At 36.1% G+C, this 120123-nt stretch overlaps 8 protein-coding genes across 14 annotated transcripts; 3 read left to right on the top strand and 5 right to left on the bottom strand.

Moving 5' to 3' along the window:
• Nucleotides 1-1373: 1373 nt before the first annotated feature.
• LOC124401116 (scavenger receptor cysteine-rich type 1 protein M130-like) lies at nucleotides 1374-10692 on the bottom strand. Its single transcript, XM_046873097.1, has 15 exons — nucleotides 10625-10692; nucleotides 10149-10466; nucleotides 9704-10018; nucleotides 6638-6961; nucleotides 6107-6436; nucleotides 5665-5961; nucleotides 5456-5518; nucleotides 5014-5322; nucleotides 4751-4801; nucleotides 4519-4668; nucleotides 4299-4406; nucleotides 3001-3063; nucleotides 2746-2823; nucleotides 2014-2160; nucleotides 1374-1740 (listed from the first exon to the last, which is right to left on the bottom strand). Exons 2-15 carry the CDS (start codon nucleotides 10444-10446, stop codon nucleotides 1706-1708), a joined length of 2568 nt encoding a protein of 855 aa, XP_046729053.1. The 5' UTR covers nucleotides 10447-10466; nucleotides 10625-10692; the 3' UTR covers nucleotides 1374-1705.
• A 4-nt stretch (nucleotides 10693-10696) lies between these two features.
• On the bottom strand, nucleotides 10697-15037 carry LOC124401115 (scavenger receptor cysteine-rich type 1 protein M130-like). Its single transcript, XM_046873096.1, has 7 exons — nucleotides 14827-15037; nucleotides 13333-13632; nucleotides 12886-13194; nucleotides 11559-11867; nucleotides 11072-11371; nucleotides 10815-10930; nucleotides 10697-10750 (listed from the first exon to the last, which is right to left on the bottom strand). The coding sequence occupies exons 1-7, from the start codon at nucleotides 15035-15037 to the stop codon at nucleotides 10697-10699; spliced, it is 1599 nt and encodes a 532-aa protein (XP_046729052.1).
• A 5347-nt stretch (nucleotides 15038-20384) lies between these two features.
• Nucleotides 20385-36020, bottom strand: tmtc2a (transmembrane O-mannosyltransferase targeting cadherins 2a). Of its 2 annotated transcripts, XM_046874296.1 has the most exons (12): nucleotides 35731-36020; nucleotides 26233-26824; nucleotides 24213-25077; nucleotides 24002-24116; nucleotides 23787-23872; nucleotides 23366-23550; nucleotides 23054-23132; nucleotides 22437-22558; nucleotides 21892-21973; nucleotides 21480-21594; nucleotides 21082-21145; nucleotides 20385-20961 (listed from the first exon to the last, which is right to left on the bottom strand). In XM_046874296.1, exons 1-12 carry the CDS (start codon nucleotides 35811-35813, stop codon nucleotides 20782-20784), a joined length of 2568 nt encoding a protein of 855 aa, XP_046730252.1. In that variant the 5' UTR covers nucleotides 35814-36020; the 3' UTR covers nucleotides 20385-20781. The 2 variants fall into 2 exon arrangements, with proteins under 2 accessions (XP_046730252.1, XP_046730253.1); XM_046874297.1 differs by lacking the exon at nucleotides 26233-26824.
• A 6500-nt stretch (nucleotides 36021-42520) lies between these two features.
• On the bottom strand, nucleotides 42521-50265 carry mettl25 (methyltransferase like 25). The gene is made up of 12 exons (XM_046874315.1): nucleotides 50061-50265; nucleotides 49655-49813; nucleotides 48293-48411; nucleotides 46809-47459; nucleotides 46135-46282; nucleotides 44487-44581; nucleotides 44293-44322; nucleotides 44010-44083; nucleotides 43739-43832; nucleotides 43362-43436; nucleotides 42880-42951; nucleotides 42521-42741 (listed from the first exon to the last, which is right to left on the bottom strand). Exons 1-12 carry the CDS (start codon nucleotides 50263-50265, stop codon nucleotides 42643-42645), a joined length of 1821 nt encoding a protein of 606 aa, XP_046730271.1. The 3' UTR covers nucleotides 42521-42642.
• Nucleotides 50233-52882, top strand: ccdc59 (coiled-coil domain containing 59). Of its 2 annotated transcripts, XM_046874317.1 has the most exons (5): nucleotides 50233-50373; nucleotides 50593-50765; nucleotides 51470-51788; nucleotides 52175-52283; nucleotides 52367-52882. In XM_046874317.1, exons 2-5 carry the CDS (start codon nucleotides 50612-50614, stop codon nucleotides 52529-52531), a joined length of 747 nt encoding a protein of 248 aa, XP_046730273.1. In that variant the 5' UTR covers nucleotides 50233-50373; nucleotides 50593-50611; the 3' UTR covers nucleotides 52532-52882. The 2 variants fall into 2 exon arrangements, with proteins under 2 accessions (XP_046730273.1, XP_046730272.1); XM_046874316.1 differs by lacking the exon at nucleotides 50233-50373 and having other exon boundaries at nucleotides 50530-50765.
• A 1312-nt stretch (nucleotides 52883-54194) lies between these two features.
• Nucleotides 54195-65842, top strand: cracr2ab (calcium release activated channel regulator 2Ab). Of its 4 annotated transcripts, none has more exons than XM_046872484.1 (17): nucleotides 54195-54272; nucleotides 54691-55021; nucleotides 55295-55406; nucleotides 55583-55748; nucleotides 55876-56022; nucleotides 56639-56729; nucleotides 56930-57010; nucleotides 57403-57590; nucleotides 58000-58071; nucleotides 58171-58210; nucleotides 58352-58404; nucleotides 58528-58897; nucleotides 59657-59783; nucleotides 60844-60925; nucleotides 61183-61399; nucleotides 61499-61575; nucleotides 65157-65842. In XM_046872484.1, exons 2-17 carry the CDS (start codon nucleotides 54839-54841, stop codon nucleotides 65242-65244), a joined length of 2094 nt encoding a protein of 697 aa, XP_046728440.1. In that variant the 5' UTR covers nucleotides 54195-54272; nucleotides 54691-54838; the 3' UTR covers nucleotides 65245-65842. The 4 variants fall into 4 exon arrangements, with proteins under 4 accessions (XP_046728440.1, XP_046728438.1, XP_046728439.1 ...); XM_046872482.1 differs by having other exon boundaries at nucleotides 58313-58404; XM_046872483.1 differs by having other exon boundaries at nucleotides 54196-54272; nucleotides 58525-58897.
• A 94-nt stretch (nucleotides 65843-65936) lies between these two features.
• prmt8b (protein arginine methyltransferase 8b) lies at nucleotides 65937-77656 on the bottom strand. The gene is given in 11 exon segments (XM_046872518.1): nucleotides 65937-66572; nucleotides 67196-67317; nucleotides 67464-67614; nucleotides 69439-69554; nucleotides 71036-71123; nucleotides 72366-72385; nucleotides 72388-72507; nucleotides 73442-73505; nucleotides 74425-74580; nucleotides 75582-75815; nucleotides 76935-77656. Coding segments are annotated over 11 exon segments (1224 nt in total). The 5' UTR covers nucleotides 77004-77656; the 3' UTR covers nucleotides 65937-66488.
• Nucleotides 77657-86383: 8727 nt separating this feature from the next.
• Nucleotides 86384-111287, top strand: tspan11 (tetraspanin 11). 2 transcript variants are annotated; one of them, XM_046873899.1, is made up of 9 exons: nucleotides 86384-86514; nucleotides 90115-90209; nucleotides 92985-93176; nucleotides 96370-96444; nucleotides 97355-97459; nucleotides 98262-98420; nucleotides 99927-100013; nucleotides 103696-103820; nucleotides 109986-111287. In XM_046873899.1, exons 2-8 carry the CDS (start codon nucleotides 90123-90125, stop codon nucleotides 103771-103773), a joined length of 783 nt encoding a protein of 260 aa, XP_046729855.1. In that variant the 5' UTR covers nucleotides 86384-86514; nucleotides 90115-90122; the 3' UTR covers nucleotides 103774-103820; nucleotides 109986-111287. The 2 variants fall into 2 exon arrangements, with proteins under 2 accessions (XP_046729855.1, XP_046729856.1); XM_046873900.1 differs by lacking the exon at nucleotides 103696-103820.
• The last annotated feature ends 8836 nt before the right edge of the window (nucleotides 111288-120123 follow it).

The following is a 120123-nucleotide window of genomic DNA, read 5'->3' as shown; positions in this document are numbered from 1 at the left end:
AATTAGCCTAAAGTTGAATACGTGTATATTTAAATTTTTTATTAGTTAAAGAAAGACATGCTGTATTTGTTGTAACATTGTATCTATTGTTGTTAAACAATTACTTCCAGTTATGTCTTTTGTTGCAGCAATCATCATATCATTCACAGTATTTTTTCTCTCATTGGAATTTAAAAAAGATTAAAAAAGAAAGAAAAAAAAAACACTAGATTGTCATATTACAGAGACATAATGTGCAAAGTCCCATGTTTTGAGAAATTTCCCATAGTGGAAAACTTATTGACTATTACAAGATCCTGATACTGGAGATTCCTTGCACAAAGCTTCTTTATATAGCTACAGATTAAAAGATTACTTCAAAAGTAGCAAACACCATTTATGTACTGTATATTGTAAATTAACAATACTTATTTTTCCCTAGAAAATCCATTTAGAATTAATCTTCATTAATCTGCAACTTCTCTCATTATAATTATGTCAGTGTGAGAATACAGATATGTATCATTACTTGTTTTTAATATAATATAACACTCTAATACTTATTCTTGCAAATCATCAGTGAATTCTTCCACTTGAAGTCTGAGACAAAACAATAGAAAGGAATGGCACATTTGGCGATGTGAAGAGATATGGGGGTTGCTTATGGTGTCCTTGGCCTCCTGCAGTCTCTATGGAAACACCCATCAGCAGCAGCCGTCTCTGTAAGCATGTAATAGGTGCATGTTTGTTCCCACAGCGACCAGACGGCAGAAAACACCAGCATCAATCACCAATGTGATTCCTTGATTGCTACTGCAGACTGAAGAAACACTGCAGATAATATGCATGTGAACAGTTATTGATTTGAATATTTTCAGAGGTACTTTGGCACTGTTGGACCTAGTTAGAAATAAAAGACGTGATAAAGATGTGACAGTTATGCTTAACAATAGTGCCTAGGTGAATAGCTGAAATATGGGTCAGTGCATGTATCAACTGGTGGTCAGGCAAAAGTGGAGGCTTTCTATAAAGAAACAATATAACAGAACCTTTTGTTTGATCCCAAATGAAGTTTAAAAATGCCTTTGATGTTTTAGAGAAATAAAACATTTGATCATTTAATAATCTGCATTCCTTAAATACAAAATAATTTTAACTTGTAACAGATTAATATGCACTTTTGGTCAAACTGTTAATTTCAAGTATTGTCAGTCGTTGCAGTTGAAACCTGTGACATTTGAGACAAGGAAAATTAAAATTGGAATAATTTTAAATGTTTAATTGCTAAACCTTTGTATAAGGTCAGTAAAATAAAGTTATGAGAAAGGAATATAAATATTACATTATTATTGATACAGCTTTAACAAGAACCTTGATCAGAGCTAGTTGTGGAGTTCCATCTAGTGGTTAAAATGTGTATATGCGTTACAGAAATAAAACATAAAAAAGAAATTATTTTCTATTTAATTATACACACTATATTATACATATTCAATACTGTGACTGTAAATCATGTGCTATGGCCGTTACGGTCAAAGAGCACCCGGGATTTTGTAGTGGCATGTCTGGCACAGCAATCATCATTAAACCATACAGCAGTTTTTCATTGTTGTTTTCTTTTGTTGATATGATCATGTTATTATTCTTATTGTTCTTATTATTCTAATTATTCTTATTATTGATTTATCAGTATAATCTCTTGAGTAAATCCATTTGCTGGCGTTCATCAGTCCTTCTGAAACTCTTCCACATCATCATAATCTGGAGAAATGTTAAAACAAAACAAAATGTTAGAGTATATTTCTAAAAGGTAAATGTATTTGAATAGCTGGTAAAAGAACAGCAAAACGAGTCTACTTATCATTCAGAAATCCATTTTTTATTATTATTATTTTTTTTTAGCATTTACTTTTCTATCTTCTGTAACTTTTAGCTTCTGTATCTTTGAAAGAAAATCATTTATTATAAAAACCAATACTGTACTTTCTTTTAGTGTGTTACATGTGTGGTAGCTGTATACAATGAGCCACTAACCTTCTTCATCTTCTACATCTTGACCAGCAGTGATGACATCATCATACTCCTCCAATCTGGGTACTTCAGTGAGATTGGAATTTATGAATTCACTCGCATATGGAATATTTTGGATTATTCCAGTAGAAAGAGCATCATTATAGTCCTCTGTAATGAAAAAAGACAAAACCTGTGGAGAATTCTGTACACTTTTATAATAGAACATGGACATTTAATGACAATCGCACTGATCACTTTAATCTGTACTTCTGCCAATATCTGTCCTACACATATCCATCCCTTTTATCTAATTCATATATATATATATATATATATATATATATATATATATATATATATATATATATATATATATATATATATATATATATATATATATATATATATATATATATATATATATATATATATATATATATATATATATATCTCTCACAGTGGACATGCACCTCCGATGACAATTTCAGACCCCTCCATGATTTCTAAGTGGGAGAACTTGCAAAATAGCAGGGTGTTCAAATACTTATTTTCCTCACTGTATATATAAATACATAATGCATTCGTGTTTTTTTTTTATTTTACAAATTGTTGTATAAAAGGCATAAACCGTTCAGGACACGCTGCTAAAAGAAAATAATCAGCTATGGATTGATAACAATAACCTGATAGTTCATTATTTTCCAATAAAACATCATAATCAAAAAGAAACATATATTTATTTATAAACCACACCATCTGTGTCATGTAAAATCAGTCCAGAAGGGATGGCATCATCATAGCTCTCGAGTGAATCGACTCTTGATCCATCACCTAAAGAAAATACAAGCAATTAATTTTTTACAAAAACTAAATTCTTACATCCTAATTTGAAGTAAAGGCAAGAAATAATTTGAACATCATTCTGATTATAAAATAATATCTCATATTATAGTAGTGATGTAAACCATTTACTTTTAATTGCACTTTAAATATTTCTGGCCCTTTTACCTGAGAGCAGTGCATCATCCACATACTCATATCCAGAATTCTGTGTTTCAATGATGAGGCTTCCTGGTAATGCAATGCAGGAAATGCATAAATGTTGTTGATTAATAATAACTGAGCAGGAGTGTGATTTTTATATGAAACTGGATTTAAAGTGCATTATGAGACATGACATATTTTATGTGTGTATTGTTAAGCATTTGATAGGCCAGTCAGTGAAATGCATTAATATACAGTGGTGTGAAAAAGTGTTGTCTCACTGTGGTTTTTCTGGAGTCCCTAAGCTTTGACAATGGCTTTATAACCTTTTCCAGACTGATAGATCACAATTTCTTTCTTTCTTTCTCGTTTGTTTCTGAATTTCTTTAGATCTCGGCATGATGTCTAGTTTTTGAGGATCTTTTGGTCTACTTCACTTTGTCAGGCAGGTCCTATTTAAGAGATCTTGATGGTGAACAGGTGTGGCAGTAATCAGGCCTGGGTGTGGCGAGAGAAATTCAACTCAGGTGTGATAAACCACAGTTTTAACAGGGGGTGAAAACACTTTTTCACACAGGGCCATGTAGTTTTGGATTTTGTTTTCTCACAATAATAAAAACTTAATTTAAAAACTGCATGTTGTGTTCACTCGTGTTATCTTTTACTAATATTTAAATTAGTTTGATGATCTAAAACATTAAAGTGTAACAAACATGAAAAAAGAAATCAGGAATCAGGGGCCAATACCTTTTTTTACACCACTGTATAATACATAATTTCTTACACTCCCTAATTTGTTCTGCTTCTTTTTCTCTTTTCCACATTCTGTTCAGCTCTCCACTTAATACATAAATATACACAGTTCCAAATATAGAAATACATTCAAAAAATTATGTTTAAGAACGCTATGCAAGACATATGCCCATATGCTCAGCAAACAATGTCACCTATTTTACTTTTATGATTTTTTTCTAAAACAGTTCAGTACAGATTGTTATCCTTTGTCTCCTTCAGGTTAAAATTTTGCTTTAAAAGACCTGGAAGTGGAGAGATGGCATGTGTTTGAGTGAATCAGAGAAAGAACACAATGTAAGAGTGAAACTGAAACTAAACTATTTGATATATAAACTATTCTAAAACTAATCTAATCTAAAACTATTTAAAATATTGAAGGAATGTGTGAATGAAATCTGATCCTAATACCATTATTTAAAAGGAAACGTATGAGAATGAGTTTTGTTAGTGAATATGTAAAGTTTCATACATTGAATTAAACAATACATTTGGCTTATGTTGAACCAACCACACCACACATCACCTACCAATCTGAGGTGAGCTAGTGGGTCTTGTACTTATGAATCTTGAAGAATGAAGATTGATCTCAGCATACTCTGGTTCAGACACTGACTTATGCCTCCTTTTTGAGAGAACTGGAAGCAAAAACAAATACATACCGAGTTTAGTCAAATACAGGAACGCAGACAAAGAACATCTTGATGCTTTAAGTAGAGAATGTATTAAAGAGTTCTATATATCTCCTACCTTTTCTGAGCTCTCTGATTTGGTAAAACTGAACAACCAGAAGCAGCAAGGCTATGAAAAGTATTATTCCTAGCACAAATGCAACCACATTAGGAATAATAAATGTATCTGCTAATGGAGGTTGTGCAATATGTGTCGTATCTCCTTGACCTAAGGGGGTTGAACATAGAAGACACTCTATAAAACAATGAATTAAACATTCAACAAACTGATTGAAAGACAAAGATTTTACCTATTTTGGGGGTAGTTGTAGTTACAAATGTGTCAGGAGTCATGGGCATGTCTGGAGAGGTAACAAGAAAATTCCAATCTTCATTTACCAATCAACTGATACAATTGAGTATAAATGTCCCATAGGGCAAACTTAACTTAACATTTTTCACAGATCTTTATTAAATTTTCAGTTGCTTACTTTATACACACATGCATATATTTGCACACATGCATACGTAATAATCAAAAAATCAATCAAAATTGAATGAGAACATAAAAGACCTTTACAGGTGACTCCAGCATCCTGTTTGTGGAGACAGTCGGTGTGATTCTTCAGGGAATAAAGACAGTCCCACAGATGAATCTCATTCCCTCTGCAGTTCACTCTGTTCATCCAGATCATTTTATCCCCTTTACCAGTGCTCCTGTCAGCGCTCACTGCCTGACCACAGCCAAGCTGTCTGCAGACCACCTGAGCATCCTTGATGTCCCACTGATCACTACAAATGGTTCCCCATGTATCATTATAATACAGCTCAAGCCTTCCAGAACAGTCTCCTGCTCCATTCCTCAGCCTGAGCGGCAGATGCTCTACACATATTACACACGTTCCACATGAGAAGACATAGCTCCTAGTCTAAGTAAGCATTGATAAGAGGAATGCAACTTTGAACCTATTTTGAATGATCAAACACAGAACATAATATTTTGCAAGCATCCTTACTTGAGCATTGTTTCTTGCAGGAAGATGAAAAGTCACTCAGATGGCCTTGATGCTCTTTAACATCTGTCAGAATGGTACAATGTCTTTATTTCAAATTCCACTGTCTCCCTACTATTGAAAATGTAGCATAGATCTTTTCTCTGTGAAGCTTAACTAAACAAACTGAAAGATAACATTTTAACTGTGTTAATAGAGAGAGATCTACCAACCTGTGCATGTAATATGAGCCACATGACCACACTTGTTATTTCTCCATGGGGAAGATTGACAGTGCCATAGAGTGGCATCATGCTTCCTACATTTCAGACCATCCAGCCAATTAGGAGCAGATTTTAGCCTGCTTTTGGATAAGTACTCTTTGCCAGTTCTTCCACAATTAAGCTCTCGACAGATTAAACTCGCTGTTTCTTTATCTATCGCATTTTCACACACATTACCCCAAGTTCCATTGTAAAAAACCTCCAGATTCCCCTTACAGCCTTCAGTAAGTCTGATTTCCTTGAAGTCTGGTGGGGAAAGGATAAAAACTAATGCAAATACATGCAATTTAAAAACACATTGGCAGTCAATGTGACCATCTGAAAGTGTCTCCACCCTAAATTGTGATAAGCAACAGATAAACTGAAGAACAGCAAAATGATAAAACTGTACCTGAGCACACAACTCCTACATCTTCTTGGTGTCCATTTTCATCCTCTTCAGAAAATTGGAATCTGCAATTCCACAGAGATATCTCATCTCCCCTGCACTCCACCTGATTTAGCCGTATAGGTCCAGATCCAGGACCAAACCAGGACAGAACATGATTGCTGAGTGCTACACCACACTGCATCTGTCTGCATACCACATGTGCATCCTCAATATCCCACAAGTCATGGCGCACTGTCCCCCATGAGCCATTGTAAAAAACCTCAAGCCTTCCTGCACAATCTCCCCCAGAACCCACCAGTCTGATTGAGCTGTGTGCTTGGTTAAAAACACCTACAAACAAATACAAAAACAATTACAAGACTTAAAGTTCTTTTCAAAAAAGTTTAGCCAATGAAGTAAGTGTGTTTAACTAAATTATTATCATATCATCATTACATAGTATAACATACAAGTGTTTTACAATATGGTTTCTCTGAGATAAACATACATACAGTAAATACAATTTTATATTTAAGGTGTTTGTGTTCTTACCAGAGCAGGTAATTGACAACAGATCTTTTGAGCTGCAGTTGACCACCTGGTGTGCCCTATGGCAGTTTCTCAGATGTGCTTCACTTCCAGAGCAACTAAAACCTACTGCACACATGTGGCTATGTTCGGCTTTAGTCATAGATGAATTATAGCTTAGCACAGAGCCACATCCCAGTTGTCTGCACACCACAGATGCCTCAGCCAGTCCCCAAGAGTGCAGGAGAACTCTCCTCCAGTCCTCCATGAAGTAAACTTCCACCTCCCCATGACATTCACTCTCTCCAGACAACTGCACATGTCCTTCATGAAATGCCAATGATGAACCTCAAGGAGAAAAATAAAACTCAGAATACTTCTATATGACTGAATACTTCTATACGACCTGCACGTATGTCTCACCAAACACTTTATTAGGAATGCCTGTACACTTGCTTATTAACACAATTATCCAACGAGCTGGTAATGTGGTAGCAGTACAATGCACAAAATCAAACAGATACAGGTTTAGAGTTTAATTAACATTTCCTGTAATAGTCGTTCATTTTAAACGAGTCTTTAATGTGACTCAGAAGAACGAGCAGTCTCAAAGATAGGGATTGGCGATACGAATAATTTTCTTTTGGATCCGATACCAAGTACTTTCAAGACAGTTATCACTTATATTGATAACGGTACCAATACGTCTACGAAATATGTATAAAATGTTTTAATAAAAATCTTACTGTGTCCGGTTCAAATATTTATACACATATGCAATGTAATATTCTGCTCCACCTCAAATACTGTAATTCTGAACTCTGAATCAAGCCAGAAGATGGGGGTCATGTTTGTGTGACCTCCTCTGCTCTCCTCAGCTGTACTCAGTCATGCTCTATAGGGTGTTTTGCTTTTAAATGCTTTGTCATATTTGGGGTATTGCCACAGTGTTTTTGACATGCCACATGAGGCTTCATTAGTGTTAACTGGAGTTATAATACTTAAATAGGAATATCTATATCTATATCATATACTATATGGTGTATTAATATTATTAAAATATTCTAAACTCGCTTGTGTAAAAAAAAAAAACCTGAATAGAATTGATACTTCTTTTTGAGAAATGATCCTTTAGATACAATGACAGTATCGAAAATATTGATACTTTAGGATCCATCCGCCCATTGTTACTCAAAGAGTGGTTCGTTCATTTTCTACTGGACGTGCATGAGCAAAGCATCGCAAAATCTCCACAGGTTATGTACAGGAAACAGAATTGAGTAGTTCTAATGAGTCCTCTGGTTGCAGTTGCGTCATGTAACTCCATGGACGCTGCCAATGCAATAGACCAGGGTTTTTTGGTCCGAATCCTGTTTCAATTATTATGGGAGTCACGTGACATGACAAAAGAACTCATATTTTTGTCCTTAGTTGCATTGTCATATTTTCATTATTGGAACTATTGTCAAAGTTCGTCAAGTCAAGTCAAGTTTATTTCTATAGCGCTTTTCACAACAGACATTGTCTCAAAGCAGATTTACAGAAATCAACAGTCAAGGTGAATGGTGTGCATTTATCCCTGATGAGCAGCCATGGCAACTGTGACAAGGAAAAACTCTGTTAGATGTTATGAGGAAGAAACCTTGAGAGGAACCAGATTTAATTCCAATTTCATTTGGGTAACATCAAGAGTTTGATCATAAATTTTTCAACAATACAGAACACCGGAGAGTAAGAACTAACATGAGTACCGGAGTATAAGGTTAAAGTAATGTTCTTTCTACAGTCTTCTACAGTCTTTATGATTATAAAACTAGGAGCTACTGAGCTCAACATTTGTGATCATCACAGATCCAGCACCAGCTTCTCCATGCCAGAGCCTTTAAACACTCCAGGAGGTCCAAAGTCAAAAGTTTGCGTATGTAGACTTGTTGGGGGATCTGCTTATTAAAAATGTAACATTTTATTTTATTTCTGATAAAAGGAATGAAATTATCAAAATGAAAAAAAAAAGGATTTGTTCATATTGATAAACAAGATTCAAATGATCCGATTTTGCATTACTACTGTAACTAGAGGGAAGCAGAGAGTAACCAGAAACCTAGCCAAACTGGCTACTGCTACCAGAGGGGAGCCGGAGGGCACAGTCTTAATTACAATCAGCGGCAATCAGCTCCACATGCGCCTGTGTCTATTTAAAGAGGGCTCGCCACTCACTGCTCAGCCTTGATTAAACAATGGTGTATGCTAGTGTGCACCATTCTTAACCAGTAATCTCTGGCAGTCTTCCTGGGCATGTCTTTGTGATTTATCTGGCTTCTTAAGCCAGTTCTTGAGCTCCTCAATCTCTCAGTATATGAATACACTTTCAAGTATATTTACAAAAAAAGATAAAGTAGTATAGCGCTGCAGTTGGGTACCGTCATTGTGGGTGGCTCACTGGGTTAAATATTTTGTACTGAAATCACTAAGACTAGTGTACAAAAACCTGAAAAATTTGGCCTTATTGTTACAAATCACCAAATATCAGAATGTTGTGTTATTTGCTGGTTTTAGTATTTCAGAAACAACAACACACACTATTCTCAAGAGATGGTGCAAAAAAGTTTAGTGGAAAATGATCAGACTGGCCTCAAACAGGATGCCTATTGTACAGGGTTTTCAGTGATCACACAGTCCTTACCAAGCAATAGCAAAGCTGTACATAAGATACTGCAATCCACACAACATAATGGGAGACATATTAGAGTTCAAAAGAGGACAAAAATGTTGGTACAAGTCTTGCTGGCGCAACTGTGACCAGGACAGCAGGTTTTCATGCTGTATCAGGCTCATCAAAACAAGACAGTTAGAAATGGGGTAAAAAAAAAAAAAAAAAAAAGATCTGATGACTTTTTTCACTGTAACCGTGACAGGTTCAAAGTCACTGAGATTGTAATTTTTCCCCAGTGTGATGTTACATTAAGTAAAGCACTTACAATGTATCTATATTAGTTTATGAAATGTTGTTGGCCACCTGATTAGCTGGGTGATTGCATGGTGTTTCTATTATGCTAGGGGGATAAAATCATTAACTTAACATTAGCTCACCATTACAAATGACTCCAGCATCTTGTTCATGTGAGCAGGCAACACGACTCCATGAAGATATGGGACATTGTGACAAGTGTGTCTCATTCCCTTGGCAATAAAACATGTCGCCCCAGATTTGGCGATTCCCTGCTCCAAACCAGTCAGATTCCAGTACAGCCACGGCACTTCCACAATTCAGCTGTCCACAGAGGACATTGGCAGCTCGTAAATTCCAGTTTACAGCACAAACGGTTCCCCATTCACTGAGGTAGTTGAGCTCAACTCGACCAGAACAGGAGTCCTTGCCATTCACCAGCCGTGCATCTGTATAACCTGGACAAGCACTTTAGAGCTTATTAAATAATAAACATACCGTAAAAAAAAAAAACAGTCGTCCATTTATCACTGAGAGTTTTGATGGGCAAATATATATCTGAATAGATGTTATAAATTGATACTTAACCTGAACAAATTAATCCTGCATCTTTCATTTCAAGGGAGCAATTGTGTTCAAGTGTAAACGATCCTTGGCAGAAATAAATCTGGGTTTCATTGCCTCTGCAATGAAGCTCCTTTGTCCACACCTGGCCTTTTCCATTGCCGAAAGCAGATGCCCCCAACACCTTTACAGGAAGCCCACAGCCCAACTCCCGACACACAACCTCTGCATTCTTCTGGTTAAATTCAGCATCACACACTGCTGCCCATGTATTTCCATAAAGCACCTCTATTCTCCCAGCACACACATGTGGGCCATCCATAAGTCTGGGTTTTCTGTGGCCTGTGTGTATAATTTTTTTAATTATCACTGTACATGTAGCATTTATTGGTTATTTCTACAAGGTATACAAATATACAAATTATGCAAAATTTAGTTTATAATATGTGAAATTTCTGTAAAATATTTTTGAAAGTAGACTAAGATTAAACAGAGCTCACCTGAACAGATTACCGCAAAGTCTCTACCATGATGACAGTTACTTCCACCTGACCTAAATGACCCACAATTCTTCAGGGTAGACTCTGATCCTGTACAGTATATATCTTCCCAGATAGGCCCTGATCCTGAACCAAAGTGGGCATCCAAGAGTGAGTCTACAGCTTCCCCACAGCCTAATTCTCTACACACCACTTCAGCAACTCTCATATTCCGGTTAACCTCACACACTGCTCCCCAGCGTCCTCTATGCAAGATCTCTAATCTTCCTGCACAACGACTGCCACCGTCCACCAGTCTTACTCCAGCTATACAAAAAAAAAACAAATAAAAGAACAAGATCATAGTCATGCATATGTTTTGCATTTTTACTTTCATGCCTACTTGCAAATGGAAGTGCAAGCTAGCCAAGAAAAGTAACACTAGATTATTTAAGATGCAGATCTTACCTGCACACTCCAGTTCTACATCATTAGAATGGGAGCAGTTGTGTTCAAGCGGAGATGTGGGACAAAAATGAATGTGAGACTCTGTGCCTCTACACTGAAGCTTCTTTTTCCACACAATCCCCACACCTCTGCCAAACGCATCTCCTCTTTGCACCTTTATAGGAGGCCCACAGTTCACCTCTCGACATACAACCTCTGCATCTTGCTGGCTGAAGTCATCGTTACACACTGTAGCCCAAGTCTTCCCATTAAGCACCTCTATTCTCCCAGAGCAATGCGAAACACCAACAAGCCTGACTCCTGAAATGTCACCATTGGAAAAATGTAACTATGAATAAACTGGTAATTTCTAGGGAATATTTGAATTATAAAAATGTTAGCACATACTAAAATGAATGATGGGAATGCATGATGGGATTACTGGGTAATATGAGTCAATGTGAACTCTAGTCAAAACAATTTACAGATAAAGTAGAATTTATTTTACCTGAGCATACAACCCCAGCATCATCTTTATGGCTACAGTAATCTGTACCCCACTCTCCTGATAAACAGCTTTTTAGTGTTTCCTCATCCCCACTACAGTCCCCAACAACCATCCAGACTGGTCCGGTTCCCAGTCCAAAGTGGGCATCACTTAGTGCATCTATTGCCTCACTGCAGCCCAGCTCTTTACACACCACTGCAGCAGCTTTCATATTCCAGCCATCATCACACACTGTTCCCCACTGTCCTCTATAAAAAACCTCTACCCTACCAGCACACCGACTTCCACCATCAACCAGCTTCAAACTCTCTGAATAGGAGAAAAAAAAAAGAAAAAGAAACCTCATAAATAGAAGTACTGTATATGCACCCAACATATACAACAATATGGTCCAAACAATAAAACTCAACATATTTATAATTGTTATAAATATAAACAATGGCCATTAAATATTTTTGTGGTCACTGCATTTGATATGATGCACCTTTAAGCAATGTTTAAGGCTCAATAAATTGAATTGAATTTATTTTTTATTCGTATAGCATTTTTAACAATGTATAAATATATATAAGTTAAGTGACAATACATTTGAACAAAAAGGTGTTCTTTGGGTCAGTAAAGTCAGGGTCAGTATAGTCGATTTAAACAATAGATAAAAGGTCATTGAAATGTTGAGCTCTTACCAGCACATGCCAGTTCCACATTATTAGACTGAGAGCAGTTGTCACTGAGTGTAGTGGGACAAAAATTAATATGAGATTCGTTGCCTCTACACTGAAATTGCTTTGTCAACTCCTGTGCCTCCCTCACGCCAATGGTAGCTGTTCTTTGCACCTCCATAGGAGGCCCACAGCCCACCTCCCGACACACAACCTCTGCGTCCTGCTTGGTGAAGTCAGCATGACACACATTAAACCAGGTCATCCCATGGAGCACCTCTACTCTCCCAGAACAGCGAGAACCACCAACAAGCCTGACTTCTAAAATATTAGCATTAGACAAATGAGACCTTTCACTATTTTACAAACAAATGATGAAAATTAAAATTTAATTCAAATAAAAAATACTTATACATTTTTTTTTATCATTTTGCAAGCAAATGATGAGCATAAAAATGTAAATAAAATATTTCACCATGGTTAGATTTTGTAAATAAATTACATGTAAATTAATCCAGAGGTTTCCAGTCCTCACAGTCCCAGTGTTGACGTACATTTTTTTATTTAGTTAAAATAGTGAAAAAAACTAAATGGACTATCTGCTAAATAAGCAATCATTTAGTATTCTTCTACGTTTACCTTAGAATTTAAAGTTAAGACCTACATACCTGAGCAGATGACTCCAGCATCTTTCATGTGATCACAATCATTTATGCTAAACTCTGCTGATCCACAGTTCTTTAGCGTAGATTCTGATCCTGTACAGCTCACATCATCCATCCAGATTGAATCTGATCCTGCTCCAAAGTGAGAATGATGCAGCGCATCGACAGCTTCTCCACAACCCAGTTCTCCACATACAACTGCAGCAGCCTTCATATTCCAGTTATCATCACACACCGTTCCCCACTCTCCTCTATGAAGAACCTCCACTCTACCAGCACAATGACTGCTACCATTTACCAGCCTCACACTATCTGTGCAGGAGAGAATATATACATTAAGCAAGAAAAAATGAGATAGGGACAACAGAATTAATTCAAGAGAAAGATTTGGAAAGGAAATAGAATATATAAACTTAATGGATTGCATGATAAACTTATGATTAGACTTACCAGCACATACCAGGCCCACTTCACTATCATGGGAGCAGCTGTGTCTAAGTGTAGATTTTGGACAAAAATGAATTTGAGACTCTGTGCCTCTGCACTGAAGTTGCTCTCTCCACACCTGACTGTTGCCTCTGCGAACAGCACCTGCACCCAGCATCTTTACAGGAGGCCCACAGCCCAGCTCCCGACACATAACTTCAAAATCCTGCTTGTCAAAATCAGCATTACACACTGAGAACCAGGTCTTCCCATGAAGCACTTCTACTCTCCCGGAGCAGCGAGAACCACCAACAAGCCTGACTTCTAAAATGTTATTGCGATTAATCAAAGTCACATAAGTGTCACAAAAAAAATTCATAATTTTTATACACACACACACACACACACACACACACACACACACACACACACACACACACACACACACACACACACATATTCCTATTACTGTATTTATTTTACCTACACAGCATCAAAGAAAGACAGAAATTTAATCTGAATCTGTAAGGACTGAAGAAATAGTCCAATTCAGAAATGGCAAGACATTTTTTAAATAAACAAACAGCATTAATAAATAAAAAACAACATATTTATAACTATGTTATTAATATAAACAGTGGCCAATAAATATTTTTGTGGTCACTGCACTTCATGAATAAAACTTTCTTCAAATCAGCAAAATTTAAGACTTTTTCTTCAAATAAGAAAAACTCTTAAATGTTGCTCTCCTACGGAAGCGCATTGTACAGAAGCGTATTGCATTTACAAAGAGAGAAAAAAAATTACAGAAAGGATCTCATAATTATGACTTACTATCTCATAATTATGACTTAATATCTCATAATTATGAGATCCTGATCTCATAATTATGACTTACTATCTCATAATTATGACTTACTAATTCATAATTATGAGTTAGTAAGTCATAATTATGAGATATTAAGTCATAATTAAACAATTATGAGTTGGTAAGTCATTATTATGAGATATTAAGTCATAATTATGAAATCCTTTCTGTGATTTTTTTCTCTCTTTGTGAATGCAATGCGCTTCCGTACTCTGCAATGTTCCAAATAAAAAAAAAATAATAATAAAAAAAAATCTTACAAATTTATATTTATATTTATATGTAATATAAAGCTCATTCTTGTCTTAACAAAACTCTCCAGCTAGGACGTTTAGATTTTGTCCTGAGGAGACCTGAGAAAGGTAAAAAAATAAAAAATAAAAAGAGAACGTCAAATGATTGACTTTTAATCATGCTAAAACTGTTGAAACCCCAAATTTGTTGCAGTGGAAACATAAAAAAAAACATATCATTTAGTTCAATGCTTTGTTAGGCTTATTTGTTAAAGGTTTATATATCAGAAATGTTGATGTATTGCAATTTCTTTTTAATTAAAATATATTTTTAATAAGATTGATAAAAATTATCTATTTAAAAAAACTAATTGATTTATGTTCATTGGAAATTTTATGTACTGTAGTGCAACTGACCTGAGCAGATAACTCCAGCGTCCTCTTTATGATTGCACTTATCTACAGATGACCCACTTAACCCACATTTTTTCAGGCTAGATTCAAATCCACTACACTCCAGGTTTCTCATCCAGATTGGTCCTGAACCCTGTCCAAACGAAGCCTCACCCAGTGCATCAACAGCCTCCCCACAGCCTACTTCTCGACACACCACTGCAGCAGCTTTCATATTCCAATAATCATCACACACAGTTCCCCACTGTTCTCTATAAAACACCTCCACTCTTCCTGAACATGGACTGCCACCATCCATCAACCTCACGGTGTCTGCCCACCGGAAAGAGAGAGTGAGAGATTGAGAGAGGTACAGAGAAAGAAGAGAAAGAAGAGAAAGAAGAGAAGAAAGTTATAAATACTAAAACAGTCCTTTCTCCTTTTGTTCTCTTCTGGATGACATTTAATTAATTATTATGTATAGAATTATGATGGTATTTCTACTCCTTGTAATTATAAAAAATATATTTTATATATATATATATATATATATATATATATATATATATATATATATATATATATATATATATATATATATATATATAAATTTGTACACTTTTAATCGAGTTTACTTGCCAGTTTTGGTGATCCTGATTGCAGCTAACAGAAAAAGAAAAGTTAAACAGATATCCATCTTTCTTGGTTCTTTAGGCAATCGACATATCTACCTCTGTCCCCTAGAGAAAGAAAGAGAGAGTTTAAAAAAGGGAAAGAATGAAAGATAGTGAGAGCGCAGCCAATCACATTCAATGTTACCTTATTAGAAAAACAGCAGGAAATGTTCAAACATCTACAGTGACAAATCAGAAAACACATTTTTGCTTTCTCCTTATATATATATATCAACATGTACATAATATTCGTCTCCACCTCTTGTATCTAGAAACATCTTGTCTTAGTAGAATTATGAACAACGTACAGACACTGGTATCAGAGAGCGGAAGCACTCTAGGTACAGCACCAATGCCTGCACCTGTATAGACAGCAGATTCAAACACTGATAAATAACCATGTGCACAACCAGTCACTGATATAAGGGCTTACACATGTACGAAACATTTTTTTCACAAAGTTTGAACGGTGATTTCCATTGCTTTTGGTAAGTTTTGTACAGTGATGGACAGAAAGGAAGTAAATCTAATTCGCTACTGTAATTTACTGAAGTATTTCCATTTGGGGATACTTTTACTTTAAATTCACTACTATTTAATGTCAAACCTCTTACACTACAAAATTTTGCAAATTAGTCGTTCTTTTTTATTTATGAGTGAATAAAAACTGCTCAAGCACACAGCAAGCTACCAATCAGGGTAGAGGGTTCACTCTGGTTTTCAAATTAGTTTCCATTGTCTTGGTGGTATCTATTTAGCACAAACATACAGTTCAACAGCAAGCAAAACATTTTGAGAGAAATAAATGATCGAAGAAACTCCTGACTCAAACTCGCCCCAACACCCATGGCCTTATTTGCAAGATTATTTTGAAGTAGTTGAAAAAAAATGTTTTGGGCTAATGATACTTTTAATAAATATCAATCAGTGTTGACTTATTAATATCATTATTTTAAGAGATTGGTGTGCTGAGAGTAACAGAGTCCTTTCACATTTAAAAAATGTCCCCACTGTGGGGCGAATAAAGGTATATCGTCTCTAGGTTACGACCGTAACCCTAGTTCCCTGAGGGAATGAGACGCTGCGTCGAAACGCTATGGGAATGCCCATTTAGTTCTGCTTCCAAAGATATGTATGGTTAACTGAAATGTAGTACGTCTTGTGGGGGTGGAGTGAGGTATGATCTTTATTAGGATCTTTATCATAACATTTGGACAATTATTTAGAATTTGACTAAAATTCTCTGCGATAATACTAAGCAAACAATTTTAGTTGCAGCCTAGCAAGATGTGACCAATGTTAGGGGCAAATCAGGTTAAGGGTTGAGGTTGAGGTTCTGCATTACTGCTCAGAAGGTTGAGAGATTAAACAAAGCTCTTAAGCCTCGCTACCACTTTATCATGTAATATTACTGTTATCTGTGCTCTGAACCCAACTTACTAACAAGAAGGGATATGTGGACAAAAACTTCACTTTGCTGTAAAGCAGTGGTGGGTGTTCAGGGTCAGCAAAGCCTGCTCTGCTGGCTTAAACACTATCAGAAACACTGACCTACATTTACAACCTAAATGCTAATATTTGTTTCATCAAATTTTTTTTTATTTATTCCCAACAGTTTATTCTTTATTTCGTAGCGTTTCTCTTGGCTGCACTGCTTCCAGTATGTGTATGTTAGATTTTTTGTCAAATCAGATTTCAGCCTCTATATTCTGCAATGTCAATCTAATCTTGCAAGGGCCTTTAAAGTCAGTACTGCTGGCCTTTTTACCATAGAGAATATTATAAATGGTTCTGTTTCTTTAACCAATTAGATTCCAAATTCGCCTCACAGAGCAGCTAGGTGACCCAAAATAGCATCAGCATTTGGTTGATTGGTTGGTCAGAGGGAAACAGTTACAGCCAAGTTCGACTGGCAAAACATATCTGTAGCTCTGCACACATTAATACATCTGAGTTAGACTTTTTTATGCCTATGGAGGAAGAGAAATTTATTTGATCTCAGACATACTTAAAAAAAAAAAATAAATAAATAAATAAAAGTTAGACATTGTGAGGAGGTCGGCCAATCCCGAAGCTAGCTATCTTAGCCTGGGAAAGGGTTTGTTTGCCACTTCCAGACCAGTGAATACGAGTTATACCACTGGCTTACAGCCTCTGAGGAGCGGTGCAAATTATGAGTCTGCCTCTGTTAAATAGGTTGTATTTTATTAAAATTTTAATGTTTTTGTCATGTGATTAGACAAATATTTATTCTGAACTGCTCCACATTATTTAGGTGGCACAGTTGTGGTGGTAGTGTAGAGGTTTGGAGTTTTAAACGGGGATTCTTGCTTTAGTAAAATGGTATTCACCCTCCATAAGTGAAATGCCTCTCACTCTGTAATGCCACACATTGTTACATTGAGTTTTTGTATTGTATTGATGGTTTCTATAATATATATATATATCATCTTCTTCATCTTTCGGCTGCTCCCATTAGGGGTCGCCACAGCGGATCATCTGTCTCCATACCCCCCTGTCCTCTACATCTGCCTCTTTCACACCAACTACCTGCATGTCTTCCCTCACCACATCCATGAACCTCCTCCTTGGCCTTCCTCTTTTCCTCCTACCTGGTGGCTCCATCCTCAGCATTCTTCTACCAATATAATTCATGTCCCTCCTTTGCACATGTCCAAACCATCTCAATCTCGCCTCCCTCACCTTGTCACCAAAACATCCTACATGCACTGTCCCTCTAATAAACTCATTTCTAATCTTGTCCATCCTCGTCACGCCCAACAAAAACCTTAACATCTTCAGCTCTGCTACCTCCAGCTCCATCTCCTGTCTTTTACTCAATGTCTTTAATCCATACAACATCGCAGGTCTCACCACAGTCCTATACACTTTCCCTTTCATTCTTGCAGATACCCTACTATCACAAATCACTCCTGTCACTCTTCTCCACCCACTCCACCCTGCCTGCACTATTTTTTTTTCTTCTCTAACACACTCTCCATTACTTTGCACTGTTGACCCCAGATACCTGAACTCCTCCACCTTTTCCACCTCTTCTCCCTGCAAATGCATCACTCCACTGCCCTCCCTCTCATTCACACACATGTACTCTGTCTTACTCCTACTGACACTCATTCCCCTTCTCTCCAACGCATATCTCCACCTCTCCAGGCTCTTCTCAACCTGCTCCCTACTCTCACCACAAATCACAATATCATCCGCAAACATCATAGTCCAGGGAGACTCCTGTCTAACCTCGTCCGTCAACCTGTCCATCACCACTGCAAACAGGAAAGGGCTCAGGGCCGATCCTTGATGCAGTCCAACCTTCACCCTGAACCAGTCTGTCGTACCTACTGCACACTTCACTGCCGTCACACTGTCCTCATACATGTCCTGCACCACCCTCACATACTTCTCTTACACACCTGACTTCCTCATACAATACCACAACTCCTCTCTTGGCACTCTGTCGTACACTTTCTGTAAATACACAAATACACAATGCAATTCCTTCTGTCCTTCTCTATACTTCTCCGTCAACATCCTCAAAGCAAATAAGGCATCTGTGGTGCTCTTCCTCGGCATGAAACCATACTGTTGCTCAGAGATGGTCACCTCTTCTCTCAGCCTGGCTTCCACTACTCTTTCCCATAACTTCATGGTGTGACTGATCAACTTAATTCCCCTGTAGTTACTGCAAGACTGCACATCTCCTTTATGCTTAAAGATCGGTACCAGCACACTTCTCCATTCCTCAGGCATCTTCTCACGTTCCAAAATCCTGTTAAACAACCTGGTCAAAAACTCCACTGCCATCTCTCCTAAACATCTCCACGCTTCTACCGGTATGTCATCTGGTCCAACCGACTTTCCACTCTTCATCCTCTTAATCGCTGCTCTCACTTCCTTCTTCATAATCCTATCTACATCCTGCTTCACCAACTCCACATCGTCCAACCTTCTCTCTCTCTCTTATTTTCCTCATTCATCAGCTGCTCAAAATACTCCCTCCACCTTCTCAACACACTCTCCTCACTAGTCAACACATTTCCCTCTCCATCCTTTACTGCTCTAACTTGCAGTACATCCTTCCCAGCTCGGTCCCTCTGCCTGGCCAATCGGTATAAAATATATATAATAAATATATATAATAAAAAAAAAAAAAATATATATATATATATATATATATATATATATATAATTTTAATGAAAAATCTTAGAGGAAAATAAATAAAAACAAATAAACATCTTGGGACTTTGTATGTTTTTATTGCCTTTCGGTTCAAATGTTTGTTCCAAGAACTACTTATACACCACTGGGCCAAAAGTCTGAAGAATCATACGCATAATTAGTGTGATCAGATATGATAGCCAGGTCATCAAATCAAACCAGTGAACTGTCAAATACATCGAATCTGAGATTCTAGTAAAGGAAACTCTTAATGTCGCAGAAGACTTGGACTTGACTGAGACTTGTGTGCTTCCATAGTTCTGGCAGCATTTTAGAGAAGCCTTGATCTGTTCCAGCTTGACGATTCCCACTGTGCATTAAGAGATACCATAATAATTGTGGAATAATTTCACATACAGTGAAATCCAACAGCCTGAGATCACCTTGAAAATCTGGGAAGTTCAAACAGTCAAGAGATTGGAATAATGTGGAACAGTGGCTATGAGATGAGCCTTATTGCCCAGCATCTGTAATGGTACCACTAAAGCTCCAATGGTACTTAACACCACTAAAAAATAATTCACAGCCATGGTCCAAAATAATTCCTTTAAGTCCACACTTTTGATCATGTAGCATATTAGCAATAACAATAATAAATAAATAACTTTTTGGAAAGAAGAATTTCCAAAAGAGATTCTCAAACAAAATCACTCACATATTTTGCAAAAAACAAATGATAATAAATAGAAAATTTTATTTTATAAAACCCTATTTAATAAGACACTTTGTTTTGTGGAATTTTCTTCATCATCGTCATCACTTTATGATGACTTTTTTCCATCATCTTCACTCAGTTCATTTTTCAAAATAAAAATGCACAAACATTTCCATTCACAGTGCACATCACACTGAAGGCTCCTGGAGGATTCTACCCATAAATACAAGGATATTCTCTGAAACTGAAGATGTTCATTTCCAGTTCCTTATTAGTGCTCCCACCTGGGCCCATGTGAGGACCATTTTATCAAAACCGAATCAGATTATTAAACCTGTCAGGAGTCTCACAAGCCTCAGATCCTCACTGTTACTGTACATGTATCAGCTTTACAGAGCTTGTGATGGGAAAAATGGTCATGATCCCATGCTTTTTAGGCCTCGTCTGTGCATGACATTCCAGAGTTTGCGCAAATTAGACTGCGTGATCAGATCATCAGGTTTGAGCTGCAGCGCACGCAAGTAATTGGCCTCTGCCTCTGCAAGTTTTCCATTGAGATGGAGGATGGCCCCGAGGTTCATCAGAGCAGCAGCATACTGGAAAGAAAAAAAAAAAAAAGTGAAAAGAGTAGTTGACTGAGTTTTTACATGTATGTGTAATTTGTAAAATTACAATGCAAGATCACGGAGTGTTAAAAACAGCTTAAATGTACTTACATCTGGTCTAATATCTGCTGCCTTCTTATAGTATCTTTCAGCTGCCTCGTTCAGACTTGCCTGTCTGAAGAGTAAAAGCAAGGATGGGTAAACATTCCATTAATTATTGTTTGTGTATCAGGAGGTACATACCATTGTGATTATTGCTCAGTCATATATACAGCAGCATTAAGTAAGTTGACAGTACAAAACAGAACCTGGCAATGAAGGTATGGTTGGATCATGCATCTAATATGTGTATACTGATGGGTGTTTGACCACATAGGCCACTTTCTATAAATACTCTTGCAGCAAAACATCACCACCACCACTAAACCATCACTAAACCTTCACTAAACCTTCACATGTCGCACTCTCCATTGTCAACCAGCTGTGCATTATTCCACACGTGCACACACCTGTGTATATGAGCAGCACTGAAAACTACATCAAAATCTGTGCTGTCCAAATCAGCAGCTTTCTCCGCCATCACAGCAGCTTCTTCAATTCGAACCTGTTCCACTAAAAACTGACCTGTAAAATAAAAATAAAAAAGTGTTAGATGATCCAGTAAAAATATGGCAAGAATGTATGAGTTTAACAAACACAAATTTAAAATCACATACAGTATTTACCATGCCTTGAAATGTTTTCACATATAGTGTTTTTCACATATAGAGTGTTAGTGTGTAGAATGGTCATGATATAGTGTCTGTGATGAAGAGCAAGGAGTATAGATGGCTCTTGAAATGAAAACATGGAACTCATCTGCGTGTGTTTATTAGCAATGTATAGATGCAAAAAAGCAGTGTTCTCCATGTACACTCCTACCATAATGCATATAACACGTCCCCTTGGTAGGCTCCAGCTTGATCGCCTTAAGGAAGTAATGCTCTGCCTCGGATTTATGACCCTGATGAGATAACACCAAATGAGATAACAAACACATTCACAAGTAAAAATCCACATGAAAAACGAAAGACCACAGCAAATAAAAATTATATATTTTTTTATGCTCATCCTTTTTTTGCCTGATTTTTCAGGCTATTATTAAGAAGCCACATATAGTATATAGGGTCGACCCACACACTGTAGCTACCACAAGTACATCATCTCGGTTTTTGCTAAAAAATAGATCACTACATTCAATGCATTGTGTGTAAATCAGTGTGAAATTAAAAACCAAATCTAAAGAGAAGGTAACTGTCAGACTTCCCTTGTAAGGCCTGTTTTTTTGACATCGTATAGTAATGCCATACATTTATTGGCAAATATTTATGGTTAGTAGAAGTTGAGAGGTAATGCACATCATTCTATCGTATTTAAAATGTAGTACTTATTCAAAAATAGGTTAGAAATATTAAATCATAACTCACCATAACAGACAGCAACTTGCCATATGTCAGGTGGGCAGGGACATGGTCTGGTTTGGCCTTAAGAGACTCTCTGTACCAATGTTCTGCATCCTCGAACTTACTTAATTTCATATAGGCTTCACCTGAGGAGTTCATAAACAAACTTTAAATGTAAACAAACATATGTAAAAAGAATATCAGATGAAAAGGATATGCTGCAGAAATAAGTGTAAGGAACTGTAAGAGTCAACTTTAGTATGTCGCATCTCTATTGTATTCAATAGCGGGACCATCAGGAGGAAAATCAAATGTCAAAATAAGAAACACTATCTTGAAGTCATTTTTGTTCAACGCTAGAGCGCATTTCAGCTAAATTTCAGCTAGATTTATAAGCCTACACAAGCAAAATCTTTTATTAAAATGTCTAATATTAATGTCTGATGGACAGCTGAATGTTTTTCTAGGCTCCGTTGAATTCTCAATACAGAAACGACTAGGTCCCAACATTTGAGGCCAAATGTTCTTCCATACAGTGAGACTGAAGTATTACTGTATTACTGAAAAACAAATTACAAATTCTTAGTACTCCTGCTATGTGATGTTAATGTAGTGGCAAAACAGTCCCACTCTCCACTTACCCATCATGTTGTAAAGGCTCTGTGGTGCGAACTGACGAGGCATCTTCTTCACAGCCTCTTTATACATTGACAGGGCTTCCTGTGAAATACGCAAAAGGGAAAGCAGAAAAAAAGTGAGTCACTGAATGATGTAGGTTGCATAGAGAATAATGAAAAGACAGGAGCTAAACAGAGCAATTCTCCCAACTAAATATTTTAAATCACAACTATAACTTTAGCCCCTAACTGCTCTGCTTTAATATATATTGTAAATCTTATCCAATAACCAAGTATTGATGTTTCCTAAGCAATCCAGTAATGTGTTATAGCTACCTCTTGCTGACCCTGTTCATGCAGCAGTTTGCCCAGATTGTAAAGGCAGCTAGTAACTGCACTTTTGTGAGCATGGGGGTCCTTCAGGTTCTCATCTGGGATGCTGGCACACTTCTGAAATGTTTGTTTGGCCTCCTCCACATTTCCCTCTGACTCCAGGATTATACCAGTGTTCAAATATGCAGCTGTTGATGATGAAGAACACAAAGAACAGAATAAATGAGCTATTTGACAGACAACTAAAATTAAATACAATTTGTTTGAAAAGTCTCACAAACTTGAGTTTCTAGTTTTAAGGATCATTTTGTTTGTTTTCATATTTTCAGTTAAATCTAGATTACAAATTTTTATTGGTCATTCCAAATATTTTTGTCCAGTAATGGTCTGTTATGGTATGATTAATGAGGAAGTCTGAGCTTACATGCCAGAGTCGGTCTGCTTTGGATGGCCAGTTTATAGTAATGCAGAGCCTCTGAAAAACGTTCACCCTCTTGCAGCAACAGACCCCTGAGTAAGAGAAGACAACTAATGAGGGCAACAATTAGACTCTAGCTCAATGAAAATCTTTCAAAAGAGAAAGAAAATCTATTAAGTTCTGCAAATGTACTGAGTTTACATTTCAGACAGGTGACTCACAGGTTGTAGAGCATGTCAGCCATGTTGCCACGGTAGTATAGGGCATTTCTGTATGCTTCTTCTGCCTCCGCCATCTTACCCTGGTTTTTTAAGACATTGCCAAGATTACCCCAAGCTGAGAGACAAAATATAGGGCTTTATTTACACAAACTTTTATTTTATAAGACATTTTTTCTCAGTGATTCGCCAAGATTAATCTATAGTATCTTACCTTTGGCAGGGTTAACAGTGATGCCAGATCTGTAGAGCCTCTCTTCACTCTGCCAGTCCTGGTTTCTGTAAACTGTTCTGAGGCTGTAGAGTACGACAACTGCAGCAGCACAACCTAAAAGTAGTGCCTTGGAGCTTCTCCGCCCTGTTTTCAAAAACATGGCCCTTATCCCAAGTGTCACAAGTAGACAGAAGCCCATGCTGGGGATGTACAGAACCCTCTCAGCCACCACAAAGCCCACATAGAAAAACAGATTGGTGGCAGGGAGAAAAGGCAAAGCCAGTAGACCAAGAGAGAAGACCACCATGTTCTCTTCGGATGGCAGTGATGTGTGAGTAGCAGTGTTAAGAGTTTTGGCATGCCCATTTTGGGTGCTGGCAAAAACATCTGAGGTTAAGCCATTGTGGTGGTGGCTGTTGTCATGTTTATCATTGCTGTCAAGAAAATGCAGGCTGTGCCCATTACTCAGAGCTTTTCCATTCATCACATAGGATTTTCCATTTGTTATTTGGAAAGTGGAAGAATTCCTACTTCTTAGGCCAAACCAAGCAAGAAGCACAAAGCCTGTATAAAACGCCACTGAGCACAAATTCCTCCAATCAGAAATATTTGTGAGTAGCGGTATGGCATCCATAGACCAATCAAAGCTAAGTGTGTGTGGACTGAGGAGGAGCCACGCATTGGCAGTTGGCAGATAGAGAAAGGTAAGTGTTCTGGTAAGGAGGTGAGGTGAATCAGCTGCCGGGTTGTCTGAGTTGGAGAAGTGTGGAGGCTTGCAGCCCATCCAATACAGTCGAGCTGCCAACAGGACTGCTCCCCAACCAGCCAGCCAAGCCAGGCTTACCAGCAGGGCTGCATTTTTTCTCTGGAAAATATGGAAGTGGAAACTTGATATCAACGTCTCTCCCAAAGATGCCTGTACTCAATTAAGTCAATGCATGCTCATTCATACTATTCTCTAACTATAGCATATAGATATAAAAGCTTTTATAGTATATTCAGTCACTATGATCATCTGCTGTAGACAGTTACATGTTTAAATGAGAGTGATAGACTTTGCTGCAGTAGTGATAATTATCTGAATGTTTGAAAAAATAAATAAAATTAATACACAATCTTCTGCTTGCTCATGCCTATTATACGTATGATGGGAGAAAATGTTTTGAAAGTCAAGCCAGTCTATATCTATGTCTTCTATATCTAAGACTTCATTTTCTGAATGAAGTCTGGTCAAATCAAATCAGATCTGACAATGTTGAATATCAAATAGGAATATCTTGTTTCTGAAATTTAGTTCTTGCCCTATCTATTGTTTTTGAATGTTATAATAGAGATTTTTTTATGTGAGTGCAACATACAAACATTCATACTGTAGATCATTTAACATTCAACTCTGAAACAGTACTATCGACCATCTAACAACCCAGGCAAGCCAGGAGAAGGAGGGAGACCGAGATAAAAGGGAAAAGAGGAAGTAAAGGAAAAACTTCCTTTCCTACTTATTTCCTCACAGCCACCTCTTTCACAGTGTGTTTGTGTTCCCATACTCTCCTGGCTATAATCTCACAATAGCCTGGGATATCATCTATGACGTAGACCTTAAGAGTACATATAACCAGACAGAAGGGTACAGTAGACATGATAAAAACACCAGACCCAAGGCATGGCTGGCATGGAGGTGCGGTAAGAGTGCCCATTGTGTGATAGAAAAAAGGTGGGAGCAATTTTCTTAAAATAAATAAATAAATAAATAAAGGAACTTGCAAGACTGGATGTTGACTGCTATTTAGTAGTAAGAAATGTTTACTTCTTTATTTAAAAATGTACCTGTAGTGGCTTTAAGATTCAAAGTTACCAAAGAATCCTTAGGAGGCTATGACACAAGGGTCACTGTTACCAAACCAAAATGAAAAAGTCAAACAACTTCAAGCTGTACTTGTACTAAGTCTATAGCAGCATGCATCCTCTTTATGTTTAGACAAGACATTTATGCATGGAATAGTAAAATATTTATACTGACCTTAAAAAGGACTGCTAACACTTGATGAAGTTGCATGTGATGGACCACACAGATGTCATAAACAGCTGACACAGCAAGAACAGTAACCCCTTGCTCTTTCCACAACATAGCTGCTGCTGCAGCAACCAGGCTACCAGCCAGCCATGCCTGTACCTTCCACCTATTGCACCAAGAAATTCCAGAGTGTGGCCGGAGCCTGCAGTGACACCTGTAGCATATCAGCGAGAGTAGAAAGCAAAAAGCAGCACCCATATCTGCACGTCCAACTAGTCCAGCTACTGCCTCGGTATGCACTGGATGTGAAGCAAAGAGGAGTCCAGCCAGCAAACTCCAGTGTCCTCCAGCTAGCAGGAGGCCACAAAATGCAGTGAACAGAGCTGTGACGCAACAGTGTAGCGCCACGTTGAATAAGTGGTAGCCTCGTGGTTCCAGGCCAGCCACGGCATAGTTGAAGCGAAAAGAAAGTGTGCAGAGCGGCCGGAAGGACTTATGGCTGCCACTGTGGGTGAGCAAAGTTCCCCAGAAGTCACTGTAAAGTATGTTGGTCCAAGGTGTCTCAGGCAGGAGATCTGGATTAGTTTTGATAGCACGACTTTTGCATAGAGAGAGAGAGAGAGAGAGAGAGAGAGAGAGAGAGAAAGGTAAGACACAGAGAAGAGAGTTAAATACTTTAGTGTGACGCATTTTAGCAAAAACAAGCCTATATTTCTTACCACCAAAATAGAAAAGCACCAAGGAGAATTTTCATCATTACATGATTAATGCATGGCCTAAGATAATTGAGCAAACAGAATACCTTGTACCCAGTCTCAGTGGAAATAGCTCTTAAAAAGCCTATTTTTGCAATCATGATACAAACACATAAATAAGGGCATACAAGTAAGTAGGGTATTATGGTGAAGACCAATACAAAGATTGCACATGAACATAGAAATGCGGAGAATATGTACATGACAAATATAGACATGATGGAAAAAGTTAAACAGCCTTACACTGAGTCAAACCTCTATGGTAAAGACACACAAAGCAGTGTTTTTCAATTTCAAAAATACAATAGTCATCCTATATTGTATAAGCTAGGCTCACAATGAACAGTATTAGAATTTTCTTTTATATTTATATCATTCAAGTCCATTAACTATCAACTAGAGGGCAAACACAATAGCCTTCACCAACATGTTCACAAATGTCTAAACACATACGCTGAAGCTTAATGGGCTTTTTCAAATATAATTTGCATTTTATTTGAAGTTCTGATGCTGAGAAAGACAAAAGATCATTAGCAGGAACATTCATTTTTGAAAATGACCTGGATATGCTGTATATTGCTGATATCAGGGACATAACACAACAGTCTCAAATTTTTTAGACGTGACAGCTGCTGTTGTGCTGAGTCCCAACTCCGATGACTTCATAAACTCATTTAATCTGAACAAATGGTAGTAAAGAAATAAATAAATACCCATTCACATTTGGGTTTACAGATCCCATTAAATGGCCAGAAAGAAGCCCTCACCAAGAGGACATGAAACTTTTTTTTATTTTCCTTTTTGGGCTATACAGATAAGAAATGAAACAAAGCTGAAAATTCACTATAGTGGTTCAAAATCTGCGGAAAATCTATGCATGATATAAAAACCTAAAAATTGTACAGTGCCATTGTATGAGCAGACGGTTACCCAAGAAATTATATTTATTGTACTGCATTACGTACTCCAAAGGGAGTGGCATGGCACAGAGGTGTGTCATTCTCCCTGACATACTCAGACTCAATCACATATCTCTGGAGAGTAGACACAGAGTCGGAGAATGGCACGCTTTGTTTTTAGAGGGCTGGAAACACAATGCTGGGAAAGCTAGAGGCCTGTGTCTGCCCTCACGCTATGAGCCCATACCAGTGTACCAGCTCAGACCAGACTAGACTTTGCTCATACACACACACACACACACACACTCACACACACACACACACACACACACACACACACACACACACACACACACACACACACACACACGTTCATTTATATGTTTGTCTTCTCACAGTACCTGAACCTTAAAAATCTTATTGTTGGTATCAAAACTATTGTTTAAACTCAAGAATGTGTCAGATTCCATACCAAATGAGTATACTTCTTTATGAAATAATTACATTTTCCAATCATGTTACTATACAGTGTGCTTGGTTGTACCATTAGGGAAACTCCAGCAGGGGTGCTGTGCATGGACATACACTTCCAATTTGATATGGTTACTGATGATGCTAAATAAACAACTAATACATTTACATGCTTTCTGAGCCTCTGCATGTTTTCTTCTCTGCAAATTCAAGAAAACAGGGGTAACTGTGTGTGTTCTTCAAATAATCTATTCGAACAATTCTCTAAGCTGAAGCCTTTATCAACATCCTGTAGCATCCAGCACTTGAGCCTTTCTAAAATATTTAACTTTAAACTTTACACCGAGAGTATGGCTTTGCTGAAGATGTCATGCCAGACACTGTGATATCAATCAGGATAAACTAATGTTGTTCTGAATAAACAGTCTGCAATTTAATGTGACATACTGGAGGGAAAAACACTTAACAGAATATAAATTGTAAACTTCTAGTGGACCTTGTGAAATTTCTTAAGGACCCTGAAAACGGTGTTTACAACTCTGTTTAATCTATACATAATTTATCCATACACAGTACACCTTGCTTAACTGTATGCTTATCTTTATTTTACTTATGCATTAATGAGAGATTGAACATATGCCAAAAACTTGACATTTTTACCACACACACACACACACACACACACACACCCTTAGTAATATTATTGTCGGTAATTAAAATGTTATTGTATGTTTGTGTGATTTGAATGTAATTAATATTTAGAAATACTCCAGAACCATTGTTATTTTGCAATGAGGTACAACTGTAAATCTTTGTGTTCACTGATCTGATCACTGGCACTGAGTAAGTATGGTATATTCGTTCGCTCAGTCAGATCCCTTGTTTGTTTGTTTTTTTATTAGATCAACATTTGTCTTTTGTCAATTAGCGAGTCAAACTGTGGGGAAAAAAATGCTACTTATCTCAAAGTAAGAGGAATCTGTATGTGTGGAGCATTTATTTTTTATGATAGAAGCCTAAATTATGTTTTAAAATAATAAATGCCATTGCACCAATTACATCCCAACAGGAGCTGAAGCAGAACATAATCAAGTAAATTAGATCAATCATGAGAAAAGTATAAAATGTATCTAAATACACTAAGGTGTGTAAAAGACTATATATATATATATATATATATATATATTGTGTGTGTGTGTGTGTGTTTCCATAGATTTTGCACAACTTTGTCTTCTGTGATGTATGCAGTGTTGTATGTTTTGTAATGATCATGCTACATTACTGATGTGGTTATGAATTATGTCAGATTATGCTTTACTGAGTGTTTAATGAAGGTCACTTATAGCTCTGCAACACCAACTCACTGCACTGTTACAGCACCTGAAGCTAACTGGATATTAAATTCTGTAGCGGTTGTGTATCATGCAAATCTACTGTGATAATGATTTTTGCTATATCACACACCCAATAACACAAATATTCCAATGCACCATTTGGCAAAATATTTCACTCACAATAACCCTCTTGTATAAGAGCAGGCTGAAACAGTTATCACTCTTTATGCACAATTTACAATGAGTAGGAAACAATGGTGTTGTGAGAGAGCAGTAGAACTACAGCTTCCTGCATTAAATTCCACTCAGTGCAAGAAAACTGCATGGCTATGATAGATTTATGCTTCATTTTTTTAGTCATTCTTTTTAGTTGGTGTGAAACATAAGGGGCAGTGTTATTCTTTTCTTCTGGACAGTTTTCTTTTTTTTTCCGTTTTCTTAAGGTGGGAGTGTTTAATGATAAAAGTTTATTTGGTCCTGGAATTATATTAATGAATGAGTGGGATATATGACCTACCAAAAAATGCTAGGAGTTCAGAAAATCTGGATTACAGTCTGATACTGAATAACTCGAGTGCATATGTATTTAATATTTATTTTATGTTATATAATGGCTGGATTGTATTTCATTGTCAAAGTTATAGTATTCATTACATATAGTCATTATTTGATATTACATAATTATCAAATAAATTAATAATAAATTTGCCCATTTCCAAGAGACCAAACTGAGTCAAATTGTTAGCTAAATAAAAATAATAATGTTTACCCAGTTAATTCTCTTGATAATTGAATTTGATGCGTTTACATCCTAAACAAAACTAAATAGGTCAATGTTTTAATTGCGATATGTGCTGTTCTTTTCTCGAGTCTAAAAGTCTATTTGATTTTCTCTCAGCATGGTTGAAATGTAAAATGACTGCTTTGTTCTCGCAGGACATCACTTTATTTGTTCTCCACTGCACTTCCTTTTGTTCGGTTTTACAACTATTATCACTTGCATGTGTTCCCGATCATGATGTGATCGCTGTGACATTAATCCAAGTAAAAATGGTTCTACCATTAACTAGACCGTCTTTCTGTCAATGTGTGTAACACAACCGATGGTGGGATTCAAAACAAGTATCATGCGCTAGTTACAGCACCGAGTATCAGGAGTATCATACCATTGTAACTGCCTGGATATGAAAGAAAGTGTTTGCCCCCTAAACCTAATAACTGGTTGTGCCACCCTTAGCAGCAACAACTGCAATCAAGCGTTTGCGATAACTTGCAATGAGTCTGTTACAGAGCTGTGGAGAAATTTTGGTCCACTTATCTATGTAGAATTGTTGTAATTCAGCCACATTGGAGGGTTTTTGAGCATGAACCTCCTTTTTAAGTTCATGCCACAGCATCTCCATAAGATTCAGGTCAGAACTTTGACTAGACCACTCCAAAGTCTTAATTTGGTTTTTCTTCAGCCATTCAGAGGTGGACTTGCTGGTGTTTTGGATCATTGTCCTGCTGCAGAACCCAAATTCACTTCAGCTTGGGGACATTCTTCTTCAGGATTTTTTTGGTAAACTGCAGAATATTTGGTTCCATTCATCACAGCAAGTCTTCCAGGTCCTGAAGCAGCAAAACAGCCCCAGACCATCACACTACCAACACCATATTTTACTGTTGGTATGGTGATCTTTTTCTGAAATGTGGCGTTACTTTTACGCCAAACGTAATCGGACACACACCTTCCAAAAAGTTAGACTTTTGTCTCGTTAGGGGGCAAACACTTTCACACAGGGCCATGTAGTTTCGGATTTTGTTTTTACCTCAATAATAAAAACCTTCACCTAAAAACTGCATGTTGTGTTCCCTTGTGTTATTTTTTGCTAATATTAAAATTAGTTTGATTATCTGAAATTAAAGTGAGACAAACATGCAAAAAAAAAAAAAAAAAGAAATCAGGAAGGGGGCAAACACTTTTTCACACCACTGTATAAAAGTGTGTTGGTGTGTTTGTGCGCGCACATGTACATGCACGTATATACATACTTAATGCCCGTTCCACCTTTTCACCCAACATCAGTGCACTCTTGTGCTTTTGTTGCAGAAGCGTGGAGGTTATTACAGCAGCAACTCTAAGTTAATGGCCAAGTTTTTCGAATAAAATGTTTACACACATTTGGCCACTTTTGGTCACTATGTCTGCTAAAATAAATGGCATGCACAGAATGCAGCAATCAAATTTACTAAAGCACTATTTCATTTGTAGTCAACATATCCAGTACTGTGCTTAATTCATCCATTTTTTATGAAATGTTCCTATTTTTTTACTTAATCTAAAATCAAAGTGAATAAACTGCAGTTCAAAATGTCATAAGATGCTTTCCATATGTGAGTTTATCATTCCTCTGAGTGCTTCTCATCACAGCGGAAAAATATTTACAAACTCTAAGTGTTTGTGGAGGTGTCTTACTCAGAATCTAAAAAACTAACAGGGCCAGGATGGAGCCCGACATTTCCGTATATGAGCCTGGGGTAAGTCATGACCGTAACAGCTATGGCTATGAATAGGGTCATACAGGAAATTTTAAGTATTTAAGATTTAGAAAACATAAATCTGTACAGTGTCAAGGCTTTCCTGTAATATGATTTAAAAACAACTGTCCTAAATAATCTTTAATAGTGAGCAGAAAAAGATTATGAATATGGAAATCCACATGCTAGGACACACAGCGTCTGGTGAAAAGATTAGAATCATTTCATTAGACCACATCATACCAGTCAAACATCTGCAGGAACCTGCTTATGGCCTTTAGGGATCTACATGCAGATGTCTATTGTTAAAGGCACTAATCAAATAAAAGGGAAACTTTTTTTGAGAACAAAAAAAAAACAACTAAAAATACACTCCGCTTTTTCAGATAAAATGCAATCATGTCTATTTTGTAATACATAAGGAAATGTAAGAAACACTCAAATAACCCCAAATAATACAGTAATGACAATGTGCACTGTACACATTACCAATCTTTTGTTTCTGTCCACACCACCATAACTAGTATCTCTATTTTATGCTCCTCACAATAATTTCTTTGCCTCTCCTTTCCTTAATATCGCTATTATACATGTGGCATTGTGCTGCTGCTGCATGATTAACGGACTGTGAAACATCTCATTAAATTGACTGCTAACTGGGTGTTTTATCTTAATGTATTAATTACATATTCTAATAAAGGGTGCCAATAATTTAGTCGAGCTCATACGACTGCTAAAATGCATTGCCCTCTGATTTCCTCCTTTGACACCATGCTGTGGAAGTGAATATCCTGAATGGTGAATGACCGATAGGAAGGTCCTGTACTTCATCAATTCTACTTCACTCTACTCAGGTGAATGCAGCTGTCTGGAATACTGAACCGAAGAGTAATGCATGAGCTGATTAGACATACTGTTATCACTTTTTTTTGACGCCATGGCCAAGCCCAATGCTCCATTATGTTCATTACTACCATTCGCTCAATATTGACTTGGGAAGCAGTGGCATGAGTGTACAAAGGAAATTGACAGGGAGGCAAAGAAAAAGGAATCAGGTAAGTTTACTACTGACTAATCACAAAACTCGTCTTCCCTTTCAATACAAATGCTTGTCTCAGGGATACCTTTCCTGAAATCCGATGCCATAATCAATAAGTGCCTGTAAAGCAAATAATGTCTAGAGAGATTGATTTAAGAGCCATGATAAGTGGATCTGAAAGGGATGTCTATACAGAAAAGGAAACGATAGACAAAGACAAAAGCAACGAAAGCAGGAGGGACAAAGGCAAATTCTGCAATTAAAACAGGTTACATTTTTATAGAGACTTTTCAAAGTGGGGACAGGCCTTTTTGAGTGTTTAGTGTCTTCATAAAAACAGTTAAATCAGTGCATTAATTTATATCATGGTGGTTGCTTGAAGTGATTATTTTTATATATATGTTAAGAAGTGTTTTTGTGATTCATATGAACCTTTTGAGAACATCTTCTATTTTGATATCTCACATTTTTCATGACTTTCAACAGAAATAGCCAGATAAGCTGAAAAAGGGAAAACCAAATAACAGGGAATGTAGATGCAAAAATCCTTGAAGCTCACAGATCATAAAACATAGTGCATTTGTATCTTGGGCCTATAGGGTGCAAACTTTAAAACATAATGAAGCCACACGTCACCTCAAATTAACTCGGTTAAGCATATCGATCTAAACTTTAATCAATAAAGACCAAACTAAATAAACAATGCAGCTCATTTTTCCAGCTTCACTCTTCCAGAAATATGACAAATTTTGATTTAATTGGTCTTCCACATCCTGTTGGAAAGTTACAGTTCTTTCTTTTATTAGAATAGCTATAACAATATACATTTCATTTAGTTAAAAGTATTGAATATTTTCTCTGACTGTACATCCTGTGTGGAATCTCGTTTACCATATTACAGCTCAGGAAATATATAAGTGTACCTTTGAGAGCAAGTGTCCCAAAAATACTAAATGTATTTTAGAGCTGTATATGTGAAGTTTAGGGATATAAAAAAAACGTATACACACACACACACACACACACACACACACACACACACACACACACACACACACACACACACACACACACACACACACACACACACGTTATTAAACCTGAAATGTTCTGGTTCAGTAAATGGACAGAAGCGTAATGAACTGTTGCTGGAATCATAAAGCCGCTAAAATCAATCCAAACCACACCGTAAAGGCAAAATGGGCAGTTTTATTATGCGGCAAAGGTTCAAGTGCAGCACATGACTAAGCTTAACTCTAGTACTATTCAACATACACATCTGTCCAACATAGCACAAAGTGCCAAATCAGTAATATTGATTCTTCTAATGCCAGTGTCTGTGTGAAGGCAGGAGCTTTTTTCCTCCTATACACAGGAACTTTGAATTATAGAGTAGAACACAGTGAGACATTAAGATCCATGTCGATGTCCGATTCATGAGCTCTCATCATGTGCGCATAGGTTTCCTCTGGATTCTCCAGTTTCTGCAAAAACATGCAGGTATGCTGAGTATCTATGCTAAACTGCCCTTTGTCATGAGAGAGTGAGAGTGTGTGTGTGTGTGTGTGTGTGGTGTGAGTGTAGGGTGAACTGTGATGGTCTGGCATCACATCTAGTATGAATTCCACACTTTGTTAGCAGTGTTTCCAAGATATTCTCTAGATCCACAGTGACCCTGACCAGGATCAAATGGTCACTTAAGATGAACGAATAAATCTTGACGAACACAATTTGTTGTTTTGCACAGTTCTAAACAGGTAGACTCCATTATTTGTTTCAGTGCAAACCAAAAAAAAAGGTAAATAGCAACAGCAATGTGTAACTTGTATAAAATTGTACCACAGTAACCGTAACAGTGCACAAAACTTTATGAATTTGTGTTTAGCGTGTATGAAAATTACACCGGATTTTCAAAATTATAGCACAACTTTTTTTTCCTGGGGCCAGTGACCCAATTTTATGTGCCCACAACTCCTCTTCCAACACATTATGGTTAGTAGGCAATTAAATATACTTAGCTGAGAAGTCATGGTGCATTACTAAAGGGAAAAAACACAACACTGTTTATAGGAAATCAGTGAACAATGAGTGGTGTGAAGCAGTCCGACTGGAAGCATTGATTATTGTCCAGAAAAAGCACACCCTGAAATGTTTCATTCAATTCATAGCAGGATGGATGGATGGATGGATGGATGGATGGATGGGCGGGCTTTGGCATTGAAAATGTGCAAATGATGCAAAAGTACAAATACTGTGTATATATAGTGTGTAAAGCACAATATGTGTAAACGATGTGGGATATATACATTTACAATATGGACTAGATACATTGTATGCACAACTGTACAAAAGTTATATACAGTGTTTGTCAGCAAATATGCCTATAATACCAACACTGCTGACAAAGAGATGAGTTAAGGGTGAAAGCATTTTATATCAGTCTTGGATAATGAGCCGTTAAACAAAAAGACGAGAGAAACACACACCTGTCATCGTAGCAAAAATCCGCGTCCAGCGTGTTCAAGTACAGGAGCAGAGCCACAGCGCCGCACACCAACTCCCTTATCATTTCTTAATAAAAACAAAGCACAAAGGAAAGACTGACAACACGGGAAATATTACTTCTCGCCCCTAATAATTTCCCTCATTGTTTTCGTGCGAGATGAACTCTAATTTCTTATAGGAAACGTTTCGACGCGAGCTGTAAAAGCGACACCGCGTGTTTATTTACGCGCACGCGGACGCGCTGGCTTTATAGACATCTATACAGGCGCACGCGCACGCGCACACGCAGCTGCGATTTACTGACCGCGTGCGTTGATTCACAGCCGCGCATGCGCACTGGGTGTATCCTCTGGCTATGAGGCTATGAGGTCCACTTGCATTTTAGTGTCGTCATGCATTATGCAGTGTAGTTGAGCAAATAATGATTTTTCTTTCAATAATTGTACTATATATCATATGTCAGTATTGCATAGTATTTGATCAAATGCCTTGAATGGAAAAAAATAAGAGCCAAAGAAAAAAATAATTTACATTTATTGCATTTAGCAGAAGCTCTTATCCAGAGCGACTTACAAAAGTGCTTTGAGTCTCTAGCAATGAATAAATCAACACTGATTTGCTAAATTGCAAAAAAATCAATAAAAAATAAAAAAGACAATGCAAACCAGGAAAAGTGCTAGTTTTAGTGTTTTAGGAAGAAGTAGGTCTTCACACATCTTGATGATATCCAGCGACTCCGCTGTTCAGACATCTAAGGGATGTTCATTCCACCACCTTCTCAGAACAGAGAAGAGACTTGAAATATACTTACCTCTTACCCTGAGAGAAGGTGGGACCAGTCAGTCGGGCAGTGCTATAGGATCTTAGGCAGCATGTGTAGTGCAAGGATTGATGAGGTCTCTGAAGTAGGAAGGTGCTGGTCCATTTTTGGCTTTGTAGGTAAGCATCAGTGTTTTGAATCTGATGCGTGCAGTTACTGAAAGCCAGTGGAGGGAGCGCAGCAGTGGGGTTGTGTGGGAAAACTTGGGCAGGTTGAACACAAGTCGTACAGCTGCGTTTTGGATAATCTGCAGTGGAGCAATGGCGTTTAGAGGTAGACTGCCAGTAGAGAGTTGCAGTAGTCCAGTCTTGAAACCACAAAAGACTAAACAAGCACCCGAGCAGCCTGTGTGGACAAAAATGGTCGAATCCTTTTGATGTTGTAGAGAAGGACCAAACAAGAACAAGTCACATCAGCAACATGTGAGGAAAATCCACCATGGCACCATTCCCCTATTATAAAATGTATAAGATCAGTTAAGACTAGCTAAAATATCTGATCCTTTTAAACATAAATCATTTAGTATGTTTCGAGAGAATGTGATTTCTGAACTATGATCCCTAAAGAGATATGCAATGTGAAATCTAAAGTATAGTGAAACAAAAACCTGTAACTTACATAATGTAGTCAGGTCTTACTTGATAGGCACAAATGACAGGATGTGACAAAATACATAATGTTTAGCGAAAGAAAGAACAATTTTAGTCTAAATTCAAGCCTCACAGCTGCAGGGCCCATGGTTCAGTCTTCAGTACAGGTCACTGCATGTATGTATTTTCTCCTGGATTTCCTCATGAAAAATCTGCCAGCAGGTCAATTGCCTATAGGTGTTAAATGTGTGCACATGACCTTTGATAAACCAACATCCCTTCCACCATGTATTCACGCCTCGCATCTATACTGAGAGACAGATCCATTCTGAATCTTGTTTATAACCTGCCTGTTTTTCCCTGCCTGTGTTCTTTCTCTGCATTTATTCTCTTGTTTTAATATTGTTTTTTTTTTTTTTTACAGTAAAACCAGCTTGTGCATTCACTGCCTCTACAAGATGATAATAAAGTGACACTTACCCATACTTTCCATAATGTCTTTGAGTTTAAGTTAAAATTATTGTAATGAAATCATCTTTGTCCATACAGTGATCAGTTACAATTATCCATATATGTCTCATTTTAGTCATGTTTTCCCTAAAGGGTGATTAATTTTGCAGTGAAAACTATAAATTATAATCAGCTGTGCCACAGATTTGAGCCACTCCCTCTCAGAAATAACACTAACTCCATTCAGCCCAATGTTAAATGGGTTAAGATCTGCTGTTGACAACAACTAAGAGCCAATAAGCTTTTCTGATAAGAGGCAAATGCTGAAAATCACAAGCAGCATGAGCCCAAAATCTCCAGACACATGCACCACATATAACACATGAAATTTTTTTATGGCATTTGTTTGGCACCGAGGCTCATCAGTTCTTAAACCAAATCTTTCCTCTTATTCCTTTTTACTTCCCCTTCCCCTGATTACTTAACTGGCATGTTCATTAATCATAAAACTGCAAGCTAGAAATATTCAGATTGAGCAGAACTGAAGACTTTGTGTACTCCATTCCTAACCTTCACATTCACAGCTGTAAGATAGAAATGTTTGAATTTCTTTCCCTTTAATCATAAAATTATAGTAAGCTGATTGTACTGAAAGTAAACGATTTGGAAGCTGGAATCTTCTATTAGCCACACATGTTTAAAACAGCTGTCTGGGGATCATCTAAACAATAGGCAACTAAAACTGAAGTTAGCATTTTATTTAATCAATATAACTATGTTTAGATGAACTTGTACTACAGTGTTGTTAATTTTCTATAACAACCACGCTTGGAGAGTAATGCCAGCTGTTAATTAAAATGACAAATTTCTATTAATGTGCTCTTTCAAGTGCCTAATTTTTCCCATAGTGTCCAACAAATATGATCAATAAAAAAAATAGTTTTTCAGCAAAACACTTTCCAGCACAGGCTCTCCCTTTTAGTTATGCTATTATAGCTAGCTACATTGCTGTATTATAACAGGTAGAAGTTTAGTAGTAACTGTTTTTACCACATCGTTATATTCCTTTCCTAATGCTACCGTAATTTTCTGTGATCTCATTACCTAACATTGACAACACTTCTTATGTAACCCTTTATTTATCAGATTATGGTTGTTATTGGTTGAATTTCTCAATTTTTAAGTATTTTTGCGAAACTGCATTGATGACATTAATAATTTAACAACACATTTTCATTCTTATCTCCTTTCTAGTCTTTTCTTTTACAGTTTTTCTTGAGTTCAGCCAACCTTTCTGTTTAGTCTCAAGTTCTTGACTGTTTGTTGTGTCTAGTCACATGTTAAAGAATAACAAACTGCTAACCCCAAATTTAGCATTCTCCCATTTCACAGAACAGATAAGTCATTATTAACAGATGTTATTTTGCCCGCTGCTAATTTGTAACTGATGTTTACCAACCTTTACCTACAGTACGCACAAATCCTGAGAATATGTAGTTTATTAGGCATTGTGATACGTTTTGTGATTGTTTTCTGCACCACATTCTTAATCCGAATATTACATTTAAACAGGAAACTGTTTATGACTTTTTATATTGAAACATAATTCATATTTTCATAAGACACGTTGCTTGGAAAATTAGATAAATACTATTACAACAATAACATCAATAGTAATGTTGTTGAGGTTGTTTCAATATTGAACAGGCAGATGTTTCACTAGTCATTGTTAGGAAACGGGATTAACTCGGGAAATAGCCAACCATAACCTGAAACACATGTTCATATTGGCTTCATGATAATCTAACAACATTTAAACATAAAAGATGAAAATTAGCTTATTCTTCCAACAGAGACAACAGCGCTTAATCTAATAAAGAGTATGAAAGCACTCCACTAAACTGTTATTTTTAGTTCTTGTTTCTTTTAACTATTGGGGAAAGGTGTTTGTGTGCTGATTTTGCTGTTCATGCTCTAAATGACTCATTATTTTCAGATGGAACTCATCATGTGTTGTTTTGGACAGATGGGGTGTGTGTATGTGTTGTGTGATTACTCCAACATCCCTGCATCCTGTTTGCCCCACTGATGATGGGTCATCGATAGAAAAGACAAATTGCACCTCTCTTGCGTTCCAACTTCCCCCGGACTTTCTCATTCCCATACGGTGCCTTTTTAAAGCACTGATTCCTGATAAGCAGCGTTACATGGCTCTGATAGACTTCCTTCTCCTCTGCTTCCTCTGGCCGGAAGCTTATTGCGCTCCCCCGCCAAGTTTCATGGGATCAGTTCCTGGGATCACAGAGGGCATTTCAGAGTTCAAAAACCAGTGTCCTTTAATTACCTACAAAAATAATAGTGAAATGTCTGGGTTTCTTTTTTTGTTTTTTTTTACTACAATCTTGTTTAATTTTTAAATCAGATCTAATCGGGGCAGCAATCCTTACAGTAGTCCTGCAAATAATTTAAAGCAAATTACATTCAAATATATAAACAATAATACTATTATTTGACAAAGACATTGTTTGGTAAGAAGAATTATTCTCCACTTTCTGTTATTTGGAACAACCAGTAAGCATGGAAAAATCTTCAGTAAAGAGACACATATTTAGTTGTTAATTAGGAACAAAACAGCAGTTCGTGTTCTGCAGATGCATTATTTAGCATTACATGCAACAGTTCCTGTTATGAAAAAACATTCTTCCTCCTCTTCACTTCAAAGGATTCCATTTTCTCACACCATCATTTTAAAACTGGAAATTGAAAACAATAAGGAGATTGAAAAAAGGAATTAGATTGTTTCCCTTGGCATTGCTAATTCCACGGAAGAGCCTGCTTACACTGCATCATGACATCAGATCCTGTATGTGTTCCTGATTTAGCAACAAGTTAGGAAATGAAAAACTACCGCTCTTCCGCTTAATGGCAGTGATTTTACGCATGAGAATGCCTATATACCTGTTTTCAAGTAATTATTAGTTTTTGTCTTCATGGGAAAACACTGCAAATCTATCTGAGCTACAATTTAATAAGAGAGATGACAGGGGTGACATTGGCACAAGCGTGTGTCTGCCAGGCGTTGGTAATTATGAGGTATTCGATGCCTTAAGGACCGCACAAAAGAACATACCAAAGCATGATTAGCTTGATTTCTACTGTGAGATTGACCATAGCCTGAAAAGATTTCTCTAGCACATGTGCAATGTGTCAAAACTTGAGTCTTGACCTTTTCACAGCACAAACATCCCAAACAGAGCTGCATTATCTCTGAGTCTGCTGACGGATATGTGAACTACAGTGTGATGAATGAGTATGTTGATGGAAGCAGCAGAGGAAACAGCAAGAGTCATAACACGAATAACAATAGCAGCACTTAGTACAAATTCCAACAACATCCAAAATTCAGCAAAGGAGTGTTTTTTTAACCGTACACAGGGTAATGGAGGTTTTGCATGTTTAAGAGGCAGAATTTTCACGGTGCCAAATACATTCTGCATCACCCTTAAATATGAAAGAAATATGTGACAGACATTAATAACATAGGGTTAGTGTGCATTCAAATAATGTGGATGTGATGTATGTCTGTAAGAGTCAAAGTTGCACAATTGTCTAATTTTTATCTCAAAACATCCATTTATAGCTATTACAACACAAGCAGCAATAAGAACCAACTTTAAATTTGTGGATGTCACAACATAAATCATACACTATAGGAACAGTTTGTAGACAACTGACTATTCATATGTTTTATGTACATCCCATTCCACAATTAGCCCCTAATTTGCTGTTATAATAAATTCCACTCTTCTGGGAAGATGTTCCACTAGATTTTGGAGGATATTTGTGCTAAGGGCCTTGGTAACATTTTGTACTGATGTAGAGTGAAGAAACCTGAGGTGTACTCAGAGTTTCAATTCATCCCATAGGGGTTGAAGGATTGAGGTCAAATCTCTATAGCAGGCAATTTAAGATGTTCCACACCAGCCCATGTACACCAAACTTCTTCGAACTGGCTTTATGCACAGGGGCATTGTCATGTTGGAACCGGTTTGGGTCTCCAAGTTCTAGTGAAAGGAAAATGTAATGCTAAATGCATCGAAAGACGATTGCATAACTTTTTGGTAACCGTTTGGGGAAGAACCACATATGGCTGGAAATGTCAGGTGTCAAAACTTTTGTCCATATAGTGTAACTGATAATGGATTAAAATAATGTGGCATTCTTTAATATATAAATTAATAAATATTGGTAATTGTTGGCAAATTGCTGTGGTATAAAAGGAAAAACACTGGTATTGGAAAATTCTCAATAAAAATTGTAAACTGCACTTCAGACTGTATCACTACCCCATGATGGATTATTTAGTCATAACTAGACACCAGTGTTTTATTAAAACCCTTTTACTACTTTTATATGTGGATTAACTAATTTTTTCCAATCCTACCATCAATAAAGACTTAGATCAGTAAATCTAAAAAAAAATATGATGGTAAATCCAGGAAAGCTCAAATAATAATATTTTTCTTAAGCAGATGATTTTCGTATTCATAAACACATTTGGCTCAAATCTATCTGGGCTCTACACTGCGAAAATGCGATTCAAACAGAGAACACAAAAGATCTTTTTGGATTAGATTTCAAAGGAAAGATTAGATATGTGTGCCTGGGATCTGATATGGATTAATATCTCACATATGTGAAAACTGCTTTGGGAAAATCTGCATGCTTGTGTTAACATGGACATATCCGTTTCCCTTTCATTCACCCTTAGTTTTTTAACCCTGTTTAACTCAAACTTTATTCTGGCATATGTTCTGGGTTAGAGTTAGAATGAATAAATAATATCAGAAAAGATAGAAACCAGGACTTGCTTATGATTAAATCATTATTATATAAACAAATACAGATTCATAAGCATGACAATGTTTTTATTTGAGAAATGGCATTTTAGACATGTATGCACTAAATAAAATATAAAATAAAAAAATTGGAAGTGTAATTAAAACAATAATAGTGCTACAATAAAATAGGCTTTATAATGCACCAGGCTCCTTCATTCCGACAATAGCGTAACATCTGGGGGACAGGAGCGGGTTGAAGAGCTGCACCAGGGCGGAGTAGAACACATTTTCCTGTTAAAACATATAATTTAATGTACAATTAATATTTTAGACAGGCACATGGACATGTCTTTATCTGTAGATGAAGGTCAGTCATCAATAGATTGTCCCAGGCTGCTAAAAAGCTGACATATTGCAGTATTTCTTTACCTGTTCCTTCAAGTAACACAGACGGTCCAGCAGGATAAGACCTTCAATACATGGAGCCAATATCACCTTTAACTAAAAGGAAAAACATCAAACAATTTCCTTTTTTTTTGTGTTTGCTTTTCTAATATACGGTAAAGTTCATCTAGTTTAAGTATAGTGTATCAGTAAAGATTTATTTACAAAACCACATGCCTGCTATTTCTTTGTAAACACAGACAGAGTCGTCTTTCCAAACTTTAGCGACAGAATTGGGTTTGGAATGTGAGCTTGATCTGCTGTGTTTAGACATTTTTTTTTATCATGCACAATGCTGAACTTTTACTTTATTGGTTTTAGAATATTTACAATACTAAATCTTTTGTTCTTTTCTAATTTTAAACTGGAAAAAAAAACATAATTTCTTTTACTTTTTCACCACAGTGTAGATACAGTACTTTAAGTACTGTATCAATCCAGGCTAAAATCCCTGAAATAGAGCTCACCATGTTGAAAGCCACCATCTCACTCATCCTAGAGATGTACAGGTCATGGTAACTCTGAATCACACTGTCTGTGAGCTGATGAAGAATCAGAAAAAAAGAAAACTTGGATGTCAGAAGCAAACCCTAAAACCAACCATGGAAAATGCATAAAAATTGCATTTAAACTGGTTTGCAGAATAAAATTCAGTTCGGTGTAACTTTCATCCTTCGAAATAAACATAAAAGCTCATTAAATGTTCAGTTTAGGAACAGAAATATAACAGGATTATTATATAATCTAGATTATAATACTGTAAATCTGGCAAAACAGGTTTAAGGGCTTAAATTCAAAAAGGAAAAAATGGTTGTTTGTTCTTTTCATTTTCACCACTGCTGACCTTTAATTCGTCCAGTTCTAGTTTCCTGAGAGCTCGTCTCACGTAGTCCACAAATGAGGACGCTTTGGAATAAACGTTTCCAACTCGCCTCTCACTGCCAAAAAGAATGATGCGATGTGCCATTGGTTGCAAGAATTATAAAATGGGTACAAATAAGCCATGTTTGCAGCTGTTGTAAAATCCGAAATTATTCAATATTCGCTCAAAATAAACATGATGCAAATGTTTACACTAAAATGCATATATACATAAAATCTCATATTATAAATACCTCTTATGGGCATCATAGTGATCCTGTAAAATAACATGAAGAACTGCCCGGTAGAAAAGCGATTCCATAGGAAGCTGGGAAGAAGAGGTGAAAAAAGTAATAAAAAAAAAATATATTAAGTTTAAATATAAATGGCAATTAATTATAAAGGTATAAATATTTATATGCTTCCCCTCGGCTGTAAGGCTAAGACTGGTATTCATTATAGTTCTTTTTACTGTCACACTAAATCTCTTTTCATTTGTTTAATGGAACCATGAATTGATTTAATGAGTATACTCACCCCTCCTCCAACTGTCACCCTCTCCATAGCCTAGAAACGAAAGAAGAGAAAAAAAAGGATAGAAGCTTGTTTTCTAACCCACATGGTTTGTAAGGTATTATGTCACCGTGAGTGGATCAGGAATCGGTCAATAAGAAATATGGACATATCTTAAACCAAGTTAAAGGTAACAACTTATGTTTATTAAAACTTACGAGACATGCAGACATTCTGGCATTCCGCCCACAGAAGCACGCCTGCTCCATGAGATATCGGCTCATGGGAAATCCATACACACCACTTTCACACTCTGGTCACGGTAGGCAATTCATAAAATAGATATAGAAGATAATCAGAATGAACAAATCGCAGTTTATAGTTCAACTGTTCCCATGCCTCAAAAATGTAACGTTATAATCAGGAAGCTAGCTTGTAATACATTATTGCTATATTGTAAAAAAAAGGGCTTGAAGGTCAAGCCCAGCTTTTGCTAAAGAGTCTGGCACATTTGATTTCTCGTTATAATCTGAAGTATAGTGAGCCAATCTGACTGTAATATTTATGGTGCTGAAGCACAAAATATATTAAACATTCATGAGAAACTTTGTGGCATGCAGAATGGGATTCCCTATCCAATACTTCATATGACTCCATGAGATGCTCCACTCTATTAGATGCTCTAGATGCACCATGAAACAGTTCATCAAAATGTTCCATGAGCTGCAACATGAGACAGTCTATGAAATGCTCCATCAAAGACTCCATGAAACAGTCCATATGATGTTCATATAATAAAATGTTCCAAGAGACAATCCATTAGATGTTCCATGAGAAAGTCCATAAGACACTCCATGAGATGCTTCATGAGACAGTTCAGGAGATGGTCCATGACATGCCTCATATGATGCTCCAAAAGATGCTCAATTTAGATAATAAAATGTGCCACAAAGCCATGGAGAGTCTATTACACATTCTATTAGATGGTCCCTTATATTCTCCCTAAGTTGGACCATGTGAAACACTATGAGATACTCTGTGACGTGCTTCGTGAAACACTCTGTAAGACGGCCAATAAGACATTTAATAAAAGCCATAAGCAAAGTAGAACTGAGACTTCTTCTACTGTAATACAAATCAATGTCCTCAAGCCTGATATTATTTAAACTGAGTAGTTTCGTTGTACAACTCCTTGAGAGGCTTTATAAGGTCAGGAATAGCAGAAATGTGAGCTGAACATCACAGCACTGGTCTCATTAACTTCGCTTTCTTCTTTGTTGATGTTGTTGTTGGCTCATCTAAAGCGGTGCTCACATTAATGGAATTAAGTTGTTTTAGTAAAGACAAAGCTGCTAATGGCAGAATTTCTCTCAATGCAGTATAAAATCCTTAAGTTTTAACCCAGAAAGGGCAGCATCCAACCTGTTCAACAAGAACCAACAATAACCAAATGGCTGCTTGGGTTACAATCTTTTCTATTTTACCACTGTAGATTTTCCACACTGTTAATGTCATTGTTGTTATATTAGTTTAATGTGTAACATTTAAGCAAAATATAAGCTTAAATAACAGGTCAGCTTATTTGTATAGAGAAGTCTGGTGTACCTAATAAAGCATGACTGTTTAACAGCCTTTTAACATTTAATTTGTCTGATAAGTCAGTATATATTAAATGAATAGTAAGATTATGAAATTCTGGATCAAGAATGGAAACCCTGCATCAAGTATTTCAACATAATCACATATTATAAAAAAGAGTTGGTCCTGATTACTGGATCACAGCCACTTGGCTCCTAAAGTAACTGCAATGCTGTATAATTGGACTCCTTTAACTGTGTGTGTGTTCAGTGCTGAAAAAGCTCATACCATGTCCATCTTCATCAAATTTCTCAGAGAGGAAGTGGTAACAACAGCCCACGCTGCACACGGCCCGAAGCTCCTGTTTGGCTTCAAACATGCGCAGGGTACTAGGAGCCAGATCTCCACATGTATGCAAGCCCACCATGACTGCATCCTGAAAAAGTGAGAAGCCGAGAGAAAGACAGAAACAGAGACCGAGTGAGAGCGATTTGATTTAGTTGTCAGCGCACAGCGTTTGCCTCAGAGGAGCAACAGCGAATGCACCTGAATGTGTCATTCCTGAGCCCCTTACTATTATATCACATTAGAGGTTTAGATGTGGTCACATGGGTGGCACAGATAAGCAGCTATCATCTTTCATATAAGTCATAATATAAGTTGTCATTGTCCTCTAATCTCAAAATAAGTCTTTTGTGGTGAAATTACCAGCATTGCCATCTCACATCTCTGTTCTCTGAATCTCTCATTCAAAAAGATCAAATAAACCAAAAGTCTTAATATGCAACCAAGAAACATTGCCACATGCAGCTTTCCACACAAGCCCTTGTTTTACATGTTCCACCCTTTCAGAAGGTTCTAAGCATGACCTCAACCTTTTAATCACATAATCTAAACATTGTAATTAAGAGAAAGTCTGCTGAAAGTCTGCTTTTGCTGGTGGAACATTGGCCAAACCTTACCTCCAGCTCGGTAATAAGTTTCCTGAGCTCTGTTTCGGCTGTAACGTAAGACGTCAAAGGCGAATACAGGTTTTTGTTGTCACTCTTGCCTTTTCCATTCCGTGCCTTCCTTTCGAGGTTCTCTCTCTTCCTCCTCTCTCTCTCTTCTGTGCTCAGCTGGCTGGGGGGAACCCGAGGGAAGGATTGCTCCACAATATCGGGTGCCAACGCTGTGAAAAAAGGGTTCTCTATATCCGTATTTGTCAGTTCTGATGGTTCTCTGGTCCCACTCAGGTCTGAGGGAGAAGTATATTTTTGATCTGGTGATAAAGAGCACTGTGCTTCGGCCATGTCTATTTGCTCTCTCTCTTTCGCACCATTCTTCTCCTCCTCTTTTTGCATTTGAAAAGTGGGAATCTGATGGTCTGGCATTCTCTCTTCTCGTTCATCAGCATTTTCCCAGCTGTCTCTTGTTTCTTCATTTGGAACTTCATGGTTGCTACTGAATTGTACATGCTTTTGGTAGGCTCTGGAAAACTTCTTCAGTTTTCTGTTTCTCTCTTGAGCACCACGAGTGTTTGTGCTGGAGCAGTCGATGCCAAACACCTGCAGGTTGTACTGCATGGAGAGGAAAGAGCACAGGTAACCTTTACCTGAGCCCACATCAATAACCTGAGAAAAACAGAGGATAACACAGGTATAAAAATAATTATTAAATACAAAAATAAAGTAAAATAAAAAATAAGCAAAGGTTAATCTTCCATTTTAGTGCATAATTTCTTTTCCACTATGTGAATTGTATGTGTTTTTTCTGGTTTCTTGGTTGCAAAAAAACGGGTAGGTTTCATTTTTTTATCAAGATTTCATAGCAAAAGAAATTAAAAATTTTTAAAACCTATTTAATTGAATCACCATATTATAATAATTAAGAACTACTTCATTGGTATACTACTATACACATCTCCCTGCTACTTAGGATATTTTAATATTTTAATATTTAAAATATATTTTAATATTGGCATTAGTGCCTGTCAAGATAGATAAACAGATCCCTAGATTCATCCCAGAGCAGCACTAAAGCAATTTTCTAATTAAAAATGGAAAGAGAATAAATATATAGATATACAGTGTATAATAAATTATACAGTATAAGTATATAAAGAAGAAACAGATATGATATGTACAGATATGATATGTGATGTGGTAGTGCAGTATAGTGTTTTGTGTAAACACTGTTAACATTGCTGATACATTAGCAGATTTGAGGGGAATTAAAGCTATAGTGAAAAGGCCTGCATTCTCTTTCACACAAACTGCATCCACGTTCCCTGGAGGTAGACCCTAGACTGGCATTTTCTGTTACAGTAGGCCAGACATTTCTGAGGACATATCCAGGTTTAACCCTAAACCAAATGCCCTAAAGTCAAAAAATTCTATTAAAAAGCTTCTTCACACCAAATGTCCAAATGTGATTTGGACTGTCCTGATTACAGGAGGTTTCTTACCTGTTTGACTTTGCAGCATCTGGATAAAGCAGCCACCACTTCAGCCATAGCGGGCACCTCATGAGCTTTCTTAGAGCTCATGAACTCATCAGGTAGCAGAGGTTCTTCTGACATTCCATCTGAAACACAACACACACATTTACATTCACATTCACCACCTATCAGGCAAACATAATAACATTATAAGATTATAACATAATATTGTGTTGCTTTCCATTTTGCTGCCAAAACAGTTCTGACCCATCGAGCACTAACACCATTATCTTCTTCAGCAATTTGAGCTACAGGAGTTCATCGGTTGGATCGGACCACACGGGCCAGCCTTCGCTCCCCACGTGCATCAATGAATCTTGGCCCCCCATTACCCTGTCGCCGGTTCACCACTGTTTCTTTCTTGGACCATTTATGATAGATACTGAACACTGCAGCCTGGGAACACCTCACAAGAGCTGCGGTTTTGGAGATGCTCTGACCCAGACGTCTAGACGTCACAATTTAGTCCTGGTCAAACTCACTCATAGCCTTACACTCGCCCATTTTTCCTGCTTCTAAAACGTCCACTTTGAGGAAAAAATGTTCGCTTGCTGCCTAATAAATCCACCCATTAACAGGTGCCTTGATGAAGAGATAATCAGTGTTATTTACTTCATGAAAATATAATGTTCATGTCATAATGTTATAAATTGGGTTGAAAGAGGCAGATGTAGAGGACAGGTGGGTATGGAGACAGATGATCCGCTGCGGGGACCCCTAATGGGAGAAGCCGAAAGAAGAAGAAGAAGAGGAATGTCATAATGTTATAATTTTATGTCTGATCGGTGTTTACTACATACATACATCGGTGTATGTCCTCAGAAATGTCTGGCCTACTGTATATACATACATATATATATATATATATATATATATATATATATATATATATATATACACACACACATATATATATATAAAAAAAACCATAGTTCCTAGGAAAACATTGGATTTTGCTTTTTTGTTCAAAAGCTTAAGGGCCATGAGGCTTTTATACTGCACTGAGAGGAATTCTGGCATTTGCAGATTTGTCTTAATTAAATGACTTACTTCCAATGTGATCACAGCTTTAGAAGAGCCAACAACAGCATCAACAAAGAAGAACATGAAAACATACTGTATGAGACCACCGCTATGCGGTTCAGCTCACATTTCTGCTATTCCTGACCTCACGAAGCCTCTCTTAAGCGTTAAGTTTTTAAACAAGATTCATGCACACGTAAAGGAATTGCACAATGATGTTACTCAGTTTAAATAATGTCCAGCTTGAAGACATTGTGATTTGTGTTTCTGGAGCAGTTTATGTGGAAATTGTACAGGGACAGTAACCTTTGGTGTCTCGCCCCATCACTCTCAGCGTCTCCATCAGTCTCTGCCGCTGCACACAGACTCCCAGGCCTGGCAAAGAGTGTGCTTTGGCCGCTCTCAGCAGAGCTGGCACATCCACGAGCTTCTTACTAACATCACAGAACCCATAAGTAGTGTTCACTATAAAATGAAGACAATAAAAAACACAAACACTGAGATCAGATAAGCATTTAAGTCAGATTTCCTGCACAAATTGTTTAATATTTTATTTTCCTTGTTCCTTTTATTATTTTATTGTTTGGTTGTTGTTGTTGTTTTATAGCACCAGCACACCATAACAAATTACTTGTACAAGCAACTGATGATACTTGGCAATAAAGCTGATTGGACTGTGTATAATATCAGTGGGTTAAAAAGTTGAGCTTGCCTTTTGGCGCCCCCGTGCGGTCACAGCCGGAATTGACAGCGGTTAAAACCTCCTCGGGATCCATACCCATGTACGCACGCCACACATCGCGTGTGTAGAAATCTACCGTGTGCGCGTTCGCGATGCGTAATGCCACGGAAAGGAAACCGCGCACCTCGTCGATCTTTTTCTTTAACGAGTCAAGAGACATGCTAGAAAACGCCATAATGCACTGAAACACGCCAGAACGGTTTCTGACATATTAGACACGCAGCACAACGATGACGTTTACAGTTTAACAGACAGAGCTAGTTGCTCACAGATACAATATAAGGTATAACTGGCAAAGATACTGAAGCCAATAAATATGAATATGTAAAATATAAAATGTATTTACAACATATTTGTTTAATGCTATTAAGTCTCTATCTGCAATGTGATTATTTACCGTCCCACTTGATTACTAATGTCTGCAGGCCACACCTACGTCATAACTATGCGACATCTCACGGCATGGTTTGACTGTGTATGTGTGTTTATGTTGAACATTCAGTGATTTGAACTATTTGGAAATGGCACCCGTGAATCCACATTTAAAAGGAAAAGCTTCATTCAAGGGGAAAAACACGAAGATAAATAATGCAGATCGCCATCCGTCAGCGGCTCATAAAAAGAAGAAAACATGGAATCCAGGGAATAAGTTTTTTCAGGGAAGTTTACAAGAAGGTATGAATTCAGTGTTTATTTGGTTTTGGTTTGAGTTGGTTTTTTTGCCAGGTTGCAACCAAAAGCATTTTATTAGATTAATTATAACACTGTCAAAATAAACTGTTTAGTAAATTAAAGTAAACTTATAACCAGTCATCAAATAGAGCTAAATTGTAAAAGTGTATTATTTCGTATAAAAATTACAACATATTTACCACCTGTAACATCTATATGAAAATTAAAAGATATTACATAATATTTATGCTTTTGATGCATATTGAAAGACACATATTGAATTGTGGATTGTGCTGTGCATTTACATTTTTAAGTAGTTTTGGAGAGTCCATTGTGTTACTTCTTGGGTAGATAAAGTGTTCGGGGTTTTATGTCAGTGATCAAATTAATTTTTTTTTTCTTTTGTTCATTGTGTAACAGTTGTATAAAAACATTATTATATAATAAAAAATATAACATTGAAGAATCCTCCCAAAAAACTATAAAAAGTAGCAGGATCCTGAGGAACAGTTTAAGCCTTTTTGTTTGCAGATCTAATTTAAAGATAATTTGTCAATATTGCTACTGTTAATATTAATAGCAATAATATCAGAAATACAAGAATATATTTTATGTGATAAAATATTTCTAAGTTACACACCAACATGGCCTTGCTCATAAAATGCTTTAAATGCATTAATTTAATTTATTTATGTTTATTATTGTAGGGAAGGGCTTTGCCTTCCAGAGGAAGCAAAAAGTACAACAAGAATACAAGAAAATTCTGCGAAAGGAGAAATGGAGACTGAAGGACTCCAAGCCGAAGCTAGAAGAGGAATACCCAGAGCATCTGAAGCACCTTTACTTGGCCGAACAGGAGAAACTGATCAAAGAGGAGCAGCTGAACAGAGCTCGTAGGAGGAAAGGAAGAAATGTTGATGCAGAAGAAGAGGAGGAGGAGGAGTCTGTCCTTTCTAACTCGGTCACAAGCCCTGAGAACTCTGCTGCTTCATTTAATAAAGAACCACAGACATCACTGATTGAGAGGTCTGTCTTCAACAAAACTCGTACTCGTATCCACTGTGCACAAAAATGCCAGAGGTGCAGATATGGTTATGGTTTAGCTCTAGGGTTTACCTTTTTCATTTTAAATCAGTCATAATTTATTATTTTACTGTGATTCCTGTTTTTTTTTTGTAATTAATGAAGTGCTCTGCAGATTTGTCAACAATTGAAATAGATTTTTTTATTACATTATGGTTAGATTTAAGCCATATTTCTGCAAAGACGAATAATTAATTATCAAAACCTGCATTTGAGTTCAACCAAGTGTTAAACCTGTTCTAATATTTTTATATAGGTCATAAATGATGCCCTTTAGTTGTAGCAAAACACTGTGTTTGTATATTAACATTTCCATGATGTGCCAACAGTTCTGTTCAGGATCAACTCAGGAAAAATAAATGGAAGAAAATGTCTTCTAACCAGAAGATGATCGAGGAGTATAAAAGGAAAAACGAGGAGCGAGAACGGAAAAGAGAGGTGAGGAAAATGAATGGTTTAGTACATGGCTTCTGTGTTGTTAAGCTCTGCAGCATAAATACATTGCACTGTTGACATTTTAGGAATACTTGAAAGACAAAGCACAGAGGGAGGAGGCTCTGAAGAAGTACAAGGAAAAGAAAATGGCCACATATCAGCTCCTGAAGAAGAAAACCAAAAAGGGTCAACCAAACCTAAATCTGCAGATGGAGCTGCTGCTTCAGAAAATCCAGGCTCAGCGGAAATAACCGGAACGCTTGCAAACTTAGAACTTTGGCAGACATTAAAAGAGACCTGGAAATGTGTTAAAATTACACAGAAAAAAGATATGTGCAGCATGTCTGGATTACTCTATCTGTGATTCTTACTGTACAAATCAGCAGATGGTGGTGTCCTTTTTGTCTATGAACTGCTTAATGCAGTTGGGGTCAAATATGTAATTGTTTGATTTTTTATTTCTTTAATAAATGTGCAGTTTATTATAATTTTATGATGTCATATTTTATGAAAATGAAGCTACCTTGATTTGGGACAATGTGTGTGCTTTTTGTCTGTTTGGCAATAAAACTACACTTACAACTACAAAACTACACAAATTACACGAAGTGGAAGTTTATTTGCGTTAAACCTTCATTCTCTTTTTGGATTTTAGAGACTCTTGGAAGACCCACGATGGGTTCCGCTTAATGCGCTTCAAAAAGTCGTTTTGTTAGATTTAATAACGAACCTAAAAGGTGCTTAAGAAAAAAAAAAGTCTTGTGTGTTTATTTCAACTGAGGCATAAAGATCACTGGTTCCCAGGTGTCGCCTTCTTGCTTATTGATTGGTTGGTTGGTTGGTTGGTTGATTGAGTGAGTTTGTATTACATCAATAGTAATCAGAAGCCGGCATTGTGAAAGTTATTGTATATTATTTATAGTTATTGGCCTACTGACCTGGTCCCTTGAATGGGTTTGATCTGATGGAGAACAATACATAATGTAAAAAAAAAAAAGTAAAAAAAAATTGACAATGTTAATAAGATAAATCTGTACTGAAATGAAATTAATAGTTTTGAGATCTTTTACATATATTTGTATCTATGTATTAGATATATTTGTAATACACACAATAATCATGACATTTTATGACTTGTGGAATCATCGAGTGGTGTGAAAGTTGTGCTGAAAAACTTTGTTGTTCTTGATGCGCATGTCCATACACATTGAGTAGTAGAGTAGAACAGTGAAGAAGCCCCCCGTCAGATGGGGAATTAGGGCTGTTCTTGTACACTAGTTAGAGCAGGTGTTTGTTGTTTAGGACTTGGCCACTATCATGACTCGGGGGTAAAAATTGGGGCAGTGGGTTTTCGTCACTATGGAAACCGCGAAGCTGCGACCGCGAGCTAGACTTGTGTTCTCGTGCAGGCTTGTAGTCGCTGAAGACCACCATGGACAAAATAATGAATCTGAGTGATGAGTAATAAATATTAGACACTAATGTAATGGGATACTTAGTTACTTTATATTGTAAGTTCGAATACATTATTTTTGTAGCATTTATTTAATTCATTAGTAATTTGATCTTTAAATTGCAATAAGGTAAGTTGACATGTGTGTGTGTGTGTGTGTGTGTGTGTGTGTGTGTGTGTTTATATAATTAAATTCATGAAATTGCAACTGTGTAAACAAAATGTACATAATGTTTCACTCGACTTTCAATACTTAGTAAGAATTCTTTTTTATACATTTATTTAAAACATTTATTGAGCCAACTTTTGGCTGAGGCATCATGGTAAAATGTACAGACCAGCAATAAACATTCAAAATAATTCAGAAAAAAAAACCTCTAACATTAGTCTTTCCTTTCAGTTAATCCACCCACCTAGTGTGTCATGTCTTTCATATTCTTTCAGCTTTCGTCACATATTACAGGAAATTTAGCAGTTTAAGACCACGCAAGCCACTTCCTGTTGCCCCTTCTGTAATGAGGTAGGACTTTCATGAAAAGGTAGGTTTCCTTTTCTCATAATTCATTTAATCAGACATTTTAAACATTTCAAATGTATCCTATTGGAAAGTTTTCTATTATCTTTCCTGGCTTGTTCAGATATGCCTGAATCTAAGAAAGGAATACAAATATGCAAATCTTCATTCCAATGACATCATATTTTTCACATTTCACATTTTTCACATTTATCCTTTTTGTCAATATGTAATTTGTATATCGTAAAAAAAATATCCAATATTATCCATAACTGCATTATATGCTGTGTCACATCTGCGTGGTTGTACTAGTAAAAAAAAATTGCAGGGCAGCATTGCAGGATTAGTAGTGCAGCATTTAGTAAGAACCACAAGAAGATTTCACAAGATGATGAGGCAATACCTAACAGACAGAAACTGATGCATGTTTCATTGTTCTGTAGAGCCTGAGAGAGAAACGGCGCAAAATGAGAATTCGGATTCTTTAATACAACGTCCTTTGCAGTGGATTATATCAACTTTAACTTCAACTATATCAACTTTTTATTATGACATCTTGCATTAATAGATGTCGGTTAGGGAGTGGGAAGTATGTCTGCACTCCTGAATCAACAGGCCATGAAATTCGGCAATAAACCTGAACTTGAAATGATGAAAGGTCTGGAGAGAAGGGGATCAGACTTGGAACCTGCTTTACTGCTGGAGAAGATTAATGAATTCTTCCAGACCTGTGACAGTGAAGGAAAGGGTTACATAACGCCCACTGATATGAGGGTAAAGAGCAAGAATTTATTAGTGATTCATGTGTGTGTTTGTGTGTGTGTATGTGTGTGTTTGTTGGTGTTTGCTTAAGATAGATTTTTTGCAAGTTTGATTATATTTATAATACTATTTTGTTCTATTGTATTTGATGTATTATTTATTAATATTTGTAAATATAATTTATATATAATTGACTATCAATTATTTATAATTATGCTTTCAATTTCCATTATTTGGGAGAAAAGTAAAGAATTGCATGCCATTGTGTGCATATGTTCCTTTCAGAGGTTGAGCAAAGAATTACCACTCTCTGCAGAAGAACTGGAGAATGTCTTTGACTCATTAGACTTGGATGGAAATGGCTACCTTACTCTAGAAGAGTTCTCCTCGGGATTCAGTGAGTTTTCAAAAAATGACTGTGCATACTACAATAAGATGAACCTACTGATACCAATAATGAATGGTTTTATTCTCTGAAATGCTTTCAGTGGATTTAATAAGCCCTGATTTTGTGTCTGGATACAGAATTTCTAAAGAAAAACCTAATGTGAGTGTATTCTCTGTTTGTCCAAGGCAAATTTCTGCAGGGACGTAGAATGAGCCAGACAGCTGATCAGCTCACAGGTCTGTCAAAGGACTATCCAGAAGTTCTATATCAGAACGATCCACAGGATTATGAGGAAGAAAAACACTTCAACACACTGATGGAAAGCCTAGGCGCTAGCAAAATCTTTGAAGAGTCAGTATTTGTAGTTGTATTTGACAATAGCAAAATATAGTTGTTTACAAAAATGAGGAACTATACAACCTGCCAGTTCACTGTAGAATCCCCCCCTTTCTCTTTCTTTTTTTTTCCCACCATTCAGTCCTAGTGAAGTGCGCACTCTGTGGATACAGCTAAGAAAAGACGAGCCTCATCTCTTGTATAACTTTGAGGATTTCCTGGCTCGAGTCACATCGCAGATCAGACTGGCCCAACAAGAAAAAAGGGAGATGGAAAGTGCCTTGAAAAAGTAGGCTACTTGAGAAAAGAATCAACACCTTCTAAAAAAAAAACCACTGACATCATTCTGAATGTAGTTATAAACCTCTGCTTAGAAGATTTAGCACACAAAGAAAGAGATAAAGAGATACAGTAAAATTTTGGACTGGATTAAAAGTTTTCAGTTAGAGCTGAGCATTCACATAAATCAGATTTGTATATAGATTATATGTTTGTGTGCAGAATTGCTTTCTGGTTTTGTACAATATAATACTGTAGCTCAGTTGTCTATGTTTTTAGCTGGTGGCATAAAGGCATGTAACATCAGCAGTCTGGTAGTTTGTGTTATAATTGTGTTACACCCATATTGTCTTATGCAGAAATATGTGAACCACACATTTGTTCCGATAGTGGACTCATGTTGACACAATGACATGAGGAAATTAGTGTTTTTAGTTATGCAAGTAGTCAGTTTGCAACTTATTTATAAGTTTATTGGACGTAATTTAAAGCTCAGGGATGTTAAAAAACATCAACAATGTAGCTTTTCATTTATAGCTTCTATCGCTTTCTGTGCCTGAGTTGCTGCAAATAACACTTTTGAGATTAACTTAAATGAGCTAATATGTTTGTTTCCCTTTTAACAGGAAAGCTGCAACACACAATGGTGAAATCCAGCAGTTGTACGAGGAAATGGAGCAACAGATAAAAAATGAGAAAGATAAACTGAGTCACAAGGTAAAGAACAGATTCCCTTTTCCTATTAATATTCTTTCTTATTTTAATTAGCAAAGCTACATTTATACATTATGTATGAATATATTTATGCTATAAAATTGTCAGATTAGTATTTCTTTGTTGATTACTACATCAATCAATAAAGAAATACTGATCTGACAATTTTATGGTTTTTAACTGGTGGACTTAACTCTGTATAGGCCTTCAGAAGTCAGGATCTGCAACAGCAGCTGAGCAGCAAAGAGCAAGAACTTGAGTGTCTTTTCCTTACACAGAGAAGGGTGAGTGCAGCTGGGGGACAATTTAGAAATGCCAAGAACACACCCAAGAGATGTCACCTCCTATTTGTCATTGGGAGAAAATTCCCACTATTATAATTTAAGCTGCACTTCTTCAGCAAAGATGAAGATTGTTGGATCTTGAAGAAATGATATTTTCCAACTTACGCATTGTTCACTGTGCAGTCAATTGCGGACAAGCAAGAGCATTAACACTGTAAATATAAAGAGGATGGACATGAGGAGGTTTCAGCTGTTATCATGTAACTTTTGAACAGTGAAGTAGTGCATTAAAAATGAATGTAGACTAATATAATAAATAAATATTACCTCTAAAGGGATATATAGTTGTTACTTAAAATAAATCTTTCCTTTTTACTGATGTTTATCTCCAGTTGGAGCAACAGTGTCAAGAGTTGCACACTGAACACCAGGAGAGTCAGTTGCAGAACATAAAACTGAAAATGACCAATGAGGAGCTCTCACGCAAGCTGGAACACACCTGTCATGAGCTTTCATTGGCACAGGAGCAATTGGCCAAACTGCAGGAGCGAGGCTTGAGACAGCAGCAAGAAAAAGATATGTGAGCAAATGCACATACCCATTATAACAGTACTTTAACATTAGCTTTTTCATTTATTCCTTTTTATAAGTCTGGATCACAAAACGGGGCCACATTAGGAACTTTTATGATGTAGCTTACGTCAACGATCCCTCAGAGACATAACTCGCAGATCTTGCTAACAGTGTTGGCATTGCTAGCTTTGTTTTTTGTCCTCCAGTGTTTCTGAGGGAATTGTAAAAGGGTTCAGTGAAAATAAACCCTTTGCTTATGAAACATCCGCTTTGAGTGTAAATCATGTACACAGATACAGATTTACCAAGTACTAAACAGATCCTGGTTCAGATACATGCACTTTTCCTTTATCTTACATTTATCTCATTCACCCTGATGCACTACACACACTCATTACAGAATGTCTCTCACACAGGGAGGCCTACAGAATCACAGAGAGACTGCAGAGAGAGAAGCAAAACCTAGATAATCAACTAGACCTGCTCAGGTCAGTCTTGTAGACACACACATGCAATGGATGAAGTATTGTATATATTTATATACATACATACATTTATATCTTTCTCACAGTGATTTCTTCTTTCAGAGAAATGAATACACAATTAAGAGATGAAAAAGACTCTTTGGTAAATATTTACATAATATCCTATCAATTTATTTGTACTGTACATGTCGTACATGTTCCCACAGGACACATGTTCTGTGTGTTCACATGTTTATGTGTATAGAAATGCAGCAATTTGTTGAAAAAAAACATCCTTGAACAGGGACAAGCCTCAATCTCTACTGCTCATTCTCACAGGAAGCAGACTACAGAAAGGTAATAGACATTTGTGAGAAATCTCTGCTTTCCTCAATACATTTTAATATATTTTATGACCAACTCTTTCAGTTTAAAAGTTAAAAGCGCATTTCAGACATGTTATCTTTTATCCTGCAGTAGTGAGGCTGATACAGAAGTGACTCAGCACCCTTCCAGCAACAGGAAGACCTCATCTTACAGCTCTAACCAGCACTCTGCCTCTGAAGATGAAAAGATAATGAGAGTTGCCAAGCATACTACGAGTGCAGATATCTCAACCACTGAGAACCTTGACACCAGTGCTCTGGATTCTCGATTCCACAGGCTTATTTCCATCGAGGAGGACCCCCTCCCACACCTTCTAGAAGGAGAACCATATTCTCTCTTCAAGCAGATGAATGAAGAAGAAGAAGCACAGATTGATTTGCAGATGAGCCCCATGTATCCCTCAAACATGTCCATGTCCTTTATGATCGAGGGGCAGCCGTTAGGCAAAGAGGCTTCACCAAAGGTAAAGGGTGGTTTTTGCTAAATTCATAAATTATGTAAAATTTTGGTTTGTCTGGGTGCTTAAAGTAATCTGGGGAGTTCAAAATGGAAGCAAGGACTGAATTAACTGCATAATCAACAAATAGAAAGAAGCAAAAATACGAACATAACACAAATTACACAAGTTATTAGTGCCATTTAACTACTTAGAGATTGAGTTGTCAGTGGCATCCCCTGCTTCAATCTCTACCTGTGCAGCTCTCCACCTGTGCACTCTGATTAAACATAATGTTCATGCTAATACTGCTGACAACATTGCTGTGCCTGTCATCTCATAGATTTCTAACTAGCCAAGTTAAATCCCCAGTTTAAGGTAGTGCAATTGTTCAGTATGCATAGCTGCACTGCATTCTGGATCTTTGAATCCTGCATTTTCTGCATCCAATACTTCTAAGTTGGATTTCTCATTAATTTTGAACATTTTGGAAAATGCCTCATTTGTTTTTAGAAACTAAAAGAAATGAAAGGTTGTTTGAGATTAGTTTTTGTCCTGCTTTTAAACAGCATTTTAACTGCACTAGCAATTGTATGCCACACACATTCTAATTAAAATACAACACCAATCTGACCACCTCGTAAATATTACAGCAACTATATTTTATTACGTTTCAGGGTGGAGTTTTGCTTTAAGACACAATCATTTAGTTCATATTAACATACTGCATATATCACTCCTTTTATTTTATTATATAAGATCACACTATTTGTTGTATTTCCACAGAGCTCTGTGTCCACCTCACATCGCCTCTATAAAGTCATTCTTGTGGGCAACTCAAGTGTTGGTAAAACTGCTTTACTACACCGGTTCTGCGATGGTCATTTCAATGCAAACACAACAGCCACTGTGGGTGAGTCTAAATCTTTATTCCTGATCACATTCCCAGCCACTGTAGTTAGGTGAGCTATGTGATGGTGAGGCAAATGGTGGAAAAACTAAAAGTAGTTTTTAGGATTTATTACCATTCAATATCATTTAAACTAAATTTTATCACAGTGACATATACATTTCCACTTCTATTATTCAACATGTGCTTATGCAGAAATGAGTGAGTGTTTTTTCGTGGATCATCGGAATTCACAAGCCTACTTTTTTTTTGTCCCAAAGAGATGCTACAACTTTCAAGTGGTTAACCTCTGCTTTTTCCTGTTACACAACCCAGTTTGAGAACTTGTAGATTATTTTTTATGACTGCATATAGCAGGAACTTGGTCCTTTATTCTGATTTTATTTATAAACTTCTTATTTTAAATGTAATTGCACATGCCTTTCCTTTGTGTAATGAATTGTCCCTTTTATTTTTTTACAAGAATGCCCCAATTGTTATTTTAAGGGAATCTGCCACCATTGCAACAATTTTGTAATAAATCGGTTACTTCCTCTAAAACACACTCAGCATTACAGTGTCCAGGGTACAGCATTTAATTAACAGGTCTACCTTTTTGATACTAAAAATGCAAAGATGTTTTCCATATAGCCGAGTTGTAGTTTGAGGATGAGCAATCGCAACTGGAAAAAAAATGTCTTTTTCAGCGTAGCTGAATCTGACATTTGCATTTGATATTGTCAAATACCTTATATGTTGTGCATATACACTTTTGTATATTCAAATTATGCATGCCCATGAAGGACATTGCAAATATTGTACATTTGAGTACATATTATTTAATTAATGTTTGAAGTCTGAAAATGCTGTCAGGAATGTGTGTGTTTAATGTCTCTAGACACATTTGCTATTAAGATGTTTGTGTGAAAGTTGCATCAAATAAAACATTCTTTCTGAGATTTTATACACTTTTAAACTATCTTAAACTTTTGGAGTTCAGCATTATATTGGGTGTCCCCTTAACCAGTGAATCAGGTATTTGTATTTTACACAGAGAGAGAATATATATATTTTTCTATCTAAGGCATTGACTACAGCGTGCAGACTCTGAATCTGGGGGACTGCCATGTGGTTCTGCAGTTGTGGGACACTGCAGGACAAGAAAGGTGAGTCCTCTAGTTAACTCTTATTGATGCGGAAAAGCACACTATATGTAGGATTTCTATAAAGCTGTGTTGTAACAATGTCTATTAGCTATATTTTTTTATTAATAGCTAGTCTTTGGAAAAAATGACCAATATGGTTATTCAAACTACAGCAGATTTGATAAACGTTATAAATAAACACATTGAATAAAAGAATAATCAGTAGCTCTTCTATGAGTATAAATGGCAGCATAATGGTGCAACTTGTTTTCCTGCAGATTTCGAAGCATCACCAAACAGTTTTTCCGCAAGGCTGATGGCGTGGTGGTGGTCTACGACATCACTCAGCGTGTCAGCTTTAAGGCTGTGCAATCCTGGCTGGTGAGCATAGAGGAAACAGCAGGGGAACAGGTTCCCATCATGCTTCTGGGCAACAAATCAGACAAGGAGAGAATGAGACAGGTGGAGACTGGGGAAGGGAAAAAGCTTGCGAAGGTAAGGCTTTAAACCCTCAAATTGAATATATTTCTTTCATTATTTCATGCACTATTATACTACAAAAATGTCATCATAATTTCTCGTCTTGTCTAACAGGAAACACGTTTGTTGTTTTATGAGTGCAGTGCTTATACAGGCTACAATGTGCAAGAGGCTTTCATACACCTTACCAGGTAAAAATGAACAGTAACACACTTTCCTACTTTACACTAAAGGTATCACAAAGGTAGCACTGTTCAATTCTGTAATCTAAATAGTCAGAAGGTTGTTTAAGGTTCTATAATAGCAGTACAGACTTCATTATTAATGTGTTCATTCTTGTATATTGGACACACTGGAATAATCAAAGACTAATCATAAACAGATAAAAGATTTGTATTTCTAAGGAAGAAAAATTATATTATTGATATGATGAAGCTTTGTATTTGGGACACAATTTTTTTTTTGGAAGAAGCCTTCAGTGTCTTAAAAAGAAAAAAGAGAGACTGGTAAAGAAACAACTGTTTATAACTACTGTGGCATAATCAAGAATCAGAGCCATTTGTCATTCCAAAATATTAAATGTACATAAATGGTTGAATAATTTTTTTTTTTAATAAATAAACATTTTTATAGATATAGAATATTTATGTTAGATAAGAGCACCCAGTTATTGATTATTTTTTACAACAGCACCCCCTCCCAAGTGTTTTATTTCTTTTTAATTTTTGTATTATTTAATGTAATACTTTTCCTTTGATGTCCTCGATATTTGTGATGTGTGTAGTTCAGATGACAAACCACAGCAGAGTTAGTAGTGGCTATAACAGGAAGATGTGGGTGTAAAGTTTTTGTCATGGTTTGTTTTTTGTTCCTTTTTAAACAAAAATGTAAAGCACCTTATATACCAGAAGTGAAAACATTTTTATGGTGTTGTGAGAGAGAAAGCAAAGATAAACAAAATATATATTATATAAAATATATAAATATGATATCTATAAAAGATTGGGCTACAAGTGGCATCTTGTGCATGTTTAAATGTTTAAATGATGTACTGACAGCAATGAAAAACTACAACCCCAATGCTAAAAAAAAAAAGGTTGACACTGTAATTGTAAATACAATCAGAATGCAATGATTTGCAAATATCGTAAACCCATATTTAATTCACAACATGGAAAACATATCAAATGTTTAAACTGAGGAAATGAACCATTTTAAGGAAAAATAATTTAATTTTGAATTTGATGGCAACACTTCTCAAAAATAATTGGGGACAGCTCAATGAAAGAAGGTCTGTAAAAGGTATGTTATTAGAATTACTAAACTAAACTATTTAGAAAACTAGACTTTATTCAAATTAAACATTTTCAATGAATGAGGTTAATTGACAACAGGTCAGTATGATAATTAACTAGAAATAGTGTATTTTAGACAGGCAGGGTCTCTCAGAAGTAGGTTCCCTGGTGGTCTAGTGGTTAGGATTTGGCGCTCTCACCACCGCGGCCCGGGTTCGATCCCCGGTCAGGGAACCAAACCCAGCCATTAGGGTGAATCTCCCTTATGGGAGAAGCCGAAAGAGTCTCTCAGAAGTAAAGATTTGCAGAGCTTCACTAATCTGTGAAAGTCTGTGTCTATCAATTGTGGTGCGCTTTCAGAAATATTATAATTTCAGAATGTTCCTCAACATTAAATTACAACCAGTTGAACATATCATTTACAGTACAATATATCATTAAAGGTTTCAAAGACTCTGGAGACTTTCTGTGTACAAGAGACAAGAGCAAAAATCAATATTGGATGCTCATGATCTTCAAGGCCTCAGGTAGCACTGCATTTAAAACAGTAATGATTCTGTAATTGAAATCACTGCATGGGCTCTTTAACACCTCCACAAATCATTGAACACAGTTTGCCATATTGTCCACAAATACAGGTTAAATATCTATTATGCTAAGAAGATGGCACGCGCAAACAAGATTCAGAAACGTTGCCATCTTCTCTGGGCCAAAACTCATTTAAAATGCACTGAGGCAAAATGGGAAACTGTTCTGTGGTCAGATGAATTAAAATTTTTATTTATTTGGAAACCATGTACACAACATCCTCTGGACTAAAGAGGAGAGGGACCGTTTAGCTTGTTATCAATGCTCAGTTCAAAAAGCTGCATATCTGAATGTATGAAAGTGCATTAGTGGCTGTGGAATTGGCAGCTTGCACATTTGGAAAGCCTCCATCAATGCTGAATAGTAAAGATGCAACTTTTTGCATCCAGAAAAACGTCTTTTTCAGGGAAGGCCTTGCATATTTGAGCAAGAAAATTCTAACTGCACACTACATCTGTTACAATAGCATGATTTTGTAGATAAGTCTGGGTGCTGAACTGGCCTGCTTGCAGTCAAGTAGAGTCCTGTATCAGACACATATGGGGAAAAAATTCCTCCTCCAAAACTTTAGGAACTGGTCTCATCAGTTCCCAGATGTTTACAGACAGCAGACTTAATGCTACACAGTGGTAAACATGGTCCTGTCCCAACTTATTTCAAGACCTGTTGCAGCCATCAAATTTAAAATTACCTTATTTATTCCTTAAAGTGGTATATATTCTCAGTTGAAACATTTGATATTTAAAAATGTTTCAATTGTGAATAAAATATGAATTTATGAGATTTGCAAATCATTGCATTCTGTTTTTTTTTACATGGTGTTCCAACTTCTTTGGAATTGTGGTTGTAAATATTATCCAGAAAGGTCTGTTATTCGAATGAATTATATTATTTACTATTCATAGTTGTAGGATGTATCATAGTTTGTATATTTCGAACTTTTTAAATTTTTAATGTGCAGTGCATCATTCTGAATCAATTATATCATTATATCATGAACAGTTAATTCTGGAATATTTTTATATACACAGTTCACATTATTGTTGTTTGTTCTAGTTTCTATTTCTATATCTGTGTTGTTTACATTTGTGTGTGTGTGTGTGTGTGTGTGTGTACTGCAGAGGTAAGAAGTAATGAAGTACAAATAATTAATTACTGTTCTTAAGTAGATTTTTCTGGTATCTGTAATTTACTTCCCTTATTTATTTTTACTTTTCACTCATTTCATTTTTACACAAATATCTGTACTTTCTACTTCTTACATTTTCAAACCAGGCTTGTTACTTTAGTTTTAGTATACTTGGTCACATATTTTTCTTCTCATTGCGTGCCGTTTTCAGCCTATCAACCTATTTTGTCATTGTGTGGCTCTTTCGACCTACCACGGGTGTATCATTTCCTGACTATCACACACCACAGACATAGACTAGTTTACAAAGCCAAAAATGAACAAGAAGTCTGGAGCCAACGTGTATGAGACAGAGGGAGTCAGTGATGTAAACATGACTGAGAACAAAGACATTCCTGATCATCATCTTTGCTCTGCTTTTGTTCTATATGATGGTTGTTCAGCCTGGATACATTCATTAGATAACAACATTTTTAATTCTTTTGTTAATATATTATGATCCATAGTCCAGCTATCAACATAAAGCTAAAACATGTAATATTAATGGCTTCTTTTTTAATGAAGTACATGTCAGAGCCTATACTTTATTTTAACTTGAGAGAAAAAGTATAGTCAGTACTTCAACTTTTACCAGAGTTTTTTTTTTAAACATGAGTATCTGTACTCCTACTTGAGTGAAGGATGTAGGTACTATTGCTATATCTGGTGTAATGTTAATTTATGTATGTGTATATCTTCTTTATTTGCTTGCATTTTTCAGAGTGCTAAAAGAGCAGGAGGACAGAGTTCGGGAGAGCACAGTGAAGCTGGGGGCCCAGTCAGTGAAGAATAAAAGCTGCTGCATGTGACCACACACACACACACACACACACACACACACACACACACACACACACACACTCAGGTATTTTAAATGTGTAGCATATGAGAGAGGGTGCAAGAGGTGAACAGTGAAGCTGTAATTAAGAATGCAGCTCTGTGCTTCCATTATGTTGTTGTTATTGGTTAATATACTGACAGAATGTTATTCACTCAGGTCTATTGACTCATGTGACAGTAGAATAAAAAGATAGTGATAGATAGACAAAGAGATATAGTGCAGTTGAATCTGATAAGGAATTAAATGAGACCACAGTACATGTTTTACCACATCTACTCACTGTAAGCATGAATGCCATATTTCACTCTTGCTAAGTAAGCATGAATAGGCATTTAGGGATGAGCAGGCAAGAAAGTAATATATTTTTTTCCTCCTTCTTAGAGGAATCTCTGTTTAAATTTTAAAGTCAAATATTTGACATAAATGTTTAGTAATGTAATAAATTATTAATGTACATATAATTTTATAATATATAATATATGGCATATACTTTTCATGTTTTTGTTCCATGTACAGAAACATTTGTTTGAAACAATTGTTATATAAGAGGTATACAATTATGTTATTATAAATCTTATATTTTTTTCAAAATAAAAACTGACTAAATAAATCAAATTACAAATCCATATCATACTTTCACATCTGATTTATTTACTACTTCCAACGTTCCAAACTGCTAAAAATTGTTTGCATAAGATGTTGATTCAAAACAAGATAAACATAAAAAAAAAAAAAAAAAACTAAAAACATACCAATTACAATATGAAATTATGTGACCACACAAAAACACCCAGTCAAATGTCACAATTTTAAAATCTTACTCCATGCTGTCTCATAAGAATATACTCATTCTGTTAATCCTATTACTGTGCTCAAGTCTTTTGGGCATCTTACTTTTTAAAAATTTTTATCACATTTACTTGTAGGTTACTGTTCACCACTGTACTTACTTTCATGCTTTCTTTCTAAAATAATAGACAACTAAGACATTCTGAAGGTCATTGAAAGTTACATTCAGAGTGATGCTCTCTCACAGACTGGTAGTTTTGCAGAACTGATGAACAAGTGACACTATTGCTCTTGGTACGTGTATCACTCTGGGCTCATATTCTGCTGCTGGTCTCTCCTGATTGGTCAGAGCATGTAACAGCCTGCTGTTTTGTTCACCCCTGATGGTTGAGCTGTTAGGGAAAGTCTCCCTCTGGTGGAATCCTATCGCATCTTGTAGTCATGAGAAATTGCTGCATCACAAAGTTGCCCCTTAAAATCCAGCTCAAAGGTGAAGTCCAAGTCACGCTGGAGGAAAGACAGACATAAATTACTTAAATGGTCTTAATGTATTGTTTTTCATCTGTCATTATGGACATTCAGATTGTCCAGCTAAATAAAAAAAAATCTGTTTTTGCGTTCAGAAAAGTGTTCAGGTTATGTAGATGCTTTAATCAGTTTTCTGGGCTTATAATACAGATAATGCAAATTACCTCTTTGCTAGATATACATTCAAGATTAAATTTTTTTCTTAAATATGTTTTTTTTTTATAGCATCTAGACTACTTAGTCTAGATTTAGATTAATTTGATTTGATTTGATTTGAAAACTCTGAGATAGAAATCCTGACCGAGAAATCAAATATTGAGAGTAATTTACTTAAATTACCAAAATGCCTTTGACTTTCACTATTGAAACAAGAGATTACTATTGTGCACAATACTGTCAAATTGACTAGGATTTTATTTATGTATTCATTTTTTTATTGCAATGCATTTGTGTATATTCTTCTGTAAATATTATGTGCAGAAGTTTTGAAGAATAAGCTGATCAAGCTTTCATATGGTTCACAATTACATTATTGCTTTTTGCCTTTTCTCTTTCTCTTATCTCTTATTCTCTGCATTCTCTCTCTTCCTTCACTGACTCACCTCGTTGTTTTCATTGGGCTTGACGGCGATGCTGCCCAGGATTTCCTCTCCTCTCCTCACTGTGAGGTAATCCTCTAGGTAAAACACTGTCTGCTTCCAGTGAGTACTCGGAGCATCAGGAGCTGAGAATATGAGAAATTAATATGTAATATCGATAAAAGTGTGCTTGTTTATTTAGGACAAAAATGGTTGTATATATATATATATATATATATATATATATATATATATATATATATATATATATATATAATAACGGGAAGAGAACCTGTGGAGAAGCCAGTCTTCTTGTGACACTTGGTGAACTCGATGTTGAAATAGGTGACAAGAGCGTGAATGTAGTCATTTCTCTGGATCTGCAGGCAAAAGGCTGAGGTGAAGGCCAGATCTTCCAACTTTACTGTGTAGATATCCACTTCCTGCAAAGTACACAACAGAATACAACAAAATTTTCAGCGTATTGGATCTGTGTTAATTTATTACTCAGTGTGGTTCAGAAAGTACACAAGTGCTTTACAGCTCCAGGGTCCCTGAGTTGATCATGAACTGGGGTGACTTTATGTGTTTGGAGATTCTGTGTGTGTTTTATACTTGTCTACGTGGGTTTTCTCTGGGCTCTTCAACTGCCTCCTACTTCCCAATAAATGCTGGTGAATGAGCTAAACTATATCAGCTGTAGGTGTAAAAGGGTGTGTAAATGGAGCCCAGGAATGCAGTAGCAACCATTCAGGGCATATTTTCAGTTTATACCCAGTGTTCCTGGGACAGGCTCTGGATCCATTATAGCACTGAGCATAATAAGGAGCTTACTAAAGCGAATAGTATTAGTAAATTATAGAAACAAAAAATTTACATTATGCCTTTCAGCAGCGTTGCTTAAGTAGTAATGATCATTATGGAAAAAATAAACCTGTGTCTTGATTAGGATAACGACAAAAAAATAGGAGAGTACTTAGAGAAGAAGGAGAGATAAGACCAGAATAAAAATAACTGAGTAGAAGGTAAAAAAAAGTAAGGATATTTATTACACTTTGGCTTATTATAGCTGTTTTATACACTTAACCTTATTAAAAGACTTAAGCCTCTTCTCCAACCAAGGTCTTTGCACATCCCTGGTAAACTGCATCCTCCAATAACATTACAAAATAGTAAGCCTTCATGTCTCTAAAACATGAATTGGTGATAAAGGTGCAAAGCTTCCCTTGTGCCTTTCATCATTATATAAATAGTAGATCATTAGCTTCCTTAATCCTTCTGTTTGTTCCTGTCATTCAGTAAACCCAGCAAAGAGCCAGCCCTCCATTCTTTATTTCAGACACTTATCCTCCAGGTATTGCGTGAATACATAAACAGAAGAACAGCTGATGCCAAGATCTCTCTTGAGCTTTTTACTTTAATGTGTCTCACACCCTGTTTCGTCTCTGCCCTTTATTCTAGAGTTGCCTCAATTCACTGCTATTTTGACTAATTTAAGGATGTTGTGATGAAACACAACATGAAAACAATTAAATCTTTTCAAAATCTTAGACAGGAAACGTTGTGCTAAATATTAAGTGTTCAATGAATGACAAAATCTGACTTAATTCATTATGCTTAATATATTTTAATGTTTTCTTTTACTAAACATTTACATTTAGATTATATTTACATCCCCTTATTTAGAGTGACCTACAATTTTCGTATTTGTACAACTGAGCAGTGGCGGCTTGGCGGTGTTGAGATTTTAACTTATTAACTTTTTAAAAAGAAGACCAACATCTTACCCAGTGAAACACTATGTGTCCTCCTGTGACATCAAACTGACAAAACTGTAAACTTCTCGTGAAAGAAACAGTTCCTACTAACATATTAGCACAGAATCGGTAAAACACATCCAACATATTTTAGTGCAATTATATACGAAATGCGTTGCAGGGTGGATTTTTTCTTTAAGTCAGCAGATAAATCTACATTTATAATTTAGGATTTCTTTCTCACTACACACTATAAGATATTTTGGTCCTATTGTGTAAATCCACCAACAGCAGAAGAAACGAGAACAGATTAGCACCAAGTCAACAGAGAGCTGATGATCATTAGGTCATGATGTAATGCTCACACAACATGTGTCCTGAGGTAGCACTTAGTCAATCTGCTCTATGAATCAGATGAGGGCTTTCACAAAAATGTGCAAACACTCACATTCACATTTACTCATATTACGTCTGCCAACCCCCACACTTGCAAACACAGAATATTCCAACCTTAATAAGGCAGGAGTTGGTCACCACTTGTTTGGGGTCCACAATATCAACCAGTGGCTCCATCATGGCGACGTTGCGAATGCAGGTCATGTCAAAACCATAAACATTCTCCCACCCTAGAAGACAGTTGTAGAGACCTTATTATTTCTTTGAATAATTGTACGCAATAAATCAGTTATAGGGAAAAAAGGGTTTTTCAATGAAACCATTTTCTGAAGCATTTTAATCATTTTACAGCACAGCAGCTATCGATGTGTTGTACTTTATATCCATTTACAGTTGCATGTATTGTTGTGAAAAGACAATAAAACAAGTTAACTTCTGTTCCCAGTGTTCTTAATTAAACAGCTGACAACCAACTATTTTTGCTCTCTCTGAAAATTAAATGCAGTTTTTCATGTTAAATATGAACAAACAATACATAAACATATTCATCATATTAACAAGTACATATCAATATATTTGTCTTTGTTAAATACCAACACAGTTTTTAGACATACATTTTATGATTGGTCTTCGATGACTTGGATCATCCACCAGGCAAGTCTGCTTGGATCAGTTGTTACTATAGAAACGAATGAGCACATTACTACATACCTGTGATTCGAATTATACCCAGACCTGCTGTCAAAAATGTTATAGAACATGGATACAAATTTAGAATTCAGCAGCACCACGGTATAAATTAATTCTAAGCAAGGTGTAGGTTAAAGTAGGATGAAAAATTTGAATGCAGTGTAGAGCAGGAGGAGCAGAGGAGGTGCGAGTGCTGGTGTAATGTGTCAGTGTGTGAAATACGATGCTAACATTGAGATTCTTTGGCAGATTCAGCAGCTCTAAGCATATGTTGTTAGAAGGTATGATGATCTGATGCCATCTGTCTGACATGCACCAAGATAACCATTAAAATATAACAAAAATTGATGATGATTGCTTCTTCTTTTTTAGATAATCGATTGAATAATTAGCCCATGGCTGTAGTAAAAAAAAGTAACCATTGTAGGTGTTCCTGAAATGGCTTGTTCTTAAAGGAGATAACTCAAAGAAGTTAACAGAATAAAATAAGAAGAAGTCTGTAGATCAGTCTAATCTTGTAGTGTATTTTATTTGTGCATGCTCAGGTCTTTGCAAGTTGAAATGTTTACCCCTAGGCTAGTTAGAGGACCTATGTATTAAATTTGATGGAATGTTAAATTGAATATGTGAAATAGATATCACTCATGTTGACTTGACATGAGAAGGAAAAAATGAAAAGAAGTGGGTGCAGTAGATGTTTTTTTACGACACGGAGCTCATTCTGAGAACAAGAAACTGACACCATCTGTTATGTGTGTGAAGAGACATTACCCTCCCTTTGCTTCCCAAAATAAATTGATTAGTTATATTTTGTCACTTCTGGCTTTCATGCTTAGTAAACAAGCCCAGTCCAGAAACTCATGCTGCTCGAGATGAGTGTTAGGTTTCCTCTAGAAAACCCTAAAGGAGTGAGAAAACCTAGTTTGACCCAAATTCCTGTGAGAGACTCTGTTTCTCTGTCTGTCTTTATTTATTCATGTATTTAATTAATGGTGTATTGGTGTGTGTACAGTATACTCACAGTGGATTTTAAAGTCTTTGTATTGTCTGTCCTCTATTGCCACCACGTGTAGGGTTGCTCTATCTGGAAACATGAATCCTCCAGGCTTCTGCAGGAGGTCAGGACGATATCACTTATTCCATTGATCATTTATCATATTTATTTTATACAGCTGCTTTATTAAACTATCCTTAACATGTTTATTTACTCTCTCTCTCTCTCTCTCTCTCTCTCTCTCTCTCTCTCTCTCTCTCTTTCTCTCCCTCTCTTTCTGTCTGTCTCACCTATGCACAATGCACACTGTTATATATATATATATATATATATATATATATATATATATATATATATATATATATATATATATATATATATATATATACTACCTACGTATATAATGTATATAGCTAATATTTATGCATTTTACTGCATCCTCTGTAATGATTCACTGTAAATAACATTGAATTGGTTTAAGAATCATGTACAATAGAGGTATAGATTATATGGGCCATAAAATGTTTAATTACATAATCACTCACTGGCTCTCATTCATGTTCACATCCAAAGATCTTTTATCAAAATTGATAATTTCAGTCTTGCACCCTCTTAAATTGTTTTATATTTCCTAAACAAGACTTTATAGGCATTTTCTGTATTTATATCACATGCCTGTGGCCCTAGCCATACATAGATTAGATAGATAGATAGATAGATAGATAGATAGATAGATAGATAGATAGATAGATAGATAGATAGATAGATAGACAGACAGACAGACAGACAGACAGACAGACAGACAGACAGACAGACTGACTGACTGACTGACTGACTGACTGACTGACTGACTGACTGACAGACAGACAGACAGACAGACAGACAGACAGACAGATAGATAGATAGATAGATATATTAAGTTGGTTATAAATTAATGTCAATTCATTTCTTACTAACAGCATGATTTTGGGAGCACAGAAATGTTGCTTAACATTTCAATTGTTGCTCATATTATGAAAAAGTTTTATTAATGGTTTTTTTTTGTTAGTTTTTTGTTTGTTTTTTTACTTTTTTTTTCTTTATCATCAAAATATCACAGTTTCACTTTGAACTCTAAAAACCAACTTGGCCTGTGTGGGAGGGACAGCAAAAAAATTTTCCATCCTTTGTCAATCACCTCAAAAAAAAGCATTACATTGCTCTGTGAGACAACAAAGATTATTAGCTGGTTTAAAATTTGTGTGTTCACCTTTATCCTCCTCAGTATTTAGCTGTTTAATTGTTGAATTATTTCTGATTAAATGTAAGTGGAATTATATAACAGATTATTAGGCTGCATGTGATCATAGCTACTAACCAGCCATTTGTCCCTGGCAAAATGACAGTCTTCAGCATTGACTCGTAAAAAAGACAGTATCCCATCCATTCAGAGACAATAATGTCCACCTGATCCACAGGCAGTTCTGTCTCCTCCACTTTCCCTTTAAGTATGGTAATAACTGCAAGATATAAACACATTACAGAGATGTAAAAACAATAATGTAAAGACTTTGTTTCATTATATCATTACAAACATAATTGTATGAAAAGTTTATCTACACAATCTGATTACAAGTTTTTCGAAGTTCAAGGTGAGGTTTTTATAGACCCCATTCATTCTGTCAGCCATCCTGTTTTTTTTTTCCAGCAGGCAAGCTGCCAGTTTCCAGTTACTAATTGCAAAGGACGAAGGTGCTGAGAGAATTGTGTGTGTATTTAAGCACACTGCTACGATTTCTCTCCGGTTGACTCAGGCTTTTCCCGCTACTGAACTAATCAAACTGTTAAGGTCAGAACTGAACAATGTTGCCAAACAACAGGATGTGAGTGAGGAAGTGAATGCTTTTTTGTTTAAAAAGGAATGCTGCTTGCTAATTGCTTTCCTCTCCATAGGCATAAAGCACAAACACTGTGCCTTCATAGAATAAAGCATTTACACTGTATTCAGAATAATGCACTTAAAAGCCATTGCTCACATTATCCAGAGAGCCAAAAGAGGAGTAGTGTCTTTAATACATGATTGTGGCCTTAATAAAAAAAAATTGTGCTATATTTATAAAAAAAAATTAGTTTGACCTGCATTATTAATATACTCTGTTTTATGGCATTAAAGGGTTATTAATGCCAGTTAATGTATTTGAAGGGGGAATATATCAAGTTTAGAGAGACTTTTAGCAGTCTGAATGATCGTATCTACTTGGTAAATCTTGGTAAATGGTTTTATTTCAGTTGATCTAAGTCACTATCTTGGAATACCTCTGAATACTCTGAAAATATCTCTGGCCCCTACTGAGTAGTTTTTTCCTACCCAATGTAAAGAAAAAATGTATTCACAATACACAAGGCACAATTCTTCTCTCTTCTTAATCTTTACAGGAGATATTTAGCTTTTACCATTGTCCAAGTGGTTGGATTTGATGATTTTCTCTGAGTATTCTGATATACTTGAGCATTCAATCTGCAAGAAGAAGTAGACATACAACAAAATGAATGATGCACATTTCATTGATCTATTACTAACAGCTGGAAGAAGAACACCCAATTACTGTCAATCTGAACTAATTAATATCTTAATTTTCATTGGCCTACTGGTTTTATTAGTGCATTTGTTTAATGAAAACAGTGTCTTTTACATTTTTTTTTTTAAATCTCAATCATTTTAAATGCCCACCCAAAGTGGTTCTCTTACTCTAATTGATTAGTTACAAAGAGTCTACAAAGAATCTAATGAAAGTTTAAGCCATAATACAAGAATCCTTTGCCAGAATGCCTGAAGGCTTCTCATTCATTTTTTTGCACCATTCTGTGTAAACTCTAGAGATTGTTATGTGTGAACTGCCCAGGAGATCAGCATTTTCTGAGATATTTAAAACATCCCATTTGGCAGCAACCAACATGCTACCGTCAAGGTCACTGAGATCACATTTTTTCTTTGATTACATTGACCTGTATTTACATGCACTGCCTTGCCGCCATATGATTGGCTGTTGGCTAATGTGTTATTAATAAAGTGGTCAGTGAATGAATATTTTTATTACTATAACACAGAGAAAAGAGAATAGTTTCTTCTGAAACTCTTAAACTCTTAAATTGCATTTTTAACTCTTGTAACTATTAACCTTTATTCTATTTTTTCAGTGTAGATACAGATCAGCTGATAGTAGTTATAAATATAGAAATATGCTTTAAGGTCAAGAACTGAATAAGAGTCTGTTCTCTCTCTCCCACTCACTCTCACACTCTAATATTAATGTTCCTACAATGCAGTGCAAAAAATGAATCAAGTCTGTAACTAAAGAAACTGCACTTCTTTTTTTATTCAGAGCTACTTGATTCTGTGGAGATGATCAGTGCTGAGATTGAATTGAAATTCTCACCCCATAGACGTGTTTGGCTCCAGCTTTAGCAGCAAACATGGAGAGGATCCCTGTCCCGCTGCCCACATCTAGAACAATCTTGTCCTTAAAAATGTGTTTATTATGGTACATGGAGTTCCTGTAGGTCAGTGTTCTCACCTCATCCTTTAACATCTCCTGTTGAGGAAAAGGCTTAAATGTATTTGTATGTTTCTTAATACTATATATTTTAACGTACAGTATAAATACTACACCAAAGTAGGTTATTTATTCACCACTGCTCAATTTATTCATTACATTTTATCCAAAAAAAACCTTCAGATTGTCTCACTCTTTAGAGTTAGGCTTATATCCTTTTATTGCATACATTATTGAATCACTTAAAACAGACATTTCATTACTAAAGAAAACACAGCTTTCCATGTGTACAACTTTACATCAAAATGTTGAAACACCCTACAAATTGGTGACACTTCCACAAAATGCTAAATAAATGCCTCTACTCAAAATAAAGACACAAGGAACACAAGCAAACTGAAGGATAGCATACACGCTTTATTTTTTAGTCTGGCTGCAGGAGTATAGTGTAAAATGTAGGACATCAAGTGCTATACCCCTGCTTTTCTTCTTTTCTTCTTCTTTTTAAGAAGATGAGGTATACAGGTATCCAGTATCACTCTTTAGGGATTAACTGATACACATCTCTCTTTTCTCCTTCTTGCTCGTCCCTGTCCTGCTTTTTCTCTGTTATCAGGAATAGCTCCTTTATCTGCAGACAGCTTGACCTGACCCAAAAACTCAAGATGTACCAGTCTCAAACTGCTCTGCAGACATGGATATATTTCTCAAACTGTATACATTTTTCTAGGGGCACAAACTGTATTTTAAGTGGTTATGCTCAAATCATTAGTGTGTTCCAAGATTAAAGCATTTTAGTCAGTAAATGTAAGCAGTACAACAGGTTCAGGTCAGGTAATATACCAAAATGATAATATCACAATATCCAAATACATGTTAAAGATAAATAATATGTATAGACATATTAGGTTTGGATACAAAAGGTTACCAGGTAAAATATGTAAAACTTCAGTAAAACCTTTCCTTTTTATCGTGACTTAGTGACATATCATGACCAAGAAAATGACAATTATTTGAATGAACACTTTTTTCTTACATACCTCATGAATGCCAAAGTGGGCGTATGAGTCAAAGTAGTAGTCTCGTGAGGTCATTTCCTCTGGATTGAGAAGTTTGGCCATTTTTCCACGTCCAGGGCAAGTGGACAGTGCTGAGACGTGTGGGGTGTGAGGGGGACGAGGGACATGATGAACTGAGGCCATGGGCTTAGGCACAGGGGGAGGCTGTAAAGAAGGAGGATTGCCAGAGCTCTGCTGCCGCTGCTGTTGCTTCTGCTGACAAATATAGATAAATAGACAAATTTACAACAATTTACCACTCTAACTTTTAAACATTTAGAGCAGAAGTCATTGAATTCCACTGGCCTGGGTGCAACATGGAGTATCCTATTGACTTATTGGTTTAAAGAACTGGTATTGAAGAGTAACATCTACTTTATTGCTCTAGGGTAGTGTGCTGATTCAGGAGGTTTTATTGCTGCTTTATGGGAACCTTGTTACTATCTGTGTGGAGTTTTGCATGCTCTTTCGTTGATGATATGCGACTGGGATAAAGTGATATTGAGAATGAACAGTATTGCTTTAGTGGCAGCACAGAGGGGAGCATTGCCACCTCGCTGCTCCGGGGTCTTTTTATATATATAGAGATTTATATACTATATATATATATATATATATATATATATATATATATATATATATATATATATATATTATCCAGGTTTCCCTTGCCTTCTCTGCAATTTCTTAAAATGATAATAAAGATGAATGAATGAATGGATGGAGACATTGCTTAATCTAGTGCATGCAGTTTTCAGAAAAGTACAAAGATGAGCCCTAGGGATTTTGCCTTGCAGTACACCAGCGGCTCCTTCACTGCAGCACCAAGGACAGCACTCGGACGCAGCTCCCGGCGGCTGTTCCACTACAGGACGGGTTTTTCATCACCGCGTGTTATAGATATAAAATAATTTTCAAAGAAATATGAGTTGTCCAATTTCTTTGCGTTTTCTTTTTTTAGCACACGAAGCACCGCATGAGGCCAGTACTCTAGTGTCCTTTTTGACCGCACGCTCTGTAAGCTGAGTCCATTAGTATTTTTACAGAGGCACATTCTGTTTTTTTTTTTTTTTTCCGTTGAATAAATGTGCATTCGAGCAGCGTGTGTATCATCAGCACACGCCGGCTGTATGCCTCTGATCTTCGGCTTCGTGATGTTGCATGCAAAGCTGCACGCTTTCTGCGTTCCCAAATTCTTATTCAAATCCGGCGCTTTGACGTTTTTGAACAAAATGCGCAAACACCTCAACACTCTTCACGTCGTGATATTTGCAGTGCACTCTGAGCCACGAGGGTCGATCCTGTACAGGCTACAAATGCAAGGTTTTAACTCACCTCTGAGCTCTCAGCCTCCGCCATCTTTCTGCGCAGAAGCAGGCACCGTGATGAGTGCCTCAGTCCCATATGAGCCGACGGGATTCCGATAAACTCGAAACGGGCAAAAAAAATGTTCCTATGCTTTTTTTTTTTGCTTTTTTTTAGTGCAATAGTAGCCTTTAGATTTGTTTACAATACTTGAATTTACACAAACTAAAACATGCAATGTTCCATGTAGGTGTATAATTCTTTATAAACACGATTTTGCTAAAAAATATATTTCTAATTTGATTATGAGATTGTCATAATGACTTTGGAAGCAGATTTGTCGCTCTGCGTTTTCCAATCAAGACTCGACTTGAGGCAAGAAACATACGAGTCCTGTAGTCCATTGTGCAAAGTTAAAACAAAGATCCTAGAAAGCGTCACTTAAGGAAACCAGTTGATCGTGTAAAGAATCTCGGAATCCTCGGTGTTTGATTCTGCTGGATCACAGCATCGGGGCGAAGTGGACGCATCCTTTAAATACTGCACGGTATTTTATAATCTACAGCTCCAAGGTTTTTATAGTCTGAGCGCTTTGCTATTCTGCTCAGCCCAGAAGAAAGTTCAGCCCAGAAGAAGTTGGCACGGTGCTGCGCAGGACAGGAGCGGGTTAAAGCGGATGAAGTGTATGGAGACGTTCCCGAAACTATATCGGTGCCTCCTACACGCGCAATGGCACCTCCACCTGCCCACACAGCTTACACACACTGCCTGAACACACCGAGCGCATTTTCCAACAGTGAAATGGACCGGGGATATTTTTATTTCTCCTATATAGGGCAACAGCTTTTTAGCTCTCGATGTGGTGTGAAAACTGAACATTTTTTTTTGCGCATGATTTACATGTATAGTCACCAGAATGTGGAGGATAGAAGGGAAACTGAGAACAGGAGACTATAATCAAACAAAATGCACTGCCATTTCTTTTTATCATAAATAGATAAGAAAAAAAGGAACACAGCAGTTCCGAGGGCACCAGGCGACATCCATCCTTGCTTGATTTTTGAAATTGATGTAGGTTTAGTGTTCAGGGTGCATTCAGGTAAAAAAGGACATCAGCAAGCTCAGACAGCCAAGCATTTTTTTTATCTTGCCTGATAAGACAAACGTTGTATTGCAAAAAATAATTGGTACAAATAATCTAATCTAGATCATGAACTCAAACATGAAGCCAACACTGAACATACTGACATCAAATGCTATTTGCATTAGTCATTTTAAAAAGAAGTAAAAGTGGCATGAAAATGTATCCCACTTGTATGAGTCATGTATGCATGTATATGTAAGTATAATACTATAATAAAAAAACCTTGACATTATTTCTGACTTGCAGATGTTTATATATGAACTGTGCCAAAGGTTTGGAAACCCCTAGTCTTTTATCAGCTTTAAGAAACACATACATGCTCCTTTTTTAATATGCAGTAATTTAACGCTTATGGGATTTTCATTAACCAAACTAATTTTTGGATACTCCATATTGCACCCAGGCCAGTGGAATTTAAAGACTTCTGCTCTAAATGTTTAAAAGTTAGAGTGGTGAATTATTGTCTATTTGTCTGTTTATCCACATTTTACACTTTATTTTCATTGAAAAAATTTACTTTAGCATGAATAACTTTACACACTCTTCTTCTTTTTCTCCGAATGTACAGCTAAAATACTTTGCCATTTTTCTTGTAAATCTTACAAAAAGATATAGAAAAGCTATTTTGATATTCCTTTCTAAATTTGCGGCCCGGTTCACCTCAGTGCAGTTCAATAGGATTTAGGTGCAATAAATGGGCAGGGTGTTCCTTTTTCATTTAGTTTTTGCCTTTTACATAGTTTGTTGCATCCCATAAAACAAACATAAAATACTTTTGACATGCACTGTTTCATGCAAACAAATAATCAAATAATTTACGAATGAGTGATTTTCAACATGTCCAGAATGGCTATTCAGGGATCGTTTAGGGTCGTGTTTAATTGATGCAGTGTTTAATTACAAAACAAGGAGAGAATGAAATTGAAGGGATCTTATAGCTGCATGAAACATTCAACCCTAAGCTTAAATGATGCCTTCATGGATTGTATGTGTGCTAAATGGTGTTTTTATTTAAGCTTAAAAGGTAAATGTGTAGGTAAAAAGGTGAAGTGGAAAATATGGATTATTATTTAGTAGGGGTGAAACGGTACATGTATTTGTACCGAAATTTTCCGGTACAGGCCTTTCGGATTGATACACGTGTACCGAATGCAATACTTTTTACGTGCAGAACATAGTTAAAATCTGAGTTCCCACAGAAACCTAATATGTGAATTAATGCCTGAATTAATCGGAATTAATTTCCTAATACCATCATGACACCATGGCGATAGAAACTGTCAGTATTATAGAGAAACGCAGTATAACAGAGCACTGCATCACAGACACGTATCTCATACAGTGAAAATAAATGCCATTACTAAAGCAAGAAACCCAATTAACACAATTTAGCAAGTGTTCTTTCACTGCAGCCACAGCTGCACCATATACATTATCTAGCTGAAGCATCAACAGTAACTTAAAAAAAAGACAAAAATACAGTCCACATTTTTGTATTCTGTGCTTTTGTGCAAATTCTATAGGAAAGAAAAATCAATGTATAAATATTTATGAAATAACTATTGAAAAGCTTACCAACTGTTTTGAACTGTTTTGGTGGATCTTTATTCATGATGTCCAGCTTTTCTTGAAAAGTCAGTCATAAAATTGCCTTATAAGTATATATGTGACCAAATCAATTTCCTCTCCTTTGTCAGGCATTGTGGAATGAAAAAAAGCTAACTACCTAAATGTTTTAGTTTATATAGTTAGATTTGTTTTGCTAGCTCTTATTAGTGTGCTAATTGGTTAAAGCAACTGTTTCATTGTCATGTATTTAAAGCTACAGGTGCTGTTATTTCTGAAGGCCTTAAGGTCAAACCAATTCAAGGCAGATTTTTTTGACCCTGTCAGCAACTGATGGCTAAAATATGATTGAATAAAAAGATAACATACACTCCTGGAGACAGAGAAACCAAGAGAAAAGTGAATAGACTATTAGGAATCATTTTAAACATAATATAAAAAATATAATAAAATGTAAGTCAGTGATTCTAAGAAAAAAAACATCGGATCGTCAGTGTGCAGGATAACTGTTGCTTACTATCAGTGGTGTTTTTTTTATGAATTTATTACTAAAGTGAAGAAAACAATTATTTATTGAATATAGATAATTGAAAAAAAAGTGGTTATTGGAAGTTCAGCTTCACAGGTGTTAATTTAATTTCACAGTATGTAAGCTGTAAATAAGATTTTAAATTTATAATTGCACAGTAATTCTTGACAACTTTGGAACAGTCTTCCTGACAGTGTTCGGGGCTCAGACACACTCTCCCAGTTTTAATGGAGATTAAAAACATATCTTTTTAGCAAAGCCTACACATAACATACGTCTCACATCATAACCTTGTGCTGCAGCACATCTGATTCACATGCACATTATCAACTTGTGCTGTTAATATCATGAACAATAGCTACGCTAATTTCTCTCCACTGCTTCTCTTTCTCTCCCCATCCCGAGGCATCCTGAGGTTTGGCCAGCTCCAGTCACGTCCCACCTAGTTTTATAACCATAAAGACTGTATTAGACTGAAGAAAGAACATTAATAATAACACACTCCAGTGCTAATGTTAGTTCTCACTCTCCAGTGTTCTGTATTGTTGAAAGATTTTTGATCAAACTCTTGATGTCGCCCAAATGAGGATGGGTTCCCCTTTTGAGTCTGGTTCCTCTCAAGGTTTCTTCCTAATAACATCAAAGGGTTTTCCTTGACACAGGCTGCTAATCTGGGATAAATGCGCACCATTCACCTTAACTGTTGATTTCTGTAAAGGTGCTTTGAGACAATGTCTGTTGTGAAAAGCGCTATAGAAATAAACTTGACTTGACTTGACTTGACTTGACTTGACTTGACTTGACCTGACCTGACCTGACTTGACTTGACTTGAGTTGACTTGACTTGACAAGCACCACTTTGAATGCTCCTAGCTATATGATTAAAAATAAACAAATAAATAAAGGTACAGTGTTTGCATGCAGTTACAGATAAGATATCAAGTTAGAATGCATTTCACCAATCACCATACACCATGTGAATGTGTTAAAGTTTTTAAATAATTTAGTTTTTAGAAATGCTAATCATTTTGCGCAGTCACTTACTGTATGGGCCTGGTCTAGGATCAATCTATTTTATTATCACTAATCAAATCAAACCAGGATGTGCTCTTAATATAAACAGTGTTACATCTTGATGAGTGGAAAGGCCAGGAATAAAAAGCTTCAAAGAAATGAAAAGAATGTGCCCTGATAATATTTGGGGACTTTGGAAGCTCTTTAACTTTGGATGGTACCATCAATCCTAAGTACATTTCTATTACTGGCTACAATTAAGTGCTATACTTGTGGAGACTACACACTGATGTAATTTTACACATATACATGGATTGCAGTTGACAGGCCTCAGTCTTGTGTCTACTCTAATTGCAATAGCCTAATCAAAGCCTATTTCAGTTGAAATCTTGACACTGGTATGTCTGCGCTGTCTTCTGATAAGGTGATTTTTTTTATGCACATGTTGCTCAGGCACTACACTGAAAGAAACACACCCACTCAAGCAAAATGACAAAGTCACGCATTGCATAAACCAACACAACTGACAATATGACCTTATTTATGTTACAGTGCCCAAGGATCCATTTTTATTATTTAGGCAGCTGATTTCTTGTGCAATCCTTGAATTTGTGTAGGCAGCAAATATTTCTTTATATTAGAGCAATGATTTCTGCACAAAAAAATGAATATTAGAAATATTTTTCTGCCATTCTGTTCAAGAGCCAGGATACATCAATCGTCATCAGATGCTTTTCAGAACAAGACTAATTCAGTCGAGAGCATTTATAAAAAACACTTCACCTTGTATCGGAAATGGTGTTTAAATGGCTAAGGTTATTTCTTAACCAACGGCTCTTCCTAATTAATAGCAGTATTGTTTTTAAAAGACTTTACTTTTATTTGGATGTTGAAAGGTATACAAGATAAAGCCTGAAGTTAGCCATGTTAGTCAGTGTTTTCTTTTTGTGTTTGTGTATGTGTGTGTGTTTGCCGCTAGTCAGAGAATTTGTTTTGTCTCCATTCGCTTGTTTTTGTCTGTGTTTGCTAGACCGTACCCTCAAAACACACACTCTCACCATCCCCCCAGTGAGAGTAACATTTAAAAAGCTCTAAAGAGAAGACAAAACCCCCATGGCGATGGACTAAAAAGAGGGAGGTGCCTGACCGAGCCAAGCTAGAATGAGGGTTTAAACAAAAATTAAAAATGATCTAAAATATCAAATAAATGTACATGCTTTGTTCCTCTCTGTCACCTATTACTGTTTAATCCATGCAGCTAATTAGTTATTTTCTTGCTGCCAAGTCCTCTTGATGACTTCCAATTTCCAGTGACAATGTGGTTACATTTTTTTTTTTTTCTGTTTCCGAAATTGCAGGACCCCAGCTGGTCATTTTGGAACCATGTTCCTCTTCAGATAACCTAATTTGTCTTGAATCCAGACTGCAAGAAATGAAAAATCATCATGTGGAGCACTCTGCTAAAGAAAAAAATGTTTATATGTATTTCCTTTCCGACATTGTAAGTAAAACTTCATTAAACATCTTATCAGAGCTCGAACATCAATTTGTGATCACATCTACCTCAATAAATGAGTCTCAATAGACTCTATGCACTGGCTCAGATAAAAGAAACAACATCCCTAATGCCATTATGTTGCACTGGGGGCAGAAGAATTTTGCTTATACTCACACACTGTCCTCTCCTCATGAAGCATTGGCCTGAATTACAGATATAGAGTAGTGTGGGTTTGTAGAAAAGAGGACAAATTGAGGAATCATTGGTCGTGTGACTAAGGACATCCAGAAACAAGTTGCATTCACTCATTTCACTGACAAACTACACAACAGGACATTTTGTGTTCTCTGTCTTGTCCTTTTTAACATTTTATTTTTATGTATTGAGCGGTATTTCAGTCTTTTTCTGTAAGAGCCTCACTTTCTTTAATAAAATCTTTGCTATTATTGGCAGGCATGAATAAAGAGAATAGTCTAATCAATGAAGCCCTTGGCTCACTGTAGAAAATTTCAAATTAACCTAAACAGTGAGGGTCAGACAAGATCTAGCCCTTCATCAGTAGATGCTGTACTTTGCATAATGAAAAGGACACTCATGACAAATCCCCCTCTTGCTTCTCCACCCTTGTCTCAGGAAAGGGTGGCTGAGGTTGTTTAAAGGGCAAGTAAAAGGACATTTTGAAAAAGCACTGTTTGCATTTTCATATGTCTTGCAAGCTTCTTACTTCACTATCTCCTGTTAGCACCATATAGAGTGCAAAGTAATTAAAAAGCTTTCCTACATTAGCACCTGGGTTAACGAGCAAACCCTTCATGGGTTCAAAACCTGTGCTAGAAGAGACAAAACACTAATGTAGAAGAGACAAATGCATTGGCATTATGTTCACTTCAAGCAGCTTTACAGAAATCTGGAGGTAGCCAGAAGTAACCACAATGGCATGACGAGAAACAATTCTCTGTAGATACTGTGGATAGTGTGATTATAAATCATTACTATATACATGTTTAGAGTAAAGACAAACTGTTTGTTTAAAGTGTGTTCACTGTGGGAATCTGTCTCCTTGGATTAGCACAGGACATCCTGCATGATTACAGCATCAGCTATTTATGAATACATCTACAACAGATTTGGATTATTCAGGGAAAATGCAAAAACCTATTTCAGGAGCAGAACTGTAATGTAATTTTGTGATGTGTGCAGTGACAGTCAGATATATCCTATATTGTTTTGATCCAAATGTATTGATCTATTCACTAGAACTAAGGGACCCAAACATTGGAAAAACAGCCCAGCAATCCCAAATAAAGTGTTCTTCTGGCATCTGCCCAACTCATATTTATGCATCAAACTGATACATCACTGCCGAAAACACATTCTCACTGATCCAGAATGCAGTGGCATCATGCTTCACACCACTCTAGCTGTTGCTTTGCGTATACTGATTGTAATCATCTGCTTAGCCATGGAGCCATTTCATGGAGATCCTGATGTACAGTTCTTGAGGTCAGGTCCAGAATCAATTTAGAAGTAGTAAGTGATGCAAAAGAGATGAGTGATTTTCACAACTACACACTTTGGCCCTTGGTAGTCAAGCTCTGTAGGTTTGCATGGTCTTCTGTTTTTAGCTGAGATGTTATTTCTATATGATTTCATTTCACTTAAAGCTGACCAGGGCATATCTAGCAGAAATGTCATAAACTTGTATGTGGCAAAGATGACCGCCTTTATTTTACTGCCATTGTTTGTCTATTAAATGTGTTAGTAGAGAGAGTTCCATCAATCCACCCATCCACCCATCCATCCATCCATCCATCCATCCATCCATCCATCCATCCATTCATATCCATCTATCTATTTTCTAAAGCTGCTTATTCAATTCAATTTAATTTGATTTGTAAAGCACCTTTGACAATGGACATTACCATAAAAACAGCTCTATAGAAATAGAGATTCAGGATTTTACTTTTAAAATGAATAAATCTATCCCTAATAACCAAGACAGAGGTATAAAATTATAAGGACTTCTACGATTATATGAAAAAAAAAACCAACAACCTTCACAGCTTATTCTATACAACCTACAGTACAACCTACGCAGCTCATCATACCCTTGGAGTCTATGTAAATAGAACTTGCGGCACAAGGCGGGAGACACCTTGAAACCCTTCCGGTGGCACCAAACCATCACAGGGCACACACTAAAGATAATTTGAAAGTAGAGACCAGCCTACAGAGTACAGTATGTCTTTGGACTGGGGAAAGAAGCCCTAAGGAATCACCCAAAGCATGAGGAGAACATGCAAACTCCATGCACACATGGCGGTGACAACGGTTAAACCCTTACCTGAAATTTTCCTCTTGGGTGACCACATTCTTTATTGTTTATTTACTATATAATTAATACTACAGTCAAGATCCAAGATAATAAAATCTAACTTTTAGACATTACGTTTGTATATAATAGAACATGTTTGTTGTTTGTTGCTTCCTCCTTTTTTTCTAACACAGTCATATCTAATTATTATCAGTAGTAACACATTTAATAACAAAGTTAACATACCAAGTAAAAGAAGTTCAGGCTTCAAAGTTGTGGTGTCGAAGAAGACTTTATTTAGCAGAAATAGAGCCAGGCTGTTTCATGGAAGTACTCAAAAAAATAGTAAAGACACAGTCTTGATATTCCCTTATCTGTGTAACTACCATCTTTTTTATGATATGTTTCCAACATTCTTGTATCAACCATTATTATCCTGGAATGCTTAGGTTAGTTTTAATAATGGTGGTGGAGCTTATTCATCATTATTTTTCTAAAAAATAGCATGTAAATCAAGAACGGCTGCTTCATTACCCCTTATTCCGGCCACCACATCAAATCTTTTTGGTCACATTTATTCAAGAATAGGAACTCTATACTTTTAAAGGTATTGGGTCACCTGGTCATAAGTATGGTATGTGATTTTTGAGCATTGCACCCCACATTTAGTCCCAATTTGCTCTTATAATTCCCTCCACACTTCTGGGAAGATGTTCCACTAGATTTTGGTGTGTGCTTATGTATATTTTGTTCATCAGTCACAAGGGTATTATGAAAGGCAGGTACTGATGTAGGTGTGGAGACCTGGGGTGCAGTCAGCGTTCCAGTTCATCCCGAAGGTGTTCAGTAGGGATGAGATCAGAACTCTATAGCAAGCCACTTAAGAGCCTCTCCAAAGCATCTTCAAGGAGCTCACTTTGTGCACAGGGGCATTTCCATGCTGGAACAGGTTTGAGTTTCCAAATTCAAGTGAATGGAAAATTGTATTATAGTGCATCTAAACACGTCCTATACAACTGAGTGCCTTTAGCTTTGTGGTACCAGTTTGGAAAAGAGCCACATATAGTAGGAAAGGTCAGGTGACTCAATACCTTTTGGAAATCTAGTGCATGTTATGCTCACTGCTGCTTCAAGAGTGCTGATTCGAATCCCATATTAAGCACCTCTTGCATTTCATATGCATGGCAGAAACACACAATAATGAACAGAGGTAAACAGCACCATAACACTCCTAAGAATCATCAACATAACTAGTGTTTTAATGATCCCATATTTAGCTTGAAGCATGCATGTGCTGATAAGAAAGGCTGATATGTCTAGTGGTACTGTGAAAGTGCTGTAGTTTGCAGGAAGATGAATGATGAGTGGAGCGGAATGGCCTGCAGCAGAGGGGCGGGATGGAGCTGTGTTTCCTCCCCGCCCCTCACTGACCCTCCGCTCGGACACACTCAAACAAGCAACAAGCTGAGAGCTCACACATACAAACTCATAGTGTGGGATTAACAAGAAGAACACTTGAGTCATCGAGGATTTTCTGTTTCTTGGGTGAGTTTTTATTTTCAGACCGCTTTCTTGGCCTACATGGTAAAAGTAGACCGGGTTTGCTACGCTTTACGGGCTACTTTATTCCCCCGACGTGCACAGAACAGCAGTGGAAATGCAGGTGCTGCGCACGAGCCGAAATACACACGCTTTTTCGGCATGTAGAGCATTTATATATAGCATGCATTTGATCTAAGTCAAGAGGAAATGCATTTTCCTGAAAAAAAAAAAATACAATTTGGGGGGAAGTCCTGTTGCAAGATGCACAGAAGACTGCTTTAAATTTCCGCTTCTCCTCCATTATCTCTTATGTAGTACCATAGGAGATATCAGACATACAATACAGTGTAGCCAATGATGGTGCAGAAACACTGGTGCCTTTATACTCTTTAAGACCACATTGCCAAGAAACCTCAAATGTTTCCCTTCTCGGTGAACACACTCCACTTGTAGCTAGGGGAAAAAATAAATCTAGATGTTTGGCAATGGAGTGTTGTGGAGTGTTTGTACCAATGTACGTACAAAAAAAAGGAGGAAAGCAACCCTAAAAGTGCTTCAAAATATATATAATTTTTATAAAGAAAGCTACAAACCATAAACCAAAAGATTCAGATTATTGTTACTGTACTTTCTGTGTCAGTAATGGAAACTAAATGGAAAATCCCAGGCTTTCCATATAAAAATAGTTTAGAGAAAAGTCAACTTGGCACAGGAAGTGTGTATAGTATTTAGGATCATGTGCAGCCATGAAAACAGAAACATCATGGGAATAATACTAAAAAAACATTCTCTAATGCTGTGTGAAATCTGTGTGATATTTGCTCTATTACCTGTAATTCAGTAACGAAATAAAGGAAATGTCTGGCATTTGGGTGTAAATAAATGCTAGTAAACGAAAATCTTACAATTCAGATTACATTCGCTATACTTCCTGCATGTCAGTAATGGAAACGAATGGGAATTTCCTGTCTTTCAGTATAAAAATAATCCAGGAAAAATCCAACGGGGGACAGGAAGTGTTTAGGATCAACTGCAGCCATAAGTACAGACCTATAATCATAAACCCCTTTGGAATTAGACTAATAATGCAAAAGTCTCCGATTTCACATTGTATTCACGATGCTTCCTGGAACAGCAATTGAAACTGAAGGGAAATCTTTGCCTTTAATGTCAAAACAATCTAGGAATAAATCCCACTATATACAGAAGTTTTTAGGTTCAGCTGCAGCCAGGACAAGCAGATCAATTCCATAAACCCTTTGGGGATTCAACTAATAGCTTTAAAAAACTAAGTAAAAATATCTTCCTTTTTAGATTTTTTTAGCTGGATTGCCTGTGCTAGCAATGTAAACTACAAAAAAAATAAAATAAAAAATCCAGCTTTTAAAAATATACAAAAATAATTCAACAGAAAATAACAAATAACTTAAACTCCTTGGGAATTGAGGAGAATATTTCGAGGATAGTTAACACTTTGTTTTAAATGCTACTTACTTTACTTATTCTTCCACCCTTCCATACCAGATAATTATTGGTGGATAATTGCTCCTAGAAAGCAACAGTTTAGCAATCACTGCTATAACTGCAATATTTTATTATTCAAGTTGTTTTTAAAGTACAAAAAAAGCTAGAAAATAACCAGTTGGCTTTCAAAATGGTAAATTACAGAAAAAACCAACATTTTTTAATGTGATTATTTGTGACTATTTATAGTAATGTGTGATCACATATTGAAAATTGCAAATGTGAAAGTTTTAATCATGGTGTGCCACCAAAATAAAGCACATTTTGTAGAGTAATTCTTTTTTAGAAGATCAAAATTGGTTGATGATAAAGCGTTTACCTAGAAAGAGAATGACTTGTTGATCTAAGTCACTCAGATAAGCTATATATATATATATATATATATATATATATATATATATATATATATAAAACACACATGCCTAACAATAAATACCAGCAAATGCAATCAGAGCCAAATGTAGGGAAAAAATGGCAGGAAACTTGTTGCCTATGAACACTGTCAGCAAGGAAAAGGGGGGGCCTCATCAATGCTTTGTGGCTGTTTTGTGGCTTGCGGTCCAGAAGTCTTTCAGATTATGATCATGAATGAAGTTTGTAATGTGTTAAAATGCAAAGTAATGTAAACCTGAAACCAGGCTGCATCTGCTGTGTGGTTAAGACTTGACTTGATAGAAGTCTGAACAAACTAAGAACCCTAAACACAATAAAAAGAATATTTAGGGACACAGATTCAGTATCTTTGCATTGACCATTTTAGGCTTTGGCTATGGGCTTTGTTAACAATATATGGTTGAATTTGAGATGTAGAATTCAGGATAGTCTGCACATATCCAGCTTTATTAAACATTACTGGAGAAAGTTTAGACGATAGAGGTTTCAGAGAAAACATATTTTTATATTTGAAAAATGTTTTCAATTAAAACTGTGCTGTTTTCTATTTATATTGTATTTGATCATAAGAATAAATATGATGGACTTTGTACAGTATGTGTTGAAAAAACCCCATCATGCACCAGAGAATAGAAGTGTTTCAAATACATGAATAGAAACTATTTTTTTTACAAAAAAAAGTTTGCACTCTCACACTAGAAAATCTCATAATTATCTAATAGCTCTATGTCCTTATATTGTATGTTTATATAAATACATTTTCGAGGACTAGTGTTAGGTTTCTGGACCATGTAATATTCATCTGTATCTATTAAATAAAATCTACTGTTGGAGCACCTCGGGCATGAGGGAATTGTTTGCCATCATTTAGCACACTAATGGAGCATCCATTTCTTCTCAAAACCATTCTGTGTGTACATCAGAAATCAATAATAACCACACCTTCCAACAGTATGAACACTCAAGGCCAGCATGGTTTTGTAGATGCTCAGTTTCTATAACAGCTGTGTGAATTTGGGTGTTTTGGTGTATATTTTTGACCAGTTCTCCCCAAACATGCTTATTTTAGGAGCCATTATTTGCCTGCTGTTTTGACACATGTTGCTTCCATGCTCAGCCCCCATACAGTCTGTGTCACTTGTATATGCAGGCAATTCATGGGCCACAGCTATTCATTATCATGTCACAGAAACAAGCAGTTTGACTGCTGTCTCTCTGGTAAAAACTCACTCTTGTTACAGCCTCTTGGTGCTGTTTCTTTTTCTGTTACTCCCATCATTTCTGTATTATTTCTTTAATTCTGTTCAGTTCAATTCACTTAAATCATATTTATATAATGCTGTCATCAATGAACATTAGCTTAATTCTAATTCAAACAAAACTTTAGCTGCATTGAAAGTTTTCATTTCGCCTCTTTTATATTCAATCATTCATTTATATTTGTATTAAAAATGGTCAAACAGACATGTGCTTCATTAATCTCACATTAATCAAATTTGTGCCATTAATGTGTATTATATGTGTATATATTCACGCGTGCACACACACACACACACACACACACACATGTATATATATATTTTGTATGTAAAATTTGTTTTGAATTAAAAGGAAAGAAATGCATGATTACCATGCTAATGTCTTCCAATCTAGCTTTATTGAATTCTTTGTATATCTTTTGTTCAGGAATTAGGATGGGGAGCTTGTATAAAGAAGAGCAGAATGACTGGTTGACAGTCTGTCTCAAGTACCTTCTTTTCGTCTTCAACTTCCTGTTCTGGGTGAGTCTGGAGCGAGTGTAGTGTGTGTGTGTGTGTGTGTGTGTGTGTGTGTGTGTGTGTTTTTTTTTACATTTCAATGTAAGGGGAAAGTGTGGGAGTTTGATCTGTGGGCTAAAACTAGAGGCAGAAAGCATGAAAGTAAAGGCAGCACAAGATCAAATTGATGTTTTTGAGTCTCAGGTGGTTTGTGTCTCTGTGAGTGCATGTGTGTATAGGGTATTCCTAAACAGTGTGTTTCAATAATAGAGCTCAGTCAAGCCCTCATGTTTCACAGAAGCCCAGGGCTATTAGAAAAAAACACTTTCAAATTGAAAAGGAGGAAGTTTGAGCGTGTGTTTATGTGTGTGTGAATCATTGTCTGTAGCGATGTGGAGGCAGGCATACAAGTCTTTTATTTTCCCACCACCTCTCAGCTCTTGGTTCCTCTTTCGCCTGCCAGTATTTCTTGCTTCTGATCAGCTCACAAACTAGGACAGCACCCCCTAGAGTCATATTTGTTTGTAGAGTGGTTGTAAAGGCACCACAAATAAAGCCTGGTGTGATTTCTGAACACAGTCGAGTGTGTCTGTGTTATGTACTGATTTCCTGTCATTGTCATGCACATATGTCTGTAGACAGAATTCACTTTGACACTGATCCTCAGTGAAATTTGACAGCATTGAAAACAGGCTTTGGATAAAGGGCAAGCATTAAGCAGCCACATTCAGGCTCTTTTTAAAGCAGTTCTTAAAAAGTGAAATATGAGGTGCTTGGTGGTGTGTAAAAAAAAGGTAATTCTATAAGAAAACACAATATGTTTAGAAATTATATCAAGCTGTTACACTTTGCTGTTTGAGGTGAGGAAATTATGACATGGTGATGAATTGGTGTGATACTATTACTGTCTCGAAAGGGTTAATTTTTAAATGAAAGTTCATTGTGATGCATTTTATCATGGCATTCAAAACAGCAATTACGTTTTTAATATACTAATGATCAGATATCATTTACAGTTTTGCAGATATAAATAAGCTTTTCTTATTAAATAATAAATTGTGTTGAAAAACCTACTGACTAACACTGGAGACTCCTATAAATGGCAAACAAACATCTTTCTGAAAGCTTCCCCACATCAACAATTATGTCTTATGTTACAAAACAACACTTTTCTTAGATTACAGTGTTTGCGATTCACAAGACCCTGTGTATGAGCCGTTGCTGTAGAAACAATATCATATTAAAATGAGCACAACAGCATAACCCTTGCTGCCTGAGCTACTGTCAGAGCTGCTTTTCTTATTGTTAAATTGGTATAATATTTTGTTTATTTCTGGTAACCTCTGACCCTGTCCCGGGCCATGGAAACAAAAGAACACACACTTTTTTTTGTCTAAATCAAAGTTGGCTTTTGTAGTGTAGTGGCCAGAATGGTATGCGTAATAGCTGGTCAAGCAGAAGTCCCTGGAGGGCATGTCTGATTACTGCTTTGGCTTTGTTTGGACGCAGAAGGAAAGGAAACAGAGGGCTGGAATGTGGGAAAGTTTACTAGGAACTTCCTTGGAACTTCCTTGGAATATAAGTTGATTATTATACATATTTGTTCTAGTATGACTTGTTCTATATCAATACCTAAAAGTATATAGAATAAGGCGCCTGCCAAAGGTTTGGAAACACCTAGTCTTTTATTGTTTTTGAGACACATGCATGGTCCTTTTGTTTATATGCATAAAACTAGGTATAAGGCAAAAACACACAAGAATTAGACAGTAAATGACTGGAAAAGAATTCTGCGGACAGAAGAAGCTTAATGGTTTGGGATTGTTTTCTGAGCAGGAAAGGATGGAGACTTATTCCAGGTGAACCAACCACTGAACCAATATGGCTACCATTCCATATTTCAGCACCATGCAATTCTGTCTGGATTGTGGCTAATTGGAATTTCATCATAAAACAAGACAATGAGCCAAGCATACGTCCAAGCTCTGTTAGCGTTATTTAGAGATTTATATCTCTATATTTATATTTATATCATGGAATGGCCTGCCCAGTCACGGCACCTAAATCCAACTAGTGAAGAACATCTTTAACAAGTTTTACAAGTCTTTCATCTAAATGTTTAGAGATACAGAACTGTTCACATGCCAAGCGTGTGTAAAGCTCTTATTTATTCTAAGGGAGAAGTTTGTAATAAAATTTTTGGTTTGGTCAAAGTAAATCTTCATAGCGTTACATTTCTTTGTTGCATATAAACAAAAGAAACATGCAAGTGTCTCTCAGAAACGATAAAAACTTTAAGTTATGACAGGCACTGTATCATTTTACACTATTATGAACAAAAAACGGCTATGCCATTTCACCCACAGAATAAAGGTAAGACATGTAAGGAGTAAAACATCATGGGATGTGCTGTACATGTTATTTCAAAACATCAGATCCGCACTACACTTTAGGAGTAGTAACAACAAACCTATAATGTCCCATACATGTTTTATATATCCAAAAATGTTTTCTTGTGTTTTGTCAAAAACAGCATGAATTGGTTGTGGATTTGTTTGAGTGGCAAAATGTAATGTGAAAAGTTTTATGCAGTTAAGCATAATTATTATAACTTACATTAATAATTATTTTAAAGATTAGTGACATGCATGTTATGAATAAATTAAAATATTCTTTTACAATTTATTCATTTTAATGTCAAGTCAATGTCTATGTAATAAGTTGCATAATAAAAAGAAAACTAATATTTCGATGGAAAGACCAAACTGCTTATTGTCTCTCTCTCTTATTTTTTTTCAGATGGGTGGAGGGGTTGTGATGGGAGTAGGGATCTGGACTCTGATTGATAAAGGAGATTACTTGAGCCTGCTTGCCTCCAGCACATTTGCCGTTTCTGCCTATATCCTCCTGCTGGCTGGTGGCCTGGTCATGGTCACTGGCTTCCTTGGCTGTTGTGCCGTCATACGTGAGCAGAGGGGACTCCTTTCCATGGTACACACATCTTTCTTAATCATTACCCCACTGGTCACTCATGTAGACAAATTGATGTCCAGGAGCTAAGCTGTATGCATATTACGATGACTGGCACTGCTATAAAAAAGTTGGTATATCATGTTATTATATGTGTTTTAGTTGCCAGCTCCCTCTCAACTATCTGACTGCTTCTGATTCAGAGCATGACAGCACAACAAATGAGCTGACAGACATCCCACTCGCCTCCATTTAAAAAAAAAAACCAGAGACCGAGAGGTTGTGACTGTTATTGCAGTGGTTCTATTTTTAGCTGACCCTTTGTGTGTTGCAGATACACGGGAAGAAAAAGTGCCACCTTTTGGGCGTATCTCAGTCCCCATGCTGTTCCTTTTGTGCTGTTTAGATTGCATGGTTGATTACAGCAGCTTGATTCGCTTCTCAAAAAGGTGATCTGAAACTCACCTTTAAAAGAAGCATCTCTTACTGTACTTATCGTATGTAGACACAGAACCACATAAACACACAATCTAAACCACACAAGCACATCGATCTCAGCTAGAAAACGGCAAGCAGCTGGACTGCACTCTAATGACTGGCCTTGAGTTCGCCTCTATAAAGGTTTTGTCTCTTGTCTTGCTGACAAGTTGACATAATTACCATCATCTCTCTATGTGTATGTATGTATATGTGTGCTCATGTTTGTGCCAGCTGCTATCCTGACACCCATGCTGCCTGTGTTTGAGTTGTTTGTTTGTTTTTTCTTCTTTACTGTCAGTCACGCTGATTAGAAATGTTTATTCCATACAAGCTGTGTATTTTATGGTATATTTAAAAGTTATTTGAAATGAAAAGTTGTGTTTGATATGTTCCATATAGTCTGTGAGTCGCCACGAGAATAGACTGAGAGTAATACAAACAATGCTAATACTTTGTTTCTATGAATGAATATCTTTTAAATATTCACAAAAGTTGATGTATATTGGAAGTTTAAGTCTGTAACAGGCATTTCTCTAGGACTTATGGGTTGACAATTATTCTTACATAAAATGCTAGATATAACTATGTTAACATTTCATACAACATTCAAACATTAGTCATCTTTTAATTATTTTAAATATTTAGAAGTTTATATATATATAATATTTCAGCATATAGATTATGCATCCCCTTGAGATCCACGTTTCGAGATCCATCATAAGTTTTTGTTAATTATAATATAATAACAATTGACAAACACCAGTTTATAGCTTTGTCAGTGAGCAACACACACACACACACACAAAAAAAACCCCCAAACAAACAAAAAATTAAAAAAAAGTGCGGATTCATGCTAAAAAAAAAGTTAAACTAAGTAAATTAATGTTCTATACATTTGTTCAAAAGCTTAAAATTATTAAAATTTTTATTTATATAGCACAGTAAAAACAGTTAATGCTGGTGCTACTAAGCATCATGTTACAGTAAATCATTGGAACATAATGTGGCTATGCTAAAACTCCATGAACAGGTGAAAACATTGCTACCATAGCTAGTGATTCTGGCTTTAATCAGATGAAGATATTGACAATTGATCATGATAAGGCTTGGATTTTAGCCTACATTAAAGGCTACGTCAGTTCACCCATCAGGTACATGTAAAAAGTAATTGATTTATTTTACATTGGCATCAATTAAATGTATAATATAAGATAATTAAGTAAATAAAAATGTAGTAAATACAATTATTTTTATATAGTAATTGCATTCTTTCTCTAAACAGTTTACAGTGAAAGTAATGCACAAATTAAAAATGCAGCAGGATGGATGGGTGAGCTTTGGGATGGGATAGGAGTGTAGATAAAACAGAAGGTACTCATGCCTGACTAAAAGGCACTTCATAAATGTTGCATGCATAGAAGCAAATGTGACAGTGAAGTAAATTGTAAATGACAAGGCGGTGTTACGAGTGCTGAGTAGGAGTATACAGCAAACAGGTGCTTGTACATTGCTAATTAACTCCGCGTGTCTGCCTTTCCTTGTCATCTTTTGTGCACCCGAAATATATTTCTTTATTACAAGGACACTGTTAAGAGCATATATTTAAAGTACTGTCATTTTGCTCTAGTTTTTGAATGAATACAATTCATGACATGCTGTATAAGTCCTGACTTATGTGCACTGCTTGTGTTTGTATGATTTGAAGAAATATTGCAATCTATTATACTCAATTGTAAAAAGGACATTGTGTACAGGGGTAAAGCTAGATTGAGTAGAAAACATCTTTTTTATTTGTTTTTGGCATGTACATTACATTTTTCTGTTAATCATGCAGCATTTTTGTGGAGCCAAGTGCAACAGCACTACCATTGTTCATAAGAACACACAGACTTGTACATAGAAGAAGTGACGGAGTTTGTTTGTTTCTAGCATAGACTGTATATTCATACAGTCTACCAGTCACAGTATATTTGTGGGTGTAATGGAAATGAACAAGTTGGATGAACAACAGACAACAGAACAGCAAAAATAGAAGGGTTGCTGCTTCTCTGTTTACTGTATTCGGTGTTCAAAGGAAACATTATTATAGACTCAAAGTACTTTATTAGAAATTGTGTGTGTGTGTGTGTGTGTGGCACAGTTTGTTTTCAGTCTATTTTATTAGGTCACTAATAGTCTAATTTATTTATATCTTATTAATTCAGACCTTCATACACAGTATGGACAAAAATATTGGGACACAACTATTTCAGCCATATGTAGTTCTTCCCCAAACTGCTACCACAAGGCATATGATTGTATAAGATGTTTTTGGATGTGGTTCATTTTCCTATCACTTAACCAATAAGACCCAAAACATGTTTCAGCATGACAGTGTTCCTGTTCACAAGGCCAGCTGGATGAAAACATTGTAAACATGGGTTATAGTTATAAGATATTGAGTGGCCTGCTATTGAGCTCTGACCTCAACCCTGCTCAACGCCTCCTACACTAGTATCTGACTTTACTAATCCCCTTGTGGCTAAATGAGCACAAATCTCCACAAGCAAACTTCAAAATCTGGTGGAACATCTCTAAGGAGAGGTTACTATAACAGTAAATGGGGACTAAATGTAGAATTGGATGCTTATAATGCACATTATGGTTATGTCTTATGGTTAGGTGTCCACAACAATTTGTATAAATCTGTTGCTGTAACATGAGCTTACTGACCTTTTCTTTGCTCACTCTGTAGTACTTCTCCTGTTTGCTGGTGATATTCCTGATTGAGCTCATTGCTGGAGTTCTAGCATATGTGTATTATCAGAGGGTGAGTCATCACTCACACACCCAAAACACATTTAAGCATAAAAAACACAAACACACACAAACACACACACTGTAATTTAACCAGATTTAAAGATGAAATGCCTTAAAGAAAACAGTTATTGAAAAAAAAACAGGAAATATTGGTAATAGTAATTTAGAAACTTATTTTTGAGCAATGTGATCAAATATATTAAATAAAATACGCCACAAATATCTTAACACAAAAACGTAATTACTATTATCATAGATGATTAGATACCTATAGGTTCATATAAAGTTTGTAAATGTTAAACAACTCACTGAAGGCCTAAGCTTGAGACATGTAACTAATTATGTAAAGAACATCATATCAATTCGTCAACAACATATAGTACATTTTATATCTGTTTATTGTTACATTTAATGCTGTAAAACACAAAGACTAGTTATTTCCTGTTATCATGTAGGTTTTTAACAGTTGTTCCTTTACCAGCAAGGTTAAAAAAAAAAAAACACCAAAAAAGAAAGCAAAATCAGTTCTGTCTCTCAAGGCTCCTGAGGTGGAAAACCCACTACTCTTTACAAACCTCTTACAGCAGAAACTCTGTCTATATCAATAGTGATATGAATTTCTTGGTAAATAACAACACATTATATGTCCACATGGAGTGTCCCTCGTGCTAGTACCTGTGACTTAGCTCTTGAGGACCACAGGATGATGTTATAAGTGCTACAAAAAGTTACAGCCAACTTATACCTTTATTTCACATCATAAAGCAGTAACTGTATTCTTTTGAGAATTTCAGATTTCAAAAAGCATGTCTTCTTTTTTCACACTACCGCTGTTAGGCCCGCTCAAACATTTCTTATATTTTAGTTAAATATTCTATATTCTGTATTTGAAATTTGGTTTGTCTCCTGACTTTTTTCAGCTAAGTGAGGAGCTGAAGCAGCACTTGAGTAAGACAATGACGGAGAACTATGCTCAGCCAGGGAAGGAGGGCATCACTAAGGCAGTGGACCAACTGCAGCAGGACGTAAGAGACTTGAAATCTGAAACCTGAACAGGTCATAGGACCACAATTCAAAACTTTTTTTAGTATCTTATTTTCTGCCACTCACATTGACACCAGTATGATGTCAGGATAAGTATAGAATGGGGTTACTACAGAATCATTTTGGCGAATGCTAGTTTTTACAAATAATAACAAATATTTGGATTCTTTGAAATCATTTTCAGCTTACTGCAATTAAAACAAAGTCTCGTCATATAAAAGCGAATATATTCGTGAAAAATGGTTCAGGGTAATGTAGGTGGGCTTGGATGGGTTTTTACCATGAAAAGACTTGTCATAGTGATGGTAATGAACTACATTTCCCATTAGCCACACTGGGGTGCGCACTGAGGTGCGTACACTTTTATAATCCCTATATATATATATATATATATATATATACATACACAGTATAATATATGTATATTATATTACATTCAATAAAGAATAGCATACTCTTTGAGTTTAATGTCATAAATGCATGAACAATGCAGCTATACAGCAGCTATAAGCAGTTGTTTCAGCCTTTGTTTTCTTGTGTGGGGAACTTCTTAAGACAATTCAGTTCAGCAATGTCATGTTTCCAAATGACTGATCTTTTTTACAAAGTACTCACTGCACTGGAGACTCCTATCAATTGACTATATCAAGGTTTATACATATAAATTACATCATGCCTTTAATTTTCCAGTGTTGGATTAAGTGTAGCATCTACCATACAAGTCTGAGTTAATTCGAGCTGATATTGTTGAAAATTAATCACGTATGATCTTTTATGTTGCAGTTTAAGTGCTGTGGAAGCAATAACTCCTATGACTGGCAGCACAGTGTGTACATCCTGTCCTCAGAATCTGAAAAACGGCTGGTTCCTGATAGCTGCTGCAAGACCATAACCCTTCGCTGTGGCAGGAGAGACCACCCTTCCAACATCTACAAAGTAGAGGTGGGTGTTAGTAAGAGAATATTGGCCTCATTCCCACACAGTCATGTAAGTGATTTTAAATAAGGTGAATATGTAATGCTGACCACTGGAAAGCCATGTTTCTTTTGATACGCCACATGGGGAAGTTTTAAATGAGGAAACTACAGCTGTAGATCTGGCAGGTGCTCATTCTGACATTATAGTAATTTTCTTTGGTCTGAAGGGAATATGCTATTATCAATGCTAACTCCCCACTGAGCCATATAGAACACATTATGATTCAAAATCCGTCCACAACTTGATTAGCCTCATGGGTGTGATTTGAGAAGAGTGTAATCATACATCAATCTGGTAACTTAATGAAATCTATGTTGGATGACACAGAGTACATATTGTACCTCCCTAAACCCTCAGAACTTGTCAGCAAGTCCGGCCTTATTTTTCTTACAAGCTTTTCAAACTGTTTAACTGTTCCTGAATAAAATGCTTTAATAGAATTAACTAAACAACTGTTGTACAGAGAGAAGCTGATATTTCTTTTTTTTTTTTTTATGATTTATTCAGCGATTGAATATTTGATATTTACCAGTTAGCTAACTAACTAATGCTGTTTGTAGTTGACCACTGAGTGGGCTTACTTTCTCTCAACAGAGCCTGGCACTCCCATGGTAGCTGAGTAATTTAGCTAGCTTTAAGACAGTTTAGATATTGAAATTTCCATGCCTCATTACTTCTAGTGTATGTTTATAATCAGATTTTTATTTGGTTGCCTGTCATATTGTTCTATGTACATTCTATCCAATCATATTTATTTTCATTTTCAACAGCTTACCCAACATGTTTCTTAGCCAACTAGTTATTGTTAGATAAGAAACAAGCCAACGTTACCATTAAACTGGTGTGTGTTTTGAGGTGGCAAATAACAAATGGTTTTGATTGATCAGCAGCTAACGTTAACGCTAACTATAAACAGGTTTAGAGACAATATACTGTCATTATGATTTTTATTCATACAACATTATACTAAATAATGAATGTAAAGGTTTCCCTGAGTTACTGTACATTGTACCTGTATATTACCTGTACTAATCTACTACATATTAGGTTAAGATACATTTTTGCTAATATCTGAAGCACCTTCACACACACACACACACACACACACACACACACACACACACACACACACACACATCTGTACTTTCGGCTTTCTGTCTTGAACCAGTGAATCGCAGCTAAACCTCTGCATGATTGCTGAGCTCAATGTGGAGAAGTTCAAAATCGGTTTTGAAGATGATTTAGTTAATAAATCATTTTTTATCTAATGATTGCAGGAGGTCTTTTGCTTTTGTCTGATTGAAAAGCAAAGATGGTGCCAAGCTTCTAGGAAACTGTGAAGCCTGCACAGAAAACAAATCAGGCATGAGTGTGAAGGTGACCTGCTATCACCCAGCAACAGCATGGCAAAAGTGCAGGTTGGCATTTGTAGCTGTTAAATGGAGTTTGAAGTGCTGTTGTGTCTTGCAGGGAGGCTGTATTACTAAGCTGGAACAGTTCCTGGCTGACCACCTGCTCATCATTGGTGCTGTGGGGATTGGTGTGGCCTGTCTACAGGTAATGCCATCTATATTAGAGCTCTGTATCTTTCTTACTGTGCAGTTGTTACTCATCACCTTTATATAATCTATTAGAAGATATTTGTCTGTTTCCTTATTTTAATATTCACAGAATTTTCAGTTTTGATTGGTGTGAATTAGTCCAAACTTCCTGTTGTGTTTTTCGGCCTGAATCGTCTGCTCACCCCTCGCAGTTTTCCTTCCGTTCTTCCATTTTTTATTCTGCAGCATCTTCTGTGTTTACCTGTCCAGCGCTCTCATTTATAAACGTGGCTTACGCACAAAATCTGGCTGAAAACGTGCATTCACCACTTTCCACGCAAAGGTTTTGATTTATAAAAAACTAATTTGATGGGAGAAAGTCCACACCTGTAAGTAAACTCTGAGCCCAGCGTACACACACGACATGAAAACACAGAAGGCGAAAAGAGGAATTAGCAGGTCGCGTGCACAAGCTTTGCGTGAAAAGTCTGCTCTGGGGTCTCTTTTATAAATGAGGGCTGAAAAAGTGCGTCTGTCATGTTTATAAATGAGACCAGAGTTTAGCGGGTGGTGCGTCAGTAATAATGGTCCACAGGAAACAGTGCTCTGTGTGTAGTTAAATGGACTAAATGAAGCATCGAGGCAATTTGCCTCAATGCTTTTTTGTATTCGAATGACTTGAGTTACTCGAAGAATCGTTTCAGCCCTAGTGTGAAGATGTTGTTTTATATTAATGTGCTTGCTCTAATATGTTTATTTTTTAGACTAACAACTCATTCACTTACTCATGTATTTTACTTGGGGCACTAATGGATCATCAAGGATATAGTTTTATTTATTAATTTTTTTTATGATGCTTTATTTTATATATCTTTTTATTTTTTTATTTTGTTTTTATTTTTAATTTAATGATTTTATTGAATGCACTGGACAAGAAACTTCTACACTGTCTGTGATACTAAAGATCTGAGCATTTAAGGAAATTTTTCATTGAGGAAGATTAAACATTGGGAATTATATTTTATGACTAATTTGCAAAAAAAGTTACAAAACCTTTTATCTTTCATGAGCAATGATAAGAAAAATCATACATATCTGATGGATTCTCTTTACCAAACAAACATTTACTTAACATTTACTTAATTTACATTTACTTGTCCTTTAAGCATCAATGCAGCACAATTCAGGCTTTCTTTTTAGGACATTTTAATGTTTATAGCTGCTTTTAAGGTTCAGTTTAATGCCACTTCAACCATAAAGCTAAACCCACTGATCCAGTACAGAAGAATCAGGCACTTAAACATTAATTAGATTTTTTTTAAGTGCTGACTAAAAATAGACTGTTATCTAGATCTATGGGTCAATCTGAAATGGAAGGTTATTTTTACCTCAGACCTCGAGTAGGCAGTATTGACAGATTCCTCTCTACTGCAAGAAGAGAGGGAAAGAGAAGAAAGAGCTCTTGTAGCTAAATGCAGACTACCAAGTTTAGTCTTCTGCGCTCTGTTGGAGTGATGGCTGCTATTGATCTATTTCCTGTGAATTAAATCTTTAAATAGAATCAGGCACTCATATCTTTTTAAGCTGGATTGCTTTAGTCATCAGGGCATCGGAGTTGTGGGGAATGTGGCAAGATTATTTTAGTATTACACTGTTGAGTGCAAAAGTTTGCATCAGACATTGTTTCTAGCTGTCATGTAAAGTTATACGTTTCATATGTATGTAGGAACATTCACTGACATTATAACATTATGACTGGTGAAATTAATAAAACTGATTATCTCTTCATCATGGCACCTGTTAATTGGTGGGATATATTATGCAGCAAGTGAACATTGTGTCTTCAAAGTTGATATAATAAGAATATTAGAAGCTGGAAAAATGAGCAAGCGTAAAAATCTGAGTGAGTTTGACAAGAGACAAATTGTGATGGCTAGACGACTGGGTCAGAGCATCTCCAAAACTACAACTCTGCAGTGGTCATTATTTTTCAAAAGTGGTCCAAGAAATGGTACAGTGGTGAACAGACGATAGGGTCATTGGTGGCACGTGGGGAGTGAAGGCTGGTAAAACTGACCCCGCCCTCAACCACAGGGAACGCTTTAGCGAGAATAAATGTTGTGTTATATGTTGACTTAATGGTTAACTAAACATGTGATATCCAACCCTATTAACCACTATCATCATCATCATCATCATCATCAAAAACAACAATTCAGCAAATATCTTTTTTAAAGAATGGCTGTTTTACTGAGGCACAGTTTCAGAGGCATGTAGAATCAGTGCTAAGGTGCATTGAAGCTGTTCTAAAGGCTTATAGCGGCTTAGTACCTGACTGTGTAACCATCACACACCAAGAGTTAGAGTCAGGGTGTAAAGTCTATTGAACATAATGTGATGCCAAATAATATTTGAAAAGAAAAACATTATCAATTGTTAGCTTAGGAGACAAAATAAACTCTTTGAGACAGTGAATGTAGGACAAACAGCTCAGGATTGCAGACAGTGTAGTAAAGAAAAAAGTGTTTTTATACGTAGTGTCTCTTTGTAAGAAAGCAATATTTATCAGTTGAGCCATGTACCAAAAAAGTGGAGCTAGGGACCTCTAGTGTTGTGGAGTGATATTGTCTGCTAAGTTTGTGACATTAAAACTGTATATTGTACAGTGTATAATATAGAGTACAATATACAACTGTACTGTATATTGAGCTTTTTTACTGATTTCATTTTCAGTTTTTGTTCAAGTCGTTCCTGAACATATACCAGAACCCATGCAATGCAAATACTTTGGCCTAATTCATAAAAAAATACTAATTCTCACTTTTAACTGAATATTAATGTCCAAATTTCACTCGCTAACTAGCCCAGCTGTCAAATTAAATGATACTGACTTTTCTTATCAAGCTTATTTTTCAGACTAGATAGGAGCATTATTTGGTAGGGATGTAACGGTACACATATTCGTACCATAATATTTTGGTACAGGGCTTTAATGCAATCAGTGCGAAACAGATAAAATGTGAGTTTTCACTTGGTGTGTAGGTGTGTGTTATATTGTTCCCCTGTGGCAATTTGTTTATAAATTGATAGGCATACATTTGGACTTTAGTTGACATTTATGACACTGTCTCCTCTTTCTCTTTCTCTCTCTCTCTCTCTCTCTCTCTCTCTCTCTCTCTCTCTCTCTCTCTCTCTCTCTCTCTCTCTCTCTCTCTGAATGTATATGTGTAATGTGATCTTTTCTTTGTCCTCAGTCATATTTCAGATTGATGATTATAAATTTGACACTAATTAATATTTATGTCCTTTAATGATGTCTTTTGTCTTATATCATGTTTGTATCATGTCTTTTCTCACTCTTTCTTTGTGTGTGTATTTGCTCTGTCTCTCTTTCTCTCTCTCTCTCTCTCTCTCTCTCTCTGAATGTATATGTGTAATGTGATCTTTTCTCTCTCCTCAGTCATATTTCAGATTGATGATTATAAATTTGACACTAATTAATATTTATGTCCTTTAATGATGTCTTTTGTCTTATATCATGTTTGCATCATGTCTTTTCTCACTCTCTTTTTATGTGTGTATTTGCTCTCTCTCTTCCTTTCCTCCCTTCCGCCCTCTCTCTCTCTCTCTCTCTCTCTCTCTCTCTCTCTCTCTGTCTCTCTATGTGGTGTGTGTGTATGTTGGTTCTGTGTCTGTAGTTAGCAGGAGCACTGTTGACTGCCTGCTTTATATATCTACTTTATAAAGAAGAGGAAGAAGACTTCTCTGATGTTTAAATGAAAAGTGCCACTATTTGGCTCCTCAACAGTCAAGTGGGCATAAGGTCTGCCATATATATATATGTGTGTGTGTGTATATGTGTGTGTTATGCATGGCATTTCAGTACGTTGTCATCACTTTATCACGGCTGTGCTTCAAACCTGAATCCAACAAAACATGCTTGTTCTGCTGCTCGCACTTCACAAGGCGCTGTCAGTGTGCAGACGAGCATTGCATGGCTCATATTCCTAATTCATCCATTCAGTCATAGAGTATACAAATATGTGACTCTTTCTGTTTTTAAAACATAAAACAGGACGTTTACATGCCAAATAGAAAGGGGGTAAAACATTGCAGGTGTTTTTCTCAGCTGGGTTTGCACTGCTTTGGAGGCAATTCACCACTGCTCACCAAAACATGTTATCTCTAGGCAGTTTGAGCATACAAAAAAACAAAAAAATAGCAGACATGTCTTTGGTATTTCACCCTGAATGAGATAGATAGACAAATTATTTTTACAGTATCTGCAAATATGGAATACAATCCACTGAGGTGGCATGATGTTTTTTTACTTGAAATATTTAAAATTGTTTTTGGTTTTGTACAACGAAAATATACTCAAATATAATACAATATTAAGGTGATTAGATAATATACTATATGGCCAAATGTGTATGTGGACACCTGACCATCACAGCCATATGTCTGTCCTCCCTAAACTGTTGCTACCAATTTGAAAGCACTAAATTATTAAGATTCTTTTACTGGATCTAAAAGGCCCACACATGTTATTGCATGACAAAGCTCCTGTGCACAAAGTGAGCTCAGTGAAAACTCCATCTATTTTCAAGAACTGAGCCCTGACCTCAAAGCATTTGGGATGAATAGGAACCTCGACCAACTGTCCAACCTCACTACTTCTTACAGCCAAGTTTAAAATTCTAGTGAAAGTCTTCCCAAAAGAGTGGAGGTTAGTGTAAGAGCAACAGGAGCATATATCAAGAATTGGATGTTTAAAAACCCACATACAGGTGTGATAGTCAGCTGCTGGCCAAGTAATGTATATTAAGGCCATGAGTTAATATTGTTAAGGCCCTTAACTTCACCAAGTAGAACCAAATGTTTCAGCATGACAATACACATGTGAGATTCATGAAGATCTGGAACTCTCAACCCTACTGAATTTGGGATAACCTGGAATGCTAACTGCCCCCCAGGCCTCCTTACCCTACATTAGTACCTGACTTTACTAGTACCATTGTGGCTGAATGAGCACAATACTCCACAAGCACATCTCCACATCTGGACTTTTCCCAGAAAAGTAGAGGTTATTATAACAGCAAATAGGGCCTAAATGTAAAATAGGATGTTCAAGACTATGCATACATCTTATATTCAGGTGTCCACAAACTTTATATAGTTTGTTAAAAGTGAAGACTTTTCCCTCAGTTAGAGACTAAAGCAACTTTTTCATCCAATAAAATTCTCCTCTACCTTTCTAAAAGAGCTGTCCCAAACCTTGACATAACCCTGTCCTCCTGAACAGCAAATGCAGAGCATATCCCAAACAGTGTCAGTTTATCTTTAGCCAATATTCCTTGTTTTTTTGTTTTGTTGCAATGGATGGTGAAAATGCAGATTACTGGTTATAGGATATACCATACAGTTTGTATTTTGAGCATTTATCTTATTGCATTCCTCTCAGATTATTTCATCCTTGATGCTTTTAGGGTCTTACACCAAAAATTATTGATGGGTGAAGTTAATCTAACAATGTTCCCTCATCTCTCTTTCTCAAATGTACAGATAAATATGTGAAAAGACTGAGCCTTATACACAATCAGCTTAAAAGAATTCCAGATCTGGTCTTTTTAAAGTGTGATTGAGTGTTTTTTTTTGTCAGATTTTATGTAACATGACATAAGACTGGTAGAGTAAGTGGAAGAGATGCACGCAGTCTACTTAAAATCTTTTTTTTTTTTTTTTTTAGTCTGGCATTATTTGTTTTTGTACTGAAACTACAGTACAATGTAACTAACAAATCGGTCACCCTTTAGAAATACATTCTCAAATCTATAAATACACATTTTAAAATACAAAAGATTTACATTCAATACAAAATACAAAACATTTCTTTTACAGTTTATACCTACACAAAGCTGAAATGCACAGCGAATGCTCCTATATCGCCGATAATTACACGCACATGTTCATTAAAAACTATACTGTTGCCTATAGCTTGTGTAGTTGTAAAGAAGGAAGGCAGTTAACGTCAAAACATAAACCCAAAAGCTCAGTTTTTTCAACTCCAAATATTTTAGTTTATCACACAGTTAATTTTCTGTGTAAAAACAATATATCAATATTTAATATTATATGTAGACTTCTTTCTTATTTTTTAATTTTTTTTTTTTTTTTTTTTTTACTATATTACATTTTGAGAGGTCAACTGTTCAAAAACAGTTTTTTAATATTTGGAGCCATTGCCTTTTATTTGCTAGACAATTATGTTAGCTTTCCACAAGCTCCTCACAATACTTTTTTGCCCATTCTACCTGATGGAACTGGTGTAATTCAGACAGGTTTGTGGATTTGTTTGCTCAGACACCTGGGATGCAGGTCAAGGCCCTGTAATAGCCACTATTTCACTTTTTTGTCTTTACCAGCCAACTTTGGATGTAAGTTTAGGATCACTGTTCTGCTGAAAGACATTAAGTTGTTACTTTCTGCAGTTTTCCACCCGATTCCATCTACTCTCTAAAGTTCACCAGTCCCTTTTAAAACAAAACTCTTTTTACAACATGCTTCACTGTTGGGGTGGTGTTATTGCTCCTTCTGGAGTAGGGCTGCAGCTATCGATTATTTTAGTAATCGAGTATTCTACTGATTATTCTATCAATTAGATAAAAAGTACTTTTTCTTTATTTACAGAGAAATACTTAATATACAAGAGAAAATAAGACAGGTCTCTTAAAATTAACAAGTAATTTGTTAAATATTTTTGAAGAATTAACATTTTTATCACTGAAACTGCATACAAGGATATCTGCAAAAACTTGTGCATTTAATTGCCATATTTAAACATACTAATATATATATTTTAAAAAAAGTCAATTTCAATATGCAAAACGCTAACCGCACTGTACAGAATTTTCTTTATGTTTTAGTTTGAAATGATCCCAAACTTTGGAAAGTTTCTGTCGTTTTGTTTGGTCTGAATCTTCTCTTTGCTCCTTGCTGTTTTCTCCCTGTTCCTCTATTTTTTATTCTGCAGTGTCTTATGTTTTTACCTGTCCAGAGTGCTCCAGTGCATCAGAAATAATGGTCCATGGGGAAACACAGTGCTCTGTGTATAGTTTAATGGACTAAACAAAGCTTTTTTGTATTCGAGTTACTTGAGTAACTCGAGAAATCGTTACAGCTATATACTGCATGTTCAGATTTTTAACTGTTTGAAGTTATGAAAATTGGAGATTGAGTATCTTTTTTTAGTAGAGATAAATAAACATTTTTAGAATTTGTATGCAGAAGTGGGTAGATTGCCGTGAGTGTTTTCACCTGTCTTAGAGGAAACACATCCTTTCGTCTTTTCCATTGTGTTGTGTTCTCTTGTGTTGGATTATGTAGAATAAGATTTTGGGAGAGTAGATTTACTGTCCTCTAAAAAAAACTTAACATACAGCCGACAATAAAAATAGCTGGTAACAAATGTAAGTACACTCTAAGTGATAACAGCTGTATGCCATGTAACCATGCAAAACCACATGGCCAATTCATCATGTTCATGTTTTTGTCTGCTTGACAGGACCATACAAATTTGTGTATCTTGTATTAGAGCAGTTAAAATTTGGTGCTTTGAGTACAATTCTTGCACCTCATTGTTGCTCTTCAGAAAGATGGCAGAGATTATAAGAAGATTTTTAACACCCTAAAACTGAGTTACAGTACAGTAGTCAGGGTCATACAGAGTTTTTCCAAGACGGGTTCCACTTGGAACAGGCCTCACAGGGCGCCATAGAAGAAATTCAGTCCTCTTGCTGTGCGTCAGGTGCAGAAGCTGTCTTAAAAAACAGATGCTTCGATGCTGCCAGCATTGATTTAGAGGTTGCAGAAGTGGAAGGTTCACTTCTTGTCAATGCTCAGACCATATGCCGCAAATCCAGAAGTAAGCCTCTTCTGAAGCTGGCTCACAAGAAAGCCCACAAGACGTTTGCTGAAGACAACCTGTTTAAGAGCATGAATTACTGGAACCACGTCCTGTGGTCTGATGAGACTAAGATTAACTTGTTTGGCTCTGTTGGTGTCCAGCATGTGTGACAATGCCCTGGTGAGAAGTAACAAGAAAATTGTGTCTTGCTTACAGTCAAGCAAGGGGGCCGCATGAGTGCTGCTGGTACTGGGGACCTGCGGTTCATTGAGGGAAACATGGATTCCAACATGTACCCTGACATTCTGAAGCTGAACATAATGCTCTCCCTTTAAAAACCAGACTGAACAGCAGTTTTCCAACATGAAAACGACCCCAAACGTACCACCAAGATGAAAACTGCCTTACTGAAGGTAAGGTTGATGGAGTGGCCAAGTATGTCTCCAGACCTGAACCTGATTGAGCACCTGTGGGGCATCCTCAAGTGGAAGGTGGAGAAGCGCCATGTGTCTAACTTCCAGCAGCGCTGTGATGTCATTATCTAGGATTGAGGCAGTGCTAGATAATGCTGGTGCTTACACAAAATGTTGACACTTTGGACACAGTTTTGGCATGCTCACTTAGGGTGTACTTACTTTTGTTGCTAGTTATTTTGACATTAATGGCTGTATGTTGAGTTATCTTCAGAGGACAGTCAATCTGTACTGCTATAAATGCTGCACATTGACTAAAATATATCCATAAAATGTATAAATATAATAAAATAGTTGCTGAAATGTAAGAGGTGTACATAGATACTAGATTACTTAAATGAATTAGATACTGTAATTATATTATGTGGTAACGTATTCATACAGAAGATAGATTCTTGTAATTAACTGCATTATCCAAATAACTGCACTGCAAATCTGCACTGGCTGATCAGCTGCATTTAGTGTGAGGAAAATAATGTAGCTTTTTTTTTTTTATTTCTATTTTTCAGTGAACTGTTCATTTGAAAACACACTCTGCTGAAATAGATTTTAGATTTCAGTAGCTTGGGTTTTTTTTTTTTTAAGTTTCTTCTCCTTTAGCTCTGCACTGTGTCCATGTTTTATGGGTAGGAGGAGGTTCAAGTATTTTTATAGAAATTATCGCCCACTCTAGTACTCCAGGACACAGCCTGCGCAAAGCCACTCTTTCCTACAAAAAATAACCGAACAAAATATAATATAAAAATCTCAGTAGGGATAAAGGTTCAGCTGAGATAGATTTTAATTTATGCCAGGTGTTTGACTTTTTTAAGTATATAAGTATATTTTTTATCTATTATTACATATTATATTCTGTATGTATTGTATTTTATATATTTAATGGGGAATATGGAGTGCTTTTCATGTTCAAATCATCAGATTTATCTTTACTGATTTTATTCTCGCTTTTGCCAACATCATAAGTTAAAATTTACATGTTTTTAAATCTGTTTGAATGCTTAAACATGCTATATAATTCTCTCTTTTTGATTTTAACAGTTGCCACAAGTCTAACTCTTCAAGCGCATGCACGTGTATACTGTAGATGCACACTCCCACACATGCTAATTGACCCGATTGCAGAACTGCTGCCATAAGGGCTGCTTTTACGCCTCAGTTCCCATAGTAACTGGATGCTGTTCAATCTCTTCATCAGATGCTTTTATAAAGAACTTCAACAAGTGCAAGCACATACACATATAATTAATATATTTTTAAAAAACTACACTATTTTCTCTGCCTGTGATAAAGAAAAAATGTGCTTCAGAGTGATGCAAGAAACTGAAATGCAAAACACAGCATGGTGTCCTTGCTTGATTTTTTTTTTAGTATGCATCCAGTTGCTTATTGTGAATCCAGATGACCATAGATGAATATATCTTTATAGAAAAACCTTCATGCCAGTTACTAAAAGGTTATTTTTGTAAGCGCTCATTACAATACAGTTCTCTGCTAGAATACGAATATTCATCTATGGGCTTCTGTGATGCATGTGCTTATTCATTATTTTATACACAACTTTATATAAACTTTCTGCATATATGTATGTGGGTATTTTTCTTTCTTCCAGATCTGTGGGATGGTGTTTACTTGTTGCTTGCACAGACGGATAAGGCTTGACCTTTACTGACCCGATCAGCAGGAGCTTTATGGGTCACCTCAACTGCTTGCTGCCAGTCCACACACTTGTTTTTTCATTCCTTTTTTTCTTTTCCTCTCCTAAACTGCATGAGTATGTTCTCTCTCTAGTATGGTCATATATGAATATGCCTTATTCCTTCTCAGAAATCTCCTATTTATATATTCTTTCAGTCATATATGTATTTATTTCCGAGGATCTTGCCTCTTCACTGTAAGTCTCAGCAAGAATCGGTGTAGGTACATGCAGGTATCCTTTTTACATGCAAAAAAATGACTTTTTATATCTTACAGAAAGAAAATCTTTGTCCCTTCAAAAAAGCAAAAAAATTGATTTTCTCGTGAACACTGTGTATGTTTAAGTCTATACCCTATAATAACTTTAGATTGTATTTTTTTTATTTTTATTAATGAATAGAAGTCATATTAAGGTCGTGTGATGCACTCTAAAAATCTAAGTATCTTAGATTTTTTTCACATGAACTATGAATAATCTGTTTAGGTTTTGTTGTATATGCTCTGCTAATGCAATGGACATAGAGAAAAAAAAACTACTGAGAAGCTATAGAGAAATAACAGGGATTTCGAGATTATAGCATACTCTATTAGCACTCTAAGATGCCTTGCCTAAGAATTCACCCAACTTTTTCTTTATTTTGCAGTGTTACAATGTAAATCTGGAATTGACTTTATGGGGACATTTATTATTTCATTTAAACAATAGACTTAACATTCAAAAATGCATAAATAATCATTCATTCTGACAAAAGAAAAATGCATATATTCTTTAGTTACATGAGTATTCACCCCCCGGGTCAGTACTTGCTTGAACCACCTTGGATGGCAATCATACATTTTAGCCACAGTTCTGTATCAGATCAAGGTCTGGGCTTTGACTTGATCATTTTAACACATTTTGGTTCTTGCTGTTGAGCTACAGTACTCCACTGCAGTATGTTTGAGGGTGTTGGATATTTGGAATGCAAACCTCTGCAAACCTTTAGCCCTGAACAGTCTTCTAGTCCTTGTACATGAAACAAGCTACCACCACCAAGCTTCACAGTGGTAGTGGTAATCTCCAAACGATAAGATGTGTTAAAAATTTTAATTATACATTGTCCCTCTTTATTCCATTTCATTTTCAGGTTGTAACACTATGAAATGTTGAAAACCCCACATGTAGCGCAAGGCGCGGTATTTTACAAGTAGTATTAAAAGAAGACATATATTTAGAGCTTTTATTTTCACTGGGTGCTTTCTTATCTCAGCTTCGTTGAAAGCTGCACTGTTTCTGTTATATTTGCAATGTCATGAACCAGCTTTTTAAAATATATATCTCTGTCAGTATATATTTTTTATTACCTCTAATTCCGACAACAGGCTCTTAATCAGAGCACAGATAACTGATGCATTAACCAACAAGAGTGAACTTTTCTTATTTCTCCCTCCGTTTTTTTTTTTTTTTAAAGCGCCCTTTAACACAACCACCTTTCATATTCAAACTTTTAATGGCTGCCAAACTTTTAAGGTACAAATCCTTCATAAAGCCACCACTAATTATTAACTGAAATATGTAAAAAATAGATTCTGCCGCTGGTTAATTTTGGTACTATAGCAACCTCCGAGTTTAATTTGAAAGCAAATGCGTTTTATCTTTGCATTTCATTTTTAATCATTGATGTTTTAAGCTACTTTACTTTTTATTTGATTTCTAGATATATTTGTATGTAGATGCATATCAAAGCACTTGGGTGGATTGTGCAAAAATAATATCTGTATGTATGATGTACTTCTATGATTTGTTTTAATGCTTTTGAAATTATCCACTAGATCTAAAACTATATTGTAATATTATGATGATATCTGCCTAATATTCTATGATGTCTGTAGATGCCATCAATGCCTATATGCCTTTAGACAAATATGTAACTCTTTCAAAGGACTTAATGAAGAAATGCATTATGTAAATGCACTATATACTGTAAGTGTCTATTCAAATTTTTTTTACTGATTTTTTTTTTGGTGGGCGAGAAACCTACGTAGTGTTTATATTAAGGCATTGCCACCTCACAGCTCCAAGTCCCAGATTTGCTCCTGAGCTCACGTGACTGTTCTTTCTGTGTCTGTGTTGGTTTCCTTTAGCTTTTTTGGGTTTCTTCACAAAAACAAGTAAGAAGCTGAATTGCTTAAGATAAATTGCCTAAAGAATGTGCATTGGGCAGTGTGATCAATTTCCATCCAGGTGTATTCCAGGGATGCTCCATAACTCTGCTCCAGATAAATTGATACTGAAAGTCAGCGAGTGATTATTTATGTAATGTGCTTTTACCAGCAGATGGAGACAGAGATCATTTATGCCTACAATTTGCTAATGATTAATATATTTTTATGTTTTTACTAAAGCACTTGCTTTTATCCGTTTATAGTTACATTTGCGCTTGTGCAAAAAAGGTTATAACAAATAATAAAGTCACCTCCCTCTTCAGTCTCTGTTTTTTCTTTTTTGTTTTAGAGTTAATAAGATTAGTTGACTTGTTATCAACCACAAAGCTCTCCAAACTGGAGACAATCATGCATAAAAAAAAATCATTTTACATTTATACACCCTGTATTTTTAGCATAAAGTTTTGCATTTAGCTGGGGTTACAGTAGAAACAATCAGGAAAGTTGAAAAAGGGGAAGTAGTCCTATAACAGATTTGAGGGAAAAAAACTTTATTCTTATATCTATTAAAAGATATTTACTTATTTCCAATTTTTAATCTTATAATTCTCTTGAAATGCCATTTCTGGTTGATCAGCAAGTGTTGATTATTTTTCCCTAAGAGCAGCTCTGATGATAGTGCAGTGTGCTGATTCTAATATGCTCTATAGTTTTAGTAATAGCTACAGCACAAGTATGACAGGGACAGCACATGAACTAATGTTTAAAAGGTGCATAAGTCTTCAGTGTTAGCAGAGACATGAAAGACATTATCTCTAAAATGAAACAGGTAGGGTGATGTCAGAGGTGACTGTTAATTGTTTGCTTTAAGTGTATTTTCCAGAAGTGAAAATGTAACTATGAAGAGATAAAAAAAATACAGTGTCATTCTTCAGTAGAAAATCAAGAGGCAATCATTGTGTTAATATAAAAAAAATAATAATTTTGGGTTGATAATGAACCACACCATCCTATTTCTGATCATTTTTTAATAACAGCATGCTTGAAGTGTTTTATTCTTTATGTAATGTATAGAACATGATTCATGTACATGTAGGTGGATGCGCCAAACTGCCTCCCACTGCAAACTGTCTTTATACAGTGAATTATCATAGGTGACAGTTCCTTCTCCACATTATGCGAAAGGAAGACCTGTATGATGTGAAATTCCAAAAATACATTGCAAGTAAAATAAACAATGTGCTTCACTAAACATGCTACAGGATGTTGCTTCGAGTATACTGAGCTTTGGAGGATGTTGTCCAAATAGCTGTGAGTTGTTATTTAAAGTCTAATATATCACACATATAGATTTATATATATATATATATATATATATATATATATATATATATATATATATATATATATATATATAATCTTCTTCTATCGGCTTCTCCCATTAGAGGTCGCCACAGCGGATCATCCATCTCCATACCCCTCTGTCCTCTACATCTGCCTCTTTCAACCCAACTACCTGCATGTCTTCCCTCACCACATCCATAAACCTCCTCCTTGGTCTTCCTCATTTCCTCCTTGCTGGTGACTCCATCCTCAGCTTTCTCCTACCGATATACCCCATGTCCCTCCTCTGCACATGTCCAAACCATCTCAATCTCGCCTCCCTCACCTTGTCTCCAAAACGTCCTACATGCGCTGTCCCTCTAATAAACTAATTTCTAATCCTGTCCATCGTTGTCACTCTCAACGAAAACCTCAACATATTCAGCTCTGCTACTTCCAGCTCCACCTCCTGTCTTTTACTCAATGCCACTGTCTCTAAACCATACAACATCGTAGGTCACACCACAGTCCTATAAACTTTCCCTTTCACTCTTGCAGATACTCTTTTATCACAAATCACTCCAGCCACTCTTCTCCACCCACTCCACCCTGCCTGCACTCTTTTCTTTACTTCTCTAACACACTCTACATTCCTTCTCCACCTCTTCTCCCTGCAACCGCACCACTCCACTCACACACATGTATTCTGTCTTATTTCTACAATATCATATATATATATATATATATATATATATATATATATATATATATATATATATACAGCACAGACCAAAAGTTTAAACTTTTGGTCTGTACTGTATATATATTATATATACAGTACAGACCAAAGGTTTATATATATTATATATACAGTACAGACCAAAAGTTTGGATACACCTGCTCATTCAAAGAGTTTTCTTTATTTTCTTGACTATGAAAATTGTAGAGTCACACTGAAGGCATCAAAACTATGAATTAACACATGTGGAATTATATACATAACAAAAAAGTAGCCACCTTTTGCTTAGATTACTGCTTTGCACACTCTTGGCATTCTCTTGATGCCTACTTTGAAGAACCTACAATATGACATATTTTCAGTTCACTTTTTTGTTATGTATATAATTCCACATGTGTTAATTCATAGTTTTGATGCCTTCAGTGTGACTACAATTTTCATAGTCATAAAAATTAAGAGAACTCTTTGAATGAGAAGGTGTGTCCAAACTTTTGGTCTGTACTGTATATATATAAAATAACATACACTGTATATCATGTCCTAGATCAGATTTCCACAAAGCCAAAAGTGCAAGTGATCAGACTCCTGTAACATAGACTCAGCGACCCCTAACTCCAGTCCTGCATTATATCCTGCATAAATATGCCAGACAGTTTTAGGATGGGATCAAAACATGAAAGATGTTGCCTTTGAGATAGCAAAAGCTCTGCATGTGAGAGGGCCCAGAGCCAGAGCTGGTCATTGCAGCAGCATAAATCTGCCCCTGTATTACTGTCAGAGTGTGGACATGTGTCAGAAACACGCAGTCCCTCTGAGAGATCAAGTACTCCAGATGTTGGTTTCCCAGGTCAGCCTTGCTCAGGAAGTCTGCCAAACTGCCAAACTTGTTCTCAAGCAACTCTGAAGACAAAGTAATGTGCAGCTTACTTATTTCTTGGTTTAAGCAGGGTTATTGCTTAATCATTGAAACTTTAATACTGTTTATAATATGGACTGAAATGTGTTTTGGAACAAGGAAATACCATAGCCTTAAATTACAAAGTGACAACACCATATTTTAAATGTTTTAGTCAATTAATTAGCAAGAAATGCTGCTTAGAAGATCCTTTTTTTCCCCCACATTTTTTTCCCACTACATTTTTGTAATTATCTGATACTCAAGAGGAGCTTTACTCTTGTAAATCTAAGTTTTTCATCATTCTTTCCCTTTTAAGATTTTTGTTGTCAATGAAATAACAAACAAGATAATGTAAACACTTAGCACATTAGCTTTACAGATTCTTTGGTACTATAATAAAATGTTGTCCTAATAAAATTGTCCCAAGTAGCTCAAAATCAAATAAAGTCTTCAAATTCTTGTATGAATTTGAGTTTTACTTTCCATCTCTCTAATTCTAAAATATTTCCATGATAATATTTCCATATTCTGAATTAAGGAAATGTAAAACATGTACATGAGTTGCATTTGAGGCAAAAGTGAGCAGAGATCAGCAAGTATGTTTGCATGGTGTGAAGCTAATTTCCAAATCATGTTGTGATGTACTGCACTGTACTGCTCCAGATAAAAGCCCTGTGGACTTCATGCACCTCAATTAGGTGTCTTAGATAGGTTATCAGATATGATGATGAGTCTTGAGTACAGAGATGTTTTTTTGTCTTTGTAGTTCACCAAACACTAGCAGATGTTGAAACAATAAAAAATAGTATCTGTTTGCCTTAAAGGATGTGTTTGGTATTTTACAGCCTTCTGCTGCCTGTCAGGTGAAATACAATCATAAAGAAAACACCCAGCAGAACCTCTGTTTCTCTGCTAAAACATCTGCTGCATTTGAATAAAGCTTGAAAGATTGAAATAAAAAATAAAAAATAAAAAATAAAAATCTTTCCCATATCAGAATTCCTATTTAGAAAGTCTGGAAGGTTTCCCCAACCCACATTTTGGCACATGATATCATGTCAGCCTGACAGCTAACATAACCAACTCTAAACTGATATCACTTCAGCACACACTTTTAGTAGGATATATTTTAAATACATCAATACTGATATATTACTTGGGGAAATCTACAACATGCATCATACAGTTTACTGTTTTGAGAAATATACATAATAAACTAATGATTGCTTATGCTAGCTGGTTAGCTTGTTACTCACAGCAGGCTTTTCCATGTAGGAGTTTGAGCTTTACTTTCCATCTCTCGAACTTGAACATATTTCAATTATAATATTAAGATATTCTGAATTAAGGAAATGTAAAACTTATGTACGTTATGTGAGTTGCATTTGAGGCAAAAGTGGGTAGATTTTAGCAGGTATGTTTGCATTGCGTGAGATAATTTCCGAATCATAAAAATGTTTTTATGGCATTTTTTAAAAATAGTTTGTTAATGTTTTTTATATTATTATTATTATTATTATTATTATTATTATTATTATTATTATTATTTTTAATGTGTATCTGTGTTTAAGGTGTAAGGGCTGTGAGAAAAGTAATGACAATGTAGTGTAGAAATAGCCAAATGCTGTATTAATCCTAACCTTTGGCTGACCTTTGAATGGCAACCATTTTTCTCCCCTGATCTCCCAAAGATAAACAAACAGACTTGACTTGCAAGTAACAGGTGCTGCACTACTTGAGCCACAAAATGATTTAGGCTTACGCATTGTTTAATTTCTTCATGCTTTGTTAATCCCGGATTTTATTCTTATCTTAAAAAATAACAGTACAGTAAAACTCTCTGATGCTTATAAAATCACAATATTAATCACTGCTATATAAACATGAGAGGATCTTTTCCTGGAAAATTTGGGATTGTTTAGAGGACTAATAAATTGTAAGTTAAGAACAGTTTTTTTGTATCTTGCACAAACAAGGAAAAGAAAGTAAATACGCATGTTCATTGTCATACAGTAGCGACATGCTCTCTTGTGTTCAAATGAATTCGATAGACGTTCAGCTATTTTCGGTGAGCAAGCTGACCCTCCCACGATAGACTATAAAGAGAAAGATTGTAGCATAGCCTGCATTGTTTTGAAGTTAGTTGATGGTAATGGTAGCCGCTAAACGCTGTGCTAACAGCAGAGAAGCCTAATAATATATATTTTAATACATGATTTTTTGGCACAGAGGACAAATTAAAGAAAAACAGAGCAGTAACTGTAAACCAAAATATTTAACTTAATAATTACTTGAATCAAAGCAGTTTATATATGAATGGAAATTAGAATTGTATTGTTTTTTCGTATCCTAGAACGATTTACATTCAGTCAAAATTGATAATTTTAGACAAATAACAGGCCATTGTTGTCTTTGGGGAAGTAAAAGTGAGAGTAGTTTTGATGTCCTAGGGTATATGTGAGTCATATATGGATTTGAGTGATTTGTGCATTGCCTTTTTGGACTCTTGCATTTCAGCCTGCTAGTGTGTAGAGGTAATAGTTACAATTATTTGTGAGAAGCAAAAAAAAAAAAAAAAAGGCTAAGGAATGTAAGTTAAGGTCAGCGGTTAATGGAATTCTCTTCTGGCAGTTGTGGTGAGTGGTGGCGTCAGAAAGACCGGCAGTCGATGCTGAACCTTCTTCAGTGCCTTCTCTGTTTTTCATTTTGACTTGTTCTTTGTCATAAATGTTTTTTCCCCCCATCTTTTTATCCTGAAGTAAGAACTGCAGATGATTCGGGACGTTACTGCCCAGGGGAAGTTTGGGTATGGGTCTTTTTGTATTGAACTTCGGCTGACACTAAGCTATGCATACGATTACACACACACAGAGATCACTTCAACACCCTACCACAGTCATGCTCAGCATTGCAAGGCCTTTATATGGTCGGACACACACATGCCTCGCATTACAGCTGGCGTCTTCACTTCACTGCTACTATAAGAGGAAAAACCATGTGTGTGGAAATGAGGCTTTGGAAATTCATTATAATTCGTTTTTATTCTGCGGAGAATTTAATGTATGTGCTTAAATGATTGAAGGTTAAAAACTAATACAAAATGGCTGCTCTTTCGGGCAGCTCTGAAGAAATCCAGCAGAGGGCAATGTTGACCCAAAGTCATTCATGTGAAGTACTTTATAGTGAATAGTGATGGCATCCGTGACTATTAGTGGTGTAAGTAATATGGTTACTTCATATTTTTTTCAGCAGGAAATATGAAACAAGTATTTTACATTTACAAAATAAAACCTTAACAACTCTGTACTGATCACTTTCACCACTCAAGAAAAAAAGGGGGAAAAAATAGAAATATTTTTGCCATTAGTGACGAAAGGCCCTCATGGCCGTGGAGAGAGGGATAAATAATTAACGATAAATAATTGGACAGATTAAAGAGAAGGAAGAGAAAGAAAAACAGATGTGGGGGGCCAGATCACATGGGCGTTGAGACAAATCACCATGACGACAAGCCTTTAAATCCATGCATGTGAGCTTCCTGCCAAATTCTGCTCCAAAGTATCTAAGAATAAATATGCCTTCCTGCATAATTCCTCTGCAGAAATTTAAAAGATAAAGCTTTGGTATTATTATGGAAAGTGACATCTTAAAAACTATTTCAGATATCATCCTGATTACTAATATTTAAAATATTTTTTAATACTGTTATGTAGTATTATCACTATTAATTATCACTATTAGTATGCCTATTAAAGGCCAGTTATGATCATTATAAAACTATATATTATTGTTCCTGTAGACAAATATGTGGTGCTTGTTGACTCTCAGTATATATAATTAATTATGTAAAATCTTTCCATTTCTAAATAATACCAGCTCTAGTAAATGGGCTAAAATACTTCTTGTGATTTAAAAATAGGAATTGTACTGTTTACATTTTTCACACGTGTTTCCACTGGTACACACTTTTTCCCTCTTTTTTCTATAAAGATGTATATAGATTTAAACCCTGTTAATATTTTAAAAGAAGTGACATTAATAAACTTTTTTATGTTTTTATGGTAAAAAATAAACAATTAATAATTGTGTTCTTTTTAAAAGGTAAAACTACAGTTTAATTGATATGGTCATATTTTTCATATAAGAGATTGGTATAGAAACGATTTATTTACTTATTTTTATTTTATTTTATCTTTTTTACTTTATTTATTCATTTACACCTGCAATAAAGTAAGTAAAAACATGAACAAACTTATCTAGCAGCAATTCTTTGTTATTGAATGTAACAATAACTAGTATAATTCATGTAAAAACTATATATCCTGCACTTGCTGTTATTGCACTCTGGTTAGACCCAAACTGCATTTCGTTGCCTTGTACTTGTACATGTGTAATGACAATAAAGTTGAATCTAATCTAATCTAATCTAATAAAAGTATGACTTTTTTTTTTTATTAAAAACAGGTGGTTGTGAAATTAGAGGAATAAAACACATAAAAAAAAGCTGTTAATGGAAAATGATCTTCTTCTGTCTGTTCTCTTCCTCACTAAAATCCTATACACCCTTTTTCATCATGTTTTTGTGAAGTAACATGTCATCACATTTTATAGAATCAGTTACAGCAACATTTTACTGCAATACCAAGAGAATAATATAATACCAAGAGAAACTTGCCTGATTAGAGTTGATGTTAAAGTTATACAGCAAAATTCATTTCAAGAAAATACCAATTACATTTAAAAAAAATCAGGGTTTTCATTTTTAGGTCTGAATAGGTGAGAAGGGTAGGGGAGAGGGTTTCAGCAATGCCTGCACAACTGTATGTGAATAATGGTTTCAGCCTTTCTGCTTTGGAGTCATTTGTTAAACCACTGACATCTTGAAGAGAGTGACAGAGAGAGCGAGCGAGAGAGAGAGAGAGGCAGCAATACTATACAATCTTATAG

The sequence above is a fragment of the Silurus meridionalis genome, chromosome 18, assembly GCF_014805685.1.
Source record: "Silurus meridionalis isolate SWU-2019-XX chromosome 18, ASM1480568v1, whole genome shotgun sequence".
Lineage (NCBI taxonomy): Eukaryota > Metazoa > Chordata > Actinopteri > Siluriformes > Siluridae > Silurus > Silurus meridionalis.
Note: the sequence above shows the minus strand (reverse complement) of the source record. Positions and strands in the feature narration are given on the sequence as shown.

Bases quoted from the DNA above. Each gene is read 5' to 3' on its own strand.
- LOC124401116 (XM_046873097.1), bottom strand. From the start codon at position 10,446: ATGGATGGCCCACATGTGTGTGCTGGGAGAATAGAGGTGCTTTATGGA. The intron at 6,962-9,703 runs GTGAGCTAATGT...TTTCTCCTTGAG, and splicing joins TGCTGGAGTCATTTGTAATG to GTTCATCATTGGCATTTCAT. The intron at 5,323-5,455 runs GTAAGGATGCTT...TAATATGTGTAG, and splicing joins CTGCAAGAAACAATGCTCAA to AGCATCTGCCGCTCAGGCTG.
- LOC124401115 (XM_046873096.1), bottom strand. From the start codon at position 15,037: ATGAAAGCTGCTGCAGTGGTGTGTCGAGAAGTAGGCTGTGGGGAGGCT. The intron at 11,372-11,558 runs GTAAAATAAATT...GTGACATTTCAG, and splicing joins TGCTGGGGTTGTATGCTCAG to GAGTCAGGCTTGTTGGTGTT. The intron at 10,751-10,814 runs GTGTGTAGAGAA...ACTTTGGTTCAG, and splicing joins ATATGAGAGTTGCTGAAGTG to GATCAGGGCCTATCTGGGAA.
- tmtc2a (XM_046874296.1), bottom strand. From the start codon at position 35,813: ATGATAAGGGAGTTGGTGTGCGGCGCTGTGGCTCTGCTCCTGTACTTG. The intron at 25,078-26,232 runs GTCAGTATAAAT...CATATTTTCCAG, and splicing joins TGTTAGCAGTCCTTTTTAAG to AGAAAAAATGCAGCCCTGCT. The intron at 21,595-21,891 runs GTAGGAGTGTAC...TTTATTTTACAG, and splicing joins GACGTGTTATATGCATTATG to GTCAGTTTTTAGTGGAACAG.
- mettl25 (XM_046874315.1), bottom strand. From the start codon at position 50,265: ATGGCGTTTTCTAGCATGTCTCTTGACTCGTTAAAGAAAAAGATCGAC. The intron at 46,283-46,808 runs GTAAGGTTTGGC...TCACTTTTTCAG, and splicing joins AACTTATTACCGAGCTGGAG to GATGCAGTCATGGTGGGCTT. The intron at 42,952-43,361 runs GTGAGCTCTATT...TTTTCCTTTTAG, and splicing joins AGATGGTGGCTTTCAACATG to TTAAAGGTGATATTGGCTCC.
- ccdc59 (XM_046874317.1), top strand. From the start codon at position 50,612: ATGGCACCCGTGAATCCACATTTAAAAGGAAAAGCTTCATTCAAGGGG. The intron at 50,766-51,469 runs GTATGAATTCAG...TTATTATTGTAG, and splicing joins TCAGGGAAGTTTACAAGAAG to GGAAGGGCTTTGCCTTCCAG. The intron at 52,284-52,366 runs GTGAGGAAAATG...TTGACATTTTAG, and splicing joins AGCGAGAACGGAAAAGAGAG to GAATACTTGAAAGACAAAGC.
- cracr2ab (XM_046872480.1), top strand. From the start codon at position 54,839: ATGTCTGCACTCCTGAATCAACAGGCCATGAAATTCGGCAATAAACCT. The intron at 58,898-59,656 runs GTAAAGGGTGGT...GTATTTCCACAG, and splicing joins GCAAAGAGGCTTCACCAAAG to AGCTCTGTGTCCACCTCACA. The intron at 61,576-65,156 runs GTAAAAATGAAC...TGCATTTTTCAG, and splicing joins GCTTTCATACACCTTACCAG to AGTGCTAAAAGAGCAGGAGG.
- tspan11 (XM_046873899.1), top strand. From the start codon at position 90,123: ATGGGGAGCTTGTATAAAGAAGAGCAGAATGACTGGTTGACAGTCTGT. The intron at 93,177-96,369 runs GTACACACATCT...CTCACTCTGTAG, and splicing joins AGAGGGGACTCCTTTCCATG to TACTTCTCCTGTTTGCTGGT. The intron at 98,421-99,926 runs GTGGGTGTTAGT...TGTGTCTTGCAG, and splicing joins CCAACATCTACAAAGTAGAG to GGAGGCTGTATTACTAAGCT.